The 137,341-nt window shown below is 48.8% G+C and overlaps 9 protein-coding genes across 13 annotated transcripts in view; 7 read left to right on the forward strand and 2 right to left on the reverse strand.

Annotated features, from left to right (window-relative positions):
- The window catches only part of SDF2 (stromal cell derived factor 2), a 6,423-nt gene extending 2,709 nt beyond the window's left edge, over window positions 1-3,714 (forward strand). Inside the window, exons 2-3 of the mRNA XM_081029486.1 lie at window positions 918-1,114; window positions 3,032-3,714. Of these exons, the coding sequence (XP_080885612.1) occupies window positions 918-1,114; window positions 3,032-3,319 (485 nt within the window). The 3' untranslated portion in view covers window positions 3,320-3,714. The remainder of the gene's footprint in view (window positions 1-917; window positions 1,115-3,031) is intronic.
- Window positions 3,715-6,785: 3,071 nt separating this feature from the next.
- Window positions 6,786-31,679, forward strand: BLTP2 (bridge-like lipid transfer protein family member 2). Its single transcript, XM_081027257.1, has 39 exons — window positions 6,786-6,896; window positions 7,738-7,861; window positions 8,353-8,402; window positions 8,699-8,846; window positions 9,029-9,147; window positions 9,377-9,437; window positions 9,613-9,802; window positions 10,374-10,497; window positions 10,649-10,773; window positions 11,024-11,091; window positions 11,199-11,344; window positions 12,004-12,122; window positions 12,234-12,397; window positions 12,556-12,814; window positions 13,354-13,559; window positions 14,730-15,819; window positions 16,230-16,421; window positions 16,563-16,765; window positions 16,912-17,030; window positions 17,150-17,370; window positions 17,685-17,875; window positions 18,008-18,107; window positions 18,240-18,442; window positions 19,774-20,068; window positions 22,419-22,576; window positions 22,845-23,051; window positions 25,726-25,825; window positions 26,064-26,246; window positions 26,645-26,766; window positions 27,238-27,393; window positions 27,477-27,598; window positions 27,999-28,179; window positions 28,836-28,922; window positions 29,123-29,233; window positions 29,373-29,508; window positions 29,613-29,743; window positions 29,909-30,010; window positions 30,305-30,439; window positions 30,860-31,679. Exons 1-39 carry the CDS (start codon window positions 6,829-6,831, stop codon window positions 31,040-31,042), a joined length of 6,699 nt encoding a protein of 2,232 aa, XP_080883383.1. The 5' UTR covers window positions 6,786-6,828; the 3' UTR covers window positions 31,043-31,679.
- A 122-nt stretch (window positions 31,680-31,801) lies between these two features.
- RSKR (ribosomal protein S6 kinase related) lies at window positions 31,802-36,325 on the forward strand. The gene is made up of 12 exons (XM_081027258.1): window positions 31,802-32,558; window positions 32,903-33,151; window positions 33,246-33,329; window positions 33,464-33,532; window positions 33,905-33,974; window positions 34,204-34,308; window positions 34,475-34,515; window positions 34,757-34,784; window positions 34,882-34,971; window positions 35,057-35,145; window positions 35,271-35,381; window positions 35,831-36,325. Exons 1-12 carry the CDS (start codon window positions 32,502-32,504, stop codon window positions 36,053-36,055), a joined length of 1,218 nt encoding a protein of 405 aa, XP_080883384.1. The 5' UTR covers window positions 31,802-32,501; the 3' UTR covers window positions 36,056-36,325.
- A 6,167-nt stretch (window positions 36,326-42,492) lies between these two features.
- Window positions 42,493-61,595, forward strand: SPAG5 (sperm associated antigen 5). The gene is made up of 24 exons (XM_081029954.1): window positions 42,493-42,641; window positions 42,862-42,987; window positions 48,715-49,802; window positions 49,908-50,082; window positions 53,450-53,524; window positions 53,772-53,864; window positions 53,959-54,093; window positions 54,303-54,422; window positions 54,548-54,640; window positions 54,743-54,856; window positions 55,220-55,313; window positions 55,469-55,616; window positions 55,691-55,793; window positions 55,974-56,107; window positions 56,307-56,445; window positions 59,083-59,188; window positions 59,353-59,439; window positions 59,698-59,818; window positions 59,922-60,033; window positions 60,410-60,490; window positions 60,655-60,810; window positions 60,889-60,963; window positions 61,091-61,171; window positions 61,387-61,595. The coding sequence occupies exons 1-24, from the start codon at window positions 42,591-42,593 to the stop codon at window positions 61,456-61,458; spliced, it is 3,579 nt and encodes a 1,192-aa protein (XP_080886080.1). The 5' UTR covers window positions 42,493-42,590; the 3' UTR covers window positions 61,459-61,595.
- ALDOC (aldolase, fructose-bisphosphate C) lies at window positions 61,426-65,867 on the forward strand. The gene is made up of 9 exons (XM_081029955.1): window positions 61,426-62,381; window positions 63,473-63,594; window positions 63,673-63,884; window positions 64,006-64,060; window positions 64,155-64,315; window positions 64,428-64,511; window positions 64,739-64,913; window positions 65,043-65,242; window positions 65,368-65,867. The coding sequence occupies exons 2-9, from the start codon at window positions 63,483-63,485 to the stop codon at window positions 65,461-65,463; spliced, it is 1,095 nt and encodes a 364-aa protein (XP_080886081.1). The 5' UTR covers window positions 61,426-62,381; window positions 63,473-63,482; the 3' UTR covers window positions 65,464-65,867.
- Window positions 65,868-67,472: 1,605 nt separating this feature from the next.
- Window positions 67,473-79,781, forward strand: PIGS (phosphatidylinositol glycan anchor biosynthesis class S). Its single transcript, XM_081027837.1, has 12 exons — window positions 67,473-67,537; window positions 67,791-67,930; window positions 68,016-68,127; window positions 72,158-72,247; window positions 72,521-72,612; window positions 73,786-73,993; window positions 74,267-74,409; window positions 75,151-75,265; window positions 76,602-76,747; window positions 77,286-77,386; window positions 78,149-78,359; window positions 78,704-79,781. Exons 1-12 carry the CDS (start codon window positions 67,504-67,506, stop codon window positions 78,977-78,979), a joined length of 1,668 nt encoding a protein of 555 aa, XP_080883963.1. The 5' UTR covers window positions 67,473-67,503; the 3' UTR covers window positions 78,980-79,781.
- Window positions 79,782-80,590: 809 nt separating this feature from the next.
- On the forward strand, window positions 80,591-86,351 carry UNC119 (unc-119 lipid binding chaperone). The gene is made up of 5 exons (XM_081027975.1): window positions 80,591-80,863; window positions 84,332-84,445; window positions 84,953-85,055; window positions 85,220-85,392; window positions 85,644-86,351. The coding sequence occupies exons 1-5, from the start codon at window positions 80,638-80,640 to the stop codon at window positions 85,754-85,756; spliced, it is 729 nt and encodes a 242-aa protein (XP_080884101.1). The 5' UTR covers window positions 80,591-80,637; the 3' UTR covers window positions 85,757-86,351.
- A 6,038-nt stretch (window positions 86,352-92,389) lies between these two features.
- Window positions 92,390-112,291, reverse strand: FOXN1 (forkhead box N1; the record flags this gene model as incomplete). 3 transcript variants are annotated; one of them, XM_081028732.1, is made up of 9 exons in its annotated part: window positions 92,390-92,709; window positions 94,284-94,775; window positions 94,972-95,179; window positions 98,752-98,848; window positions 100,259-100,389; window positions 102,203-102,313; window positions 104,720-105,178; window positions 105,585-105,716; window positions 112,247-112,291. In XM_081028732.1, the coding sequence occupies 9 exons, from the start codon at window positions 112,289-112,291 to the stop codon at window positions 92,390-92,392; spliced, it is 1,995 nt and encodes a 664-aa protein (XP_080884858.1). The 3 variants fall into 3 exon arrangements, with proteins under 3 accessions (XP_080884858.1, XP_080884857.1, XP_080884859.1); XM_081028731.1 differs by having other exon boundaries at window positions 102,203-102,316; XM_081028733.1 differs by lacking the exon at window positions 112,247-112,291 and having other exon boundaries at window positions 102,203-102,316; window positions 104,720-105,175; window positions 105,585-105,707.
- Window positions 112,292-126,141: 13,850 nt separating this feature from the next.
- SLC13A2 (solute carrier family 13 member 2) overlaps window positions 126,142-137,341 on the reverse strand; it is a 20,339-nt gene continuing 9,139 nt past the window's right edge. For 2 of the 3 annotated variants that reach the window (XM_081028508.1, XM_081028510.1), the window contains exons 2-12: window positions 135,311-135,439; window positions 134,181-134,317; window positions 133,873-134,072; window positions 133,160-133,340; window positions 132,936-133,058; window positions 130,983-131,198; window positions 130,686-130,774; window positions 130,289-130,410; window positions 128,970-129,131; window positions 128,209-128,346; window positions 126,142-127,707 (exon numbers count right to left, since the gene is read on the reverse strand). In XM_081028508.1, coding sequence (XP_080884634.1) covers window positions 127,537-127,707; window positions 128,209-128,346; window positions 128,970-129,131; window positions 130,289-130,410; window positions 130,686-130,774; window positions 130,983-131,198; window positions 132,936-133,058; window positions 133,160-133,340; window positions 133,873-134,072; window positions 134,181-134,317; window positions 135,311-135,439 — 1,668 coding nt within the window. In that variant the 3' untranslated portion in view covers window positions 126,142-127,536. Of the gene's footprint in view, window positions 127,708-128,208; window positions 128,347-128,969; window positions 129,132-130,288; window positions 130,411-130,685; window positions 130,775-130,982; window positions 131,199-132,935; window positions 133,059-133,159; window positions 133,341-133,872; window positions 134,073-134,180; window positions 134,318-135,310; window positions 135,440-135,629; window positions 135,681-137,341 lie in introns of those variants that run through there. The other variant, XM_081028509.1, reaches the window with a different exon arrangement.

A 137,341-nucleotide genomic window follows, 5' to 3' on the forward strand; every position in this document is an offset into this window, starting at 1 on the left:
TAGATGCGTGTGTCAAATAAGAATATTCAGGCAAAAGGCTTAGTATCTGACACCTAGTAAGTGCTCGGTGCACATTAGGTAGCGAACAGTTACTATTTTTTTTTTTTTTTTACGCCTGTAGCTACATGTTTAACCCAGTACCTTTTAACCTGCAGAATTATACGACTTCAGGCAGTATTAACCAAATTTAGATGATTTGAGAATACTTTTAAAATACATTGATAGAGGGGTGGCCGGTTAGCTGAGTTGGTTAGAGCACGATGCTCGTAACAGCAGGGTTGCCGGTTCAATCCCCACATGGGCCACTGTGAGCTGCTCCCTCCACAACTAGATTGAAACAACTACTTGACTTGGAGCTGATAGGTCCTGAAAAAACACACTTAAAATAAAAGTTTTTTTTAAAATATATATATTGATAGATCACTTATAGGAATTTGGGAGCTGTAATGGCTGCTTGGATTAAAGTTGACAGCAAATACTGGTCACATTTTAATGGTGAAATGTTATAAATATTGTTTTGATTGTAATTCATAGTAAACATTGAATAATGTTACTAGACGTGTTAAAATTACATGATTAGACACCTGACATAACTAGGGGCTGTACAGGCTAGCACATACAGGTAAACGCCTGTGCTTCAAAAAAACCACATACATTCATTTATTTAGTGCCCTTTGATGCAAATTCTTGGAATTTTCTGATATGGTACACTCTAAAATGGAGTTAATCACACAATAACTAATACTTTATAAATACATTTTGTATTTATCATACATATTTTAATGTAGAAGAAGAAAATAATTCCCCGTGTAGAGTTTCCTCCCCACCCCTCCAAGCCTGTTTTATGACATGGGGCACATTACTGACCATAGGAAAGAGGGATCCGGCTGAGCTCACACTTTTTTTTTTTTTCACAGGTAGTGGGCAGCAGTCAGTGACAGGTGTAACCTCTGTGGATGACAGCAATAGTTACTGGAGGATACGGGGGAAGACTGCCACCGTGTGTGAGAGGGGAACCCCCATCAGATGTGGGCAGCCCATCCGCCTGACACATATCAACACTGGCCGGAACCTCCATAGTCACCACTTCACCTCACCGCTTTCTGGAAACCAGGTGAGGTGGCGCCCCATGGATCACTGCTGTTCTGTGCTTTACTCAGTGGAGTTGTTTGATACCTTGGTTCTTAACCCTTTCTTTTCTAGGTATAGATGTTGTCTTTTGTGCGGACCTGGAGAATTGGCTCGTCTCATAAGTGTGAAAGAAATTGTTTCTGATCAAAAGGGAGATTTTATATCTAGATCAAATCAGGAAATGAGGAGGAAAACCAAAATAGGTATATATATTAGCATATCGTAAGTTATCTTGATGAATCCTTCAATAAAGAAACCCAAAGTTTTCCAAACTTGCAATAAAAGTTATTTTTTTAAATGATGGCAACTGACTCCGTTAGGAAAATAAACTAGGTACTGTGGCCACTTTTTAGCCTTGAGCTTTTGGGGCATGTGGAGTTCCTTAATGACTACTTCCCTCCCGTGTACACCCACTCTGCACATAGATTTCCCTGTAAACATCTTACATGAGTAAGTTAATAAAGCAACTTTGATACATTGTTATCAACTGAAGTCTATTGGTTATTCTGATTTCCTTAGTTTTTACCTACTGTCCTTTTTCTGTTCCAGGATCCCATCCAGGATACCACATTACTTTAGTTGTTATGTCTCCTTAATCTCCTTTTGGCTGTGACAGTTCTGATTCTTCTTGTTTTTGATGACCTTGACATTTTTGAGGAATGCTGGTTAAGTATATTAGGGTGCTCCTTTGTTGGAATTTGATGTTTTTCTCATGATTAGACCAGCTTTATAAAGATTTTTGGGAGGAAAATCACAGAGGTAAAGTGCCATTTTCATCAACATTGTATCAAGGATACATATTATCTATATGATTTATGACTACCGATACTGATTACCTGGTTAAAGTATTGTTTATTAGGTTTCTCCTATAAAGTTATTCTTTTTATTTTCCTCCTTTCCACACTGTCCTCTGGAAAGAAGTCACTTTACACAGCCTACACTTAAGAAGTAGGGAGTTATTCCGCCCCTTCTTCAGGGTGCAGTAGCTACATGATTTATTTGGAATTTTTCTGTATGGGAGATTTGTCTGTCTTTCCAACTCTAATTGATTACCACATAGGTCACTGTTGCCTCCTCCCTTTGCTTATTTGTAAATTCCCACTCTGGCAGTGAGATACCTGGCTCCACTGTCATCCATTTACTTACTTGTTCAATTCTAACATGCAAATATAGTAGTATAATTGTTAATCATGTGCAGTTGCTTTTGCCTTTAGTCTTACAGACTGTTTCCGGATGACTGGATTTGATCATTTAAAATTATACAGCTACTAGTGTGTATTTCAGTTACATATTTCTGAAATAATCGGTAACATTTTATTGTGATAGAAGCTCTGAATATTTGGCCTTAAAGGGAATGGCATTAGGAGTGGAAAACAGAATCTGCTATAATTTGCTCAGTTAGTATTTATTATTTTATTCTCATAATTCTGTAAAGTGATATTGTCATCATTTTATGGAGGAGAAAAATGAAGGCTCAAAGGAGTTATACAGGAAGGAATGGTGCCGAGATTTAAGGTCTGCGTATGCATAGAGCCCATCCCCTTTCCAACTTATGTTTCTTACTAGGTTAGTTAAAATCTAGTTAAGAGAATGAGGCAGAAATATTCAAAGTCACATAATAAGAGTTATAAAGTATTATAAGACTGCAATAGAAAATATAAGTCAAATAAAGGATTACTTGAAAAATAAGTATTTGGACCATAATCTTATGGCAACTGATTTGTGTCCTTTGTGTCTTTTTATCTTTTTTCCAGTTGAAATTATTTACTTATTTTTAAACAACACTGGAAAGCCTCTCATTGTTCACTTTTTCGTAGCCTTATTTTGCTTCTCTGCCTCCCTCCCCTTTCCAAGCCTGTGTGTCAGCCATGCTAATGTTGTTACCATCTGTGTCTTCCAGGAAGTGAGTGCTTTTGGTGAGGAAGGTGAAGGCGATTATCTGGATGACTGGACAGTGCTCTGTAACGGGCCCTACTGGGTGAGGGATGGTGAGGTGCGGTTCAAGCATTCTTCCACTGAGGTTCTGCTGTCCGTCACAGGAGAACAATACGGTCGACCCATCAGTGGGCAAAAAGAGGTGCATGGCATGGCCCAGCCAAGCCAGAACAACTACTGGAAAGCCATGGAAGGCATCTTCATGAAGCCCAGTGAATTGTTAAAGGCAGAAGCCCACCATGCAGAGCTATGAATATAGAGGCTGTGAGCCACTGTCACCACACAGTGTTCATAGACATCTGTTGCTGCTTCACCACCCTGGGATCCCTGCCACGGGTTCCCTGGACATCGGCCATGTCACCATGGGGTGAAGATGCACGGCAGAAAACAGTGGGTGATTGGAAGCGTCAGCCTTTCACAGTGAATTGGTGGTTCTCCCAGACTTGGGTCAGTTCTTTCTGAGTATAGGACTTGTGGGTGAAGGAGCAGATGCTTTTTATTCATATTGATAAGACAAACTGAGGGAGATATCCCTCCTAGCTGGGAAATTTTTACTCCTCAGAAGCTTGGCATCATGGATTATTAATGTGTCACTTTTCCCCTACTTTCTTTCTCCAACGTGTTAAAAAAAAGAAAAAAGAAAAAGAATTGCATTGTTAGTCACTGTGTTGTCATTTATTAGGTGTGCTTTTTCATGATCTAATTAATCCGTGCATGCTGAGAGTTATATGACTGTTTTGAGATGCTGGGAAACTGGTGTGGGCCCTTTTAAGAGCCTTACTTGTGGGCTGGTCCAGTGGCTCAGGTGGTTGGAGCACCACCCTCTTAACACTGAGGTTGCTGGTTCGATTCCCACATTGGCCAGTGAGCTGCGCCCTGTACAGCTAAGATTGTGAATGATGGCTCTGGAGCTGGGCTGCCACAGGCTGCCGTGTGCTGTCAGGAGTGGCCAGTGAAAAACAATGGCTTGAACTGGAGAAGGGGAGGCAGAAAAAGGGGCGGGGGGAAAACAGCCTTACTTACATTCAAGTTTTTTTTCTCTACTTTCACGTCTCCTCCAGCACCTCATCTTTATTAGATTTTTGACTGATTACAGTTAAAGACCCTTAAAAATACAGCGTAATAAATAGCCAATGAAATGTTTTACTCTGGATCTGTTACTATAGTTGAGGAAAAGGGATAGAGCAGAAAGAGCAACATTTACTCACTCTGCTAAATACTAATCACCATATTGCAGATCTTAACTCATTTAATCTTCACAGATATAGGGAATATATTACAGTTTTACCAATGCAGAACAGAAAAGATGAGTAGCTACCTGAATTCTTAAAGCTAGTAAGTAATTTGAGGATAGGAATCCAGCTGTGTCTGGCAAATGTTTTTTTTTTTTTTTTTTTTTTCATTGTTTTTCTCCTCTTTGTGGGCCAGCACTCTGGAGGCTCCCCAGAAAACATCTCAGTTCAGGGAGGCTGGGTCCAGGTGTGGAGGAGGCTGACGTCATCCTGTCACCCCACAGCCAAGAAGTGGAAGCTGACACCACACCTACTTTAGAGGCAGGCAGGACAGGAGTCAGGGGGTTAAATGTTCTTTTTATTACACTATAATTGTACTTAGCTCTTGGAAGATAACTGTTCTTTTCTGGGCAAAGGTGATATCTTTCTCTGAAAAGGTGGGTAGAAAACTTGTCCTCTGCTTACCTCATTTCTCCCTTTCCTCTGCTCGTAAATTTCAGAAAGTTTGTTCCTATGTCATTCAAACAGCAGTGGTAAACAGCAGTTTCTGTCATCTGCTGGATTTCAGTGACTAGCAGGCCTTTTTATTTTTTAGAAACTTGCAGGTTTTTGTTTTTTTTTCCTATTTGCTTTAGGGAGGTGAGGTACAATATTTGGGGATATGGTTATCCCCCACTTTCTGAAAATTTCACGTTATGCAACATTTCACTTATACGAAAGACCTACGTTATTAGTATGGTAATGACTTTTTTCATAAAAGCAAAAATTCTCCAGATTTCTTTCAGTTATTGAAAATAGGTACCGATTCCAACTTTGGGAAAGCTGAGGATCTCTGCTTTACGCCACTTCAGCTTACGAAAGCTCTCATAGGAATGCTCTACTTGCAGATAGCTTTCAGGTCTGTGCCAGACATGGCCCGTGACATTAAAAGGTTTGGTTTCTTTTACAAGGACTTGGTTCAGTAAGTTGAGACCATGAACTAGTTGAGCTCCATCTCCGCCCTCTCCCTTTACTCCACTTCAGTTGCATTGATTCCTTGAAATCTCTCCAGAAAGTAGACAAATGATAAAAACATTTCAGTCTTATCAAGATAGTTGGGAGTAAGGTGGTAACAATGCGGGAAGAAAGAAGAAAGGAAATGTTAGAAATCAGCAGAATAAAGGGAACAGATTGGCCACAATGAATGAGAATAGGGCGATGAATGAGAATAGGGCGATGTGTTGCAAGGCACCCCTCCTTGGCTTGGACAGAGTTTGTTAGGCCTTTCCTGAAGGTTCACAGACAGAACATACCCTGATGGGAAGTTGCAGATTATAAGGCGGATAGAGGAAATAGTGCTTGAGAGAGAAGCATGAACTAGAAAGAAACGGTGGAGCCCTGGGGAAGATGTGAAATGATTGATGAGAAGATTAGAGAAGGAAAAAAAACAGTTGGAGGGGTAAAAATGTTGGGCAACCTAGGTGAAAGCTGAAATGGTGCTTGATCTGGAGTGGAAGAGTCTCTGAGTAAAATCATGTTTACGGAGATTAGGAAGTGAGAGCAAAGGTATGGGAACTATTTTTAATTTCTCAAATTTTTTTTAGCTTGTATTGGCATCACCGAGCTAGAATTGGAAGGGACCTTTGTCCAATTGCCTCAGAGAAAGAAACAGGCAAAATTAAGTTGACCCAAACTCTCTATTTCGTGTAATTGTTTGCTTCCCAGGTAAACTGTTGTTGAAGGGCAAGAACGATATCGTCCACTTCAGTGGTGTCCCTCCCGCCCAGTGCCTAGATTGCACTATGCACAGTCCCCACTGAAAATTTCTCCAATGAAGGGTCCAGAATGTGCCGCCCACACAGTAGTTCAATACAAATCAACTGACTGGAACAATATTCAGTTAATGAGTTAGCTCATTCCTTAGTGGATGTAATGAAGTGGGATTTTTGAGTGCGTATAATTAATTACCTCTTGGTTTCCTCCTCCATGATTTTCAGACAAGGTCCCTTAATAAGATAGGAGAGCTACTTGGAAAGACCTAGGCGTGCTATCTTCAGCAGTGTCCTCGGTCCAGGCCTTAAGTGGCCAAAGTGACTAACTTTCCCTGGAGCGTGCTTTGCAAGTGGAACTCTCCGCGGCCAACAGGAGCCAGCCAGCTCCACCGCCAGCGAGGGAGCAGGTCAGCCCCCAGCCCCCGCGCACGCCCGCGGCTCCACATTTCCCGGCACGGAAGGGTGCGCCCCGGAGCGGAGCTGGCGTGTCAGCCTGTGCGAGGTCCGCTCCCCCGCGCTCTCCTCCCGGAGCCACGCCTGTGCTTCGCACTTGCAGCCAGTCGGCCCTGCCTGATTGCGCGCCCGGGCGGGGCGGGGCCAGAAGACAGCTGTTGGCTGGCGGGCTGCGGGGGGCGGGGCGCACGCGCGCCAACGCTTCCTGGTCCCGTGTTATCCCTGCGCGCGCGGCTGGTCGGCCCGCGGCGGCGCAGCACGGAGCCGGAGGGAGGGGGCCCGGTAGGGCGGGGGCCGGAGCCAGGCCGGGCCTGGCCGGGGCCGTAATGACCCTGCTGTTGGCCGCGCTGTTGGCCCTGCTGTTGGTTGTGCTGTGCGCCCTCTTCGTAGGCCGGTGAGGGGATCCCGGCTACGGCGGGGTTAGGGCGGGGAGTGGGAGGAAGAGAGACTGAGGACCGGGCGCGCGCTGGGAAGAGGCGTCCGGGAGGGGGAGACCCGGGGGGAGAGGGCTGGAAGGGACCGTGCGCGGGAGGCGGCGGGAGAGGGGTCGGGCGGGGGCGCAGGCCGGAGCAGGCGCGGAGCAGCTGGCCTTGGGAGAGACTGAGGGAGCAGCCGAGGCCTGAGGAGATGCTGAGGCTGGGAGCTGAATGGATGTGTGCGAGAGGAAGCAGCCTGGCTCGGTGGTCTCAGACCCTTTCCCCCTCTACACGCCCGAGTGTCCTCTTCCCCGAGCGCAGAGGGCACCTGCAGCCTCGCCCTGGGAAGCCGGAACAGGTCTGGCTGCCCAAGGGAGAGCGGCATTGGAGCTGGCCCGGTGTGACCCCACCGTGCCTTCTTTCGGACACATGTCTGGAGGGCGAAGACAGAGGTCCTTTGGGGAGAGTGTGATGGCACGTCTGACACGACTGCCTGTACCTCGACCTCTGCTGGGACCTCCTCTCTCTACCTGTGGGCTTCCTCAAGATTTGAGGAGTTGCTTTTTCTTTGTCCCCAGTTTAGAAGGTGGAGTTTAGTTTGTCTGATTTCATCTGGGTAGAGGGGATACTCTGGGAGCAGGATTCTGATGAGTTGTGGCTGGATGTATCTAACTGAGTGGTGTTTTTGGAGACAGGAGAGTTGCCAGGAAGATCCAACTTCAGGACTTGACCCTTTGCAAGGGCTTCTAGAACCAGCCAGGGGTGAGGGACACCATAATTGGGAGAGGGTCCTATGAACTCACAGGGATTTCTCTGCAGGTGGCTTGTTGTCAGGTTTGCCACCAAGTGGTGTCAGCAGAAGCTGCAAGCGGAGCTCAAGATTGGCTCCTTGTTTTGGATCCAGAATGTCAGTCTTAAGTTTCAGCAGCACCAGCAAACAGTGGTGAGTCCCGGGGAAATCCTGGGCTATGTGTGTGGGGTTGATCCAGTCGAATGTCAACCCTTAATTTCCTTTTTAAAAAATTCCGTGTGACTTTCCTAGTTAACCCTGTCTTGCCACCTCTCTGCCAGGATGATCTTAGAGTTAGCTTGGGAACGCTGGGATTGATGTTAAGTTAAACATGCTTGTCAGTCACAGTGTCCTGATAAGAAAGATACAGAAGTAAAGCACAGAACAAAGATAACAGGAAATAAAAGAGCTCACTGTTCTAATTTAAGAGGGGAAACGGGGCAACCTATCCATAAGAAACATTAACATCATTGTGAGGAGCAGGATATAGTGCTGAGGAGAGAAGCTGGTGGAAATGGAAAGGAGAGTATTTAGGGGAAGGGCTATAACCCATCCTCCTCTTCTTAGAACCTTTCCTGACTTGTCAAGCTGCTCATGGCTTACAACGCAGCTCATGTACAAAGATTTCTCCCATCCTGTTGTAGGAAATTGATAGCCTGTGGATTTCCAGCAAACTCCTTAGTTATGATATGCCGTGAGTACCTACCTACCTTAGATCCTCACTATTCCTTTGGGGAACATTTTGTGATTGGGATTTGCAGAATGACATCCTTCTGTAGAGACCTTACAAACCGAGAAGGGATGTGGGTTCTTGGCTTGATATCTCCTGGTTAGCCTGGAAGTTATTATCTTGTGAGACAGATATTGATAACTGTCCTCCCTGATTTGAACTGCATTTCTAAGGAGGATGGGAGGGGGAATGTGAGGGAGGGAAGGAGACTGCCATGGAAGGGGTGGACCTGAAGGCAGTGAAGTTTCTCTTCTGGGCAGACGCTATGTGGCATTGTGCTTTGGAGAAGTACGTATCAGAACGGACCTACAGAAGGTTTCTGGCCTGTTTGCTCCGTTCTCCCAGAGCGCTGGGGTGCATCAAAAGGAGCTGTCCTTTAGCCCATCCTTACTGAAGATCTTCTGCCAGGTGAGACGACTACTTCCACTTTCCTGGACTGTACTAGGGATGGCTGGCTTGGGAGTCACAAGTGGATTTTTCTACTATTGGGGTGCATAATACTAAGAGCTGCCTCTTATTCTTTCTCTGCTGGAAAAGAAAAGCCAGTGCCTTGATATTAATTATTGTTTCTCTTTGGTTCTTCTTTCCAGCTATTCTCCATTCATGTAGATTCTATAAACATCATGGTTCTGAAGGTGGCTACTTCTGAGTCCTTGTGGCATATTCAGATCAGAGAAAGCAGCTTTCTTTTGGATAGTGATGGGAAAAGGTAAACACTGGATAGAAGAGGGTCTAGTAGTCCTATTCTCGCCTTACACTTGTTTCAGGGTGGGTGGATGTCAGGGCTTCTTATCAAGGTGTTCTCATTCTGTGCAACTTGAAGAGAAGCTAGAGATTAGGCACTTCTGCTTGCCTTGCCCCTTTCGGCCAACAAAGCTTGATTGAAGGTAAATAGTGAGGACAGGGGCCAAATGCTCTTAATTTATTTCCTTTCCCAGGCTAAAATGTGAGGTGAGCCTAAGTCAGATCAACAGCAAAGTTCTAAAGAGTGGCCAGTTGGTGAGTATGCCAAGGTCATTTGGATGTCTTGTTTCCTTCTGGGCTTAAGATATGAATGAGCTGAGGGCTTACATTCTGGATTCTGTGTCCTTATGGGGTTCTCTCAAGGTAGTGTTCCAGACCACTGTATTTTGACCCCCTACACATACACACCTTAAGCTTATTCTTTCTGCAGGAGGATACCTGCCTAGCAGAACTCTCCCTGGCCCTAAAGCTGTGTCTAGAGGTGGGTATCAGGAGCTGGCAACTGAAGGCGGTCACTGTGGATGTGTGGACACTCCATGCTGAACTGCATGAGGGCCTCTTCCATAGTCAGCTGCTGCACCAGGGCCCAAGCCTGACACCCAAGCCTGTTCTCGGTTCAGGTAAAGCCCCAGTCAGTGAACTTGGCTGCCCTGTTCTCAGGTTATTTTGGAAGTATGAAAAAATAGTGGTCTCACTACTCATTTAGGTATGATTTGTTAGTCACCATGACCTTGGACCCTGAGGATAGCTAGAGGAGATTTGCTTGTGGTGAGTGAAAGAACCAACATTTAGTGGGTCGTTACCATGAATTGGACCTGTACCGTGTGTTTTATACATGTTCGTTCATTAAATCCTCAGCATTTCATAGCAGAGGACTCTGAAACCTAGGAAGATTAGATAGGTATCTTGACTGAGGTCACGTAGCTAGTCGCTTGACAAAATGGTTTAAATTATTTGGTCCTAAAGTTCATATTTTTACTAGTATACCAATCTGCTCCTCATACTGTTTTTTAGACTCGGGAAGGAAGTACAGCAGGTATAGAATCTCTGGGATATTTGCTCTGTGCCCTAAGATTGGGCATTGCTTAGCCTATTTTATGGGGGAGATTTTGGCCAAAGAGTGCAGGTCATTTGGGGAGACCGAGAGTGTTCAGGATTGATGGCTCTTATATTATTCATTCATGTTTTCAGAGGTGACAGAGAACTTGGCTGAGCCAACTCTGCCTGGTGTATACCTCCTTCAGCAGCTGCCAGACCAGGTCAAGGTGAAGATGGAAATCACAAGTGTGGTGCTGTCCATGAATAGTCAAAAAAGGTGAGATCTCTCCTGACACAGTAGTGTGGAGAGTGATAGTTCAAGCTGTGTGCTGGGGTCTCCATAACTAGTCTAGCAGCTGCACTGAGCTTATGTGTGGGGAGAAAGGGCATTCCACGTATTTCTAAGCTAGAGTCTGTCCCTGGTTCAGGCATCTGAATTGGACGTTGAAGTTGCTGCATTTCCTGTACCATCGTGATGGGGATCAGCTGCCCCTTCGAAGCTTCACAGCAAACTCCGACATGGCACAGATGAGCACTGAACTCCTACTGAAAGGTTTATGCGTGGGGATGCTGATACTGAGAGAATGGGAGGACCAGACACTCTCTTCCCCCATGTGCCACATAGCCTTCTTTTTAATTTAATGTCAGTGGGGAGTGGGAGGAGGGAACACACTGAGAGAAAATAGCCCCCACTCTTTTGAGTGTTGGTGACAATCTGTTCATCTCCTTGCCTGCGTCTGACCCTCTCCTCGTTTCACCTTTCGCCCTCCCAGTGTTCTCTGACCTGTCCTCTGCCCTTACAGATGGATTGTTGCTGTCCCAGAGTCGCCAGCGCATTGTCTGCCTCAACTCCCTCAAGGCTAGTGTGCAGGTGCGATGACTGTGGAACCAAGAGTTATTTCTCTGTCTGCTCTCTTTCTGCATCATTGCCTTATGAGATGAAACCCAAGCCTATAGCTCTGGTGTTCTCATTTCCAGGTGACCACTATTGACCTGTCAGCCTCCCTGGTTCTGAACACTTGTATTATTCATTACCGGCACCAGGAATTCTCTCACTGGCTGCACATGCTAGCACTGGAGACCCAAGGGTCTGGGTCATCTGTTCTAAAGCAAAGGGAAAAAAGGTCAGTGTAATCTTTTTTAGCCATCATCTCCTCAGGTGGATTCTCTACGATTCTTTTAGTCTAAAGTTGTATCTTGTGTGAGATCTGTATTTGACAAATCTTTCTAAATCTCAGTTTCAATGGCCCAGTCTCAACAGCAATCCTATTTTATATATCTTCCCCATTATATTCAATTCTTTGATGGTAGGATGCTGTCCTTTTTGTTTTTATGTCTTCATTGCCCATTACAGTGCCTTGTTATGCAAAATAAACATTTATTGAACCTAAGCGATCTTGTCTCCCTTAGATGATAAGGTCACAGGTCATGTCAGCAGTGCCTATCTCTCTTTGTGTACTGCTTGCATTGTGTCGAATAGAGAACTTAACGTTAATGGTTTGGAAGTGATGCTCCTTGATTGCATTAACGTTGAATCATGCTAGGCTGATGTTCACCATATTTGACCTATGAAGGGCAATTTCGCATAGTTCAACCTAATATCTTTCTGGCATTCCTGCAATCGCAGTGTACTGATGAGTTCAGTCTCTTATTTTCTAGTTGCATCCATTCCTAAGAATCACAACAAAACCCACCCTGACTTTTAAGAGCTTCAGGAATCTGTTCCATGATAGGAAGCCGCAGTTCTTTCTTTATCAAACAGTGATGTCTTGTCCCGATGCAGGACTTTCCCCCAAATCCTGGCTCCCATCATCTTTAGCACCTCCATCTCCAATGTCAACATTTCCATTCAGCTTGGAGATACACCTCCCTTTGCCTTGGGATTCAATTCCGTCGCTCTGGGTAAGGCCCTGGGATAGAAGAGGAGTAAGAATCTGTTCATTAGTGGAGCTGGGCCCAATTGATGACCATGGTGGCTCCATAGAACACCTCTTTCCCACCTTTTTTGTTCAGATTACCAGCACCTGAGGCCACAGAGTATCCATCAGCGGGGCGTCCTTACTGTGGACCACCTCTGCTGGCGTGTGGGCAGTGACTCCCACATTCAGCGGGCACCCCACCCACCCAACATGCATGTTTGGGGTGAGGCACTTGTCCTGGACTCCTTCACACTACAGGTAGGTGGGGACTTTGATGAACAGGGGCCCATGCTGTTTCCTCATCCTGCCACGCTTTGGAGCACGGATCACCTTTTTTGGCCGCAGGCGATGCACTAGGGCATTACAGAATTGTGTGTCTGCATGCTCCTAACGGGGTCCTTCTGCTTCTTTTCTAGGGTAGCTATAATCAGCCTCTGGGCCTCTCCAGCACCCAGTCAGATACCCTCTTTCTTGATTGTACCATCCGAGGACTGCAGGTAGAAGCGTCAGATACCTGTACCCAATGTCTTTCTCGGATCTTATCCTTGATGGGCCCACAATCTGGGAAGTCAGCAGTCTCTGGGGAATCTTCATTTGGGGAACCTGTGTCGTTACTGTGGAAGGTGGACTTGAAGGTGGAGGACATGAACTTGTTCACCCTTTCTGCCCTGGTTGGTAAGCAGGACAGGGAGTGTATACTGAAGTGGGCAGTTTGTCACCTAAGCACATTATGCTGGTTCCGTCCATTCCTTCTCGTTTAATGAAACTGATTATCTGGAATTTTTCTAAGTCAGAGGCATGAGTTGCTCGAATGTCTTGCATAACTATTTGGCTTCTTGATATTTCTTAAGGGCTTATAAAAGATCAGTACTAAGCAAGATGTGCAAGAAAAAGACAGCCTTGATGATGTTGGATCAAGAGAATGAGATGCATGTAGTTTTTTGTTTGTTTGTTTTCTTGTATGTTTAGTTATAAAGAGTAACTGGTGTATCTCTGGGTAATTTGTAAGAGTTCGGGAACTTCTTTAGCCCTGCCCGATCTAGTTAGGTTAAGATGGGAAAGGAAAAATTTCCCTAAAACATGAGGAATGAACTTAGGGAGGTGTGGGGAAGAAAGATAACTAGAGTGAAAGAAATAAGTAAGAAAGGAGAGTGAGGACTGAAGTTGCCATTTGAGAGCTGAGAACCAAGGCTGATGTAGTTTCTGGATGGTAGGTGCTTCTGAGGTCCGACTGGACACACTGACTCTCTTGGGAAGTGCCGAGACCTCCACCGTGGGTATTCAAGGACTTGTGCTTGCCCTGGTGAAGTCAGTCACAGAGAAGATGCAGCCCTGCTGCAAGGCTCCTGACATCCCCGCTCCGGTGCTCAGCCTCTCCATGCTCTCCATCACCTATCACAGCAGCATCCGCTCGCTAGAGGTAATGTGTCTACACGGGTGGAGTCAGGTTGCATTTTGCCCAGGCTTAGAGCATTTCCCAGTCTTTCGAGTCATGTAAAACTCATCTGTGAGAAATACGACACCTGGTGTTCTTTTTTCCTGGCTCGTTCTAAACGTTTGTAACTTTTTATCATGGAATTTAAAGTGTATACAAAACGAGAGAGAGAATATATGAACTTTCACGTATTCAGACCCAGCCTCAAGAATTACCAGCGTATGACCAACTTGTTTCATCTATACTTGCACCAGTTGCCCCCACCTCTGGCTGTGGGGTTATTTTGAAGCAGATACTAGACATAAAACATCAACTGTATATATTTCAGTGCATATCTCTGAAAAAAACGGGGCTTTTTAAAGATCATGATCTTGTGTCATATTGCTGAAGCACTCAGTTCATCAAGGGGCTGGAAGGGATCTGAAGATGGAGATGCTGGCAAGTTCTGAGAGGCTTTCCAATATCTTTCTCCTCAGGGTACTAGACGGACATGGGACCCTCTTAGGAGGAGAGTGGGATACCTTCAATTTTTTTTGAAACTGAGGAGTTTCCTTTTCAGAGGCTAGAGCTCTAAGGAATTTTTCTGTCCTGGAATTTAAATTTTCTGTCTGCTTAGCTGTTCAGAACTGACTTTGTATTTCAAACTGACAAGGGCTCTGTTCCCTTCTTTATGACATACTTTCAATTGCTGTTTTGACTTGTGTGGTCAGTACTTTTTAAGAATTTACTCAAGATGCAATCAATGCATGAAACATTTTCCAATTGATGTTCCCGTGGTTATTATACAGAGTGTGGCTGTTATAGAAAGATAAATCATGAGCAGAAACATGAAGCCAAATGATTAAGAGCTAAATATACTGGATGTTCTTTGGTTAGATGCTAAAGAATTAAAACACGTGGCCTCTATTCTCAGACAATTTAGAATGCCGTCGAGGAGAACGTAAAAAGTGTGAGTGCTCTTAAGTGTAAGATACGTAAGAACTGTTAGCATATTGGTGCTAAGCGGAACAAGGTGAGGGAGTAATTCATATGGTTACTCAGGAAAGACTTCTAGGTGGAGATGGTTCTTGAGTCACATACGCATGTGTGATCCCTGCCATCTGTCCTGTTCTGGGACATGGTAATTGACAGATCTCCTTTTCTTGCTCCCTAAAGATTCAGTGTGGTGCAGGGCTGACCGTACTCTGGAGCCCCCCAGATCACATGTACCTGTACCAGCACATCCTGGCCACCGTGCAGTGCCGAGACCTACTAAGAGCCACTCTGTTTCCCGAGACTGTTCCACTCCTGAAGACTCTAGTGCTCCCTTCTGAGCCAGAAGGCCACCCCCCTGAGCCATGTCCCCCAAAGCGGCTGCTAAGCCTGACACTAGAGGTGAGCGCAGCCAAGCTGACAGCTTTCGTGGCAGAGGACAAGTTCATTACCCTGGCTGCAGAGAGTGTGTCGCTGACCCGACATGGGGGTTCACTGCAGGCCTACTGCCCAGAGCTGGCTGCTGGCTTTGATGGCAATAGCATCTTCAACTTCAAGGAGGTGGAGGTGCAGCTGCTACCTGAGCTGGAGGAGATGATACTCCACCGGAACCCCTTCCCTGTGCTGCAGACCCTCCGGAACCGTGTTTGGCTCCTCTCGCTGGGCTCAGTCTCAGTGGAGTTTCCTTATCAGTATGATTTTTCTCAAACTCTGGATGAGGCTGTGGGCGTTCAGAAATGGCTGAAGGGCCTGCATCGAGGAGGAACTCATGCTCAGTCTTCTCCAAGCCCTGCCCCACTGCCACCTGATCTACTCTTGAAGGTTCAGCACTTCTCATGGGTTTTCCTGGATGATATTTTCGAGGTGAAACTTCGTGATAACTATGAACTGATGAAGGATGAAAGTAAGGAGAGTGCCAAAAGGCTGCAGCTGCTGGATGCCAAAGTGGCCGCCCTTCGGAAGCAGCATGGGGAGTTATTGCCAGCCCGTAAAATTGAGGAGCTCTATGCCTCTTTGGAACACAAAAACATTGAAATCTACATCCAGCGCTCCCGTCGTCTCTATGGCAACACACCCATGCGCCGGGCACTGCTCACTTGGAGCCTGACAGGGCTAGAGCTGGTGGCTCTGGCAGATGCCTCCTTCCACGGGCCTGAACGTGTGATAGAGCAGGTTCGAGAGCTTGATCCAGGCAGCCCTTTTCCTGCTGAAGGAATAGATCTTGTTATTCAGTGGTGTCGTATGCTCAAATGCAGTACCAAGACATTTCTGGGTAAGTAGTGCTTCCTTATTTGCAGAGCCTGTTGTTTGCCCTTTGGAGCTCCAGGGAGCTCTTTGGGTGATTACAGAGGAGCTTGGTTATATTGGGGACTGTGGTTGTTTTTGGATGGGTGGCTCTTCTTCCTTTTCTTTGTTCCTGAATTTCACTCTGCAACTGCAGGCTAACATAAAGGGACAACTAACACAGTCACCTTCAGGGTCATTGTAGCTCTTGATCTCAGTATCAACACCCTCTATGCCCAAAAGGTCTCTATGCCCTTTTCCAGCTTTGCTACCAACCACTAGCTTTGGTCTTCCCGTTGCCTTTGTAAAATAGATGGGTAAAAGTAGTGGCAGGGTGAAAAATGCCTGAGAATGCTGAGACAGTCCACTGAATACCAGTGCGTGTCTTCCCTATAATAGTTCGGATAAGAGACTATCCCCGGTACCTGTTTGAGATCCGTGACTGGCGGCTAATGGGTCGACTTGTGGGCACTGAGCAGAGTGGTCAGCCTTGCTCCCGTCGCTGTCAAATCCTACACTTGGGGCTTCCATGGGGTAATGTGGCCGTAGAGAGGAACATGCCCCCACTCAAGTTCTACCACGACTTCCAATGTGAGTAGAGGAGGGCAGTTGGTTTGGCTGCGGGATGTTGTGATGGTTGGGTGCGAGGTGCGCTGAGGCCCTTCTGCAGTGAAGGAGGAAGAGAGGGATAAAGTTGTGTAACAAGCTGTACCCTTTGCTCCTGTATCCCAGCGGAAATCTTCCAGTACACAGTGGTATGGGGCCCATGCTGGGATCCAGCCTGGACACTGATTGGTCAGTCTGTGGACCTCTTGACTAAACCCTCAGCTGACCCCAGCCCACCCTTGCCCTGGTGGGACAAGAGCCGTCTTCTGTTCCATGGGGACTGGCACATGGACGTTGAACAGGCGAACCTGCACCAGCTGGCTACTGAGGTGAGCGTCCAGAGGAGTTGTTTTCTTATTAGGATGGTATGGTTGGGGCTCGTACAGCACGTGGGGGAAAAGAGGAAGGTACTGATTTGGGAGATGAGGGTGATATTCTTACCCATATCTCACCAAATTCCTGGGGGTGGGTACAGGATCCTTACAACACAACGGAGAATATGCACTGGGAATGGAGCCACCTGTCTTTTCACTGGAAACCTGGTCAGTTTGTGTTCAAGGGTGACTTGGATGTCAACGTGCGAACAGCCTCTAAGTGAGTTGGGTGATGGGTGGGGCCTTAATAGGGTGAGGATAATAGGGAGACGGGGCGGGGAAGGGCCACGGGGCTGCACGTGACCAGGACACTGAGGATGGAGACTTCCTGTGAGGCAGGTATGACGACTGCTGCTTCCTTCACCTGCCTGACCTCTGCATGACACTGGACCTACAGTGGCTATGCCATGGGAATCCCCATGACCACCATGGTGTCACTCTTCGGGCCCCCGAGTTCCTGCCTGAGGTACCCGTGGGCCAGCTCCATGACTCCTACCGGGCCTTCCGCTCCGAGAACCTTAATCTCTCCATCAAGATGGATCTGACGCGGCACAGCGGAAGTGAGGCCGGGGTCTGGGAAAATGGGGAGGAAGGGCTGGGAGGATGGGCTTAGACATGAAGGACCTCAGCTCGATCCTTTGGGGAGGGAATAGGGCAAGGGCAAGGGAGGAGTTGGGTTAGGACCTTCTTCTTGAAGAGGGTTGCTGACAGCCAAGAAGTCGGACCTTTGAAAGGAGAGGGTGTTGGGGATATTGAGTGTGACGCGGAGTGCTGCTTTGGTTTTTTTAAGCCTCTAAACCTGAAGCTAGGGGAGGAGTCACTTCATCTCTGTGTCTTGACCATTGATAGGAATTGTCTCCCCTTTCTGTTGCAGCAATATCCCAGCCCCGGATTCTGCTGTACAGTAGTACCCTGCGCTGGATGCAGAACTTCTGGGCAACTTGGACTAGTGTCACAAGGCCTATATGCAGGGGCAAGCTCTTCAGTAACATGAAACCCAGCAAGAAGAAGCTTGGCCAGCACTACAAGCAGCTTTCCTGTACTGCGCTCTTTCCCCAGCTGCAGGTCAGGCTCCTCAGCCCTGCTGACGTCTTCAGTTCTGCTCCCCTTCTCTAGTTGACGCATTTGCTCCTACCTGGTCTCGTCATCATCATTCTCGTGCCATCTTCATTCAGGGTTATGCTCTCTTGTTGCCAGGTGCATTATTGGGCCTCATTTGCTCAGCAGCGGGGCATCCAGATTGAGTGCAGTCAGGGCCATGTCTTCACTCGGGGAACTCAGCGGCTTATACCTCAAGGTAAAGGCAAGAACCCCCTTTATTTCTCCTAGCCTGTTCCTTGCCCTCTTTCCCTTTCTCAGCTCCCTAACCCTTTCTCTCTTCTGTCCCACGCTGTTCTCCTGTACTGGTCTGTACGCCTCCTTTCCTCAGCGGGCACAGTGATGCGGCGCCTCATCTCTGACTGGAGTGTGACCCAGATGGTTAGTGACCTAAGTCAGGTGACTGTTCATCTGATGGCTTCGCCCACTGAAGAGAATGCTGATCACTGCCTTGACCCCTTGGTAACAAAGACCCACCTACTGAGCCTATCCTCACTCGCCTATCAGCGGCACAGCAATCGCACAGCTGAGGAGGTACCACCTGACATAGTCTCTTTACTACCTCATTTGTATCAGTAGGTGTCTTAGTCTCCTGAGGCTGCTGTAACAAAATACCCTCAACTGTGTGGCTTAAACAATAGACATTTATTTCTCACAGTTCTGAAGGCTGGGAAGTCCAAGATCAAGGTGCCAGCATGGTCAGATTTCGGTGAGGGCTCTCTTCCTGGCTTCTAGATGGCTGCCTTCTTACTGGGTCTTCGCATGGTGCCAGAAGACAGCTCAAGCTCTCTGGCGTTTCTTATAAGGGCACAAATGCTGTCATGAGGGCCTCATACCTCATGACCTCACCTAAACCTAATTACCTCCTAAAGGCTTAGTCGCCAAATGCCATCACATTGGGGATTATGGCCTCAACTTAGGAATTTGGGGAGGGGGGACACAGTTCAGTCCATAGCAGTAGCTTTCAGGCTAAATCTCTGGTAATGTTCCTAACTGTACTCCATGTCGTTACTTTATGATGCACTCACTTGTATCAGCCGTGTCAGCATCCCTCTTTTTGAAAATTCCTTTTCTTTCCTTTTGAAATAGTCTCTTGCACTTCAGGAAACTTTTTTTTTTTTAATTGGGGAAGGTAAACAGGACTTTATTGGGGAACAGTGTGTACTTCCAGGACTTTTTTCCAAGTCAAGTTGTTGTCCTTTCAGTCTTAGTTGTGGAGGGCGCAGTTCAGCTTCAAGTTGCTGTCCTTTCAGTCTTAGTTGTGGAGGGCGCAGCTCAGCTCCAGGTCCAGTTGCCATTGCTAGTTGCAGGGGGCGCAGCCCACCATCCCTTGCGGAAGTTGAACCAGCAACCTTGTGGTTGAGAGGATGCGCTCCAACCAACTGAGCCATCCGGGAGCTCAGTGGCAACTCAGCTCAAGGTGCTGTGTTCAATCTTAGTTGCAGGGGGCGGAGCCCACCATCCCTTGCGGGACTCAAGGAATTGAACCAGCAACCTTGTGGTTGAGAGCCCATGTGGGAATCGAACCGGCAGCCTTCGGAGTTAGGAGCACGGAGCTCTAACCGCCTGAGCCACGGGGCTGGCCCCAGGAAACTTTTTTGCTAGTACCTTATTTAGTATTTTTCCCCCCCAATTAAGGAAGAATTTTAAGTTGAAATTCTTTGAGTTAAAATATAGTGGGTATAGTCAGACTGGAATCTAATGTACATGCTAAGGCCACTTAGATTTTCTTTCTTCAGGGTCTTCTTGTCTCCCGCAGAACAGGTTTCTTATTCAAGAAGCTTGTTTTCTATCTCTGCATTTGTGGTCCAGGAGGAATGGTGGGAATTTCTGTGCTGCCCTGAGATTCTTTTCCTGTTTCTTAGGAGCTCTCTACTCGAGTTGGGGATCCTGCCTTTCACACACACCAGCTGCAGTTGGTAGATTTACGGGCTTCCTGGACAACCACCAATCGGGACATTGCCTTTGGTTTATACGACGGTTACAAAAAGGCAGCTGTACTGAAACGTAATCTCTCTACTGAGGCCCTGAAGGGGTTAAAGATTGATCCCCAGATACCAGCCAAAAAGCCAAAGCAGAGTGTCCTGACCAGTGCCCCAGCCCCACCTCCTGTCAACGCTCCCAGCTTTAGTGGACAGCCTGATAAGGGGTCGTCAGGAGGTAAGCAGGGGGAGATGAGACTCCATTGGGTTAGGTTTAGCATATGTGCATTGATTGGCTTGGGTAGGAGTTTGAGAAGCACTAAATCATGGCTAACTCCATCTAGGTGCAGAGATGAAAGTATTGTTTTTCTGTATCAGGCTACCTAAGTCTTACATAACAATGACATGGGGCATTTAAGGGTCTGGTCCTGTGGCCAGGAAGAGGATCCGAAATGAGTGATGGGGCCAACACAGGATGAGTAAGGGAAAGAAGCAAAGGATTAGATAATTGTTTTGTGCTTTGATGAATTATTTTGTTCAACAAGTACTTACTGAGTGCTTAACAGGCACAAAGTACTGTGCTGGGTGTAGTGAGATATAGAATGTATGATATTCTACTTGCTTTATCATCTTTGGATGATCTAAGATTAGTTCATTCATTTACTTAATCACTCATTTGTTCTTAAATTCATTTTAACTTTATTGAGGGTTTATAGTGCACCAGACATGACCCAGACATTAGGGATATAAACATGGGAGGAAGCTCAGAAACTAGTAGATAGAGAGACATGCAAATTATTATTTCATTATGAAAATGCCTTGTAAGAATGTTCAAGAACAAAGTATTTAAGTCGGCATAGGGAAATCTAGAAAGCCTTCACAAAGAAGGTGATAATTGAGATGGGTCTGAAAAGATGAGTAAGAGGAAAAGGCAAGGAAAGAGGAGAGGGCATTTTAGGGAGAGGGAATAATAAGTACAGAGGAATGCAAGTTCATGGTGAGTTTAAGAACAAGGTGAAAAGTGATAAATGTCACAAGAGAGAAATTAAAGAGTATGGAAGTTGTTCTTAACTGGAGTGAAAGATGGAGTGCAATCAGGGAAGGTTTTATTGAAGAAATAGCATTTACGCTGGACCTTGACGGCTTAGTATCGTTTGAACCTATGGTAAAGGGGAGGAAGGGCCTTCAAGGCAGAGAATGTCCCGAATAGGAGTGGAGTTGGTAAAGCTCAGTATGTTCAAAGGACAGAGAATAGTCTGGTTGGTTGGCATGGAGAATAGCCAAAGTAAAGGAAAGAAGATGCTGGAAAGCTGGAGGTAGGTCATCAAAGGCCTTTCACACAAGGCTAAGGAGTATTTGCTCCTTACTCAGTGGACAGTGATGAACTACTGAAGGTTTTTGAATAGAGGTGTGCCATCATTGGTTTTAGGAAGATAAATCTGGCAGTGGTGCAGAGGAGGACTGGAAAGGAAGGAACTGGAGGTGGGGACACAAACTAGGAAACTATTGTGGTGTCTCAACACAAGGCAGCAGGGTCCTGAACTAGGTAGAGGCAGTGGGAATGGAGGTGACGGGATGGGTGGAGATATCATCATGTATGTAAGAGATTTGGCAACTGCTGGGAAGGAGCTACAACAGGGAGAAAGAGAAAGCGAGGCTAAACAGGTGTGGGGAGGTGTAGAGCTGCTGGTTTGGACATGCTGAGTTTGTGTTGCAAGTATGCAGTATGTCAAGATAATGTTTAATAAACAGCTGGAAATGAGGGGCTAAAAGCTTAGGGCTAGAGCTCGATATTTAGGAGTTGCAGCATAGCTAGGAATTAATGCAAAGGAGATAATAGTTGCTTATACAATGTACTCTGCAAAATACTTTATAGATCATTCCATTAAATTCGCTCAACCATCTTATGAGAAAGTTAGTTATTTTACAGACAAGGAATCTGAGACCACAAAGAGATTAGAAGCAAGCTGCTGAAGGTCACAGTCAAGTAACTGGCAGAGATAGGATCTTGAACTAAGGCAGACTGGTCTATTTCTGGAGACTGCTCTTAACCATATACTGTTAGACAAATTCATTAGAAGAAAGAGTATGAAAGAGAGGGGAACATGCCAAGGACAGACCTTATTTGTAAGGCCTGGGAGAAGGAAAGTCTAGAGGCACAATCAGAGGAAGCAGTAGACTAGGAGAATACAACGGCGCTGATGGCCAGGGAGTGGTTTCACATGGAAAGGAGTGGTCAGCAAACAAACAGCATTTAAAATAATACAGAATGAAAAATATAAGGAACAAAATTAGGGGGATCCTAAAGAAATCCAGAGGGGGATATGCCTAAGAGAACGAAAATGCTACTACTTACATGGCGTTTCTGTTTCTCTTGGGAATCTGCTCCTTTTATTAAAATTGAGGGAAACATGAAAAGACAACCCTATTTTGCCCTCAGCGGTCTAGAGGTGAGGTGGGGTGGGGTCGCAGGTAGGGGAGAAAATGTTTTAGGTCTTACCTAGCTAGAGAAATTAAAGGAAGGTGAGTTTGGATGTATTCTTTTTCTCTTTGAGACTGGCTTTTCCCATTATCTGTTTCTCTGCCAGGTGCCTATATGTTGCAGAAGCTGATTGAAGAGACAGATAGGTTTGTAGTGTTCACAGAAGAGGAGTCAGGTGTGAGTGACCAGTTGTGTGGCATTGCTGCCTGCCAGACGGATGACATATACAATCGAAACTGCCTTGTCGAGCTGGTCAACTGCCAGGTACCATCTCTTTAGCAGAGCACCTCAGCATTGGGCTAGATCATAATCATCCTTCCCCACCTCTAAATAAGAATGAGTAGATAGAGCTCCCCAAAATTATTCCTTCCAGCAGGTATCATGGGTAATCACTACCATATCTAAAAGCCAGTAGAGTTCACTCAGTAAGCCAGAATTGGACCCCGCTGCGGTTATTGGTAGTTCTCTCACTAACGTTTTCATCTTCTATGGTGGCCCTGGTGCTGTGACTCTGCTTCTTTCTCTGGTATAGATGGTTCTTCGTGGAGCAGAGACAGAGGGCTGTGTCATTGTGTCAGCTGCCAAAGCCCAGCTGCTGCAGTGTCAACACCATCCAGCTTGGTATGGTGACACATTGAAGCAAAAGACATCCTGGACTTGCCTCCTGGATGGCATGCAGTACTTTGCCACCACTGAAAGCAGCCCCACCGAACAGGATGGCCGACAGCTCTGGTTAGAGGTTAGTCAGAAGGGTTGGGAAGGCCCGTTACCCCGTTTCCCATGGTGGGCCCCTTCCACCAGAATAGCTGCAAGATTCTTGACAGTACCTGTTGGTACCAGCTTAGCAGAATAAGGAGACTGATGACACCTTGAATGTGGGAACTGTAGGCAGTCTCTGGTCTGGGTCTGTAAGTACATAGTATGATTTTTGTTGTTGTTTGTTTTTTATCTCATGCTATTTATTCTATTTCATTGCAAGGGAAATGCTCATTTCCCAGCACTAGAATAAAATGAGTTGGAACTTTTTCATTTTTGAAGATTGCTGACTCCTGTTAATAAGATCACAGTAATCAGCAGGCAGCCTGAAAACAGGCAGTAAGTCAGGAGTTTAGATAAGCTTTTTACCTGCCTTTTCTCTGATCTCTCTTATAAAGTTGATTTGAGTGGTTGTTTCAGCAAGGCAGGAAGGGTGAATAGAAAGCTCTAATGTCAGCTTTGTCATTATAGCAGCCATGAGTTCTTGGGCAAGTCGCCTTTATTTGTAAAATGGAGTTCTAACCCTTTACCCTCACAAGACTGTTGAAAGGATCAAATGAGAATGTACTTTGAAAAATATGAAGCTTCATTCAGATAGAAAGTAGTCTCATTTTTTTAAAGCCAGTATGTCTAAGGTGGTCTAAGTGTGTCAGGATGATACTTTTGTTAGATGGTGACATTGTGAGCAGTGGCTATAAATTTTCTTTTCAGCTGCTCGGTAAAACTAAATTTGTACTATAATTTCTAAGACACAATATTATCAGAATTATTGGGAGATCCAATGGTTATGAGACGTACGTAGCCAATATTCTGCATTGTCGTTACTTATTTAACAGGTATTAAGTGTTCCCATTGTGCTGGGCATGGTACACCCAAATGAGTTACTAGATCCAACTACATCTGATAAGGACCAGTGTGATAATACCATTTGACATTCTATTCAATGGGGATAAAGTCTTCCCTCCTCTCTGGCTGGTGCTTATACTCAATGACCTTGGGGCTCCTCAAGCCCCGGCAACCTCAAGTGTAATTATATAAGAGGTAATAAGCAATTAATCAGATGTCAAGCTAAGTAAGGGTCAGGTTTTTGGTAATATGAGAGATCACGCTAATGTATTACAACTGTGGTTCAGGCAAGCAGTGCCCTTTACCAGTGGTCTTGGGAGGTAGGCACAGGAGGTGTTCACTACTCACCCAGAAGTGGGCAGGATGAACTATGCAGGATCTATCTTTCTGGCATTTTCTGGGCCTCTGCTTCTTTTAGGTATGCCTTCTTTTACAAGTGAAGCTTTCTTTTACCCCTTAGGCTGTGATATCAATATTAGAGTGGCTTGTCCTTGGCGTAGGTGGAAGGGACTTTGATCTTGCCTTTCCTATATAAATTTTTTTGTGACTTGGCAGATCTGCTTATGGTCTTCTATTCACTTTGACTTCAGCTAGGCAGAGAGAGTCAAGAAAATTCAGTCCCCTTTCCTCATGGCAACAGTACAGAGTGGTTGTCTGTCTGAAGACAGAAAATAGCAGGAACACAAATACATGAATGCTAACGTGGGTAGGAAATTTTGGCTTTTATGAAAATTTTGCCCATGACATGATTTTTACCCCCATTTTTTAAATTGTAAAAAATACATTAACATAAAGTTTATCCTTTTAACCATTTTAAGTGTACAGTTCAGTGATATTAAAGACATTCATAATGTTAATGCAACCATCACCATAATCCATCTCTGTAACTCTGTTTATCTTATAAAACGGAAACTCGTACTCATTAAACCATACTCCACACCTCCCTTTTCTCCCAGTCCTTGACAACCTCTATTCTACTTTCTGTGTCCATGATTTCAGCTACTCTTAAGTACCTCATGTAAGTGGAGTCATGCTGTATTTGTGTGTGTGTGTGTGTATGTGGCTTATTTCACTTAGTATAATGTCTTCAAGGTTCATCCATGTTATAGCACATGTCAGAATTCCCTTTTTAAGAATGAATATTACATTCTGTGTATATACCACATACTGCTTATTCATCCATTGATGGACACTTAGGTTGCTTCCCAATTTTAGCAATTGTGAATTACACTGTTATGAACATGGGTGTACAAATATCTTTTTGAGACCCTGTTTTCAGTTCTTTTGGGTATATATCCAGAAGTGGAATTACTGGATCATATAGTAATTCTAGTTTTAAATTTTTTGAGGAACTGCCATCCTGTTTTCCACAGTGGCTGTACCATTACATTCCCACCAATGGTGCCCAGTGATTCCAATTTCTGCACATCCTTGCCAACACTTGTTATTTTCCATTGTTTGGATAGTAGCTATCCTAATAGATGTGAGGTGGGACATGACTTGATTTTTTTTTTTTTTTGATTTTTTTTTTTTTTTTTTTTTTTGATTTTTAACCTTGGCTGTTTTTCTGGTCTGGGGCCTGTGGGCCTGGCAAAATGTGCATGTGACTCAGTCGGGTTTCGAGAATTTGGGTGGTTTAGGCCAGGAGAGAGACAATACGTTCTCTACACTGGGAAATCCTTCAAGCTATTCTAGGAAGTGGAAGTCTAGATAGTAAGTATAACTGCTTGCATCATGCAGATCTATGGCCCAGTTGACCAGGACAAGCGACTGATCCCCCGAGTTAAAGGTGCCTATATCTCTGTCTTCAGGTGAAGAATATTGAGGAGCACCGGCAGCGTAGTCTGGACTCTGTGCAGGAGCTGATGGAGAGCGGGCAGGCAGTGGGAGGCATGGTTACCACCACCACAGGTCAGCTCTCCCCTCGTCCCCATATATGGTTAGGAGCAGATGTGCAGCCCAAAGGAGCCTGATTTCTTTCCCTACTTTTTAGATTGCTATATGTGCTGGAATAGGACCATTTTGTGATAGGCTGGGTTGAAAGCAAGTGTCTGGAGTTCCCTAGATATCACATATAACTAGCTGGGAGGCTCTCACAATACCTCTATTGAGAATGTCTTTCTCTTATCTCTTTCCCACCTCTTCCCAGATTGGAACCAACCAGCTGAGGCACAACAAGCCCAGCAAGTCCAGCGGATCATTTCACGCTGCAACTGCCGAATGTACTATATTAGTTACAGCCATGACATTGATCCTGAGCTGGCAACTCAGATTAAGCCACCTGAGGTCCGTGAGAACCAGGAAAAGGAAGATCTCCTAAAGAAGCAGGAAGGTATTTAGGGCTTGAAAGGCTTTTAGGAGGGGACCAGGGAAGTTAATGAAAGTAGTTATTTCATAAGTGGTTTGGGGGCACTAGTGATATTAAAAGTCCCACTCCGCACTCGGCATTAACATTTCACTTTGCTCTACATTATGTAAGTTCTGCCATGAGAGAATAACCTGTGCTCTTGGAGGAAACTTGGAAGAATGGGTATTATTTTTATTATTGTATTATTAATAATTTATTAATAATTATTATTATTATTTTATTTTGAAACAAGCAAATATGTTTCTACTCATGAGTACTTCTCACCAAACCCTTTCTATGGGCTTAACTATCAGGTTCCAAATAGGGGTTAGGAGATGGGGTAGATATTTAAGCCTCTTATTTAGCTGTTAATAATTACCTAGGGGCTGTGGATACCTTCACCCTCATCCATCATGAGCTGGAAATCTCCACCAACCCAGCTCAGTATGCCATGATCCTGGACATTGTCAACAACCTGCTGCTCCACGTGGAACCCAAGAGGAAGGTGAGCATAGGCCTTATGGAATACTCCTTAGCCTCACAGGAACCGCCAGACCTTGTGCTTTGTGTGGGGTTAAGGAAAGCCAGGCTTCAAACTGAACAGGGGCTCTGGTTGGCACATTATTTATTAGTCAGCAGCAGCAGTTGAAATTTCACTTATCTAAAAAAGCTCTGAGTGTCATTGAGACTGTAGGCTTGTTTGTTTTTCTTGGTGAGTTCTCTGCTCAGTCCCTTAAATACCTCTAAAAACAGTCACTCCTCCCCACTTCTGTCCTTACACTGTGGGACTGGCTTATTGTGAAATACAGTGCCCAGTTTTTTGCATTCGCCTGCCCCTTACTCTTGCTATTAATGGTGACAGATAAAGGTGAGTTTTCCAGAAGAAATCCTCATTTATTGTTCCTTTCTCTATTTCACTTTACTACAAGACTTGTCTATTAGAAAATCTTGTTCCTTTCCTTTTCCATTCCTTTAGGAGCACAGTGAGAAGAAGCAGCGGGTCAGGTTCCAGCTTGAGATTTCTAGCAATCCTGAGGAACAGCGCAGCAGCATATTACACTTGCAGGAGGCCGTGCGGCAGCATGTGGCCCAGATACGGCAGCTGGAAAAGCAGATGTATTCTATCATGAAGGTAGTCACTTGGGTGGTCTGAGGATAAGGAGGTCTCTTCGGGTGAGGGAGATCTCCTCAGTTTCTCCTGTCCTGGCTCCCTAGTCTTTGCAGGATGACAGCAAGAATGAGAACCTGTTTGACCTGAATCAAAAGCTTCAGTTGCAGCTAAACCAGGAGAAGGCCAATCTACAGCTGGAAAGTGAAGAGCTTAATATCCTCATCAGGTGCCACAGAACATTCCTTCCCTGCCCCTTTCCAGTTCCCTCCCTGGAGTCAATTTCTATTCCTTGCCCATGGTCAGGTCTAGTGTGCATTATCCAAGGCTGATGTAGTAGATTCAGGCAGCTCAATAAGGAACATAATTGCAGATATAATCATAGGGGCTATCAGTGGGAAGAGATTACTTCACCAAAAAGCTATAGAACTGAAAGATGGGATTTGTGTTCCCATGGCTCAGGGTGTGAGGAGCGATGAATCCAGTGAAAAAAATTTAGTTAGACAATAGCTGTTCCAGAATAGGTCCATCTCTGGGTTTACTTCCTGCATCATTCTGGAGCATTCCACCCCACCCCCAACCCAAATGCTGCTGCCTTTATTGGCTTTGACCCTCCTGTTCATTTATAGGTGTTTTAAGGATTTCCAGTTGCAACAGGCCAACAAGATGGAGCTGCGAAAGCAGCAGGAAGATGTGAGTGTGGTCCGTCGCACTGAGTTCTACTTTGCTCAGGCACGATGGCGCCTGACAGAGGAAGATGGACAACTAGGGATTGCTGAACTGGAGCTGCAGCGCTTCCTCTATAGCAAGGTACTGGGTATACACAGCCACACAAAGGCGAGTGTATTGAGAGGCACTGACCTATCTCAGGAATCTAATTTACTAAAAAGAGATAAACAAAAAGGGGCCAATTATTATGGGACTATTAATGATGGTATTAAAGATTATTAATGAAACATGAACAGAGTTTCCCTTAGATACATCTACTTGTAATATTAAATAATACAGATATAGACAAGGTTGATCAAATGCTCCCTTTATTGAATTAAGATTATCCCTAGAAATGTGGCCCAGAGGTACATATCCTTCCAAGTCCCGCTTGGAATCGAATCATTAATTCTATACTGGCATTCAGCTTTCCTGCAATTACCCATGGCATGGAGGACACAGGACACTGTTCATTACCCAGCACTCCCCCCGCACCATGCGATGTTTAGAAATGAGTAATTTTTGAATGTCACAGTGACTAGAAAGTACTACTGGTATTTAGTGTCCTGGTCAGTAGCACCATGAGAAACACTGGATTAGAGGGTACATTAACTGTATGAGGTTGAAAGAGATATCACAGGTTGGGCTTAGGCATATGGAAAACCTGAAAGCAAATAGGATATGTAGCAATTCTCTAGCAAGCTCCTGAGAAAGGCTTCTTATAGTGGATTGGGGTTGGGGGGAATCCGTCTTTATAGGTGAACAAGTCTGACGACACAGCAGAACATCTTCTGGAGTTGGGCTGGTTCACTATGAACAACCTCCTCCCCAATGCTGTCTATAAGGCAAGTTTCATTTCCCTGTTCCTAGCCCATTCACATACTTCCTAGCACAGGGCATTTGTAACGGTCCTTCCCCATAAACCCACTGTGGGAAACGATGTGGTGATCTGAGATGGGAACAGCTGGTCCATCTTAACAAGACCATTGCTTTTCCTCTCAGTCTGCAGAGGATTTGTGGATTGATTTATACTCTTACCTTACAGGTAGTCCTGCGGCCCCAGAGCTCCTGCCAGTCTGGGCGACAGCTAGCCCTCCGCCTCTTCAGCAAAGTCCGGCCCCCTGTTGGGGGTATCTCTGTTAAGGAGCACTTTGAGGTTAGTAAACAGTCTTTGGGGGACCCAGGAACAAAGGGTCGTCAAAAACTATCTGTGCGTTATATTATGCTGTTAGGGGTAGGTAAACCGAGGGATGATGTCTGAGCTTAATTGCTTCTTCAGCCTTTTTCCTCTTTAGGTAAATGTGGTGCCTCTCACCATCCAGCTGACCCACCAGTTCTTCCATAGAATAATGGGCTTTTTCTTTCCTGGCCGAAGTGTGGAAGATGATGAGGTTGGTGATGAAGAAGATAAGTCCAAACTGGTGACTACTGGTGAGAACTTTTATGGTGGAGCTCCAGAAGACTGGAGTAGCAGCTTCAGAGATACCTGAAGCTTCAGAAAGAGGACAACAGCTGGTGTGCTTGCTTTTTCACAGGAATACCAGTGGTGAAGCCTCGGCAGCTGATTGCTACAGATGATGCAGCGGCACTGGGCCCGGGGAAGGGCGTGGCACAGGGCTTGAATCGGAGCTCTGGGGTCAGAAGGTCATTTCGCAAAGCCCCTGAGGTACCGGACATGCTCAGTGATAGAAAAATGGAAGTCTGGGGCACTCTGGCCTGGCTGGGGATTTCTTTGGTTGCCTTTGAGTCTACTCCAGGGGTGAAAAGAGATAGAGATGTTTGGGGTCCTGAGTTTCTTCTGATGATTTCAGGGACTCTCTTTCTTTCCTAGCACCCTGTGGATGACATTGACAAAATGAAAGAGCGAGCTGCCATGAACAACTCCTTCATCTACATAAAGATTCCACAGGTTCCACTGTGTGTCAGCTACAAGGTCTGCTCCTCCCCAGCACTTTCTAGAATATGGTGGGAAAGGAACCAGATACGGTCGTCAGAGATTAAGGATAGGGAGATAGTTCATCTTGTGAAGCTGGCCTGTGGGTGATAAATCTGTTTCCTCTGCTCCGCTCAGGAGTCAGTACCATTACCAGACTCAGGTGAGGGGAAATCAGTATCTGTAGGTAGCTGCTGCAGGAAGGCATTCGGACTCAAGCACTGGCTTGCACTAAACGTGGCAGCTGCTATGTTTTTTCCCATCATCTTTCCCCGCCCCATCTTTCTCTTGCAGGGTGAGAAGAACAGTGTGGATTGGGGTGACCTTAACCTGGTGTTGCCCTGTCTGGAGTACCACAACAACACGTGGACATGGCTAGACTTTGCCATGGCTGTCAAGAGGGACAGCCGCAAAGCCCTGGTGGCCCAGGTATCCCAGCAGAGTTCATGGCTGTTTGGTTAGCAGGGCCTGGCAGGCAAATCCTCTCTATTCAGGACGATTTCACTGTATTAACAAGCAGCCTTGGGATGGGGCAGGTTAATGAAGTGTGCAGCTCCTATCCCTGACCTCTCCTTGATTTTGCTTAGATGATTATTTCCTGAATGTTTCACATACATTAACTATTGTTGATTTTTAGGGAACTGGGGGCTTGACACAACTGCGGGGTTTAGAATGGGTTCTAATTAGACTGTAAGCTTCTTGAAAGCAGAGATCATTTTAGGATTTGAATTTCCCCATTGTGCCTTCGTGTAAGTTTAATAAATCTTTATTGACTTGGTATTCATTGTGATTTGTTCTGCCTGTTGCACTAATATTTACCTTCCGTTTTACTCCTTTCTAACCTCTCAGGTAATCAAAGAGAAGCTAAGGCTGAAGCCTGCAACAGGGTCTGAGGTCCGTGGAAAGCTAGAAACTAAATCAGACCTCAACGTGCAACAACAGGAAGAGGAGGAGAAAGCCCGGCTCCTCATTGGTTTAAGTGTGGGCAACAAGAACCCTGGCAAGAAGTCCATCTTTGGCAGGCGCAAATGACCCAGCAATCCAGGAGTGGCTGCAGTACAGGATCTGACTCCGGCTCAGGCTCCAGGGACTTGTGGGTGGGAGGAGCTTCCCTTCATCCATCAGGATTTATGGGGGTTAGGAGCCCACAGGTATTGTGGAGAGAGGAAATACTCTTTAGCAGCCCGCCTATTCTTTGCAGAGCATGGTGGATGATAATGCTGAGTTCTACCTCGCACTCAGCAGTAGGTCCAGGGCCAGAGAGGCATCAAGAGAGTAGGACGCAGGGAATGGCCCCAGGACTAGGATCTGGTTCCCTTGGGGTCAACTGAAAAGATGGGGGACAGTTCAGATCAAGTATGATAAATTTTTATAAAGACATATATATATATGAATATATATACATATATGTATATATTTCTCTTAAGTGTAACTGCTCTTCCCATGCCAGAAAGTTAGTGGGGGAGGGCTGATCTTTTGTCCCTCATTCCACTGCCTTGTATGAAAGATGTATTAGTGTTCTGGGGGGAATCAGCCCCTCCCCAATCTGTGCCAAGTTCACTTGGGGAGATGACAATAGGAGCCAGGGCTGGCCATGGGTCTCCCTGGGGTATGCCCTGGAGAATCATAAGAAAATGATTTAAAAAGAAAATATATATTTTAAATTTGATGCTGTTTTTTTTTGTGTGTGTGTACATTGAGTGCATGGGTTCAACCTGTCTGTATCCTTCACTCCCATCCACCTAAGACACATCTTCTAGCTGCCACTCTTGAGGGTGGCTTCTTTCCTGCCTAAAACTATCACATATTTCCCAGCTCTAGTGATACTGGCCCCATGCTGATAGGTCTCTGCACATTTTAGTTCTGGCTATAAACCTATTTATTTTTTTTAAAGGATTTTATTTGGGAAGGGAAACAGGGCTTTATTGGGGAACAGTGTGTACTTCCAGGCCTTTTTTCCAAGTCAAGTTGTCCTTTCAGTCTTAGTTGTGGAGGGCGCAGCTCAGCTCCAGGTCCAGTTGCAGTTGCTAGTTGCAGGGGGTGCAGCCCACCATCCCTTGTGGGAGTCGAACCGGCAACCTTGTGGTTGAGAGGATGCACTCCAACCGAGCCATCTGGGAGGCAGCTCAGCTCAAGGTGCCGTGTTCAATCTTAGTTGCAGGGGGCAGAGCCCACCATCCCTTGCGGGACTCGAGGAATTGAACTGGCAACCTGTGGTTGAGAGCCCACTGGCCCATGTGGGAATCGAACCGGCAGCCTTCAGCTAGGAACACAGAGCTCCAACTGCCTGAGCCACTGGGCCGGCCCTATAAACCTATTTTTAAGCAGGGGTGATAGGATTTGGGGATAAGAGTGAAGTTTGGTCGCGTCACTTGCATCTCTAGTCATGAACAGCAAGGCAGAGGCGGGGCTCTTGTAATGCAGCATTACGGAGGAACTGCTTATGTAACTGGGACAGCAGATTTAGCGGGAGCAGAAGCAGAGGCTGGAGATGGGAACAGTGCGCTGTTGGCAGGGGCAACATCGCCAGGTGGCCGTTCCTCATAAGGTAGGCTGTGGGCTCCGGCGGCCTGACGGGAGGCAAAGGAGGCCAAGGTTTGAGAGGCCTGGGAGTGACAGGTGAAGATGCCCACATGGGGGGAGGGCAGGGAGGCTATACTGAGCAAGTATCCCAGTCCCATACTGGAGGTGCAGGCTGCATCTTTGATGCTCATAAGGAAAATATCCAAATACTGCTTTCCTAGAGGATTTAAATTGCATCCAGGAAATCTAGGCCTTGGCCAAAGCAAAGGGTATCTCTAGGGATGGGATTTCAGGGAGTGCCTGCTCAGACGGGCAGAACCTGTAATGCCTCTGGAGCAGATGTTTCAGAGTGGCTCCCCTGGTTCTCAGCAGGGTGGCAACATCCAGGGCCCCAGGGTCCGAGGCTGGAAGCGCCTCTGGTCTGGTGTGGGGACCACCAGGTCAGGTCTGGAAGAACTGTGGAGACCGCGGGAGCCTCAGTGCCTGCACCAGCAGCTCCTGGAGCCAGTCCCGCTGCTGGTAGAGAAGCCTCTGTCTGAGTGGCCAGTGCCTCAGTGCATCAACCTCTTTCTGCCCGAGTTTCCCATTAGACCCCTTAGGGAGCATCAGCAGCTGAAGGTAGGTCAACAGAATCCCTGAAGGGGTCTCAGTCTTGGGGGTAAATTTAAAAATGACCAGTCTCAATTGCCCTGTTCTCTACTTTTCTGTACAGATTTTAGGCCTTGTGGCTAAAGGCTCCTTTGGAACTGTCTTCAAGGTGCTAGATTGTGGCCAGAAAGCAGTATTTGCAGTGAAGGTAGGGACCTACGTACTCTTCCACATTATTCTCTAGTTCTTCCCTCCAGTCTTGGTTACAGAAAGGTTAGGAGGAATAAACAATTCAATAACACTACATATTCCCCTCTAGGAGTCATCACTTCTCTTTTATAGGTGGTGCCCAAGGTCAAGGTCCTCCAGAGGGACGTCCTGAGGCAGTGCAAAGAGGAGGTTAGCATCCAGGTATGCACAGAGCCCTGGAAAGGAGCCTAGGAAGAACTACTGTAAAACACAGGTGGAGAAAGTTCCTTTCTTGTCCAACTGTCCTGCTCTTCCTGGTTCTGCCCCTTCCTCTGCTTCAACCAAAGTAGATCCTGGGAAAAGTAGCTACCAGCAGAGTTATTCTGGGTCTTCCAGGGAAATCTCTCCAGCACGTCCTGGTGTGTTCCTTAGTAGTACGCTGGTTCCCGGATTATCAGGCAGGTGGGCCCAGTTTAGTTCATCTGAATCGAGAGCTGGGGCAGCAGCTCCCTTTCTGCACAAGTAGGTATATTCTGACTTCTTGGCTGCTTTGATCCTCAGTGATCCTCTTCTTCCTGTTTTCTTCATCCCTAGCGACAGATCAACCATCCTTTTGTACATGGTTTGGGGGACAGCTGGCAGGGAAAACGGCACCTCTTCATTAGTGAGTGACTGGCCTCTCTCATTTCCAAGGGTCCTTCTACCATATTCCCCACCTGAGATTACCCAACCCTTTGGCTTGTTCTGCCTTTGCTCTGTTCCCCTTCTCACAGCACTTCTCTCCCAAAAGGAGAGGGAATTGCAGGTGGCATCGGTTTGGGCAGGAGGCCTACAATGCCTCAAGCCCAGGCACAGTGGCCCCAAATATTGCCTAGACTTTTGGTGCTTTGCAGTGTGTAGCTACTGCAGCACAGATCTGTACTCTCTGTGGTCCACTGTTGGCTGCTTTGCTGAGGCTTCCATCCGTCTCTTTGCTGCTGAGCTGGTCCTGGTGCTGTGTAAGTGAAATAGGGGGGTAATGGAAATGGGGGAAGAATTAAGGGGTGGGTGAGAAATAAGAGAATTGGTATTAAGTCTGGAGGTCAAAGAACAGGGTAGGGCTATCAGGGAAATTGGAAAGGACTGGAGAGCGTCAGTGTACCCCATGATTGCTGTCATCCACAGGCTATCTCCATGACTTGGGCATCATCCATCGAGATGTGAAGGTAGAGTGCTTATTTTCTTTGTCTGAGGTGGGGCCTCAGTAAGACGTTTCACAGGTCCAAGAAGGCAGGAGGAAGCTGAGAACAGAACCATGGGGCCCTCCTGGGTGCTAAGCCTTTGGGTAAGGGCCCTCCAAGTATAGACTTAAATGCTGAGTAGGGCATTTTCAGCTGCGCGGTATACATGATGAAAGAGGGTTGAAAGAAAGAAGATGAATAATTTTTCTCACCTGTGATTTTTCAGATGGAGAATATCCTTCTGGATGAACGAGGTAAGTCATTTTTTTTCCCTTAGTCCCTTCAGTGTGGGAATATGTCATGGCTGATGAGGGGTGAAACAGAGTGGTGCTCTTGGGTTATCTTTTAAAGGACATCTGAAACTGACAGACTTTGGTCTGTCCCGCCACCTGTCCCAGGGAGCTCGAGCCTATACTATCTGTGGCACTCTTCAATACATGGGTAAGAGAGATCAAAGCTGGTGGGTAAGCATTGGGCAGGAGGATAGCCAACAGATGTCAATGACAAGTATCTTTCAAATCTGTAGCCCCAGAGGTCCTGAGTGGAGGGCCTTACAACCATGCTGCTGATTGGTGGTCTCTGGGTATCTTGCTTTTCTCTCTGGCAACTGGAAAGGTGAGAGAATGGTAGTGATGCTGGGCAGAGAAGAGAGGAGCTTTGCCCTGTGGTGGGAAGAAGACCTCAGGAAACCTTGCCTTATTCCTACTAAGGAATGATACCCTCCCAACCCCTGAACTCAGTTCCCAGTGGCTGCAGAGAGAGATCATGTTGCCATGTTGGCAAGTGTGACCCACTGTGAACCTGAGATCCCAGCTTCTCTTAACCAGGGGCTCTCACTTCTGCTCCATGAGGTAAGGGTGAGCACGACTTTCCTTTTTGACTACCAAACCATTCACTCTCTCCTTTCCCTATCTTTGAAGTGGTGTTTCCCCATTCTTCTGATTGTTTTTGCGGGAGGTGTGGGGCGGCTCCAACTTGATCAAGTACTACCTCACTAGGTGTCCTCTAACCACCACTTCACATTTCATCCCTGTTTCCTGGTCCTCCAAATCTCCTCCCCATCTCTGACAGATAGGTCACTTCTGAGAGAGGTGGGCCAGGGCTGCTTTCTTACCAACACAGCTCCTTTATTCCTACCTTTGCCCCTAAATTAGCCTGTCTCCCTCTTTTACAAATCCTTTACTCTTTAGGGTTTTTCCTGCGCTCCACAGCTCCATGAACTTTTTTTCCTTTTCCAGCTTCTCTATTCAGCTCCTTTCCTATACCAGTCCCTCAGGCTTCATGCCCTATTTCTCTTCAGCTCTTATGCCAGAATCCCCTCCAGCGGCTACGCCATTTGCATCACTTCCAGGTCCACCCTTTCTTTCGGGGTGTGGCCTTTGACCCAGAGCTCCTACAGAAGCAGCCAATGAACTTTGTCCCGGAGACACAAACTACCCAGCCGCGTCCATTGCAGTCCATGCTCTTCAAGGACTTTGACTGTCACCTGGAGTCCTACCTGGTTCACGCTCCTAGCCTTGCGTAAGCCTCTCTACTGTAGATTGGGGCCCACCTGGGAACTTGAGGATCTCCTCCACTGCCAACTCAGTGCGACCACCTCGATGATCCAGTTTGTTTTCACTTTGTAGCCTCTTACCATTCTGTTTTTCTAGGCATTGTACCAGAGTTCACATCTTGGGCATTCTGCTACTGGCAGCCACAGCTGGCTCTAGCCCTTTCCCTGTCATACAACCCATCTCTCAAACATCTCAAATCAGAGCGTTGATCTTTTCCTCGGCTTCATTTCTCCAGTGCTCGTACCCTGAAGCTTTGAGCCAGAGGCTTATTCCATTTTCCCTCTCCTTGTTTCTCTACCATGTTTCCTTTCTTGAGCAGTGACACTCCATGGTTTCCCAAGATACTATTTATGTGTTTAAAATGCTTGTATGAATATTTTTCAGAGGTCTCAAAAGCTGACATTTCAACCCCTAAACATGCAGCTAAAACATGATTCTGAGGGCTCAAATAAATTTAGTCTGTGATAAATTTAATTTTTAAAAATTTGAAAAGTGAATCTAATAGCTTAATTTGAGGAAGAGAATGGGAACTGAAACATGGGTGGGTTAAATGTCTTCTCTAGAGGTAACTGGAATAGCTAGCCAAATATTTTCCAAAATAAAATCTCTGAAAAACATAAGGATTCTTAAATTGATCATTGCTCTAGACAGCCTAGGAATCAGTTTCTAATGGGCAAACCAAGGAATTAGGAGACATGATATCAACCTTAAGATTTAAGAACCTTTTTCCTTTAGTAAGGAAAATCATCTGGACCTAAAATTTGTATACATCTCTGGGCTTTATGACTTCATTTTCCTCTAACTTCTCAAAAATCTTCATTTTTGCTAGTCTTCAGTTATATTTGATGTCTTTCCAGAGAGTCTGGAAAGTACTCTGTGTACTTCTATTAATTCTGTCCCTGGATTAAGCCAGATTTTCCCTTGTACATAGCTGTGATTTTATTGGTCTCTGTAGAATTACCTTGTCTGGATTGTACTTTTGGCAATCCGTATCAAATCTCTATGAAACTTAATTGTTGTGGATACTGTAAAGGGTAATGATTATAATTCATAATGTTCTATTTAAAAATAAATAGGAGAATTTTTCTCTGAATACAGTTGTACTTTTCCTGAATTGCTGTTTGGATTTTACCTTAAAGACACTAACTATTCAACTGACTATTTTTCTCTTCATATTGATGCTAGACTACTTAGAGCCAGTTTACGGCCCACCTCCAGCAACTGTTTAGAACTTCATGTTATATATTTTGTATGATAGATACATTCTTGGTTTCATCTTCCTTTTCTACCTTTATTTTCCTAATTCTCATTTTCCTATGTTTTAATCTTTATCTTACTATATTATCTGCATATTTGTAAGACTTTTTGGAATGAGGATATAGGTAAATAAAAGAATGTATCCTTAATCCTTCTGATTATCTCGTTTGTTTCTCTTTAGACTTTTTTTTTAGCTTTATTACATTTATTTTAAGTTGTAGTGACCAGAACTGCACATTGGATAAAAATCCTGCATACTAGAAAAAGGAATTAATGGTTTCTAAAACAGTAGTTAAGAGTCATAAATTGGAATTTAGGAGACCTGGTGCCTCACCAATAACTGTCTCAGTGTCTTTACACAAGTCATTTTAATCTCTCTGGATCTCAGTTTCCTATGTATAAAATGAGGGGGTGACAGTCACTGGTCCTTAATTGTGGGAAATGGGTTTCAGATTTCTGTAATGCCTTTTCAAAGGGCAGATGCAAATGATTTTATGATACTGTGTGTCTGGCCCAATGCTAGTTAATGTTCAGGTAACCCAACATAACCCAACATTCCATAGCCTCTCTGGTCACAGCAGCATATTGGGTTAAGGTCTTTAGGACATGGTTGACATCATGTCACTAGAGTTCCTTTCCTAGGTCAAATTAGATTGCTTAGAGACCATGACGATGAAGTGTAGTTTGAATAATTTCTTGCCAAATAAGGACATTATTAACATACTCTCTCCAATCAGTGGTGCACTGCAGCAGTGATTTTCAGGGTAGAGTGGAGGGGTGATAGAAAAATCAAAGTTTCAGAAAGTATAATTTGAAAAAAGCACTGCGCCCACCCCAGTTCTGGTATGTTCATCCCTGGAAGACATTCCTTCCAGCTACCCTCCACTCCCATTCAGAATCACTGACCTATAAATATAATATTTTTTACTTATTTGCATTCAATTCACTTTAAAAAAAAATTTTATATACAGCCTGAAATGATCGTTAAAGTTTAACCCAATGATTTGATTTTTCATTACCTAGAAGAAAATAGATACACCTGTAAATATGGATATTTTACTCTGTACTCCCTTCTGTCTTTTGTAAGAATTTAAGATTAGTCTCAACACCAGTCCTTATATTCTTCTAGAAAAGTGTCTTTGTAGTTCTACATTGTAGTTTTTTTCCTCTAACCTAAGTTGCTTTATCATATATTGAACTGTTCATTTGTTCGCTTGTTCACTGATTTAACAGACTGGTAATCTCACTTCCTTGGTTACTTCTTTAACGTCTTCAATATAAAAATTTTGTCAAAGCATTTTTAAAAAATTAAATAAAATCATACTCATTGCATTATTAACCTTCAGTTATGTGCTGATTGTGTCACCCCCCCATTCATATGTTGAAGTCTTAACCTCTAGTACTTTAGAATGTAACTGAATTTGGAGATAGGGTGGGCCCTGACATAATATGACTGGTATCCTTATAAAGAAATTAGGACACAAACACACGGAGGTAAGACCACATGAAGATAAGGTTGACAGCCATCTACAAGCCAATGAGAAAGGTCTCAGAAAAAACCAACCCTGCTGACATCTTAATCTCAGATTTCTAGCCTCCAGAATTGTGAGAAAATACATTTTTGTAGTTTAAGCCAGGCAGTCTGTGGTATTTTGTTATGGCAGCTCTAGCAAACTAGTACAACCCCTATGAACAGTTCTAATAGATTAATCAAGAATGATTATTTTATCTACCAAAAAGCATTCTACCTTCTTATCCGGTTTTGCTTATATTCTGAGAACATGTTATTTCTGATTTCTTTGGCCTCTCTCTGAGTTTTGCTGGTTTATGGAGCTGTTAATACTGCCTCCTTGGTGCAGTACCCCATTATACTCAGGAGCAAGGCTAATCGTTCCAGTTTCATCTTTGAGTTCACTCCGAAGCACTGCCTGGTGGATACATCTGAGTGGCTGATTTGGGTTATGTAATTGGATTTTTACAAAATAAGTAATGTCTAATCCTAAAATTTAAAAGCTACAATTGTTTTTAGTTGGACCCCTACTTTATATCACAAACAAAACTTATGTCCAGATACATTAAGGCTTTGAATGTGATCATCAAAACATTAGGAATCTTAGAAGAACATTTGGGAGACTAGACCTACAATTAATCACTGGAGGAGATACGTAAACCAAGACAGAAAATGAAAGCACTATAAAAAGGAGAACAGTGACATCAAAATTTGATGAATGAAGGACTCAAGATAAGAAATCCAGATGCTCTGAAAGGAAAGATAAACATTTTGACCACATAAGTTTGATCTTTGTATGGCCAAAGATACCATTAATAAAGTCAATAGACAAAAAAAAAAAAATACTGTAATGTGATGACAGTTAATGTCTATAACAGAACTCTTAGAAAAGAACCTATTTCTTTTTTAAGGGCCAGGAATATGAAGTGACAAATTAATAAGATCTGTATCAGTTGACTTAGAAGGCTCTATACATCAAATGAGGAAGAAAATTCGGAAGTCTAAGAAATGCCATTTTATTTTAAAGATTTTTTTGGGGGGGGAAAGGGGAACAGGACTTTATTGGGGAACATGTGTGTACTTCTGGGATTTTTCCAAGTCAAGTTGTTGGCCTTTCAATCTTAGTTGTGGAGGGCACAGCTCATCTCCAGGTCCAGTTGCCGCTGTTAGTTGCAGGGGCCACAGCCCACCATCCCTTGTGGGACTCAGACCAGTAACCTTGTGGTTGAGAGCCCATGCTCCAACCAACTGAGCCATCTGGTCACCTGGGAGCTGAGCAGCAGCTCATTGACTTCATTCTAGTTGAGGAGGACGCAGCTCACTGGCCCATGTGGAAATTAACCCAGCAGCCCCGTTGCCCAGAGCTCGCACTCTAACCAATTGAGCCACCTGTCCGCCCAAGAAATGCCATTTTTGTAAAGGATGCAATGCCTTCTTCCTCTCCGTGTGTGTATGTGAGACAGAGAATGTGAAAAAGAGAACCTGAATGGGAAATGGGGTAATGCAAGTGGAAAGACAAGAAAAGATCTCAACTTGAGACCCCATTCTGCACAACAATTTTTTGGGGGAAATGTGTGCGTCTATAAATAAACACAAAACCTGTGTGTGTATGTATATGTTCTTATAAAGGTGTACACACTATTGGTTACCTCATGCAGGGGAACCTTTGCCTTTAATCTTTGTATTGTATTGTTTCACTTGCTAGAACAAACATCTATTATTATTTTTTTTAATTAAATATATTGGGGTGACAATTGTTCGTAAATTTACATAGATTTCAGGTGTACAATTCTGTATTACATCATCTATAAATCCCATTGTGTGTTCACCACCCAGAGTCAGTTCTCCTTCCATCACCATATATTTGATCCCCCTTACCCTCATCACCCACCCCCTACCCCCACATCTATTATTTTTAAAATAAAAAAAATTACACAAGACACCAACAACAAACTAATTCTGTTTATGTTATGTATTTACAATGGTATTTTCCCTCTCATCTACGCCTCCATATCCCTCTTAATTTGCTTCAGGAAGCGCTATATCCCTTTGGCTACTCACCTGGCATCTGACATACCAACTGCAACAAGAACTAAGCATTTCAATTCATATATTTCTACAATACAAGCGTTTACTACTGGCACTTGAGTTTTCTGTCTTGGTTTTTCTGTCACTTGCCACCCTTGTTTGCTGAGTCTTTTTGACCCTAAGTACATATATCTTGGGATTCCTTCTGCTGAGTTTTGGGCAATCCCAGGCTCAAATTTTTGCTGTTATGTTGTCTTTCTCCCAGTTTTCCTTCCATAAAGCAACTGTTTTTCTCTAGTGCCTGCAGGCTAGGACCATTATGATTCTAGAGCAGTGTTGTCCAACAAAGATGTAAGCCTGTAAGTAATTTTAAATTTGCTAGTAGCTGCATTAAAAGGTAAAAAGAAACAGGTGAAATTCTAATGTATTTTATTTAACCCAATATATCTACAATATTTCAACATAATATTTTAAAAATAAGATATTTTACATTACTTTAAATACAAAGTCTTCAGAATCTAGTTTGTGTTTTATACCTATAAGTCATCTCAATTTGGACTAGCCACACGTGAAGTGCACAATAGCCACGTGTGGCTAGTGGCTATAATATTGGACAACACAGTTCTAAAGGAACCCACCCCTGTGGGTTTGCAGTTCATAACATTATAGTTCATAACATTATAGTTCCTCCTCTTTGGATTATTGCCATTTCCAAATTCATTAAGACTTCAGATTGTAAAGGTGCTGTAAGTGTTCAAAGGAACATACTTTATCATTAACTATTAACTTTCAATAGCTAACCTTTAGGCTGTTTCCAAAACTCAATTCCACCTTCAATGGCTAGATTTCCCATACACAGGGGATTCAAGCGACAGGAGAATGTAGTAGTAGTTGCTAGTTGAGCTGGAATCTTGACGGCTTATTTACTACCTGCAGGGCATTGGGCAAATTACATGATCTATGACTCAGTTGCTTCGTCTGTAAAATGGGGACATTTACAGCACCTACTTCATAGATCCTTACGAGGTTCGAAAGAGTTAATATACATAAAGCATCTGGCATAGTGCTGGCATACATGGTAAATGTTCAATACATGTTAGCGATTGTTCCCGTAAACTTGTTGCAGGCCCTCAGGTAAGTCCCAAGATAACAAGAAGTTCTCAACGGTTAAATTACAGCGTGGGTTGAGAACTACGTCTCAGTCCATCTTCGAAGCAGGACCTATGAGCGGACTGACCAAGCCTAAATAAAAAAATGCTCCACTCACCTTTTCCTTCCAGACTCCCCGGCCGGCTCTTTCTGGTCAAGGCCGAGGAGCGAGGTAAGTAAGGGAAACCGGAAAAGACTTCCTAAGGCCAGGCCATGGAGACAACTTTTCTGACAGGGTTGAGGGTGGCCCAGCTACCTGGGTACCCTCCTCCACGTGAAGTACCGGCCTTAGGCCTAGCACGCATCCTGCCCTCCAGCCAGCGTCGGTAGTGAGGGGTCCACCGCGAGAACACGCGCGACCAGGGGTCGGGCGGGGCGGGGCCAGAGCAGGCCCCGCCCACCGCCGGCCGGGCTTGATTCCTGAGCGGACGCGCCAGCCTGACGCCCTGAGGCTCCGTAGCCAATCGGTAAGCGTGGAGCAGTTTCAAATAAAGGCGACGGGTGAACTGGTCCTCCACTCTTGGGTCTGCGAGGTGACCGTGCTGCGTTCTGTGTTAAAAATGTGGCGGGTGAAAAAACTGAACCTTAGCCTGTCGCCTTCCTCGCAACCGGTGAGCGGGAGAGCCTCATGGAGAGAGACTGCGGGGTCGAGCCTGGGGTCGGGGGGTGGGGGTGGGGGGGCCTGCGGAGTGTTCTGTTGACCCTGCGGCTTCCGCGCGACTGGAGTAGGAGTCTCTTATTGACCTGCGAGCTTCTTAGGGAGGGAGAAAGGGCGGGCTGGCAGAGCCCAGGCCTGCTCACACCTGCCGCCTTCCTTCCTTTCTTTCTCAGGGAGTACCAGCTATGCGAACTCCTCTCCGAGAACTTAACCTGCAGCCCGGTGCCCTCGCCAGCTCTGGAAAAGGGCCCCCGATATGCTACTCGCTGACCCCATCACTGTGCAAACCGGGGCTGCAGGTGAGATTCGCCTGGCCATCTTCTCAGCTGGGCTCTTTGCCGAGGCGGAGAGCTCAGAGGAACAGAGGGCCAGAGCTGGAACGTAATTAATAACGATAATGAAGTCTTCTACCTCAGTGACATCCATTTACAGCTATTCAGGCCAACAGAGAGGTGCCCTAGGGTGGTTAAAGAAAATCCACTGAGAACATGCACCTCTATTTAGCTGCCAGATTTTATCACCTCCTCCCCCGTTCAATCTACTGAACTACATAGAAATACTACCACGTTGATTCGTAGTCTCCCTCTAACTTGGGCTCATGCAGAGGCCAGACAGCTGCCAGAGTGAGCTGCCATCCTATTCTTTCTCTTTCTGATAATGAGAACTATGTAGTTTACCATATGTTCCTTCTTGCTGTGGCTACTGGAAAGCTCAGGGTCAAATTTGATCATCAGGTATAGATAGCTACCGTTACTCCGTGAAATAGGAAGATTTGCGTCCCTTTTTTTGACCATGATTTTGTATTTCATTAACCTGATCGATTGACCAATTGATCTCCATTCTTTTTCATGAAGTCTGAATTATTTTTGGAAGGAGATGGGATATAAATAAAGTAGGTTAGAGGAGGAAAGAAGAATACATAAAGACAGATGGTAGCCTGAGTAACTATGTATGAAGGTAGCAGTCTTTCTTGAAAAACTCTTAACACCTACTCTGGGATGATGGAAATATTTGATTATTTGTGCTATCCAGTGTGGTAGCTATTAATTACGGGACTGTTGAGCACTTGAAAGGTAGCTAATGTGACTGAGGAATTAAATTTTTAGTTGTATTTAATTTTAATTTAAATATTTAAATAGCTACATGTGGGTAGTGGCTCCTATTAATATATTAGCCAGTGTAGCTTCGGTAGAAAAGAAATAAGTACTAAGTGAGAACTGATCTTCATAGAGCTTATAGAATTTAACCATAGCCATTTGATCACAGTAGGAATTTAGGATTCTCTACTCTCCTAATTAGAGGGCTTGCTACCTGCTGATATAGTTGGAAAAGAGTTTTTTTGCGTTTTAAAATTTTGATTATTTATGTAATGTTCATTGTTTGAAACATTTGCACAATATATAAATAATAAGAAAAAATATGTTTGTTATCTTAGATAACTACCATAACATAGTTGAAAATCCTTTCTTGCATCTCTTTATGTGTGTCTGTTTGTATATGTTTATACCTACACACATCCATAGTAGATTATTGTACTTTTTTATCAAGGCATTTTTTTTCCTTTTTTGCTCTCTCTCGTTTTTGTTGCTTAGCTTCACTTTTCCTCTCATTTGCCCTTCCTCTGGAATTAATCCCTCCTACACTGGTCCTGCTCTTCCCAAGTAACCAATTCATTTTAACATCCTAATATGTATCCTTTCATATTTTTTCTGTGTTCTTTTAATAATATGCAAACATACAAAATTGTTAATAAATCACAATATATAGTCAATTCTTATTAGTAATTATGTTCTATAAAGTCTCTGTGAACACTTAATTAGCAAATACTGAACTGATTCTCCTAGGGAAAACACAGGGTTATGTTCCTGCAAACTTCTGATCAAACATTTGCATTAACCAATCAATACATCACCTTATTTTATGTGTGTTTATGTTTTAAAACACTTTATCTAATATATAGTCGATTCATTAACATTGCACCCATGCCTGAATAAAGCTTATGTAATGCACATAAAGCACATCACTGCTTTCTTGCACTTAGCAGCACTTGAACACTATGTTTGGGGGCCATTTAAAACAGCAAAATCACCAACAGAAAGCACAGAAATGCGAAAACCATGGCACTAAATAGCATATGAAAAGGACATTTGTGTACAGTATGACAGCTAAAATAAGAAGGCAGAATGTCACATTGTTCTCTTTCAGCTGGGAATGTGTGTTTTAGGTGATTCATATTTTTTGCCACTCTGCATGTCCACAGATGATCAAAAATGCTGCAACTATTGATTTTGGGGTTACAAATAAATTTTAGTGAGTATGCAATTTCACAAATACTAAATGCATAAAAAATGAGGATCAACTGTATATAGTTCTCTGTATGTTGCTTTTTTCATTCAACAAGGTGGTGCAAATCCCTCCAAGTCAAAAAAGCACAAAATGTGAAAACTATGACATAAAGAGTTGATGTAGAACTAATCCATAAGATACTATGGTATGCATGAATTATAATTCATAAATGGTTATTTTTTTCATTTTTTTTTGCTTCTATAAACTGTTAACATAAATATCTTTATGCATATATTAGGTACTGATACTTTTATTTTAATGAGATACGTTTTCAGGAATAGGATTGTTGGGTTGAAGGAAAGATGTTTTTCATTGTAATAAATTTTGCCAGATTACTATCTGAAATAGCTATTTCTCCAGTATTGAATAAGGATATCCATTTCCCCACATCACTTCTTGTGGTAGTTGTTAGAGATCTTTAAAATTTCAGCCAGTCTGATGTGGAATCCCATTGTTATTTTAACTTGCATTTTCTTGACTATCATTGAGTGTATCTTTCTTTATATGCGTGTTGGTTATTTGGATTTGCTCTTTTGTGAAATGCTTATTTTATGTTATTTGTTCACTTTTCTATTGGGTTGTTACTCTTTTTAGTCATTTTATAAGTGTTCTTTGTATATTATAGTCATCCTTTGTCATGCTTTCTAGCTAGTTTATAATTTTCTTTTTTTATCTTTAATTCAGGGGTTATTTAGGAGTGGTTCCTAATTTTCAAGGGCTTAAAAACCTTTTTATGTCACCTTTTAAATTTATTTCCTTGCATTATGATCAGATTATAATTTATTTTCTTTGTAACCAACAATAGGATGAATTTTTCTAAGTGTTCCATGAACATATGAAAAAAAAGCATATTTACTGTTCAAAGGATGTCAGATTCTATTTATATCCATCAACAGATAATTACTCTGTCCTTGCATGTTTTTTAGTCTGCCAGATCTGTTGAGTTTTGAGAGAGGTGTTTTAAAGTGATTTTTTAAAAAATTTGTGGTAAGGTACTCATAAAATCTACTATCCTAACCATTTTTAAACGGACAGTTTGGTAGTGTTAAGTATATTCACATTATTGTGCAGCCATTCTCTAGAACTCTTTCCATCTTTCAAAACGAAAACTATACTCATTAAAACAACTTCCTATTTTTCCCTACCCGAGCCCCTGGCAACCACCTTTCAACTTTCTGTCTCTATGAATTTTACTGCTCTAGGAACCTCATGAAAGGAATCATACAGCATTTGTTCTTTTGTGACTGGCTTATTGCACTTAGCATAATGTCTTCAAGACTCATTCATGTTGTAGCATGTGTCAGAATATCCTTCCTTTTCAAGGCTGAATAATATTCCACTGCATGTATACATCACATTTTGTTTATCTATTCATCTGTCAAAGGACACTTGGGTTGCTTCTGCCTTTTGGCTATTCTGAATAATGCTATAGTGCAGATAGGTGTACAAATACCTCTTTTGGACCCTACTTTCAATTCTTTTGGGTGTATTTTGAAGAACTGCCATACTGTTTTCATAGCAGATGTGCCATTTTACATGCCAACCAACAGTGTATAAGGGTTCCAATTTCTTCATACCCTCACCAACACTTGTTATTTTCTGTTTTTGGTTTTTTTTTTGTTTTTTTTGTTTGATAGTGACCGTCTCCTAATGGGTGTGAGATGTTATCTCATTGTAATTTTTATTTGAATTTTCTTAAATATTAGTGATGTTGAGCATCTTTTCATGTGCTTATTGGTCATTGGTATATTTTCTTTGGAGAAAATGTCTATTAAAATACTTTGCCTGTTTTTAAGTTGGGTTATTTATTTTTTTGTTGTTGAGTTGTAGGAGTTTTTTTTAATATATTCTGGATATTAATCCCTTAACAGTTTTATGATTTGCCAATATTTTCTCCTTAAGAGATTGTTTTAAAGGAATAAATAGGAAGTTGATAAATACAGCAAAAACTTTCAGGTGCACTTTTATATTTAAAAATCTTTGGTTTGTATATTTAGCTTCTAGGTCATTTAGGGAAGATTGATTGATGTTTTTTATATCATATATCTTCAATTTTGTCTTTTATCATAATAGTGTTATAACCTTACATCCTACCTTGTTTGATATTAATATTGCTTCCTCTGCTCTCTTTGTTTGCTTTTGCCTGGTATCTCTTTGCAATCCCCTTTATTTTCTACTTTTCCTTTAGCACTTTGAAAGAAAAACTTCTAAAAATTGAAATAAAGTACTTGAAAGTACGTAAAATGTACAGCTTAACAAATTTGTATAAAGTGCACATCATTGTAACCAATATTCAGGTCAGTAAATAGGACATTGCCGGGATATCAGAAACCCTTTTTAGCTCAATATTGTGTTTTAAAGTTTCATTCACCTTTGTAAATGAGAAATTTCAGGTAAGTCTGATTCTTTTTTTTTTTTTTAAATAATTCATCATTCTATTTAAAGCTTCAAAAATAGTCTTGTCTTCCTTGTAATTCAGAAATGTTATCTTTTCTTTTTTCTTGTTAAGCGTGCTTGTAACTTGATGAGCCATTTCAATCTGCAAACTCAGGTCTTTCTTAGAGAGATTTTCTTCTAATATTTGTTTATCAGTGCCTCACCTGTATGTATTCTTTTTTCTTCTGGAACTTGTTTTATTCACGTTAGGTTTATTGGATTTATCTTCCACCTTTCTTAGCTTTTCTCTCAGATTTACATTTCTTGGCTTCAAGATATTTCTTCCATTTGATTGTCCAGACCAGTAATTCCAGTCTCAATTCTGACCATCCTTTTTCAATTAATTTTACTGAGATTTTTTTGTTTAAAAGTAGTATTTATTATTTGCAGAAAGTCTGTGTGTGTGTGTGTGTGTGTGTGTGTTACTCAGATCCTTTTACATGGTTCAAATTGTCACCTGTTTTATCTTTTCTGTCTTAGGGTTTGTCCTTTCTCTGGCTACTAGATCCACTTAAGGACATTCATATTTTCCTTTTCTTGTTCATTGAGTCTCAGGACCAGCCACCCTGCATGTGGTGGAGGGTGCAGTGGTCTTTGTCCCTGGGGACCAGCAGTAGGAAGGTTGTGAGTCTCTTATCAGGGCACCAGGAGGAAATCTCTCCACTTTTTATTCTCTTCTGCTACGAGAGCTAGAGCTCTTCAGATCCCAAGGGTTGAATCCCTTCAGTCCATGTATTCAGGACACCCTGCGCTCTTGGGGTCAGGGAGACGAGGTCACTGACACAGGTTGATGTTGCCCTGTCTCCGTAGGGTCTGTGGATCTCTGGGCCAAGTGCTTTCTAACTGTTTCCCAAAAAATCTTTTACCAACTCTAGATTCTGACAGAGCTTGAGCCTAGGGATCCCGCCTACCTATTCCCCCCTAGAAGTGGACTGGAGTTAGAATCGGAGAGGAGTGGGGTCGCTTTCAAGCTGTCACCTCCCTGTGATATAGATAAATTATCTCAGCTTTGTTTATACTGTAGGCTGTTTCACTTGGAAGGACCCAAAATGGCTTCCCAGTTTTTCTTTCTCTGCTCTTGGGTCTCTGTAGTGAGCAGCATGGCTTAGCCAAGTTCTTACCTATGCAGACGTAATGAGAACTCTTTTCTTTTTTTTGAGTTCAGACAGTATCCTGCACCCATAATTGTGTGTTGGGAACCAGCATTGACTGCCTTAATCAACTTCTTTTGTTTCCTTTGGCAGGAAGACAGCAACAACTTGTCTCCACTGGATTTTGAAAATGCTAAGATGACAGACTCCCCATCAGAACAGTTCAGCCATCCATCAAAGTGGCTAGAAGCTTGTCAACATGAATCAGATGATCAGCCCCTAAATCTGATTCCCCAAACCAACTCTGCTCCCAAAACATTTGGGGAAGCAGGAGATCCACTGAACAACAATGTGATTAAAACTGGGGTCTGTGTACCCTCCCCAGGAGGGCTGCAGCAAGACATTACACTTGAGGCCCGTTTAGATACTATGGCAGCGACAAACAGTTTTCCTCCAGATGAGCCTTTGAGGCCAGGAGATCCACTGAGACAGGGGGTGGCAGCCTGCGTTGAAGACAGCCTTGCAGTTGTTCCCACTATGCCTGAGAAATCTACGTTTCAGAATCCTCCGTCCCATCTCTTGGAATATCCACCAAATCCCTGTTCTCAGCAACACCTACACTGCTCCATGGAAAGCCTGAGAGATAGTAGGACTGAGGCTGTGCCCGAGGACTTAGTCTCTCCTGAAAGGAATGCCTTCTTGCATTCCTCCATGCTCTGTCTTTCCCCTTCACCTGCCTTAGCAGCAGATTTCCCTGTCAGTCACGTGGACCCAGGGGAGGACACTGTAGAGCACAGAGCTATAGAGGAAAGAGAAATGAGCTTCCCCACACTCATTGAGGAGGCTGAATTGGGAGATCAAGCACTTGTCTCAAATGTGGAAGATATTCCATCCTCTTGCCTGACCCCGAATTCAGAAGTAAAGGAATCCCAGGCAGCTCCAGGCCCAGCCATAGAAGATGCTGGTAGGATTCTCATCTCTGATACAGGGCCTTGGATGTCCCCACTGACCTGGCTGGAAAAAGGTGTAAATACCTCGGTCATGCTAGAAAATCTCCGCCAGAGCTTATCCCTTCCCTCCGTGCTTCGGGATGCTGCAACTGGCACTACCCCTCTCTCTACTTGCTCGGTGGGGACTTGGCTTACTCCCCCGGCACCACAGGAAAAGAGTTCAAACACATCCCAGGCAGGCCTAAAGGGCACCAAAGACGGTCCTTCTGAGAGGGAGCATCTCCTATGGGGGTAAGTGTCCCTATATCCTATGCCTCCTGGGCTCCATTAACCTGGACCTGCCACTTCCATCTTTTGCCCTGTCTTTTTTCTCCTCATGTTCTCTTCCTGCTGCAGCCATCCTCCAGATCTGACTGCCTTATCGCGACATGACCTGGAAGATAACCTGATGAACTCTCTTGTCATTCTGGAGGTTCTCTCCTGCCAGCTGCGGAACTGGAAGAGCCAGCTCACTACCCCTCACCCAGAAGTTCAAGACAGTAGCACACAGATTGACACCTCTCCCAATGGGGTAAGAAAGTTATTCCCAAAGCGTGGAAAAGTCCAGTGGGCCCTTTTCCTCAGAATTTAAGCGGATAAGCTGCCAGAGGGCAAAGGAGACTCCTTAACCACAGGTTCATTCTTAGAATATATGTAAAAGTCGTGAATCTGGAAAATCCCTTAAGGCAGTGGGTACTCACTACACTCCTGGCGTACGTCAAGACTTTGCAAGGGAATGCAAGCAAAGAAAGCTTTAAAGGAATCGCTTTCTAGATCTTCATCTTCCCAATGTACTCTACTAATTTTTTTATTTCCTACTTCCCCATTCTCAATTGCCCTTGCCCACGTCATTGAAGAAGAGCATATGTCCTATCTATCCTGAATCTTCCATTGTCAAGGGATAACAATCAAGTGACGATGGAAAATATTTGTGTACATGCTGAGAAAGTGAATGACTGCAATGATCACGTAAACATCATTTTGCATGCTTTCAACAAAATGGAAGGAAGGCTTTAATTATAATAGTGGATCATTAAACATTTTTAATAAAAGTTCACTATCAGATTTTTGGCATATATCTACAAATGAGCTTCTACAATTGAGTGACATGCCCTTCTTCCCTTCTTTCATTCCTACTTATTCTCATTGTTTATGTGAAGATTTCTCAGTGCTTACATCTAGAAGGATGGAAAATAGAATTGTTGCTGAACCGTGTCTTAATGTAGGAATTATAGTAATCCACAGACATATGACTAATAAGGGGGGATGGTCCATCCATTTCATTAATCGATGATTATCAAAATTTTACTAGGTGTGTTTGTGATTTTATTAAAATTATAATATTACAATGATTAGTATACAACTGATGAAAATATTTCTTTATCCACAAGAAAGTTTTTTTTACTTAAAAGCATATGGTCAGAGGAATTTAAAAGAAATTTTAATTTAAATATAGATGAACTTTTGTTGTTGAAGATACATTGATTAATAACAAACTTTCAAGTAGAAAAATATGTTACATTATGATAAAATTCTGAAAGGAGTGAAAATATAGGTTCAAGGAGAAAAAGGGATGATACAAAATTTCTGGCTGTTAAAAGAAGAGCTTGTTTGTATATTTTTTAAAGGTATAAAATAAGTATTAAATCATTAAGGTGTATGTAGTATTTGTACCATTGGATATATTTGAGTGATTTCAGTTTTATCTCAAACTGTCAATATTTATAAAATGGTGGAAATTATTGTCTTTGTAACAATTTAAACAAGGGTACTCAGACTTTCAAAATTATTATAGCAGATAGGATTGGAAAACAGTTTAAAGACCAATGTTCTAGAGGAGTAGCTGTGACAACATGGCTGAGGAAGGAAGGGAATGGTGTCAGAGGAAGGAATTGAGAGCTTCACTGTTTTGGCTGGTGAGCTTAATAGGTGGCTGCTGCTAAGCTGTTCCCCAAATGCCCAAAGACCTCCTTTGGGATGAAAATATCCTGAAATAATGACTTTACCTTTTGCCCAAATCCTAGAAACCTTAGGCTCATCATTCCTCTAGCTCAAGTTTTCTCCTGTGTTTTCTTATTTCTGTATCCTTTCCTCATGTCCTTGATCTTGTTCCCCATCCCTGAATCGGCCTTGTACCTCCTGCCCTGAAGCTTGCCAAATCCCTCTGGAGGCCACTGAAGCAGAACCAAAGAGGGGAAATGACAGCACCTTCAGCCATTCCCTATCACAGTGCCATGTCCTTGCCGCTTGGCTGCCTCCTTCACACTAATCTCATCACCTGACTGACTGCCCAGCTCTGAACAGTATGTGCGCCTTGTCCAGGGCGTCCGGGGACTCCGGTACTCCGTGCTTTACTGCACGACACAGCAGGGAATGATGACTGCTTTGCTGGGGAGGGGGCGATGAACTCCGAGAACTCTGCCTCCTCAAATGCAGGCCGCTGGAACAGTGACTCAGCACTCCTGCTCCAGCAGTTGGTTTTTCCTACATGATGGCTGCATTTTAGCAGTAATGAGGGCTCCTCACTTTTCTCTCAGAACTTTCAAGTCTTTCTATAGCTCTGCTGCCTGTGAGATCATATGTATCTACTCTACATAGCACACTAAGATTTTTTTCTGCCCCAAGATAATGAACCGTTAGAGAATAAGAAAATAAAAATGACTAAAAAACATGTGAGGAGGTTACTGTTACTGGTAATCAGAGAAATGCAAATTGAAACAATGAGATGCTATTTTCTTCTGACAAAATAGCAAAGAATAAAATAGATAATGCTAGTAAGCCTTTTCCTATTGCCTGTAGGATATAAGTTCAATATTTTTTGAAGGCAATTTAATTTAAGTAAGACCCTTAAAGCAGTTCAAACTTTTTGACCTAGTAATTCCACTTCTAGGGATATATCCTAAAGGGGAAAAATTCTGTATAAAGATGGTAACTTTTTTTAAAATAATGAAAAAAATGTAGTAAATTAATGGTATATTATTTTACCATAAGCTAGGATTTTTTGCAGTCATTTAAAAGTATGTTATGAAGAGTTTTTAATAACACGGGAAAATAAGTTTAAGTTCAAGGTGTTTAAAGAAAGGAAATCAGAGTTCAGATAACTTCTGAGAGGCTTTGAGGTTAGGTAAAATATCAGCAGAAGTTAAAAATGGGTGGTACTCCACTCTGACAGGCCCCTCTAAAGCAGATATCCCAGTCTTAGGCTATTCCAGGGAGGAGAGTGAATATAAATTCAAGACTAAATAACTAAATAACATTAGTATAATAAAATTAAGTAATAAAAGCAAGACCCCAAATTTATGTATATATTATAATGTCAATTGTGGTTTTTCTTAAGCATTTCATCAAATCTAAGACATTATCAATGTTAAGATGCATCCCAATTTCAGTGGTGTTGACATGTAAAAAGATACATCATCTTAGAATTCACTGAGTATAATAATTTCTTTCTAAATCAGTAGTCTACGAATCCCCTCCCCCTCAACCCCCACCTCCCCACACACACACCTGAGGGAAGTAATATGCTCATCAGTTATAGCAAATCCCTCTAGCAAGGAAATCTAGTGTGGAGGTATCTCAAAATCTCTTGGGGTAGGTGCTACACTGTTGGTTAAGAATCACTGCTCTAGGTGGTAAAATTAGGTGGTAATGATTTCTTTTTCCGTTTTATTCATTTTTCATATTTCCAAAATTTTACTATAAACACATATTATTCTTAGAATTAGAGGGGGAAAAGGTTATTTTAAAAGAATTTTACCTACCTCTGAATTTTTTTCTGACTTGGAGCCTTGCTCCTGGTTTTCCTAGGAAAAGCTCCTGGATCTCAGAGGGTGGGACAGGGAATGAGGTATTGGTGGTACATGCTGCCTATGCAAAAGGAACTCTGTTTCTCTGGCTAGATAAGTAAGAAAGCTCAGCATCTTCAGGAGAGCCAAGAGATTGGCCAGGCTCTGCAGCAAGCCAGGAATGTCATGGTAAGTGTTGACTGACCTTAAACCACCACTGAGTGTCCTGTGCACATCAAGAACGGAGAATCCTGGGTGGTTAGCAGGTGGCGGTACTTAGCCGTGGGAGTGAAGGGAAGTTTTCAAATCTTCGTTAAGGATATCTCCTCCTTATTGGAGCTTGACCTTGGGGTCAGTGGCTTTTCTCCCCAGTGTTCCTGCTTATTTCCTGTTGAGTGACTTCATTTGATCTAGCCAGCCATCTTTCCCTCTACAGCAGTCATGGGTGCTGGTCTCTAAAGAGCTGATATCCTTGCTTCACCTGTCTCTGTTGCACTTAGAAGAAGATAAAAATACTGTGAGTCAGGAGGTAAGCAGCATGAAGATGAAGGCAGAGGCCTCTGATGGGACTGAAAGCCAAAAAGCAAAGGAATCAGACACAGCATCTGATTGTTATCTTATAGTCTCGGCGTGCAGAAACCTTGGTCTCCTGCTGTTTTGATGTGTTGAAGAAATTGAGAGCAAGGCTCCAGAGCCTCAAAGCAGAAAGGGAAGAGGCAAAGCTCGGAGAGGAAATGGCCCTCAGAGGCAAGGATGCGGTAAGGTGTCCGGCTTTTGTTCTTGGATTTGGGAGGTCTCTTCTTCAGGGTTCCTGCAGGAACACAAATTCACTTGAGACACAGATGGATGGCCTAAGAACTTCCTGCTGTGGGGAGTAATGAACTAAACTACTGGTGTGGTGGATAGTTACGGCTTTTGTGTTTCCCTCCTCTGCCCACTGTGTCCTCTCAACCTTTTCCCTAAACAGGCAGAGACAGTGCTAGAGGTTTTCTGTGCACACGCCGTCCAGCGCATCAGCCAGCTAGAACAGGACCTGGGATCCATGGGGAAATTCAGAGGACTTTTGAAGGAGACCCAGACCCAACTGGTGATTTGAGGGCGTTTTCTTTCCTGAGATCCATGCTGATACAATGGGAGGATGGTCACATACCCCCCACTTTGCTGTGTCCAGAGGGAAGGGGGCCCCCTCCATAGGTACTCGTTCTCTTGTAGGTAGGTCTTCATACTGAGCAAGAAGAGTTGGCTCAGCAGACAGCGACTCTTACTTCAGACTTGCAACAGGACTGGACATCCATGCAACTGGATGTGAGTATTCAGGGTCATCATATCACTCCTTTACTCACAGCCAGCGCCATTAGGAGCCTTGCCTCAAGAGGGCTTGACTGACCTGCTTGCTTCCCCTGGTAGTATATGACATGGACAGCTTTGCTGAGCCGGTCTCGACAACTCACGGAGAAACTCACAGCTAAAAGTCGGCAGACCTTGCAGGAACGTGATGCCGCAATTGAGGAAAAACAGCAGGTATAACCCAGGAGTTGGGACTGCTTAGGCCTGGTTTCTTCCTCCTCCTCCTCTACAGAAGGACTTTCTAATGAGTGGTATCGTTAGTCTCTTACTCTGGACCTATCTTCTTTCTATCCTGTGGGTTTGGAGACCAGCCAGGTCCCTTCACTGTAAGATGGCCTGGGGCCCAGTGGTTTCCTTTGCCTTTCAGCACCTTCTTCAGCAACTTTACTCCTGTTTCTACTTTTTCCTGAGGATCAGCCTTATTTGCTACAGTGTTGCTCCCCAGGAGCAAGGTGGTTTGCTGTTCTGTCCAGAAAGAGAAGCTGGACTAAGTCCTAGGACTCATGCTTCAGGAGGAAAACTATCTTTTCTTCCTAGGTTTCCAGGGAGCTGGAACAAGTCTCTACCCAGTTAGAGGACTGCAGAAGCCAAATAGAACAACTGGAGTTAGAAAACAGTCGCTTAGCAACAGGTGTGTATGCATGCATGCAAGCAAGCAGTTGTGCTCTGCTGAGACTTGGGGTGTGGTAGTAGAGCCAGAAAGTGCTCTAGAACACTTTGGAGCAGAAGTGTGGGGAGGTTCTGGCTCGGTGACCACGTGGTGTCATTAGGATCCTTTTGTTCTAGATCTCCGGGCTCAGCTGCAGAGTCTGGCCAGCATGCACAGTCAGCTAGAGGAGCTACAGAGTCAGCATGCCCACTGTACCCAGGACCTGGCCATGAAGGATGAGTTGCTCTGCCAGCTTACCCAGAGCAACGAGGAGCAGGCTACTCAGTGAGTTCCTATCAGGTGGCAGTAGGTGTCCCAGGATATAGGACCAGTGGGATCTAATATAAGGTGTCTGGCAGATGGCAAAAAGAAGAGATGGCACTAAAACACATGCAGGCAAAGCTGGAGCAACAACATGCTGTCCTGACCAAGGAGGTGCAGGACCTGAAGGAGACGCTAGAGGTAAGGAATATGGGTAGAGAGGCTGGCAGGAGACTGTTACCTGATGGAATGGAGGAGAAGTCTGAGACTGTGCATCAGAAAAATCCTCTTTTCCCAAGGCTCTAAAATTTCCCATTTAGACTTATTTTTTCCCTCTCCCGCTCTTGCTTTTTCCCTTCCTTCCTTCTCTTGCCTCCCCAGTTTGCAGACCAAGAGAATCAAGTTGCTCACCTGGAGCTGGGCCAGGTTGAGTGTCAGTTGAAATCCACACTGGAAGTGCTTCGAGAGCGCAGCCTGCAGTGTGAGGAACTCAAGGACACTGTAGAGAACCTGAGGTAAGATTTCTACCTTTCTGTGCTTCCCCTCCAAGTGCTTATCTTTCCCAGGAATTTTCTAGAAGCTAAAGTGTCCAAGGAAGAAATTGTGACAGGGTCCAAAAGCCTTTTATTTCCCTCCTTGAATACATCGCTGTGTGGGAATTTGGGAGAGGTATTCAGAGAAGGTTACCTGGTTTCTGTTCTTTCCTTATTTCAGGGCTAAACTGGCTAGCACCATAGCAGAGAACCAGGAGAAAGACCTGGAGAAGACACGTCAGTATTCCCAAGAGCTAAGGGGGCTGACTGAGCAACTGCAGAGCTTGACCCTCTTCCTACAGACAAAATTAAAGGAGAAGGTAGGATTTGTGGATTCCTTCTCGTCCCTCCCTTCCAATCGTATCTTTGAACAAAGATGGTTTTAGTTCTTCCTTCCCAATCTGTATACCTCTTATTTCCTTTTCTTGCCTTACTGCATTAGTTAGAACTTTCACTACAATGTTGAAAAGGAGTGGTGAGAGGGGACATCCTCACCTTGTACTTAATCTTGGACGGAAAGCTTGGAGTTTCTCGCCATTGAGTGGGATATTAGCTGCAATTTTTTTGTAGATATTCCATCAGGTTGACAAAGTTCCCCTCTATGCCTAGTTTGCTGAGTTTTACCAGTTGTATTTTTATTGTATAGAATGGTCTTTCTAAAACACTACTCTTGTTCCATCTCTGTGATCTTCAGTGACTATCAGTTGCCTACAGGGCCTCTTCGGCCTGTCACTCAAACTTTTTTCATCTGTCTCCTACCTCCCTATTATGAACCCTTTACTCCAACTAGACTGCCTGCCTATACACTACACACGTTCCATCTCCATTCACACCCAGACTCAGGCTTCTACCATATCCGTCCCCTCTGTCTTCAGACTGGAAATACCTTTTCAGTTCCTATTGAAATACTCCCTAATTCATTTTCTTCTTTGGAATGTTCCCAAATCACGGGGACTCAGTGATCTCCTGCTATATTCCTCACGAACTTACTCTCCTTTTGCACTTATATTAGTTTTCCTTGGATGTTTGGTCTCTTCAATTAGACTGTTGAAAGAAAGTGGAATTTAGTCTTGCTTCTTTGGCTTCCCTGCAATGCACACTAAACAATAAATGGTTGGTATTTTTCAGAATACAGAGTTAATTAGCTTATTCAACAGTTAAAGGTACAGCCAGGATCCTGAAATCTGGAAGTGCTTATGATCTGACCCTCCCCCAGTGTGTACTGAGCACAGGAAATGGGAAAGAACCCAGTCTTACAGGGAAGACAGACAGATGTGAACTTGTGCTCATGATAGAGGTCTGCAAGGATGACCACTGTGGAAGCACAGAGAAAGGAGTAACAGTTCTACCTCTGAGAGTTAGGATGTCTTCTCAAGGCAGGTAACCCTTGGGCAGAGCCTTGAGGCTTAGAAGTTTGTCGGGGGTAGATATACAGGAAGACCCACCCAGCAGAGGGAACAGTATATGAAAGTCATAGAGACACTATGTTTAGTTTTTTGTAGTGTCTACCTGTAACAAGACCTGGTGCTAGGACTACAGGTGAACAAGGCAAGGCCCAGCTCATATGGAATGTAGCAAGTTTGGGGACTGGGAAGTACCTCTTTATAATTAGAGTATGGGGCAAGGCTGACAGACAAGGCTGGAGACGTGGGCAGGAGACCAGATTCTGAAGGCTTGAACTAAAGGCAGTTATAGATGGGGTAGAGAGGAGGGGATGAATTGGATGAATTCAGTACATATTTAGGAAGTACAAGTCATAGAACCTGGTGACCAATTTGATGTAGGAGTAAGGTGGAAGAGTAAATGATCTCTAGATTTCTGGAAAGATGGTGACACTCTCTAGAACTGGGATTAGCAAACTTTTCCTATAAAGTGAAATAAAATTAACATTTTCAACTGTGCGAGCCATGTGGTCTCTGTCTCAACTACTCAGCTTTGCTTCGATAGCTCAAGAGCAGCCACAGTATGTAAATGAATGGGTGTGGCTGTTTTCCAATAAAAGTTTATTTACAAAAATAGGTGGCAGCTCACCATCATTTGCTGCCCCCTTTCTCTAGGATCAGAAATACCGGGAAGAAGAGATCGTTGGTGGGTTGGGACAGGGAAAAGGGTGAGTTCAACTTTATACTTCCTATATTTCAGGTGTACTATGAAGCATTCTGGTAGATTTTTTGCAGGCAGCTGAGCCTCTGGGTCTGGAGATTGGGAAAAAATTCAGTTGCAAGAGACAGATTGAAGGGTCATCCATGTAGAAAACGATATTATTGAGGAGTTCCTGAGGCAAGGCCACCTAGGGAATGGATGAGAGTGGAAAGAGGGCCAAGGATTAACCAGAAGGAGCCCAACAGTTAAGGAAGAAACTCTGAATAGAGAGAAGAAATAGCCAGAAAGGTGAGGCCTATCTATGAAGGAGAGAGAGTCGTGTCCCAGAAGCTAAGAAAAGGAAGTTTCTAAAGAAGAACATGGTCATTGATTATCAAATAGTTCAGGTAAAATAAGAGGTGAAACGTGTCTATTGCATTTGAAAGTAAGAATGCCACTGGTGAACGAAATAAGGAGAATTTTGGTGGACTAGTGGGGCAGAAACCTGAGTGTGGTGGGCTGCGTGGCAGTAGATGGTGGGAATTTTAGGCAAGAAATGTAGGCCCTTTCTTCCTCCCTCCCTCCCTTCCTTCTTTCCGTAACTGAAGGGAAAGAGAAAAAGTAGTAGCTAAAAGGAGATTTAAGGTAGGAAAACGTTTTTTTTTTGTTGTGGTGGTGTGTTTTTTTTTTAAGTTGTTGCTTTAGTGAGAGGGAATTAAGTTCAGGAAAAGGAGCTAATGGAGAAGTTGAAGCTAGAGAAGAGAGGTCATAGAACAGCATTCCAGAGGAGATGGCTGGTCTGGTAAGTACCTGAGCGTTCAGGGAAACTACAGACCCTGAAGAGCAGCTGATTTTGTTTTCTCCTTGGCCCTCAGGCTGAGCCGGAGACCCTCCCGCAAAGCACAGCCTGTGTCCAGGAACACTCTGCGCCCACCAGCAGCACGTTCTTGGGAAGCATCTTGACAGTAATGGCAGACAAAGGTTAAAGGCCCTGGCATTTAGGGGTGGAAAGATTGTGACCCTGTTGATATCTTCAGCTGTTAAAGATGCCCACAAACAGAACTCTCTCTCCCTGGCTTCCGTTTTGGCAGACCCTTGACTGAGTCACAAAGGGGGCCCTCCACCATGATGTGTTTTTGTTTCAGAGCCAGAATCAGCTCCTGTGTCCTTGCTTGGAAGTGACAAGAGTGCTTTCACCCGAGTAGCTTCAGTGGTTTCCCTTCAGCCTACAGGTTAGGATGGGCTCCAGGGATCCTGCCTCATTTCTAGATCAGGGAGTGATGAGAAAGACTAAAGCAGTGAGAAGTGCTTTGCTCTAAAAACCTCAATTCTACTTGGGCTCATTATATTTCTGCCTCCTGGGACCTGTAATGTTCCGGACATTCAAATCCTATGGGTGGGGAACATGGATAAGAGTTGTGGAAATGATGGCTACACAACTCCTTCCAGAGCTAAAGGGCTCTACCTCTATCTAGGACTTTCTCTTGCAGAGACCCCACGCCTGGAGAAGAGCCTGGCAGAAATGAATACTATGACTCTGGAGCTTCAGAGCCTGTGTTCCTTGCTACAAGAGTCCAAAGAAGAAGCCATCCGGAGTCTGCAGCGAAAAATGTGAGTGGAGTGCAGTCTTTGTGAGAGAGGTTAGCCCCTTGTGTCAGGGGCCCAGCCAGCCCCCGAGAGGACAGGAATAATGCTGAATTCTTCTGTCCTCTAGTTGTGATTTGCAGGCTAGGCTGCAGGCCCAGGATGAACAGCATCAGGAAGCCCAGAAGGCAAAGGAAGTGGACATAGAGAAGCTGAACCAGGCCTTGTGCTTGCGTTACAAGGTGAAGGAGGGGCCTAGAAGTGGGGCGATGAAGAACTGGGGCAGCTCTACTGGCCCACTGGGAGCCATTTTCTCTCCAGGAATCTGGGTGGTGGGGATTTTCCAATCACTGCCCTAGTTTTGCCCTTCCTGGGATCAGACATTTCATATGTCTGGGAATCAGCTATGGGCTGACCCATCTCCCAGGCCGACCTAGAAGTTGGGAACTCTAGCAGAACACTCTCTGCACAGAGATGTGCCTTGCCTGACGTAGCCCTACAGGAAGTGGAGTGTTACCAGTTGGCAGCACCTGGGTTGAGCACTAAATGCTATCTCCTGGTAAGGGCTGCAAAGAAGCCAGCTCTCTCAGTGTCTTCTTACCTCCCATTCCCTCACAGAATGAAAAGGAGCTCCAGGAAGTGATACAGCAGCAGAATGAGAAGATTCTAGAGCAGATAGACAAGAGTGGCGAGCTCATAGTATGTTCATCATGACGTCCAGCCCTCTGCCTTCTGTGTCACTGGTAGCTAGGATCCCAAACGTGGGAATCGGATCCCCTGGTCTACCTTGTTCACCACATGGGATAAGAAGGATGGAGAGGACCTTTGAGGACTACTCGATACCTCTCCATTCTCATCCCCAGAGCCTTAGAGAAGAGGTGACCCAGCTTACCCGCTCACTTCGGCGTGCAGAGACAGAGACTAAGGTGCTCCAAGAGACCCTGGCAAGTCAGCTGGACCCCAACTGTCAGCCCATGGCCACTAACTGGATCCAGGAGAAAGTGTGGCTCTCCCAGGAGGTGACTCAGAGTTAACAGAGGATTAGCAGCTGGAGGGAGCCCTAGGCTGTGCCCCTACTGATCTGGACATATCTATAGGTGGACAAACTGAGGGTGATGTTCCTGGAGACAAAAAATGAGAAGGCAAAACTCACAGTCAAGTTCCAGAGCCATGTAAGAATTCCCATTCCATTCAAGGGCCATTTCTCACTGCCACTAGCAAGTGTCCTACCATATTCTTGCCCCACAAGCTATGCTGTTCTTATAAGCATAGGACTTATGCAACCTATTTGCTTTCTAGAGAAATATCCTGGAGGAGAATCTTCGGCGTTCTGACAAGGAGTTAAAGAAACTAGATGACATTGTTCAACATATTTATGAGGTAAAGGAGGGAGGGAATTGATGCAACTAAGGCACCTGATAGAAGGCCTGGCCCCAGAAGATACTGATGAGCATAGCTCTGGTTTCCAGCCTGTCCTGAGCTGGGTCTGACTCACTGTTGCAGATTGCTCTGTGGCTTCCATTTCCTCCCCTCTAACTCAGTGGGTCTTTCCTGAGGCTGTGACCCTGAGCTGCCTTTTGTGCCTCTCTTTCCAGACTCTGCTGTCCATCCCAGAGGTCGTGAGGGGTTGCAAGGAGCTACAGGGGTTGCTGGAATATCTGAGCTAGGAAACTAAAAGCTGGAATCTGTTTCAACCCTTTTTACCTGCAATACTCCCTTACCCCAACACCAGGACCAATGGCATACAGCCAAGTAGGATTCATTCTATTTAAATAAAGTATATTTAATGTATTTCTTCAAGCTCAATGAATCTTGTTTCTTGGGTGAGAGGTAGGTGGATAAGGTCAGGGGCGAGGCAGCTTGGCCCTCCTGCCTGGGCACCCTCTACTTATCCCTCCCAGTACATCCAGGGCCAAGGGTGGCTGCCCCTCCTCCCTTCTCTCGCTTCCCCAAATATGCTGGGCACTGGACTGCTTGTTCCCTGGCTCATGGCCTGGCAGGGGAGGGGGAACAGACAAGGCTTCATTCTCTTACTTTCTCCATCCCCCTCCGGGGTAGGCCCTGGTGAATAAGGGGTGAGGACAGAGAGACTCAGTTCCTTAATTCCTCTGGACCCTCACACTTTGTTGATGCCTCTGTCCCACCTACCCCACCTGTTGTTACTGTGACTGTTAAGATGACTCTCCCTCACCAGATCAGGCTTAATTCCCAATATCCAGCACAGTGCCCTGAACATGGAAAAGGCAGTTGTAGCAGAAATGAGGGCAAAGCCATTTCCTGCCTCTGGAGCCCTGGTGGCTGGGCTCCACGAGGTGGGGGTGGGGGGACAGTCCACAACAGACTCGGAGGTCTTGGCAGAGTAGTCACTCCACCTCGTCGCCCCGCCTCTGTAGGCGTGGTCTCGCCAGGACACCAGTCCTGGGGAGGGGCGTGGCCAGGGCGGGGAGGTGCCGGCCCCGCCCCCCGGGAGAGTCACGTAGCTCTGCGGCATCCAGAGCCTCATTTACAGGAGCCAGGGCTGAAGCCACAGCTGTTGGAGACCTGAAACCAAGCTGTTCCTGTGCTGCCGCCGCTAACTCGCTACGCACAGGTGAGGCCCCTGGGCAAGGCGGGAGCTGCTCAGCACCTCCACGTCCTCTCCCTGACTAATCCTCCCGCTATCCTTGCCCTACGCCCCGGACTCTTGGATGAGCCTTCTCAGCTCCTTTCGTCCTCTCTCCTTTCTGTCAAAACCCATGGTTCAGCCTCCGACAACACCCCTTCCTCTCAGCTCTCACACCAGGACCTCAGCTTTTCCAGTCCCAAATCTTCCTCTGCTGACTGGGTTTTCTCCGGGGGTCTGGCTCTTCCTCCAAGACCATTTTAATCTCAGCCTGCTTCCTCTCCTCGGCTAAGTTCCCTCTCCAGTTCTCTCGCCTTCTCTGTCCCCCTGGTCTAGGTCCTTCCCTCTGAGTAGTTAGCCTGTGACTATCACCTCTCTGCAACCGCAAGTCTCCTCTCGTCCTGCATCTCTCCCTCCCTTTCTCAGCCTCTCTACTCATTCCTTTCAACCCTGATCCTCTGCTCCCATCTCCTGACTGCAGAGGCCGTCAGATTTGGGGTATGGAGAACAGAGGTGTGGCAGTTATTTATGCCATTCCTACCTCCTACCTGCTCCCCCCACCACCCTTCCCAACCTTTTCCTCCAGAAGCTGAGAGAAGAGGGTCATGGGTACTTTGGCTTCATTCTGAAGCTTTGCAAATAAGTGCACTTTCCCTAGGGGACATGCTAAGGATGAGAAAAGGGAAATTGGAAAGGTCAGGGGTTCTGCCTACCTGAAGAAGCAGCCAAATTCAGTGAAGAAGGATTGACATCATCATTTGGGCAGTAGTTTCATAAGAAGACCTGTAGCTTCAGGGCTGCTTACCTCCCTACCCCCACCCCGCATCTTTCTCTGGGGCTGGGAAGGGTGCCCATCAGGGACAAAAGGAGTTGTGGGAACTGGGGCCTTAAGCCTGCTAGCTGTCAGAGGGATTGGTGCCACTTTGATGCCCAGGACCCATGCCAAGGCCTGCTGCCTGTTCCCAGTGCCATGTTTGTTGGGGGGCGGGAGGAGGGCTATTTGGCCCATATGGCCAGGAGAAGGAGCAAAGGAGGTAGTGGGTGGGGTCCAGCTTTTATATCTTGTCTCCATTCCACAGAGCTGTCACCATGCCTCATTCATATCCAGCCCTTTCTGCTGAGCAGAAAAAGGAGTTGTCTGACATTGCCCTCCGGATTGTGGCCCCTGGCAAAGGCATTCTGGCCGCAGATGAGTCTGTAGGTATGTGGGGGTTTGCAGCTGGGTAGGGTAGACGTGGCCAGGAAGCCCTGGGGATGACCCCTCTTTGTTGGCCCCCAGGCAGCATGGCCAAGCGGCTGAGCCAAATCGGGGTGGAGAACACGGAGGAGAACCGCCGTTTGTACCGCCAGGTCCTGTTCAGCGCCGATGACCGTGTGAAGAAGTGCATTGGAGGTGTCATCTTCTTCCATGAGACACTCTACCAGAAAGATGATAATGGTGTCCCCTTCGTCCGCACCATCCAGGATAAGGGCATTGTCGTTGGCATCAAGGTGCAGCCACTGGCCCTGGCTAGGGGCTGAGCATAGATATAGGTGTGTGTGTGTTTGTGTATGAGGGGTGGCAAGGGGAATCCTGCCTGGGTTCAGCCCTCTGCCTGTGTTTCCCTTACAGGTTGACAAGGGGGTAGTGCCTCTAGCTGGGACTGATGGAGAAACCACGACTCAAGGTACAGGATGGGTGGACTTCAGGACCACAGGGATGGTGGGTGGTAGATATTAGCGAAGAGGGGCAGACTGATGAGACTGGCACTATGCCTGCAGGGTTGGATGGGCTCTCGGAACGCTGTGCCCAGTACAAGAAGGATGGTGCCGACTTTGCCAAGTGGCGCTGTGTGCTGAAAATCAGTGAGCGCACACCCTCAGCACTTGCCATTCTGGAGAATGCCAATGTGCTGGCCCGCTATGCCAGCATCTGCCAGCAGGTGTGTGTATGTGTGTGTGAGGAGTAAGATGGGTGCCCTGTGCCTCGTAGGGAGAGGACTTTCTCCTCCCCTACCTACTCCCTCTCCCAAGCTACTCTGCTCTTACCTGCAGAATGGCATTGTGCCTATTGTGGAACCTGAAATCCTGCCTGATGGAGACCATGACCTCAAACGTTGCCAGTATGTCACAGAGAAGGTGAGTCCACACCTGGGCACACACATACTGCAGGGACAGGCTGACAGGGGAGCTTGTTCACTGCAGTCCCTGGCTGAGATGCAGGCCCTTTCCCCCAGCACTCTTTTACTTGATCCTAGAACAGACCTGTGAGTCTGAGCCTATACTGAGCCACCCAGCCTAGACGGGAAGCATAGAGCGGTCAGTGGCAGGGACCTAGAACCTAGTAAACCTCCTCTGATCCCCAGGTCCTGGCTGCTGTGTACAAGGCCCTGAGTGACCATCATGTGTACCTGGAGGGGACTCTGCTCAAGCCCAACATGGTGACTCCTGGCCATGCCTGTCCCATTAAGTATAGCCCAGAGGAGGTCGCTATGGCAACTGTCACTGCCCTGCGTCGCACTGTGCCCCCCGCTGTCCCAGGTACCACCCTGCTTTCTAACCTCCTATCCTTAAAACCTAGCCTCAGGTTCTTCTTGTGGCCTTCAGGGGTTCCTTACCCTGGAAAAATAGGGAGTGACCAATCAGTTTGTTTTCTTTTCTCCTCCCTAGGAGTGACCTTCCTGTCTGGGGGTCAGAGTGAAGAGGAGGCATCACTCAACCTCAATGCTATCAACCGATGCCCTCTTCCCCGGCCTTGGGCCCTCACCTTCTCCTACGGGCGTGCCCTGCAGGCCTCTGCACTCAATGCCTGGCGAGGACAGAGGGACAATGCTGGCGCCGCCACTGAGGAGTTCATCAAGCGAGCTGAGGTTGCGAGCTAGGGATGATGCTTGGGGGTGGTGGTGTGTAGCTAGGCAGGTGCCAGAGACTACAGCCTTTGGCACCTGTGGGCTGGCTCAGCCTGGTTAAACCCTCCCTCCTCCCACTTTTGCAGGTGAATGGGCTTGCAGCCCAGGGCAAGTATGAAGGCAGCGGAGAAGATGGTGGAGCAGCAGCACAGTCTCTCTACGTTGCCAACCATGCCTACTGAGTACCCATTCCATACCACAGCCCTTGGCCCAGCCACCTATACCCAATTTTGCTATAGTTACAGCCAGGGTCAAATAGCCACGCAGAGCAGAGATGCCTCCATCCAGCGTTCAGTCATCTTCCTTTTTTCTCCTTCCCTCTCCTCTCCCATTGCTGCACCTGGGACTGTTGGATAGGAGGATAAGGAGCCAATCATGGCTGAGAGTAGGAGAACTTGCTAGAAGTCAGAGCAGGATGCCTGGGTCTCCCCTGCCTCTGCCAGCCCCCACAATTTCCCCATGATGGGGTAGCTTCTTTCTGGGCTTTTCTTGTCTGTCCTTTCTCCTGGGATTAGAGGGTAGGACACCAGAGTTGACTCATGCCTTGAGTACATAGCACATAGCAAATAAATGGCAACAAAACATGCTACTTTGTCTGTCTGTTTTACACATCAAATTTCTACCTCCTACTTTTTGATCTCTGCTGACTGTCTCTGGGCCCTCTGACTGTGGAGGTGGAGAGGGTGGGTTTTGATTTTCACTGGGCTTTAAGTTTATGGGGAAGGGGCTGTTCCCAGCTCAGGCTCTGACCTGTTGATGTCCAAAGCTGGAGTGAGGTAAGATGGAGGGCTACAAGTCTTTCAGGAACTGCCACATCAGAGGTACTAAGCTGCACCTGCAGAAGGATGAAGTGATGCAAGACCTGAGCAGTTCCTGAAGGCAATTTTTCTGCAAGGCCCAAAACTGGGATAGCAGGGGATAGGATTCTCTCGTTTCTCAGCTGTATTGAGCTCTGCCAGGGCTTTGATACATTCTGCCAGGGGGAGCCACTATAGGGAGAGCACCTCGGCTCCTGCCCAACGTAAAAACCCCAAGTCTTGGGACTGCCAGACCTAGCTGGGTATCTAGGAGGTTGTCAAGGGCAATGGCCCACTCCCATTTGGAATAGATGGGGGGACAGAGGGGGCCAATTTGAGGGTGTGGGCAAGGGCATACATGGTGAGGTCTCATGATGAACTTTGACCACTTGGCTGGGGTGTGGGGATAGGGCAGGCATGTGGGTCTCTCTGATCAGATAAAAGATGAGAGAACATGGTGGGTGTGTTTTGTGTGAACTGGGGAAGCCATGCTCTGTAAAGTGCAGTGTTCCACCCAGCTAATGACTGCCATATGGGAGAATGTAGGCCCAATGTGACCTCACCTAATATTGAGAAAATCAGCTAACATTTATATAACACTTTTTATGTGTTCCTGCCAGCCCATATTCTAATCATTTTATGTTTATTAACTCATTTACTATAATAACTCTATATAGAGTAGATACTATTACTATCCCTATTTTAATATGAGGAAACAGGTGCAGAGGGGTTAGTTGATTTCTCAAGATCACTCAAGTGAAGAAGTGGTGAAGCCAGGATTTGAACCCAAGTGATCAGGATCCAGAGTCTGCTCCTGAATTTTCAAGAATTTTAAGTAAAATATTCAGACTTTTACAAGTTGGAAACGAATTCAAATTAAGAGCCAAATATGCTAAAAAATATATTACTAGTTTGCCACCATGTCTGAGCCTTGAGGAGCGGGTGCCTGGAAGAGGAGCTCTGAAAGGGATGACAAACAATGATCGTGTAAGGTGACATTCGAGGGCTTTCCGTGTGTCAGGTTCTTTACATGAATGATCTCATTTTAGTAAATATCTCCATTTCTCAGATGAGAAAACTGAGATTTAGAGCAGCCCGTGGTCGCCCATATTAGTATTGAACGACTGCAGAGTTTGCGCTATTAACCCCTGGGACTAGGAGTGTGTTCTACCAGGAGGACGGGGATGCCGAGAGCCGCACAGCTCCTCCGCTCCTCGGCGCCGGCGTATCCTCCTTTCACTGTCCCCGCGAGGCTCTTGGAGGACCCGGCCCAGCGCTCGCGGGCTGTCTCCCGCCTGTGCGACTGGAGCGTCGCTCGCGATTGGCCGCAATCGCTGCCGTGGTCCCGCCCCCTCCTTGCGGGTTTGCGATTGGGGGAGCCTTGCGCAGAGCACCGCCCCACCGCCAGCGCAGTCGGAAGCAAGCATGGCGGCCGCCGGGGCCGCAGCTACAGACCTAGGTGCGCGGCATTGGGGCTGGGGCATGCGACTCCCCGATTGCGAGGGAGGAACGAGGGTGTGGGGATTGTGGTGTGCCAGACGTCCCGCCGACTGGCGGTCGGGGGTCGCTTCAGACCGGATCCTTTCAGACTGGGGCCCGGGACACGGGCCGAGAGGCTCTGTGTACCGATTGCCGGGGCTCCTCCAGGTCGTGGGTGGGGTCGGCACGCGCGCCCGCGTCCCGCGCCTCAGTCTGCACTCCTGTACCTCCAGAGGTGGTCCGAGGCAAGCGTGCCGCCCTGTACTTCGCTGCGGTGGCCATCGTGCTGGGGCTGCCCATCTGGTGGAAGACCACGGAGACCTACCGGGCCCCGTTGCCTTACTCCGAAATCAGTGGGCTGAATGCCCTGCAGGTGAGAGCTCGGCGGAGAAGGGCAAGGGTACAGCCCATCCGCAAGGTAGAGACTCACCTGATGGCCCTGGTGCTTCTTCCCACAGCTCCGGCTCATGGTACCCATCACTGTCGTGTTTGCCCGAGAGTCGGTGCCGTTGGACGACCAGGAGAAGCTGCCCTTCACCGTTGTGCATGAAAGAGAGATCCCTCTGAAATGTGAGTTCCTGGGGGGTCAGCGCTGCCTTTCCCGCTTGAGCTCAGTCCAGACAAGCTTCGGGTAGGAGAAACCTGGGTGTCCCACAGAGGTAAACACTTAAATGAAAAGGCCTTTCTGAATGAACAACAGTGCGTTTGGTTAGAAGAAAAGCTACTTTAAATTCAGGGTTCATTATTAAGGCCGCAATTTTATTCATAAAAGCTATGCTACCTGATCAGAAAGAGTTTGATGCCGGTTAGGGTACAGCAGAGGAAGTGGAATGTAATGGAAAGAACACACGACTTGGAGTCAAGTTGGACTTGTATACCGGCCTTATTCAATTTAACATTGAACACTTCACGGAGTGTCAGGCACTTTTTATAGGTACCAGGAATTTGGGGAATACTAAGAAATTGATAATGATTTCCAGAAATTCACAGTCAGGGAGGGGAGAAAGACACTTAGATAAAGAAATCAACAGGAGAAGTATATAAGATACAGAGATTGCATTTAAGAAAGGCTTTAACTGTCTGGGAGGAAAGAGAGCAGAAAAGATTTTGGAGGGTGTAATTTTTTAAACCAAATTTTTAAAGGCTTTCTAGGAATTCGGGTTAAATAGGGAGGGAATAGCATGAGCCAGTAATAATGATAGCTACTGCTGTTGTTCACTATATGCCAGAAACTAGGTGAAGCATTTTACATGTGTTGCCTCATTTAATCCTCTCTAACATTATGATCCTTACTTTATAAATGAAAAACCAGGCTTAGAGATTTTAATTCATTCAAGATCCCATAGCTAGCTAGTAAGAGGTGGGACTGGGATTTAAATCCAGGCCTGACTGACTCTAGTGTTCAAGCTTTGAACCAACAAACTATGCTGCCTTCTGTGTAAAAGCATGGAGTAAATCAGCATGTTGGGGGGGGTGGTGGTCCATGAACAGTTTTACTTCTCTGCACTGTGAAGTGAAAGGTTGGGAGTGATGGAAGATGTAGGCTGAATCCAGACCACGAAGTGCGTGTGTCCATTTACTTTCTAACTCTTTAACCTTGGTCACACATTTAAAAAAAAAAAAATCATACTTCATATGGTTCCAACTAATGTACATACACATTTTTTTTTTAAGATTTTATTGGGGAAAGGGAATAGGACTTTATTGGGGAACAGTGTGTTCTTCCAGGACTTTTTTCCAAGTCAAGTTATTGTCCTTTCAATCTTAGTTGGGGAGGGTGCCGTTCAGCTTCAAGTTGTTGTCCTTTCAGTCTTAGTTGTGGAGGGCGCAGCTCAGCTCCAGGTCCAGTTGCCATTGCTAGTTGCAGGGGGCACAGCCCACCATCCCTTGCGGGAGTTGAAACCAGCAACCTTGTGTTTGAGAGGACGCGCTCCAACCAACTGAGCCATCTGGGAGCTCAGTGGCAGCTCAACTCAAGGTGCTGATCTTAGTTGCAGGGGTGTTCAATCTTAGTTGCAGGGAGCACTGCCCACCATCCCTTGGGGCACTGGAGGAATCGAACTGGCAACCTTGTGGTTGAGAGCCCACTGGCCCATGTGGGAATCGAACCGGCACCCTTCAGTTAGGAGCACGGAGCTCTAACCGCCTGAGCCACCGGGCCAGCCCACACACATATTTTTTCTTTCTCAAAACAAAGATTGGATTATACCTCACAAGTTAGTTGGCGCCTTGATTGTTGTCAATTGTCATGGACTTCTCCATACTTAATGACACAGTATTCAATAATAGGGACATACTGTGGAGTACAGTGGAGTGGCCAAGGGTCTGTAATTTAGTGTAAGAGAGCTGGATTAAAGCCTTGGTTCTGCCATGAATTTGTGTGACTTTGGGTGAGGTTGTTCACCTCTATAAACCTTGGTTTTCTCATCTGTTAAATAGGGATAGTAATATGCTTGTTCATTTATTCAACAAATATTTGAGTACCTTTGTCAGATACTGTTGTAATTGCTAGAGCTACAGCAGTGCACAAAACAGACAAAAAAGGGGACGACAGACAATTAAAAAGATAAACAAATAAAATGTATGTTCAATGGTGATAGGAGAAAAATAGAGCAGGGCGAGGGGATAGAGAGGTTTCTTGCGGGAAAGGAGAGGTCATGGCGTTTTTAGATAGGGTGGCCAGGGACAGCATCATTTGAAAGCAGGACATTCCAGTAGGGACCTAAACGACAGAAGAGGTGAAGGAGTACATTGTGTAGATATCTGGGAGAAGAGCATTTTGGCAGAGGGTAAAGGAGGTATAACATCCTGAGGTAGGAGTGGGACGGTATCTTTGCAGAACAGTAAGAAACCCATTGTGGCTAGTGAGGTGAATAAGGGAGAGTGTAAGAGGAAATGAAATAAAACCCGCGTGGTAAAAGGGGGCCACACTGACATACAGCTTTTATTCTGGATGAGAAGGGAAGCCATTGAAGTTTTTTCTTTTTTTGTTTTTTAAACATAACTATTGTTATTACACCTAACCAAGATGCAGTAATTCCTTAATAACACCTAATTTCCAGTCTACATTCAGATTTCCCCAGTTATCTCAAAGGTGGCATTTTATAGCTGGTTTCTGCTAATCAGGATCAACACATTAAATTTTGTTAAACCTCTTTTGTCTCTTTTATATATATCAGCTCCCCCTACACCATCCTGACACACTTCTTTTTATTGATTTTTTGGAGAAATAATCATTTGTTTTATAGAACATCTTACATTCTGGATTTGGTAGACTGCTTCCTCCTAGTTTCATGAAACTTATTCCTCTATTATCCATATTTCTTATAAATTAGTAGTTAGGTCTGGAGGTTTGATTAAAATCAGGTTCAATTTTTGGGCAAGAATACTTTATAGTTGGTGTTGTGTACTTACTATCTTGTTAGATCATGAAGTATGTAATGGCTGGTTGTTTTATTTTGGGTGACACAAAGATGATTCAGTGAGTTCAGGTACTATCAGATTGATTTCTGTATTTTAGTTCCCTGTCAACCTTTCACCGGATGATTTTAGCATCTGTAGATCCTGCAATCCATTTCATTTGCAATTGCAAAATGGTGGTTTTAAAATTCCATCGTTTCTTCTGCATACAGTAAATTTTAGGTTCAATCTGTCAAGTTCCAGGGGGCGAGAAAAAATCCCTTTGGGATTGCCTTACATGTATAGATTAATTTGGGGAGTACTGACGTCCTCAGAATATTTAGTCTTTCCTTCTAAGAGCCTCGTATGCTTTCTCCATTTTATTCAAATCTTTTATGTCCTTCAGTAAAGTCCTGTGTTTTTTTTTTTCTTACAGTTTTGTACATTCCTGGGAATTTTTATGTTCTTTATTGTTATTATGTAGAGATTTTTAAAAATACTTTTCTAGTTGAATATTGCTGATATTTATCAGAAAGCGATTGATTCTTGCATATACTCGTATCTAGTCATCTTATGTAACTGTTACTAGTTCTAATAGTTCTTCAGTTGATTCTCTTTGATTTTCTTGGAAAATAATCAGTACTCCAAAAAGTGGCCATTTTGTCTCTTTCTTTTAAATATTCAAGTTTTATTTCTCTTTCTTCACTTATTACATTGGTCAGGAACTTCAGAAAGAACAGTGCTGAATAATAGAGGAACTAGCAGGCATCCTTGTTTTATTGCTGATTTTAATGGACCTTTATTTAATGTTTTGTCATTAAGAGTGCATCTTGTTTTTATCAAGAATGTCCATTGAGTTGAATTATTTTGGAGCACCTATTGAAATGCTCATACAGTGGTTCTCCTGTCTTTTATTCATGTAATGAATATTGTAATAGATTTCCCTGTGGGAGAGTCCTTCAGGTTGAAGGTAGTGTGTACCCAGGCAGAGGCAAGAGCTGGGCAGGTAGAAGACGTGGAGTGTGTGTGTTTGCATATACTCGTCATCCATGGCTATCATTAGAGTTGGCTGTAGCTTCATGGTCTTTCTCTGCAAACAATCCTCTTGCTATCCTCCAACGCTGGATGGTGTTAGGGCTAGGAAGATGGGCAGAGGTCTGACACTTACTCTTCCCATCATGCTTCTTTTTTTTCTTCTCAGACAAAATGAAAATCAAATGCCGATTCCAGAAAGCCTATAGAAGGGCTTTGGACCATGAAGAGGAGGCTCTGTCTTTGGGCAGTGTGCAAGGTACTGGAAGGGGTGATCACACTATTTCACATCAAGCCCTGTTTTCTGATCCCTAAATGGACAGTTTCCATACCTTGTCTTAACACCAAATGGGAAAGCTGTGAATGAGATAGATAACTCGTGTTTCAGCCTGGGCCACTGAAGGCCAAGCCTGTCCACAGGATCAGCTGGGTGTCAGTGGGAGGTGGAGGGGTGGATTAGGCGCTCTGTGGGGGCCAGAGGGAGAGGGAATGGTGTTTTTGCTCCTGGTGCACCACCTGCTCTTGTCCCCAGAGGCAGAAACCACGTTAGCCGAGCCACAGGAGCAAGCAGAGGGCTCTCTGACTGTGTACGTGATCTCCGAACACTCCTCACTTCTCCCCCAGGTAGGGTGAGCAGAGAGGCTGTGGCCTTGCCTAATCCCTTCAGCTCTTCCTCTCACCGGTCCCCTCCTTCCTGTAGTATGGCTGCCCAGTTCTTCCATTTGCAACGGAAAACTCGCCAATTTTTTTTTTCCAATTTTTTTTTTTTTTAAAGGATGCAGATAGGAATTTTTTTCATTGACTCTGGGTCTTTCTAAATCCAAGACTTGTGTATGGTTAAAGCTCCAATGACCATTTAAAGTAGAAAGGAAAGCAGTAGGATTAAAAGAAGCTATGGATTCTGGGTTCTTTGAATGGGTTCTTTGAATGGGTTGTGATGGTCATATGGGTGATACATGGACCTTTTCACTTTATGAGCACAAGGTTTGGTGGGAGTTATACCATGTACCGTTTTCTTTACGAATTTACAATGAAATATTTAATTCTTATAAAAAGAGGAAAGAACAGTTTAATGAACCTTTATGTACGCAGCTCCAGCTTATAACAATGTAGCAATTCCCACTCCCTTTCTGCCCAGGGTGACCACATTTTATTACTTTTCTTTCAAGTTTTATCGTATATGTTGTATCTCTATAAATAATATATATTTTTGAACTGTATGTAAACAGTACGATACAGCACATGTTCTGCAGCTTTCATTTTGCTTGACATTTATGTTTGAGAGAACCGTCCGTGATAATCGGAGTAGTTGAATCTAGTGCATTCATTTTTAATTCTGTCTAATGTTTCATTGTATAAACATACCACAGTTTATCCGTTCTGTTGCTGATAGGCATTTGTAGCGTCTCCAGTTTCTTATCACAAATAGCGCTGCTGTGAAAATGCTTGTACTTCTCTCTTTGTCCTGTGCCATATACTTAGAGCAAATTGTCCAGTTGTTTGTTTATTCTGCTTTTCTTGCTCAGCATGCCATCTCTTAGTTTCCAGCCTGCGAAGATTTTGATATTGCTTGGACCCGTGTCTGCTGGGAAGGAGAAGGGAACTGAAATGGATGAACACACTCCTCTGTACCCATAGCTCAGAAACGCTGAGATAATAGTTCACTATGAACCTCCAGAGAGGCGCAGGCCTGTTGGTCGGTGGCAAAAGGCCAGATTCTCCAAAACAGGAGCCAGGGTGCCCTTCTGCTTTTTTCCCTGAGCCGTGGACATTCTATCTCTTGCTTGCTCCTCACAGGACAGGATGAGCTACATTGGGCCCAAGAGGACAGCCGTTGTGAGGGGAATAATGCACCGGGAGGCCTTTAACATCATTGGCCGCCGCATAATCCAAGTCGCCCAGGCCATGTCTTTGACTGAGGACGTGCTTGCTGCGGCCCTGGCTGACCACCTTCCAGAGGACAAGTGGAGCTCTGATAAGAGGCGGCCTCTCAAGTCCAGCTTGGGTGAGGTGACTGGGCTTGGCTGTGGGAAGGGAGAGGGAAATGAATTATGTGGAGGCAGGTGGGGAATCTGCGTGCAAACGCTTCACTCCTTTCTTCTGTCGTTTCAACTTTTTCTTCAAGCACACAGTGTTCCTCGTCCCAGTTTTATCCTCCCATTGGTTCCATGATGGCAACCAGCCCCATTCCAGAGGAGAAACAAGTTCAGCTCAGCCAAAAGTCCAGGCTGCTGTGATCCACAGAAGCCTCTGGATTCCCTGACTTCTGTTTCCATAGGCTATGAGATCACCTTCAGTTTACTCAACCCAGACCCCAAGTCCCATGACGTCCACTGGGACATCGAGAGGGCTGTCCGGCGCTATGTGCGGCCCTTCCTGAATGCGCTCAGTGCTGTGGGCAACTTCTCTGTGGACTCTCAGGTGAGATGGGCAAGTCTAAGAGTCCTTTTCCTGGCTGCACCATCCTTTGCAGAGTCCGTGGTGTAAACACTATGCCTTCATGTTTACAGGCATAGTTTGTTCTTCTAGCCCTCTGAGCTTGCTGATTTGCTGGGAATTTCCTCTGTGTGTTTATGGTTCTGTGTCTCCTTTCCCTCCTTGGTGTCCAGCTTGGGGAGTTTCATCTATGCTTGTAAAAAACTAACTTCCTTATAGCTCCCTCTAGAACTGTATTCACCAGTTGTGCCATTCTTAAGGAGTTTATTTAATAAAAAAAACAACAAACAACTTCCTGAAATGTGTTATGTAGTAACAATAAAGATGTTACAAATGTAGCTTTCTATATCATACAATGTCCTTTGTGGGAAAACGGGGGAGACATTTTTATCAGGTCTTGGTAGTGGGAGTCATTATGAATACTTCTGAATAACTGACTTGATTTGATCTTGTGGACACTGAATTATGCTGTTCTTTGTTTCCCTCTTTGTTTAGGCTGTTAGAAAGCCTGGTAAATGATATGGTTTTCAAAGAACATATTAGTGTTTTAACTTTAGCCTTGGCTTTGTTATTTTTTTCTACACTTATTTTCTCTCAGCCCTGATTTTGTCTCTTATATTTTGCCCTGTTGTAATTGTATCTTTTTAAGGCACCTCAAATCTTTTGGGGCACAAAGTGGAATATAAATCAGTAAACAAAATAACATCCTCCCTCTTTGCTCTCTAGATCCTTTACTATGCAGTGTTGGGGGTAAACCCTCGCTTTGACCCAGCCTCCTCCAGCTACTACTTGGCCGCACACAGCCTCCCCCATGTCATCAACCCCGTGGAGTCCCGGCTGGGTGAGCTCTGAGGATGAGGGTCTTTTCTGCCATTCTGGGGACGGACCCTGAAGGCTCCGCGTGGTGTTGGAGGCGGGTTGCATATAGCGATGGTTTCCAGGTTGCGTTGGTCTGAGGCTGTCAAGGAAGTGCTAGGCATTTGGGCTCCTTTTCATGATACTCTGTTGACATCTCCATCACCACACCGTCATATCCAAAAGCATTTATTAAACATGTTTCCCAGCGGAAACATGTTTTTTTTATAAATGAACGGACAGGCTGTGTCTCCCTCCCTGCGAACCATCCAGGAAAGATACGGTCAGACCCATAGGAAAGATAACAGCAAAGGTACACGAAGGCAGAATTTGAGTTGACAATTCTGCTGATTGAGGTTAAGGAACTTTGAAGCTAGGATTCCAGTTTTTCATTTTTGGATTGGTACCTAGGAAGAGTGGGTGGACCAAGAACTGCCAAACGGGCAAACCAAAATGAGTATATCACTAGCTGTGGAATTTAAGACATCAGGGCTAGGCCAGGGTGGACCAAAGGGTATGGGGGGGGGGGCAGCACGTGAGGCCTTAGCAAATTCCTTCCTTCTTCCTTCCTTTTTTCCTTTCTCCCTTCCTTTTTTCCTTCTTCCCTTCCTTCCTTCCTTCCTTCCTTCCTTCCTTCCTTCCTTCCTTCCTTCCTTCCTTTCTTCCTTCCTTCCTTCCCTCCTTCTCCCCTACCCCCCTCCATCCCTTCGTTTGTCCCTCTTCCCTCCGTCTCTCCCTTCCTCATTCATTCAGCAAAGTCTGAGGGACTGCTTTGTGGCAGTGCTGAGTACAGAGGTAGAAGGGCATTTCAGACGAGGGAACTATGGGCCCAGACGTAGAAGAGTAAGAGTACACCCACCTTCAGGAAGCTCAGAAGTGTAGTGTGGTTGAACTGTGACAGTGACCGAGCTGCTGCTGGCCTGGCAGGTGGGCTCCAGATCAGAAAGGACCACGTTAAAAAGCTGGAACCTGGCATAAATGGCTAGCCATTGAAGGCTATTAAGCAGGGAACTGACATGCGGTCACATTTATACTTGTGCATAAAAAGAGTTATAGTAACGTGGGTGCAATGCGGCAGGGCCAGCAGAGGAGAGGAGATTCCAGGGGCATTTGGGGGCTAAATTCATGTATGTGGTACATCTTGGGAGAATACTCAGAGATTCTTTGCCGCCGAAACTCAGGAGTGGAGGATATCCTCGTGATTATCAGCGGGGGAGAATGAGGTCCAGCATGAGTGACCAGCCAGGTAGAGGCCGACCTGAAACGAAGATCTAGGTCCAACATGTTTTGATGTTCTGACTCCCCTTCTCTTTGTACCACAGGATCCAGCGCTGCCTCCCTTTACCCTGTGCTCAACTTTCTACTGTATGTACCTGAGCTTGCCCACTCCCCTCTGTACATTCAGGACAAGGACGGGGCTCCAGTGGCCACCAACGCTTTTCACAGCCCTCGCTGGGGTGGCATTATGGTAATAGTCACACTGTGCAGACCCAGAGCCCAAGCTTCAGGGACAGACAGATATTCCCTGAGATTATTCTCCTGTTATTCCTCCGGTATCCTCTGTGGCCTAGCCACCTGGTGAGGGTGCTGTGAGCTGTGCCCCTCCTAGGCCAGCCCCACTGCTTCTTCTTTCGTCAATGTTTCTATAATGACCCTTATGCAGTTTGCACTTACGGAGGACCCTTCTATGTACATCACAGATCTTGGCCCTATTTGTGGGAGTCTTGCAAGGCTGGAAACTTCGTCTCCCGTTAGACTGGAAGTTTCTCAAGGGTGGGAACTCTAAAATGGAATAAAATGACCTCTTTTACAGGACTTTTGAGGTGGTAATGGAGATCATTTATGGAACGCTTCTAATAGGTATTCAAATAATAGTAGCTATACCATCAGGTTTGTCATTTCTAAAGAGCACAGACTATGTCTTCCTTTTCTCACATGGCCTCCAGAGCGTATAGGGCAGAGCTGTACACGGTGTGACACTGAGGCCACCTCATTTCCTGTTGCAGGTGTACAACGTGGACCCCAAAGCCTACAATGCCTCAGAGCTGCCGGTGAAAGTTGAGGTGGACATAGTGCGTGTGATGGAGGTGTTCCTTGCTCAGTTGCGGTGAGGTCCTGCGTGATCCCCTTGGGGGCCTGGCCCCTGACCCTACCACAGTCTCCTGGGCTGACTGGAATGACATCTCACCTGGCAGAGATACGTTGGCTCTGCCTAGAGCCCAAGGAAACCAAGAAAGGTTTTCCAGAATCAGTTCATCCTTCTCCGAAGAACTAGTTGCTGACAAAAACTGTTTGAAGAAAATTAGACTCATGAATGTCGGGGAGTGTGATTAGGGGTGCTAAAGAAAAGAGCTGTTAATTCTTGTGTCAGCTGCCTGATCTCCTATGTTGAGGGTTGTATGGCTGTGTCTGAGCTCATCAGGAAAGAGGATTCTGATTGATTAGCAATGTCTGCTCTGGGTGCAGGATGGGAGAGAAGCAGCACGCATGTCGTGTCAGAGGTGGTCCTGGATCATCGCTTAACTAAGGCTCTATTGGCCCTAGTTGTCCGAAGAGAGGATAGACAGGGTGAGAGGGGATTAACCCATGTTAGTGTTATCAAAAATGTTTTAGCCATGGAATCTTTTGTCAAACAAGGTCTTGGAAATCCAATATAGAAACAGGTAAAAGCTGAAATACTGGTTAAAGCAGGGCTTGGGCACTGGATTGCTTAGTGTTGCCACTTACCCCCCAAGACCCTGAAGTACTTCCCTAATCCCCTGTGGGTCTGGATAAGATTGGAAATCTTTGTAGTTTTTGTAGGAGTCTTAGTCATCTTCTCCCACCTTCTAGTCTCAACCCCTTTGACTTGACTTCGCTGTTCCTACAGGCTGCTCTTTGGGATTGCTCAGCCCCAGGTGCCTCCAAAATGCCTGTTTTCCGGGCCTCAGAGTGAAGGGCTCATGGCCTGGGAGCTAGACCGGCTGCTCTGGGCTCGGTCAGTGGAGAACCTGGCCACAGCCACCACCACTCTTACTTCCCTGGCCCAGCTTCTGGGCAAGATCAGCAACATTGTCATCAAGGACGACGTGGCATCTGAGGTAAGCAGGCCAGGGATGGAGTCTGGAGGATTGGGGTGGCCAGGGTGTGGTGAAACAGGCCCGTTCCAGTCCAGGGTATGTGTGGGCATGCCAGCCTTGACTGTCCCAGGCTTCCTCTAGAGGGCAGTGCCAGCCCCTCCGCAGGAGTCCAGAGGGGGTGTTGGGGTAAGGTTTTAAGCAGGCACTCAGAAAATACACCATAACCCTGTTATACTGGCCTCCATATATCCTGGGCGAGTTCCAGGCAACCTGTCTGGTAGATGGAAGACATGGTAAAGCCCATCACCCCGCACTCCCCTTCACCAATGCCTCGGACTAATTGGTAATCCCCTGCCCCCTCCTAGGTATACAAGGCTGTAGCTGCAGTCCAGAAGGCAGCGGAGGAGTTGGCCTCTGGGCATCTGGCCTCTGCCTTCGTTGCCAGCCAGGAAGCTGTGACATCCTCAGAGCGTGCCTTTTTTGATCCGTCACTTCTCCACCTCCTCTATTTCCCTGATGACCAGAAGTTTGCCATCTACATCCCTCTCTTCCTGCCTATGGCTGTGCCCATCCTCCTGTCTCTGGTCAAGATCTTCCTGGAGACCCGCAAGTCCTGGAAAAAGCCCGAGAAGATAGACTGAACAGGGCAGCATCTCAGTAGGAAGCCTTTCCTTCTGGCCAGGGCGGGAGCTGTTAGGCTGAGGGGCCTGCCATGAATGACTCTTCCCCAGCCTCCTCTGTTGCCTCTCCAGCAACCAAAATATACCACTCCAAGATGGGTTCATCTTCCCTTCCCTTTCCATTCTTCTGGCTCATGTGTCCCCACCCCCATCCTCACAAGATGATACAAGAAGTATCATCTGGGTCTCCTTACTTGTCTTGAACCTGAAGGCCCTTTCCTATCTCCCTCTGGGGCAGCGGCAGCTTGTGCTCTGCCCTGGTCCTCAGAGTCCTCTTGCACTGAGAGGGAGCATTAGGGGAAAGCCGAGGTTGGTCTCCAGCCCCTCCCCGCCATACTTCTCTGTGACCCCTCAGGGAGAGCCCTAGCTCGGCTCTCATGGAAGGAGCAAGGTACAGGTCACCTCCAGCCGCTTCTCCCTTATTCTCCTCCTTCCTGGCTAGCTACTCCTGTTGGGGACAGCCTGGTGCTGTGTGTGTGGTAGAGGTTCCCTTCCCCCTTTCATAGAGACAGTGTGATGCAGTGGAGAAAGTTCTAGACTTGGGATCAAATATGTCTGAATTCAAATCCTTGCTTCTGCACTTGTCATCTGGGGAGCTTTGAATAAGCTACTTAATCTCTCTGAGCCTCAGTTTTTCATTTGTTAAAACAGCACTAATGATACCTCTCTTACAAGGTCGTTGTGAGGATTAAATGTGATAAGCATTTGAAAATGTCTGGCATATTCCAGGCTCTCAATAAACATTGAATGTGAATTGGTATGATATGCAGTGTGAGCTTACCTTTTGTTCTTTATTCATGTGTAATCAGTGGTTTTTCTAGCATCTGTCCTCCTGGGCTCACAGGTCCACCCTGCTTCCACCTGGCCTGTGCCCTTCCTGCCTCCCTATCCTGGGGACCCTGTGGTGGCTTAGACACCGAGGCTGTTGTCCCTCAGCATGTCCTGGTTTGCCCAACGAGGCTGCTAACATCCAGTTCTGCTTTTTAGCGGGGAGTCTGGGAGAGAATAGCTTGTACCAGTGGAAGCCCTCAGATACTAACTCATTCATAAATGGAAAAAAAGAATGTATTGAGCAAGGGCTGCAACAGGCACTGTGCGAGGTGCTGGGATGTTATAGAGAACACATAGGATCCCTGCTTTCCCAGAACTGATCTTTTAGGGGGCAGAGTCATGAACAAATAAAACTAATTTTTAAAAAACAGGCTGATCAGATAGTGACTGGGGTTAGTCCTTCAGATTGGGTGTGAGGCGGAGCCGTTGAACAAGTGACATTTGAACTGAGACTAGGACAGGTTGGGGAAGAGCATCCCAGGAAAAGACCCTGAGATGGGAACTCGATGCGGGGCAGAGTGGCCAGAGCACAGAAGAGGTAGCCAGGACCCCTTGAAAAAAATGAATGAAGCCCAGAGCGAGCCCCACCCTACGCGGGGTGAGTACCCCAGGTCAGTGCGCCCGCAGCTTTTCAGCTGGGGTGGGCTGGCGGTGGGCGGGGCCAGGGGCGGGGCGGGGCGGTACCTGGGGCTCCGGCCGGGGGTGGGGCTGCGGACGCTCCCCCTTCTCCGCTCCAGCCGGCGCAGGCAGCGGCGGCGGCAGCAGGCGAGCCGCGGCCCCGCGAGGCCATGAAGGTGAAGAAGGGCGGCGGCGGGTCCGGGACGGGGGCGGAGCCCACTCCGGGGGCCTCGGGCCTGAGCGTGGAGCCCAAGCCCGACCCGCGGCCGCAGGCGGAATCCGAATCCGGGTCCGAGTCAGAACCCGAGGCAGGCCCGGGGCCCAGGCTGGGGCCGCTGCAGAGGAAGCAGACGATCGGGCCGGAGGACGTGCTTGGGCTGCAGCGGATCACCGGCGGTGAGCACCGGCGAGGGAGCGCCGCCCGCGGGAAGGAGGGGGCCGGCGCGGCGCGCGAAGCCCCGGCCCCCGCCCCCCTTCCCGCCCTCCCCCTGCCTCCCCTCCCCCACCCGGGTACCCTCGTCTGTGTCCCCTACCCTCTTGCCTCCAAGCCTGAGATCTCCTTGTCCCCTCTTCCCCTGATTTGTGCCCCTCCTTTCCCTTTAGTGATTTATTTCCACCCCGCTCATATTTGAGGAGTCCATCCCTCTTTCTTGTGGTGGAGGTGGGGCAACAGCTGCAACTGTGACCCTTTCCCCATGGAGTTTTCAGAGCCCTTTGAGGCCTTTCTCTGCAGTAATGAGGAGGGGCGCTGAGTGCAGTCTGTCCCCAGTCCCCACCCTGGAGGCTAGGGGGATGCTGAGTTACATTAAAACCCTTAGGTCTCTGACCGTTAATGTCCTCACCCTGGATACCCCAGGAAGTTTGGGGACATCCCCCTCCCCAAGAAAGGACCTGAGCAGGAATCTTCATTGAGTTGACTCTGGGCCCTCTCAAGGGAGTGGATTAATGCCCGCCTTAGCCTGGACTAGGGCCTGTCCCCTTCCTGGAGGCCTAGAAGGTCTCCACTGTGGTTGAGTTTCTGAGCTGGACTGCCTGGGTTGAAGTCCCAGCTTTGCCATGTAATTGGCTGTGTGACCTTGGGCAAGAGACTTCACCTCTCTGAACATGTTCATCTGTAAAATGGAGATAATGATACCTACCTTATAGGGCTACTGTGAAAATAAATTCTGATATTGCACAGTGCCTGGCATGCTGTGCATGCTCTGTAAATAGGGCTCTTTTATGAGTAATACTGAAGGCCCCACAGGACTGTTCATGGCTGCTGCCTGGAAGCAGACAACTGGGCATTCAGGGCAGGAGAGGCGGTCAGCATAGTCAGGGAACAAGGACTGGGAAGCCTCATGGCAGAAGTGGTGGCTGAGCCTCAAAGAACAGAAAGCATTTGGAGAGGCAGTGGCTTTCTACCTTGGCCTCATTCATCAGTGACCCTGTCCTGGCTCCCTCTGGGAGAGCAATTCTTGGGGCCTCTCTGTGGGGGTGAGGGTGATAGAGTAGACTTGAGCTCTGGAGCTGCAAGAGCAGCAGAGCCCAGGGCTGCCAGACAGAGCCATGGAAGGGACCATGATGGCAGGTCTAGGCCTGTACATCTGGGTCTCTGGGGGACCAACTTCTCCCTCCTCTCTGAGCCAGGCAGCCGCCATTCTTGGCTGGGCCCCCAGAGTGTTGAGCTGCCTTGCCCAAGCAGACACGGGTAGGGGGAGAGGGCCTGGACCAGTCTAACATTGGTGCCAGTTAGGCTGTAATTTTTAACAGCAGCATTTAGGATTCAGGTTAGCTCTGGGGTAGAACTTCCTTATAGGATATCTGGGGGTTAGGACAACCTATCCAGGTCCTAGGTAACTTTAGAGGTTATTTTGCAAATGTGGGGGGTTCTAGCCGACATACCACCATATATTTCCTAATTTGGAGGAAATTTATAACCCTTAGAGATGGATATCTGTGGGGTGTGAATAGGGGAAGGGGTTTCATGGGAGCCCTTTCCTCTGTAGAAACTGAGAACAGGGTGCCAGAGCTTTCCACCCTGGCACCTCTTGGTCTCTTCTGACCCTAATCACATAGGTCTGAGGTTTGCTTCTCCTGGATTACTGGACCCTGAATCCAGCTTAGGAAGCTATTTGTGGCTGAGGGGAAGGGAGCAGTTGTATTCTGAGCCCTTGGCTACTGCTCCTGGGTTCCAGGCCTTGTCTTTCCTTGGCAGAAGGGAGGGAGTGGCTGTGGTGTCCTGAGCCATTGGCATCCCCCATTCCTCACTCCCTCTAAGGACAGAGGGATTGATAGGTTGAGTTTGCAGCAGAAGAGACTGAGGTCAGACTGCAAGAAGTTTCCAAATGAGAGAAGCTCCAAAAGTTGGAGACTGGAGGGAGGGGGGCTTTACAGGGAGCTGGGATCCTGCCCCCGTTTCTGCCACCTCCTTTCCCTGTGCCCTGCACCTTCTTTCTACATCTTTGGACTGGTGTTTACTTTCTGTGAAAATAAGGTATGCACAGGGTGAGGTAGGGGCTGTCCGCTTCCGTTCCTACTGCCCTCTCCTCACCATGGGCTGTGGTAGACCGGCCAGGGCTCAGGCCCCTCCCCAAGCGCTATGCCATCACTGCTGGACCCCAGGGTGCTTGGTGGCTACCCGGAGGCCTTCCTGAAGGGGGTTGCCCCAGGCTTGGGGAAGAGAGAATGACTTTACATTTACTTCCTCTTCCTGCCCCAGAGGAATAGGAGGTGGCCTAGGGGCTTGGAGGGTGATTTCCGGGCCTCTATGGGGAGGATGTAAAGCTGTGCAGGCTGACAGCACCAGAGCCCCTCACTGCCTCTCTCTGCTCCTTCCTATTTGTTGCCAGGGCCTCCCTGACCACTTGCAGTTGCTGCTACAAAAGCAGTGAGGGTTGGCTCAGGCCCTCATATTCCTGGGCTTCCTCAGGTGGGGCCCACCACTGTTCCTGGTTCCCCTTCTGGGCACTGAGGACTCCCAGATACCCCTATGCACACCCCCTGTTGCACCTGCCACACCCTCTTCCTGATCTCCCTGTACATATCCTTCTCTCTGGGAGTGGCTCAGAGCCAAGGCTGGGTAGATGACCTTTCAAGGGGTTCCCTCTATTTGCTAAGACTTCCTCCCATTTGGAGATCAACGGGATGGGAACAAAGGTGGCCCGCTTCCCCCAATATTCCAGGCTCTGGGCTTGAGTCAGCAGAGCTTTGGCTAAGCTGCTTAAGGGAGCTGAGCTCGTATAAGCTGCTTATGGGGAAAGGAGGGGAGAGGAGGGGACTGGTGGGGAAGGGGGAAGAACAGGGTTGAGAAAGGCCAGGGAAGGTGGAGTTCGTCTGCTCCAGCACTACCCAGGTCAGGGAACGTCCTTGCCTGACATACCTAGAGGTAGCAGCAGGGGCTGCTATGTGGTAGGGTGGGGGTATCCTTCAGATAAGGACTGTCTCTCCTTAGGCTGAACTGTGTCACTCACCCCTTTTAGAGTGAGGTTCCCAAAGGCAGGGCTGTATCTTCCCTCTCCTGCTGGGGGCTCCCTATTATACTGAGACCTATTTGGCTCAAAGTCACCAAGCCAGCACTGGCAAAGCAGAGGCTGGAATAGCGGCCTCAACTCCAGGGTAGGAGGGAAAATGTGGGGGAGGTGGCCCTTGTCCTTCACCCTTCTCCATCCGGCCCCTCCCTGACCCCAGAGGCCACTAGGTGTAGCTGTTTCCTTCCCCATTAGATGCCAGTGACAGAGCTGTCTCCCCCACACTGTGGGGAGTTACCCCAGGGCAGGAGCTCAATTCTTTCTGGAAGGCAGTGACCTTAGGGATCAGAAAAAGTAGTAGCTAGTCCAGAGTCCCACAAAAGCTGAGCTGGCAGCCGCCCCCTGTCTCCCCTAGACTACCTGTGCTCCCCCGAGGAGAATATCTACAAGATTGACTTCGTCAGGTTCAAGATTCGGGACATGGATTCAGGCACTGTCCTCTTTGAAATCAAAAAGCCCCCAGCCTCAGGTGAGTCGCCAGGTGGGCCATTGACAGGGAGGTGGGTGAGAGCTGTGAAGTTGGCTGCCCAGGGACTCCTGAGGCTGCACAAGTGTGGTTTGGACCACAGCAGACCTGTGGTTTGGACCCCAGCATTCTCAGGAGTTGCCAGGCATGGGGGGGGCCTCTGCCTGGGGCTCAACCACCTTTTCCTTCCCATTGGTTTCTGGAATTGGACATTTTAGCATAGTCCTGTCTCTTCAGTTTCTAGCTTGCCCTCTGCAGGCCCCCCTGGGAATTGCAGTCCTGGAGGCCCCAGGCCTCTGTTTCTCCCATGAAACAGTTGAAATTTTTGACCCGCTGACCGAGAACCCCCCAGGTGGAACCATTCAGCCAAAAGTCTGAACCCTCAACGTGCATCAGAATCTCCTGGGAGTTTTTTAAAAAATCTGCGAGATGGGGTCCTTGGGGTGAAACCCTGGGTGGGCATGGACCCCTGTCCGAAGCCCACTGAGCCCCAGCTGGGGTACATTACAGAGCGGTTGCCCATCAACCGGCGGGACCTGGACCCCAATGCTGGGCGCTTTGTCCGCTACCAGTTCACGCCTGCCTTCCTCCGCCTGAGGCAGGTGGGAGCCACGTGAGTCACTGGGCCAGGGGGGCGAGGGCTGGGGGTGAGGGTGAAGGTGGGAGTGACCCCTTCCTGAGTTCTTACTGAGTCTCTCAGAGCCTCAGCCTGGCTGTCCTGAGCCTGGCTGCTTGACTTCAAGGCTGAGCTCAGCCCTGCCCCCTTCTCTCACTCAGGGTGGAGTTCACAGTGGGAGACAAGCCTGTCAACAACTTCCGCATGATCGAGAGGCACTACTTCCGCAACCAGCTGCTCAAAAGCTTTGACTTCCACTTTGGCTTCTGCATCCCCAGCAGCAAGAACACCTGCGAGCACATCTACGACTTCCCCCCTCTCTCTGAGGAGCTGAGTGAGTGGGCAGGGCCGTGCGTGCGGGCAAGGGGACTCAGAGTGTGGGTCTAACGCCCCTCCTTTCTTCCCACCCTGGGTCCCTGGTGTCTGGCCACCATTCGCAGGTTTCCTATAGGGAAACTCAGGCTCGAAGAAGCTGGGGGAGCTCTGAGGTTGTTCCGCTTGTCCCTGTCCACAGTCCTGAAGGCCCTGCAGGGGCCTTCTTCGGGCCCCTGACCTTTGCCCCCACTGGCTGGGCCTCTCTTGCAGTCAACGAGATGATCCGTCACCCATATGAGACACAATCTGACAGCTTCTACTTCGTGGATGACCGGCTGGTGATGCACAACAAAGCAGACTATTCCTACAGTGGGACGCCCTGACTCCTCAAACCACCCCCAACCCCAGGACGATCCTGGGTCCTCAGCTGTGACTTCCCCCACACTCACCTCTCAGCCCCCGGTCTGCTGCTGGGGGAGTGTTTCAGGAGCCCTGAACCCTGAGTCTGTGTTTGGAGGGAGGGCGCCTGATGTCCCCAGTCCAAGTCCATGAAGCTCATGGAGTCTGGCACGTAGGGTGGGGTGGGGTGATAGGGGGGCTGTTTGCCTCCACGTCCAGGAAGGCTTCCTGTGAGAGGAGTAGCCAGGACTTCCGGACAGCCTAGCTGGGCCTCTTAGGCCCAAGCTTCCGAATAGTGTTCTCCTATCCGGGCGTTGACTAGGTTGGGGCAGGGACCCATTCCTTGTCCCCTGCCCACCACCGACAGGCCATTTAGCTTTGTTAATTCACAGACGAAGATCTGTGGTGGGGTCTGGCTGCCAAGTTTCCCAAGGGAGTTTGGGCCTTGGCCTCAGCCCAAGCCTCCACCAATCAGTGGCCAAGAGACTGCCTGGGGTGTGGGAGGGACCAGCCCAGATTGCCACCTGTGGTAGGGGCTGGACCAGCTGTATATAATTTTCAATAAACTCTTTCTCCTTTTCTGTTCTCTGGTTGTGGACCAGCGTGTGTGTGTGTGTGTGTGTGTGTGTGTGTTGGGGAGAGTGGGGATCAGGCAAGAATATGATTCTTAAGTCCTTTTGCCCTAATTCTCTTGGCACCTCGAGTCACCATTTAGTACATGTTGTAGCTGGAAAGGGTTTTTCCTTTGATAAAGAAGAGCCAGGCCCTGAGAGGGGAAGCTTTGGCCCAAAGTCGTAACCCACCCTGACAGGACAGAGGCTGGGACAACGGCCCCTACTCGAGTGTGAGGGAAAGTGTGGGAGATGGTCTTATTCTTTACCCTACCTTCTCTGACCCCCTGAGGGTACTAGGACCACTAGGTTATGCTTTTAGCCCTTATCAGAGAGAGAAAGTGGACAGGGCTATGGCTAAGGCCTAGAGCCCTCTTGCTCTCAGCTGCCTTGGGGAACCCCCTGGCCTGGCCACCCTGCATATAATACTGCCGCAGCCCTACCCCAGACCCAGCGGAGGGCTTCATTTCCTTCAGGAGGAAATTCAGGCACTGAGGCAGGTGGTGCATTTACCTCAGGGTTCACACCCTACAGGCACTAAGTTGGACACACCTGGTGCCAGTCCTCTCTGGACTGATGAGTTAAATTGAACCTCTAAGAACCTAGAAGCACTGGAATTCAGCTGGGCTCTAAGGAGCCCTTGCTGAGGGCCAGTACCTGGGCTGAACGCTGGGAATTTTAAAATGAGCAAGACGCAGGGAACAAATACCTGCTCCTAGAATGAGATGGCCTGGGCATACAGGGGAGCAAGAGTCACCTGCTTGGAGGGTTCTGGGGAGGATTGTTGGAGGAGGCAGCGTTGGAACAGGTGCTTGAGAACTGGCCAACTGACAGGAAGAGATGGGGAGAGAGCATTTTGGCACAGGGTCCAGCGTAAAGCAAACAAGGCAAGATTTCAGGTGTCTTCAAGAGTGAATATTTACAGTGTGAAAGGAAGACATCTGTGAAGCCTTGTTCAGGTGTTGGGGCTTCTGAGGAAGATGGGGGCCCACTGAGAAGGATGACCTAGTCAGATTATCTCTGGCTGCTGAGTGAAGGGTGGTTTGGAAAGAGTGAGACGTTAGTAATAAGAGCCAACATATATCGAGTGCCAGGCCCACGGGTGGGTGCTTTATATGTGTTAACAGAATGCTCACAATCGTTTCTGAGGAAGGCACTGTTATGCTCATTTTGTTGAAAATGCAGGCGCGGAGAGGTTAATTTACTGCCTCACCAGTGTTGCAGTTATTAAGTGGCAGTGTCAAGATTTGAACCCGGGCAGTCTGACTCCACAGCCATGCTCTATCATACCAGAGGCAGAGGGGGTGCCGAGGAGGGTGCTGCAGGAATTCCGGTGAGAGATGAAAGCAACCTGAACCAGGTCAATAGCCGTGGAGACGGGGAGAAGTAGATGAAGTTGAGATTTTTAAGAGGCAAAATCTCCAGGACCAGAGGCTGATTAGACAAGGGGGCTTGGAGACAGGAGGAGTTGAGGCTGAATCCCCGTTTTGTGACCTGAGAGTGGGGTGGGTAAGAGTGTTGTCACTGGGTTTGGAAAGCCAGGTTGGATTCGTGTGGGGGCAAGTAGGAGGTGATGACTTCAAGTGGGGACCTGCTATGGTGTGACACAGTCGTCCTAGAGGAGGTGATGCGAAAGAGACGGGAAATTGGGGCACTGACTTGGAAGGGGAGGTCATCGTCACAACGTGATAGAGGAAGCTGGGATTGTGGCTGGGATTATGGGATCCCCAGCTGGCACTACTGGTGGTTTAGTGAGCAGGGTGCAGAAATGCCAGATGTCCTCCAATTAATGGGGCACTCATTGCTAATAGTCCACACCCCCAATTGAGGGCCACTGAATGAGAGCTTATAACCCTAGGGAAGGCCAGGGAGCTTTTGAGAGTAGGGCCAAGGGAGAGGAACCAGTCATGGAGACAGGAGGAGCAGCCAGAGAGAGAGGTGGACACAGGAGCCTGTGTTAGAGCAGGCTATGTTCACACTAAATCGGGGAGCAAAGAGTTTCACCAGGAAGCATGTGGTCAGGAATGGCCACAAAGGTGAAGAAGGGGCATGGAGTGTTGTTTTGCAGGTGACGCTGTTTAAGTGTAGAAGTATTTGGAGCTGGAGGTGCTGTTTATAAGGTTAGAAGGGAAGCTGTAGGGAACAAGAGGGCCTTTTAGGCCTACACAGGTGTCAGGAAGAGGACCTCCCCTACCACCTGATAACAGTCCTCACTGCGCCTGCTCAGTCAAATGGGGTTGAGGTTCTGCATTGGGCCTGTTGCACTTCCACCTTCACGCAGGGAGGGAGGTCTCTGTGCTGAGGTTCTTATCCCTGGGGCAAGTACCAGGTTGGCACTCACACAAAGACACCTGTGTTCCTTGGCTCCCTGCTTTCTTTGAAGTCTTCCTGTGTCCAGCACTGGTCCTGTTGCTATTGGTGCAACTAGCTGCATTTGGACCTTGGCACTTTCTCTAGGAATCTAGGGAATCCCTGGCCAGTAGAAGGAGGAAGAAGACAGAGTGGGGTGAGGCTAGTCCTGGCTCTGATCATGATGAGCTGTTGACCTTGAAGGCTGAGCTAGACCTTGCTGGATCTGGGCCTCAGAATGTGTCTCTCTCAAGTCAGCCAGATAATTTTGCCTTGACTCCTCCGGGACCCTCTATGAGGACCCTACCCCTGGGTTGAGCAGAAAAGTCCAAATACTACAGGGAGACCCATCCACCACTCATGCCTACCTGGGCTGGCCTGCAGGGTGCACTTTGGGAGTGCCAAACCCGTTGTAAAATACTGAGGTGCTTCCCTTCCAGCTGGTAAACACCTGCTGTCTCCAGCCCCCAGTGCCTTCCTCCCTAGCCTGGCCCCTCCCCTACCACCGTCCACTTACCCACCACCAGCCATCAAAAGCAAGGGTACTTAACTTTCTTGTGTGTTGTGGACCCCTTTGTTATTGTCTGCTGATGCCTACGGACAATAAGGTTTTTATATACATAAAGTATATCATAATCCTACATATTTTATGTATTAAAAACTATATCTAGACAACAAAGTATATCTCTTCTGCAATACCTGTAATGTAATATGAAACATGTGATTTCTAATCTGCGATTATCTAATTGCAAAATCCCAGGTTCTGTAAAGCTATTGTGATTTGTAGCTGACGTTCATTATCTAGGGAAATGCTAAGTTGGAAGGAGAGATAAATGAAAATAAAGGTGTGATTTCTTCATCCAAGTTCATGGACCCATGAATTCTAACCAGTTTTAGAACCCTCAGGCGTAGAGCCCCTGAACCTGATAATTTCCCCCAAATAGGGGACTTCTACACCCTGCCTCCACTCCGATTTGTTCACCCTAAAATGGTGGTTGAACACTTGGCGTGAGGTTGCCAGCAGGGGGCAGCACATGAGCGGAAGTGTGGGGCTCCTTGCAGAGAGCAGCTGTCGCCTAATTTTAAAAGTCTAATGATCCTTTTGTAGTTCTTAAGTGTGATGATTGGGTGTTTTTGCGTGAGACGTGCCTCCCACAAACCTTGTCACGACATCGGCACATTACCCGTCTCGTAAACACACACACACACACACACACACACACACACACACACACACAAAATCTCTAAGGGCCAGCCTGGTTACAAACTAAAATGAGACTTCATGCCCTATCTGTTTGCTACCTGTCTTAGTTGCGTGGGGGCCGACTCACTCATAGGTATGCTGAGTGGGCCGGTGGGACAGAGGTGTTCTCTGCTCACTGCATAGGCTGGAGGTATAGAGTAGGTTTGTCTGGACCATGAGGGTCCAAATGTCTGAGGCAAGGAAGTGGGTCCCATGTAGTACTTGCACTATTCTTGGGGGCTTGGGCATCAAGACCCAGGCCTGGAGTTGGTCAGAACTGGGGTGAAAATCACCTGTGGGCTTGACATTGAGCCTTAACTCCCTTTCCTATACAGCCAGGGCTGGGCTGGGGCGGGTGGGTCTTCTTCTTGGGGACACTATCTGGCCATGCCTTCACCCACTCTCCACCCCGCCCCCCAATCCTGCTAGCCCTGGACCCAGTCTTAGAGCCTCTGAGAGGAAGGGTGCTAATGTAGGGTGGGGTTTTATTGTGAGGTCTTCTGCAGAGTTGTCCTCTGAGGCAGGCAGATGATGTTGGCCAGCCCCCAGCCCTGGCCCCTGGAAGGACTTTCTGGGCAGAGGCTCCACCTGTGGCTGTTCTGAGACTTGAGGCTCGTGTGTGCATTTGGCTCCACACCTTCCTCATTCCTGTTCAGGCAGAGTGTGGAGCTGACCTTCAGTGACAGCCCACCTGGAGGTGGTATCTGGGAGGTGAGTCAGAAGTGGCACCGAGTAAGCCCCTGACCCTCCAGAGATTGCTTTCCAGGGCCAGCAGTGCACACAGCACCAGGCTATGCTCCACTCATGTCACTTGTGGAAACCAGAGCCCCAGCCAGGGGAAGATGAGGGTCAGGAAGGCACATCTTGGACAGGGAAGTGACCCCATTTCCTGTGAGGAGATGACACGTGTGAGGAGGGAGGGAGTGGACCTCAGTAGGAAGGGGTGTGGGGGAAGGCATCCTCTCCCCTCCTCTGGGCAGGGCAGCTACTTCCTGGCATCACTTTGGAAGTTCTCCTGGGAAGAAGCCCTAGGCTGGTCATCCTCCCAGGCTGGTCAGGAGGTCCTCCTATATGCCTCACTCTTTGGATTTGGAAGCTTCACAGAGCTGGGCGAGGGTGGGTGGAGTCACAGAGCCAGGCCATCCACAGTCACCAACTGACCTTTCTGCCCAGGGAGGGAAGATCCAGACAGGAGACTAGGTAGCCCAGACCACAAGGCACTTGCTTTATTGTTCCAGGACAGGGGACAATGGCAGGCCATCTTGGGATCTGCTTGTGCCGCATCTGAGCCTGGGGCTAACTTCTGGGGGTTCTTGTCACCCAGGCCCAGGGGAGGCTGAGGCTCCCACTTGGTGGGGGTTGGGCTCTCAGATAGGGCATGGCAGGCAACTGGGCCACAACCCCCTGCTCCAAGGCATCCCAGGTCTGCCAAGCAGACAGAGAGGGGACATGGGTGCTCCCCCACCAGCCTGTACCAGGCTTCCCTTCCCTCAATGCCCAGGCTGCCTGAGACCGTTGGAAGTAACTAGTAAGCTGGAGCCTAAACTACATGAACTTCTTATAGAGAAAGAGTGAGACTGTTGTGACCTGGAGGGGCCCTTCCTGCACCCAGGGCTGGGAGAAGAGTTCACTTTCAAGTTTCCAAGGGCAGGGGCTTTTCCAAACACTTTGTGCTGGAATTGGGCTCAGTTTGGTCCTGGGGTGGACGTTGCCCCTCCTGTGTGTCACTCTGGGGAAGGCTAGACAGAGCATAGGCTGAGGACGGGTAGAGCCTGGCAGAGTTGGTGCAGCCCCCTGGGGAGTCCCCAGACAACTTGGGGAGAGGCTCCATATCGGCTTCTCCTTGATGGGCTGCTGGGATGAAGATGGGAGAATAAATACAGGGACTTTGGGGGAAGATCATGCCTGGAGGGGGCCAGGCCTACTGAGAATGTGGACATCAGAATAGCGTTCGGGGTATTTTTGGACCTGGCATGGGGGCCCTGAGCTTTTGGTACCCAAAGCCCTCAGCTGCCCCAGAAATGAAGCCAGGCGTTGTGATGTAGCTCTGATTCCTCTGGATATAAAGTATGTGGGTGGGTGTATGTCTGAATAACTGTGTGCATGCACACGTGCATGAAGGCTTGAGTGTGGATGAGTGTGAGCTAGGGAGAGTTGTTTTCTTCTTGCCTGGACACTTGTTCTTCAGGGGCTCTGAGTGAGGAGCTGGCCTACCAGGCAGCAGAAATGTGTGAAGGGCAGTATCCTGGGTGGTATCTTCTCCACCCCCAGCTGCCAGCTAACAAACAAGTTGGCTTCAGTGCCTTAGGGGACAGGGAGTGTTTTCCTTCTTTGACCTTTGCAGTGAGCCCAACATGGGCGGCCCGCTGGGACTCCCAGACCAGGCAAAGGCTGGAGCTGCTGCTGGGCATGACTCATGCTAGGGCCATGGGCTTGGAGCTGGGGCTGAGGTACACGGAGGGGCCAGCAGGGGCCGTGGGGGGCGTGGGCTCCAGCTCCATGAAGGCTGAGTAGAGGGTAGTGAGGTGCAGGTCACCCAGTGCCCCTGAGGCCCCGCTGCTTGGTGGTGCCAAGTTGCCTGACCCATTGCCTGTCTCTGCCAGACAGGTCCCAGGGTGGAAGCAGTGCGGTGGTGGGGGGGCTGGTGGCATTGGAGATGATGTCGGGGATGAGGTCACCAGTACCAAGGGGTCGAGGGCCAAGCTGTCATCCTTCAGCTGTTCCCACAGGTTTCCTAGTTGGGGGAGAGAACAGCTGTCATGAGAGGTACCAAAAGGGCCCTCTCTGCCCCCCTACCCATGGCTCTCATGTGCTAAATAGAGCAGGATTGGGGTAACACTGACTGGGGAACAGACCCTGGCACTAGCTGTGTGACCCCAGGCAGTTGCTGAACCTTTCTGATTCCTCCTCCCATGTGTGGTCTGAAAGCCATAGCCCAGATGACCTCTGTGGCTCTTTTTGGGGGTTGGGGAGGGTTGAGGATTTGAAAGCTGCCTGTTGGAAGGTTTGATGCAAATGCCTGGGGAGGGAGCCCCAGGAATTCTTCATCCTGGCTGTTGCCCAAGCTCCCAAAGAAGGTGGATCTGCAGCTCAGACCACAGGTCTTCCAACAGTGCATTGCAGGACCCCATAAGGTGGTGGGGCTTGGCTCCCTGGGCCTCCTCCTTTGCAGGGCCCAAGGGACAGGAGCAGAGCCAGGAAGCACACTGTACGCTGAGGAGCAAATAGGGCTGCCATCTGATCTTCCTGTTTGTGTCATGTGACCTGCATCGTGGCAGGCCAGGACCCGGTGCTTGCCCCGGGTATCAGGGCTACAGGATATGGAAGAAGGAGGCCAGACTAAACACTGATTGCACTTGGCTGCCTGAGTTCCAATCCCAACTCTCTCTCTTTCTAGCTAAGTGACCTCCAGTAAGTTACTTAACCTCCATGCTTCTGTGAAATGGGTTTAATAATCTCTCCTATCCTATAGGCCCGTATGAGGGAGCACACGTGAAGCGCCTAGCATGCTGCCTGATAGTTAGTAAATGTTTATAGTAGCCCACATGTCTATCTCTTCCTCTGAGGCTGTTGAGCCTTGCTTCCCGCTTCTGGACGGGAGCAAGTAGCTAGCTGCATTTCTTACAATAGCTTCCCAAAACCTGCACTGTCTCCTCATCAGATTGGGAGCTCTTGGAGGGTGAGCTGCCTCGACCTGCTTGCGGCGGCTCCCCATCCTAGTGTATGCAGGGGGTCAGAGGCCTGGGTCAGTACCCTCCTCCAAATCCCCTGTGGTCAGCACCAGGGCCTGGGATACACTGGAGTTGAGATGGGAATGGGTGGGCCTGGCCACAGGCAGAGATGGAGCAGGCAAGATGGAGTAGAATGGATAGAACCTCTCCCCGGACTCCTGCCCCCAAATCTCTTCAGGACCTACCTAGCTCTGAAGCTTTACATTCTTTTAGGGGGAAGGCCTCTTTCCTTCTGCATTAAAAGATAAACTCAGAAGATACATCTGCTTCTGGGAATGTTAGGATTATCAGGACAACCAAGCATGGAACAAAACACCAGGCCCTTTCCAGACTACCCAGAGCTGAGAGTGATGTGATGATGGCGTCAGTGGGAACATATTTAGGGGCACCACAAGGAGGGCAAGGGCACTCCCTTTTGCCCCTTGGCACCCCCTGCGAGCTCCAGCCTTCTCTGCTCCAGCTGACCGGAAACCCGGCCGCTAGCAGGCTGTAGCCCGGAGATTTGGAGGAATGGGCCACACCGCCAGGTGCATCTCTCCGGTTCTTTCCCACCTCCCCTTTCCCACCCCCAGCTCACCCTGGAAGTCAAAGTCGGTGAGAGAGGGATTGATGGCATCCAGGTCAGTGCCAAGGTCTCCGTCTGGCAGCAGGGTGTCATGCATGGTCCTGGCCGGGGAAGGCTCAGCCAGCAGCTTGGTGCTGTGGCTGGGTGGGGTGTGGGCAGGCAGAGGCGAGTCCTGGGGGGTGCCTGGCTGGGCCCGCAGCTCAAGATGCCCATCCGGCTGTGTGAACAACGGCTGCGGAGGTCCAGCAGGGGTCAGGCCCGATGAGAGGTGCGAGTATGTCTGCCCATAGCAGGACGGCGCGTGCCCCCCAAGTAGGTCCTGCAGGGGGTTTTTGCCCGGAATAGGGCCTGGAACTGGGTGGATTGAGTGCAGCGGCTGGGAGAGCCCAATTGGAGGTGCCAACGACCGGACAGGGCCTGAGCCTGCCAGCCCAGGGGGTGGGCAGCCCAGCAGTGGTGTGCCCAGCTTCTCCCTCTTATCTCCAATGAGGCTGTCCAGCTCTTCTGAAAAGGCCCGAGAGAGAGAGGGACACCATGAGACCTCCCTTTCCCCACAAACCCTCCCCAGCCTTGGCACCGCACTCAGGGCCCTTTCCTCACTCATCAATTTTCCTTGTTCAGGTTTTTCCTCCCCCCGCCCCCTCTTTCTTTTGGCTCTTGGGAACCCTGGGCGGCCCCTTGCACAGCTGGTCAGCCTCACCTGGCTTGGCCATGCTCTTGCGTACAGCAATGGGGTCTTTCCTCTTCCACTTCTGCAGCTCCTCCTGCATCTTGTCAATCTTGGCCGGATTGAGGGCCCACAGGCAGCCCTTGCGAGAGGAACTTCCTGATTTGTTCTCCACCTTCTCGAAGCACTTGTTGAGAGAGAGGTTATGGCGGACGGAATTCTTCCAGCCATCAGGTGCCGTCTGCCAGAGCAGAGCGAGACAAGAATTCAGGCTAGGATCAAGCAGCTAAAGCTGGTTCCAGGGCTGGCTCCAGAAAAACTGCACTCTCTGCACAGAACTGCAGCCCACTTTGGGACTTGTCCTCCTCCGCACCCAGCCCACGCTTGGTACCCTTCCGTGATGGGGCAGGAAATGTGACCACCAGATATTTTCACCTAAAATCTGCCTTCACCCTACCCGATCCCTAGCTGACCCTTCAGAGGATGATCGAGCTGACTCATAAAGGGGGGGCTGGTAGGTGCTGCAGAGGCCCCGCTTTCCCCCCGACCTGGACTGAGACCGCTCCCCGTGGGTCTTCAGGCTTGTGTTTGGAGCCCTTTGTGGAAAGGGAACTCACTGCTCTGAGGTCTTTGGTGTCAACTTTGGAGAGGGCAAGAGGGGGAGGCTACGGAATGTTCTTCTCCTGGGTCAGCCTCATCCCCGCTGGGACAAACGTGGGAGAAAAGAAAGATGGGTGAGATTGGTGAGTGTTTGGGTGTGTGCACATGTTGCACATAAATTTGTGTGTTTATTTGGATTTTGGTGTGTGTGTGTGTGTGTGTGTGTGTGTGTGTGTGTGTGAGAGAGAGAGAGAGAGAGAGAGAAAGAGAGAGAGAGAGAGAGAGAGAGAGAAAGAGAGAGAGAATGACTATGTGTATGAGCATGCATTTGTCCCTAAATGTGTCTCCTTGGTGTGAGCTTGTCTTGTCTCCTGGGAATGAGTCTGTGAATTCATCTGAGTGTGAGGACATGTGTGTCTCTGAGGATGAATGTGTGTGAGAAAGTCTCTCTGGGAGTGTGTGGGTATCCATGATTGTATGTGTGCGTGGGTGTGAGTGTTCACATGAGTGTGCCCGGGGGGTGTGCCCTGGTGGGGAGGCCAGCCTTCAGGCGGGGGGTGCTTGTGCCAACAGAATAAACACCCATTAGGAGGCCCGGTCATACCACCAGTCCAGTAATTGTGCCCAGGGAGGGTTGTAAAAACCATTAGGCTGACTCAGTTGGGTGAGAGGCGGTGGCAAGGGTGCTAGGAGGCACCCCCAGTTCTCCCACCTTCAGCTTTGTTCCAGGCTCTGGGACAGTCCTGGGCCCAAAAGGGGCTGACTGTGGGCAGAGCTCCCACTCTGGCCGGTGGGGCCCCTTCACCCTTACCCCCTGGCCCCTCTCCCTTTCAGCTTGAAGTTTCTGCTTAATGAGGAGTGGCCACTCCCTTCTCCCAGCTCACTTGCCCCAGGGAGCAGCCAGGCTGAATCACGCCCAGCAGAACTGGGCCCTGATGCCAGCGTCACTGCAAGTTGCTGGCAGGAACTGCTGGAGTCTTTCTCAAGGGCAGCTGGCCTAGGGCAGGGGGCTGGTTGAGATGACCCCCCCACCCCCAAGGCTCTCAGGGTCATGAGAAAGAATTCTTGAGCCTCCAAACCAGCCAGCTAGGGATTCACCTTCAACTCCCATGACAGTTCCTACTAGGAATCAAGGCTGTGTCGCCTGATGGGCAGCATTAATGGGCATTGGACCCTTTTACAGCCCCATAAATCTGAGATTTTGGGATGCCAGGGCAGCCCACACCCCAACCACTTCCTGTTTGGAAGGATGGTCAGCACTAGCAATTATGTCCAGTGGCTGGACACTTCCCCAGTCCCACATCCCTGACTCATGGGGCTACAGGATACCCACCTCACCTACCTTGGGCATGAGTGCTACCCCGGGTTCCCTCTGTTCTTGCCCAGAAAAATGACCTTTAAATGGGGAGTGAGAGATAGAGGAGGCAGGGGATCTTTGAACTAATTCCTTAGGTGGAACAGGGAGAAGTATCAGAATTAGAAGGAATCTATGTGCCAACTGGTCCAAATTGACCATTCTACAGATTGGGAAACTGAGGTTCAGAGAAGAAAGGGCCTAGCCCTAGATGGCACAAGGAGGAAGTGACAGACCACAGACTCCAACTCTGTCCCCTAGTTAAGGGCCCTGCCCAGGTCACCCCATAGGGCTGGCTTCACAATCTGAGGCCCGTCCCATCCTCACAGATGCTTTCTCTCTGAAGTCAAATGTAAACTTGGGAGTGAGGGAGTGATGCAACTGCTAAGAACAACAACTAGAACCAAAAAAAAAAAAAAAAAAAAAGCTGTTAGACCTCTTCACTCTTCAGCCCCATAAAACAGGGATTACACGGCTCCCAGGAAAAATAATTAAGCCAGGAAGATGAGATGCAGGGAGGGGCTGGGGACCAGGTCCGGAGTTAGCAAAGAGGAAAGAAAGGCTGAGAGGAGTGGGGCAGAGCCCTCAGTTCCCTCTCTCTGGCCTGGCCCCTTAAAGCTGTGGATGATCCTCCAAAGGATTTAGGGGTTAGGGAGAGTTTGGGCCCCTGACCTACTGGGGTACAGGGAAGCTCTGGGTACCGGCTGTAATGCTTCTTGAATCCCAGAGACAATTCTCCTCCCTCCACTCCCTTCCGGAACCTTTGGTAGATAACCATACTTTTCCATTCCTGGCCAGACCACTCTGGTCATCTTGCCCACTCCTCGTCTGATGACAGCTCAGCAAAACTTGTTTGAATATCAGCCTCAAATTATCCCCAGGCAGGACAATCGGGAAGATATGGGGCTGGGACTCATCCGCTGTCAGGTGGAGCTGAGTTGTGAATTACCTGGGCCTCGGCTCCCACCTTCTGCCTGGGTAGCAGATGAGATTGTATCCACCAGGATGCTGGCCTTGGAGAAGGCATTCCTCACACACAAGTTCTGATCTCCCCTGCACCCACCCCAGGAGAAGCGGTCTCTGCTGGAGGGTCTGAGGGGCATGCAGAGAAGGGAAGTGTGTGGTGTGTGAAACCAAACAGCTCGGAGCCAGCAACTGGTCCCACCTGCTGGGTGAACGTGAGCAGGTTGATCACCCTCTCTGATGTGTTTGCCCATCTGGAGAGAAGGGCACCTCTTCTGACCGCCTGTGTGGAGGGAGTCCAGTAGAGCTCCCAGAAGCCCGTTCTGTGGATGACGGGAACTAGATGTACATGGGAAGGTCAGGTGAGCCAGCCAGTTCCCTAGGACACTCAAAGACCATGAAGCCCATACCCCACTTTCTGGCAGAACTGCCGCTGAGCCTGCCGCCCACAGAGGCAGATCCTAATCTCTCCCTGGAAGGCAATGGGTTCTGCTGTCCCAGCACCCATATCACCTTGGCTGGCCAGCTCCTACCCAAATTCCTCCAGCCCTACGGCATCGTGGGGGCAGAGCTGAGGACAATCTCTCGTCTCTTCCCAAGCTCCCTCTCCTCACTTGGGGTAGGTGGATGCTCCTTGAAGCCTAACAGGACTGACCAGCATAAGGTCTGACTCCAGCCTGCTGTGTAACTCTGGGTGAATGGCTTGAGCTCTCTGTTGCACAAACAGAACTCAATCTTCATGAGCGGAGACAAGGAGAAGCATGTAGGGGGAAAACCCTCTCCTGGCTTTGATTCTGATGCTTCACCCATCTCCCAACCGAATCCTCTGGCTCCAGAGAGGCCTGGCTTGCCCAGGACTTGGGGGTGGGGGCGTGGGAGCAGATCTTGGGGCTTACCTTGAAGTAAGGGAAGTGTTCCGTCATAAAATTGTAGATCTCGCTGACAGGAAGGCTCCCAGTTTTACTGTTCTTAAGGGCCATGAAGATGAGGATGCTGAAGACAGAGAAAGCCCTGAGAGTTTGAAACTCTGACCAGGCCCGGTGTCTCCCCTCCCTCCCCTTGCCCCAGCCGGAGTTGTTAAGGAGAAATAAACTGCTGCAGAATTAATGGGTGAGAGGCTCTATGAGGTTGAAAGAAGGGATACAAAACTGTCCACTGAAGTCAGGAATTACAGTTATATGAGGGTCTTGTGGCATCTGAGAAATCTAGATTGCAATCCTGGCTTAGCCACTCATTAGCTGGTGACCTTGGGTGAGTGCCTTAACCTCTCTGAGCCTCAGTTTCCTCAGCTTTGAAGTGAAGAAAGTAATAGCTACCTCAGAGTTATGAGGATTAAGAATGATGCCTAGCACATAGAAGTCACTCATTAAATGGAAGCCGTCATTACCAATCAGCCCTCAGCAAATTGCATAGATGTTGGATAGCAAGGAAGGGAATCAAGGTTTCTTGAGCGTTTACAAAGTGCCAGGCATATTCTCTCAGTTAATCCTTCCAAAGGTCTGAATATTGCCTTCCTTCTTTCCTTCTTTCTTTCTTTCCTTCCTTCCTTCCTTCCTTCCTTCCTTCCTTCCTTCCTTCCTTCCTTCCTTCCTTCCTTCCTTCCTTCCTTCCTTCTTTCTTTCCTCCCTCCCTCCCTCCTTCCCTTTCTCCTCCTCCTTCTCCTTGTACCTCTCTCTCTCTCTCTCTCTCTCTCTCTCTCCTGTCTTTTAACAGATAAATAAACAGAAGCCCAGAGAGATTAAATAACTCGTGTGTGGTTTCACAGCTAGTAAATTCTAGGGCCTAGACTTGAACCTAGTTCTGCTAGACTCCAAGAATTGCATGTGTTCCTTTCTGCGCATCGTCCTACTTCCCATAAAACCCTTCTCTGTGCTCACTGATGTCTAAATTCCTTTTCCTTCCCCTGAGCTCACAGTGACTGATGACCTGACCCCATGTGGAGGTCGAGTGTCCCTGTTGGTTGGATGAAGGAAAGTTCAGATGGAAGTTCTCCCAGACGGGCTGGGTGCTGCTGGCCTGGCACTTAAAACCCTAGCCCCAGAGAAGGTACACAGGATCTGGCAGATGCTGAATAATTGAGTTGCCTCTGCAGTCCTCATCCCTCACTTATTTCCAGTAGAGCTTTGGGGTAGGGCTTCTCTCTGTAGCTGGGGAGGGAGGATATGGAAAAGGGGTGAGCCACAGACATGGCTCCCCAGGGTTAGACGAGAAGTCAGAGGTGATCTTGTCTATCCCCTGTCCCCACATAGGAATCACCTCTCCAATATCCTCTGGAAGCCCACTGGCTGGGACTCTCCCCACCCCACATCACCATTACCCTTATACCATGAGGATTCCATGCCTCAGTTTCCCCAGAGGTCCCTCACTTCTCTTCCTTGCACCCAGAGGTGCTGGGAGACATACCTGTAGGAGTAGATGGGTTTGGGGAAGAGAGGCTGGTGCCCATCGGTGCTGGCCTGGGGTGCAATCCGCTGGTACGGATAGTGTGAGGAGCCCAGGTAGGGTACAGGGTAGCTGCCACCACCTGGTGGGTACTGTAGAGGTCAAAGGGACAGAGTGGTTGCCATGGGAACCGGCCTTCCCAAGGAGGGGCGTCCCTTTCCCCCATTCATATACATCCAGAGAGGGAGCTAAGGCTAGATTCTTTTCTTCCCGGTTCTAGCCTCTATCACCCATTGTCATGGGCTCCAATAGCTATCTGAGGGGACTGGCTGAGGTTGTGGACATCTGAAGGTCTGTGAGGAGACCCACATTCCAGAGTTCAGGATCTCAGAGTCCTCAAAGCTCCCTTCCTCCAGCTCTTTCTCTCAGGCCCTCTAGGTACTCTGGTTGCCATGGTTAAGAGATAGTTGTCTGGCTGGGCTACAGGTGTGAGGGGTTGCCCGGGCTTCTGCACCCTTCTGGACAGGAGTGCTAGACAGGCCTCCCTTGCATCTCCTGGAGCAGCTGGGCCGGAAGTGGGATATCCAGCTTGGGCGTTTGCTGGGCACTGCCACCTTTTACGAGTTTCAATGGCTCTTTGAAAGGGCCGGTCATGGTGGTGGGCAGGTGGGGGTAGGAGGTGGTTTTACAGCAAAGGGAGTGGCTGAGGTGCCAGGGATGGTGTTTTATGGGGGCGAGGAGGGGGAAGGAGACTCTGACTCCCCCATCTACTCCAAGCTGAAGTGCTTTATCCAGGTCACCCGAGAGGCACTTAGTGCCTGAGTCACCCTCTCTGCAGGCTCCATAAAGCCCTGGGTGCGGCCATCTTGGAGGAGGGGGTACGGAATGCAGAGGGCATCAAAGCAAGGCTAGGCATGGTGAGGCCATTTAAGGTCTGGTAGCCCCTTAGCCCTGCTGTGGCTCACACCCTGATGGGCAACCCTGCCTCGGAAACACCTACCCTGTGTCAGACCATGAGCCTCAGGCTGGCTTTGGCCATTCTAGCTGGACCCCTCATGGGATGACCTCTCATGTGTCCCCGCTGCTTCCCTCCATCTTTCTTCCCACAAAGCAAGCAGTCTGACTACCTTCCCCCCGCCACGTGCCTGCCTCCCTGGCTGGGCCAAGATTAGGGCTAATGCCAAAGGCTGGGAATAGAACCTGCTCCACAGGCAGGGCTTGTCTTAGTGCCAGGCTGCAGGTGGATGGAGCTGGGCGCTGGGCAGCCACTTGCTCTGTCTTGCCCGGTGACTCCTAGGAGCTGCTTAGCTGCTCTGGGGCTCTTTTCTTTCTATCTCTTTTTAAAAACCTCCATCCCATGCCAGTGTGGGGCAATTACCTGGCATCCTATACATCTGGGAGGAGCTGAGGCTGGGCAGTGGGATAGGCAAGGGGGAAAGGGCCAAAGATGATGGGGACTTGGAGCTTCCAGGTGGGAAGTCCCCCTTACCCCATGCCTGGTCCCACCCTATCTAGGCTAAAAGCAAGTTTGAGGCCAAGGCCACATGTTAAGATGGCGGCTGACCCAGATGGCAGCCCATTGTTCCCTGCCTTTCTCAGCCTTCTGTATCACCCCACACACTCCTTTTCTCTCTGCCCTGTCTTTGTCTACCTCTCTTCCTTCCTCCATTTTTGGTTCACATCTGGGCCCTGGCCCAGTCTCAGCCCCATTCTCTTTTCTAAGACCTCTCAGGTCCTGCCTGGGTCTCAGAAAAGCCCCACTCAACCCTAGAGAAGGGTAATTGCTTCACTCCCCATGAACCGCTGTCCCCCACCCCAGGTGGCCCAGCCGGAGGGTCAGGGCCCTGCCGTCCTTACCTGCTCACCCAGTTGTGCACAAACTCGCTCATATGCACACCCACACACCACAAACCCACATAATATCCTGAGACCCTGGGAAAGCATGCCCACTTGCCCCAGACCCACCTGGTGGAAGGGGGGCTGGGAGGAACAGTACATGTGCTGCAAGGGAGGCTGGAAACAGTACATCCCAGGACCACTCTCCAGAGCTGGGGGCTTGACCTTGACTTCTGACCCCTGCTGGAAGAAAAAGCAGATGACTAGGCTGGGCTTTGTTTTTCTTGCTTTTTCTCTTCTGTGCCTTAATCCTTCCACAAAAACAACCCCTACATGCCCTCCCCCAAAGCTTGTTCCTGGAGAACAAACAGAGAATAGAGAATGGCAGGGAATTTTCTGAGGGAACTCAGCAAGTTAGTGGTGGAGCTAGGGCTGGAAGTGACAGTACTCCCTACCTCCCACCTCATTGCAGGTGACAGGCTGAGTGTGGGCTGTCCAGAGAAGGGGGGAAAACTTGTCAATGGTTTCACTGAGGTTGAGATAGGGCCAGAGATCTCCCTGGAATGGCGCAAGGGTGTAGTGCCTGACCCCACTCATCAAGCCAGGCCCTGGCACCTGCTTGCTGGTTCTGAGCCCCCACCCTCTCAGAATAGGTCTGCAAAGGACACCCCTGAAAAGTTCACAACTCCAGAATTCCCACTTCAGAGCCATGAGGAGGGGAGCATAGGAAGTGGCCAGACAGGTTGGTCCAGCTGGGGCCCCCAGACCCTGCCCCTTCCTCTTCTGCAAAGCCCAGGGAAGCTCCAGCAGACTCTCTGGAAGGTACTGGTGAGTCCATCCCCAACTCAGAGCCTTTGCTCCCTGCTTCAGGGAGTCTGCCCAGTTGCTGGTCTGCATGAGCCCATGGCACTCTCTCACCTTGGCACAGGGAGCCTGTAGCTGCTGATGGTGACCAAACTCTGGTTTCCTATGAATTGTGAGCCCTACATAAAGCCCCCAGGGCCTAACACAGAGCTCTACCCTGAGTAGGGCCAGGAAAGGTGGTCAGCTAGGTACTGAAAGGTAAATAAGGCCCGGAGGAGGTAGACCCCTCTTCCTGGGGTTCCGAGGGGCCTTGGGAAACAGCATCTGGGCCCAGAGGGTCAAACCAGCTGTGAGCTCTTTCTGGGTGTGCCCTGGGGTTGCTGATGCATAGATAACCACAATCATAGAATCTCAGGCCTGGAAGGGCCAAGAACACTGTGTCCAACCCTCTCATTTGGCAGATGATGGGGCTGAGCCCATGAACGGGAAGTGATATGCCCGGGTCACCTAGATTGTTGACCAGCTAGCTATGGGTCTCTGTACCCAAACTCTTCTCCACTGTGCAGGGAGTAAGGGCTTGGGCTCAAAGCTCAACCTCACCTCTTCTAGGCCAAGGGACAACAAGTCACTTGACGTCTATGGAGCCTCAGTTCACCCAACTGCAAAATGGAGATAGTAGGAACTCTTCAGAGGGCTGTCGTGAGGATTAAATGGGCGCACTTGAAAGACATCACCTGGCAGAGTGACCAGGGGCTGTCACTGGGTAGACATTTGGGGCAGTGGAGGGGGGAGGGAGGAAGGGCAGGCAGCAGCTGATGTGATGGCGCCCTCACTTGGGCTGCTCTCATATTCAATGGGCCTGAGGAGAAGCCACAAAAGGGCTCCAGAACGAGAACAAAGTCCTGTCTTGACCACACCTGGTAGGTGCCCAACACATTTCTCTATCTTCCAAGCCTGGGAAACAGACTTTTGTGGGGGGTTGGCTTCAGGATGTAATGGGAGCCTGTTTGAAAGCAGGAGGTAAGAAGGGCTGGAAGGTATTGGGAGTAGGAATAGCCCAGGTTGAGCCTGCTCAGTGCTCATCACCTTGGGGACCTCCAAAGCTGGGGAGCAGGGAGCAAAGCTCTTTTTGGCTTTCCTCTTTCTGAGACAACAAGCCTATGAGGCAGATACTGTGAAATATACTTTTCGGATAAGGCTCAGAGAGGCTCAGTGACTTGTCCGCGGTCACACAGCTTGTGAATATGGCGGTAGAAGGACATGTTGACTTTCCAAGGTGCTTTCAAGCTACTTCTATGAATATACCTAAGCCCCACTCTGGGCAAAGAATGGGGTCAGGAATGGTCCTTAGGGAAGACTTAAGCCCTCTCTCAGCTCTGTGTGCCCAAATGGAAGCGGGAGAGGGAAATATTGTGCTCCTTGGCTCCTCCCTAAACCCTTTCTCTTGGCCTCTGGAATGTGTTTTTCTTCTCACATTTGCATATGGGCGTGTAGGTCTGGCTGGGGATTCTTACACTTAAACAAACAGAGAGAAGTCACACACTGGAATCCTGACTCAGGAGCCTCTGGGAAGCTGCCAGCTTCCTTAGCCTGACCTGCCTCCCCCATCTTTTTCCCTCCAAGCTGGACCAGGCCAGCATCCCTTCCCCAGATGACCTGGAGGCCCAGAATGAAGCCAAGAGACCCCAACTCACTGGGCTTGCTGCTTCCCTGATGTACGCTGACTCTGAGTGGAAAAGTCTGGAAAGGGAAAGTGGGGAGTTCAATCTCAGAGGACTTATCTGGGCTGCTGGCAGCTGGCACAGAGAGGAGGTGGGATGCCCACTGACCACGGGTACTTACCAGGACTTGGGGGCTGTGCTCCTGGCTGGGGTAGGGGAGCCCATTGCACCAGGCCTCTGCTGAGAAGCCAGGCAGGAAGGCCTCGGCCTCCCCCACATCGACAGGAATCTCCTCGAAGGCCTCCAGCACCTCCGGAGTCTTAAAAGAGTGTCCATCAAGGGCCAGAGCGGCCTGGGCCTCAGGGAAGATGTCCTCCTGGAAATGCCGCTTGTATGGGTGGAAAGGCACGTGGCTGCCTTTAAGGAAGCGCCCGGGGCTGCTTGCTGGGCCCTCCTCAAAGCCGAAGGCTGGGTACTTGTCTGAGGGTGACAGCCGGAAGGGACCCGGGCCAGGGCCGGCTGGGCAGTGGCCTTGCTCAGGGCCTGGTGATGCGATGCTGGGGCTGTGTGGGGGCAGTGAGGGTGCCCTCTCTGAAGGGCCATCGGGCACAAATGACGAGCAGCTGAAGCCGGCATGCTTCTAGGTGGACAGAGGGTAGAGACCTGTGAGTGGAGGCTGGACCAGGACGCTACTCTGTGCTAGGGTGCAGGGGTTGGGGGCTGAGTTCTGGGGAGTCCCCAAATGATGGAGGAGACCTAGCCTGCCCTGAGAAACCAAGTCTGGGAAGGCCATGCTGCTCTTAAACCTGGGGTTCCCCCAGTAAACGGATGTACATTCCTGCCCTGGGAAAGCTCCAGACTCAAGGGATAAGCAAAGGCCATATCTGAATACTTTTGGATCTTGGAGCTACTGGGTACTTGTTTGCTGGTGGAAGGGACAAGACAGACCCAGATGGTCCCTGGGCAGTGGGGGTTACCGGTCCACTAGCTGTGTGTTCAGCCCTCAGGCCTTGGCCTCAGCCCAGGCCTAGGTGCCAGGTACTTACGCTTTGTGGGGCAGGGGAGCCTGGGAGGCCTGGTGCCTGCATGAGGTCCCCTTGGGGCTCGCCCTCCAGGATGGTGGGGCCCGGCAGCGTGACGTCAGATTGCGGCGGGAGTAGTGACACCATCACCCAGTCCTGGCCTCGAAGAAAGCCGGCTACGATGAGAATGAGGACCAGCGTCGAGGGGTGACGAACCCTAAGTCCACCACCTCCACTCCCACCCCATCCCTGGGTTGGGACCCTGACTCCAGCCAGACATCAGATGACCAAGAGAGAGACAGGCAGGCAGAGAGACAAACAGAGAAACTGAGAGAAACTTCAACAACACAAGGAAGCAGATAAACAGTGTGAGAGAGTAAGACACAGGGAGAGAGAAGACTGGTGGAGAGGGAGCAAAATGAGCCAGGTAGGAGCCTCCCCACCACCTCCAGCGCCTGTCAGAGAGAAAGGGCTTGGCAGCTCTAGACTCTGCAGCTGCAGAGTAATGAAGTAGTAGTGGTTCCCAGTAAGACCCTGCCTCTGGCTCCTTGTGCTCTGTCTCTTGTCTCCTCAATGCTGGACTGGGCTAGGTGGCGGTGGCACACAGTCCCTGTGCAGTGGCTGAGCAAGTGGGTGGTCCTGAGAGGAAGGGGAGCTGGAGAGTAGGCGAGGCCCAGGCCTGGGGTGGGAGTGACCCTCACATGGCAGGTGACCAGCTCTTAGCAGGGGCTCAGGCTGTAGTGTCACCCGTGGTGGCCTCGGCCTTGCTGGCATGGCTATCATGTACACCTGGGGACCCGTGACTCTGGCATGGCACTGGGGACGCTGCCACTGGTCCGCTGTAGAACGTCTGGCATGTGCTGTTTTTCTCCTACATCCTCCAAATTCCATCTCATAGCTGTGACTTTGTGCGGGCTACTGCCCTTTCTGAGCTGTCATTTTATCATTTGTAAAGCAAGGGACTTGGACTACATGATACCCGAGGGCTCTTTCTGCTCAGACCTCCTCGAATTATAGGAGAGCTCTGTCCCCAGCACAGCCGCGCGGTTGAGGACTCAGCTCCAAGCCAGCCTTGGCCTTTCCTTGCTAGCGGTGCCAGCAAAGCTCTCTGAGCCTCAGCGTCATCACCTACAAATCAGGGAAAGAGCTAGGGCCTCTCTCCTGGGCATGCTGTTTCAAATGACATCCCGCACACAAACGATTTAGTACAGTGCCTGCGTGTAGTAAGGGCTCAATAAATGCCAGCTCTCATTGTTAATATCATTATTAGTATGGCTCTTACTACCAATGTCATCCTCAGGTCTCTGCCTTCCTTCTCCTTCACCTGCAAAGGGCAACTGCTCTTGAATTTACTCCTCTTTACCCAGTGGTCTCTGGTAAAGGCTACCATTTGTTGAACACATGCTCTGGGCAGGCCACCGTGTAAATGATTTGGAGAATTTCCTCATTGGTTTGTCAGAACACCTCTGAGGAAGGTGCATTATTAATTCTACTTTTCAGATGAGGAAACTGAGGCTCAGAGGAACTATGTGACTTGCCCAAGGCACATAGCTAATCCTTGATAGAGTCAGGATTCGAACTTATATTTGTCTGATTCTGGAGGCTGCACTCCTCTTACAGTTTCTTCATTTGCCGGGGGTCAGAGTGGGGTTGGGATAAGTTGGGGGACCAGGCAACAAGAAAAGCATGAAGTTTACCCTTATCCCTCCTACCCAAGACCCAGTCAAGCAGAGCCGGATAACTGTATTTATTTCCCAAGCCATACTCTCCCAGGAGCTCTGGGAAAGAGAGATGGCTTTGGTGGCCCCATAGTACCCAGCCCGGTGTTAGCATATCTTTGCTAAATAAACTATCTCAAATCGTTTGACAGTAGACAGGAAGGGAAGGCATTTGCCCAAAGTCCCTCAGGGGATCAGTGGTGAGGGAGGCTGGTAGCTGGGGTCCAGCTGGGGGCCTAGTGGGAGGCTCTCCCGCCCCTTCAAGAGTCTCCACCGCCCCTTCTCCATGTCCTGGCGCCCACTCACTCGGCAATGCTAAATGTGGCGTGACCGGGGAAGCGCCGAGCTGGCCGTAACTGGACACCGCAGTGGAGCAGGCATGGGGCCCAAGGTGCAGGGCAGCCCATCTCCAGCTCCGCATGACTGCCCGGCCTCACCCCCACTCCCTGGACAGCTCCTGGACCTGGACAGCTGTGGCCTGCCTGCCACGCCTGGCCCCAACCCAGAGCTGCTTTCCCAAGGTGTTCTCTAGCACTCCAGAGGCAAGGCTGGGGGCCCTTCCTTCCCCCAAGACTCAGACTTTGTAACAGGTGCGGTGGTGGTCACTCCTCTCTCTGGAGGCCAAATAGCATGTGGTTAAGAGCAAGAGTTTTGGATTTGAGCCAACCTGAGTTTGAGTCCCAGCTGTGTCACTTCCTGGCTGAGTGACTTTGAACAAACTGAGTAATTCTCTGTATCTCACTTTGCTCCTCTGATAAATGGGGCTTGCGGACCAACCTCACAGGGTCGCCATGAAGATTAAGTAAGACGACGCCTACAAGGTGTCTGACAGAAAATGCTCAAAGGACGTATCACACATCTGACCTCACGGGCCAAATGTGGCTGTGGCCTCTGACCCCAGACTTGACTTTTCCTGATGGTCTCGCTGCTTCAGGCCTGGCAGGCCTGGGCAGACTGGCTAATGATCCCGTGCCCAGGTGGCAGCTGCCCTTGCCAGCTCTGTCCTGTCTGCCTGGCCTTCACTCAGCCTGCCTCAGAGGGCTCAGATCCGAGTTCTGCTCCTCTGAGACCTGAACCTGAGCCCCACCTCGGGCCGCACCTCCTGCCGAGGGTCTGGCCTTCCCAGAAGGCCCCCTGCAGCGTCTGCTTCACTCGCATCCTTGCACCAGCCCCTGTATTCCAGGATCCCATCTCTAGTCCTCTTTGAGCTCCTGCATGTAAGAGGACTGAATTGAAGGCTTCAGGTCATGGTCATGGCTTTCACACACCCCTGGCTTGGCCAAACCATCACCCCCCCCCAAGTCCCCAGGGACAGGATTAGAACCAAGGAGGCTATACAGAGTTTGAAGGCCCATCCCTTCATTTGCATAGAGGATGCAGCAGTCTTGGGAGGGTCCTTGGTGCAGGGTTTCCTCTGGGAAGGTTTTATAAATGATAACTCTTGATTCAGGACCATTGGTTGCCTCAGCCGAAATTCTATTTTACAAATGAGGAAAGGAAGCTCAGAGAAGAAGCTGTGACTTGCCTAAGATCACACAGCCCGGAAAGAGGGGGGGTCCTCCATCAACTGCAGTCCAAAGGGCCCTCCTGCCTCGGGGGCAGGGTGGACGGGCTCTGCTTGGTGTATATCGGGGGCTCCTGTCCAACACAGGGAAGGGCTCACTGTGGGGAGAGGGACAAGCCTGCCTTGGCCCCTGACCTCAACCTGGAGTGGTCGGCAGAGCCCCGAAGTTGATTGATCTAGTTCAAGAGCTCTAGGATCAGGATTGGATTTGAATCTTAGTAACTGTAGGACCTTGGGTGGACAAGTTGTTTAACTTCCTTCTCTGGGCCTCAGTTTCCTCATTTGTAAAATAGGGCTAATAATACATACCTCTCTGGAGAATTAGATGAAATATTGCTTGTAAATAGCTTAATGCATAGTACGTGCTCAATAAATTATAGCTATTATTAATAATTAACAGTGGGACAGAGTTAATTTAAAGCATTAGCTCGGGATGGGGGCAGGGAGACCAGAAGAAACTCCTCTTCCTGCTTCCCACCTCCGTCTCCCTGACACCCGCCTCCTCCATTAGCAGAGGCTAAACTTCCCTGCTCTTGATTTTCTGGCCTTAGAGATCATTTCCACCATTCCACTGTGGCAGAATGGCTATAGAAATTCCCAGGGATTAGAGTAGGAAGGAGGGGGTGACTGTTGCTTTGGATCCCTCAGGAGGCCTCTCTGATGGCTGACAGCATTCTGGTGCTGACAGCCTCTATTCAAAAGGAGTCTTTTACTGATGGCTAACCTTTATCCTACCGGCTGTAGGGAGCACAGTGGGATGTGCATGTACAAATCTCAGCAAACCAATGCCGGAGGTCCAGTCAGCTCTCTTCCTTTCTCAGATCCCAGAAGCTACCCCAGATGGTTCTCCTCACCGTGCACTTAGTGGGGGTTCCCACAAGCCACAATCTACCCCTTTCTGGGCTGGAGCTAGGAGAGGACTTGCAATGTACCCCGGGGTCCCTCCAACTCCAACGATGGTCACCAGCCTAACTCCACATCTATAAAGCACTCTGCAGTTTACCACGCACGACTGTACCTATCATCTCATTTCATCCTCCTTTCGCTCCGGAGGGGTTGGAGGCAGTGGTGCGCTGGAGCCAGCAACTATCGATTTTCAAGAGCCAATTGTGTCCCTCTCTTTCCCAACTCCATGTTCAGTGAAATCAGCCCAAATGGGACATGGTGGGAACATTTGCCCATGGAAATTAGCAAATACTTACAAATTACAAAGCACAGCCTTTTTTTTTTTTTTTTTTTTTTTTTTTTTGGAGAACATTTACCAGCACGTCACTGGAAAGGGAACAAGGTCATTAACCCCATTTTTCAGGGGCAAAAAAACTGAGGTCCAGAGAGAAGTGACATGCTCTGGACGTGTCACTTCTAACTAAAACTGAAAACCACAACTCCTGATTCTCAGCCCTCGAGAACCCCAATCACACCCCCAAACACACACACTCCAGGGGTGCAACTCTGGCAAAACGTTCACTGAAGACCATTTCAGTAGCTGGGCATTTTCTCTACCCTCTGTTCTCTGAACTTCTCCTCTTTCCATGATCCTTGGTGAGTGGGAGGGTAGGGATGGAGAAAGAGGTGGACTTGATCTTCTGTGGAGTTGGAGGGAAAACAGAAATGACCTTCTAACCTGAGTAGGAGAGTGACAGGTAAGAAATTCCCCAGAAAGCTTGACAACAGGATCAGCAACAATCACTATCAAATCCCTGCTCTGCCCCTTTCTCACAAACAGCCAGACCTATGTCCCTCTGCGCAGCACCTCTCCCCACATCTCATAAACCAGTTCCCTAGTGCCTCAGGACTCAAGCACAAGGGGCCATTTGGGGGTGGGGGCTGGGGAACACCTGGTTTTCTGGTTGTATGACCTTGGACAAGTCACTTCCCCTTTCTGTACTCAGTTTCCTTATAAGTAAAATGAGGCACTGGAATTATTTGCATCTAAAGATGCTGAAGCTGGTCCTGTGGATGTGTCTGTGGTCCACAGAGCTGTCAGCTACGTTCTGACCTCAGGAGGGAACTCCCTGAGGAAATCCTCAAGGGGAACAAGAACAGCTGGGTGAGTTATTATATCCCAGAAAGGAAGTGCTGTATTATCATCCCCATTTTATAGATGAGGAAACTGAGGCTCAGAGAGGATAACCCAACTTGGCCAAATTCACTCAGCTAGTAAATTACGTTCCCCAGGATTCAGATACCAGGGTACTTCAAAGCCAGGGTGCTTAACTACTATGCCACATGGCCCCACCTTGGGGACACCTCAGCTTCCTTGCTCACACATGGAAGCCAGGGCAGCAGGTGGGGGGCAAGGTTGGAGATTTCCTTGGGAGGGTCTGTCCCTGCATCTCCTGTGGGCAGCTGAGTCACAGAGGACACCGAGGGCCCTCACTGGGCACTCTCCACACTCCCTCCTATCTGGACTGCCTCCTACCCGCCCTTTATGAGAGAGGTGGAGACGGTGCAGTTCCGCCTTAATGGTTTCAGTTGCTGGCTGCGGCAGCATGTTTTATGAGGGGTGGGGCCATGCCCAATGCTGCCCGTGGCCCCACCCGGGGCTCCACCCGCCAGGCTGCTGGGAGGGGTCCCCTGGAGCAGATCGTTAATTACCTAAGGGGGGGTAGCAGGGAAGGGCCTGGAGGCTCTCTCCTGCGGCTTGGGCACCCCATGATACTCAGCATCTGGAGGTGCCAAGAAGGAGGAGGTTTCTAGCTCCTCTCTTCCCATCAAGGTTGGGGTTTCTGAGGCCAAAATTCTGGCCCCTCTGGGTCTTGACCCTGCCTGGGTTTCAGGAAATGGGTCAGGTGCCCTTGCCTTGAGATCTGATGAAAGTGATTTGAGAAGCAGCTACAGACAGATAGAAAGGTGCAGTGGGGAAGAAGAACAAAGGATGAAAAAACAAACTTGTCCTCCTTGTGATACTTTCCTCAAATCTGAGCCACTGACAATTACAGCAAGGTCATTCCCATTCCCCAAATCAGGGCTCTCCCAAAGCCACTTCAGTCATTCCTCGGCCTCTGGAAGTAGGCTGGTCCTAGCGCATTGCTCAGAATACTCATCCTGAAAAAACACTTAAGCCAGCTTTCATGCCCAGGGCTGACTTGGAAATTCTTCCAGATAGCTAACCTTAATCTTCCTTGTAATCTTAGTCCTTTTATCTTGTCCTTCCTGCCATTCACCAAGGGACCCTCCAGAGGCTAGTAAATGGCAACAGACTCATCCCTTCTACAGAGTGGGTCCCAGTCTTGCTGCAAATGCTGACTCCAACAGCTTTCTGTTCTCCCACACTTCTTTACCTAGCACTCCTTTCTTTCCACCATCCCTCACCACGTCTGGGCAGCTTTCCATCTCTCCAAACCGTCCCCAGCCCCTGCCACCCAACCCTGGCCCCAAAGGAGCTGAATCCAAGCACTCACAGTGGGCCCTGGGCCATGGCCACCATCACGGCTTCGGGGAGTCATCAGGTTAGCAACACCCCAAGAACCTCCATGGAGGTATAAATACTCCCACATACCTGGACCGGCCCCCTGCCTGAGGGTTGGGGCGGGGCTGCCTCCCCAGGCCAGGCAGGCAAGTCACATGCCCCATAAATGCCTAGGACCACAGGCCCTTCCCAGCAGCCCTGGGGAGACAAATTGGGCCTGACCTCTCTGGATGGATAGACGATGGATGGGTGGATAGATGGGAGGATAGATGGATGGACAGAACCTACAGATAGATAGATGGACAGAACCTACAGATCAATGGATGGACAAATGACTGGATGGAAAGGTGAATACACGGATAGGTGGACAGTGGGACAGATTGCTGGGAGTCCTTGACCTACCTGTGGATGCTTATTTGGTAGATGGGAAAGAAAGGGTGCTTGGTTTCAAGGAAAGAAAAAATGCTACCCCTCAAAGCTTCCATCCATCCCTTTCTGAGACACACCTACCAGGACACCTTCTCTCCTCTGCGATGGTCACCTAGTCTGCGAGACTGGCTCCACTGGGTTCTCCCTACTCCTTAGGTGCACTTTGTCAGGGACCTTCCACCTAAACACTCCCAGTCCCCAGGGATCTTTTGCTCTTAGGTGTCATTCATGGTCTGCCTTTTCCTCCTTCTTGCCTACTCTGGAGTCCACGCTCTGAGGCTCCATATTTTGCTCCCAGAAGCAAGGTCATCTTGCCCTCAAAGGTTAGCAGGGGAAGGGGGGGGGACAAACTCTCAATTTCAAGAACACAAAACCCTTAGATGGGCAACTTAGGAAGATGTCCCCTGCCCCTCACCTTCCACAGGGATTTTTAAAGGCATGACTGGATCTGATGGTGAGAACAGGCCTGGCAAGGGGCTTGTAGGTGACGAGGTGACTAGAACCATTGGGGCCTGGCTGGAGAACTGGGCTCCAGGACTTCTTGCTGAATCCTCCCCGAGGGCAGTGTGCCTAACGCAGTTGTCTGAGGCCTTAGACACTTCTTTCCAGAGAAGAAAATTCCTTCTAATCTACAGTCTGCCCAGCTGTGAAAGGAACCAAGGAGTGGATGGTGAGGTGGGAAGTGACTGAAGGAACAGGAGGATTTTTCAGATTATGAAATACCGCCTTCATCCTTCTTTACAACAAGCTTCCTTCAGCCATACTGGCTGACTTGGGTGAACCAACGGGCTGGGGGATGGGACGAAGCTGCTTGACTCTGAGTACCCATTAGCTCTGCTATTCCAAGGTCCGGAAGTCCTGCCCCCGTATGAAATCTCTCAGGGCGGAGCCTGGTGGTCCCACCTCCTGCCTCTCATGGGCGGCTTGGTAACTGGCTTCAGAATTGATTGACTGTGATGGTGACTGGCAGCTGAGGATTTGAGCTGTGAGACCAACAGGGATGACGAAGCTTGGTTTCACCTCATCCCCCAGCCCGGCATTTATCATCTCAGAAGTACACCTCCCCAGCTTCCTCCTGCCCTCACAGGGAGTCTTTCTGCCCAAGGACCCTAGAGACATCCTCTCCCGACTCGACTCTGCCATCAGCGTAGACCAGTCACAGGAATGAACCTCATTTCCTCCTTTATAAAATGGGATCCTCATCTTTGCCCTACATACCTCACCTGGCCATCCTGGGGACTGAATGAGAACCAGATGTCAAAATGCTCTGAGGAAGATAAAGTGACACCATCGTGTCTGGTGCTGTGGCCTCCTCCCCTGGGTTCCCAGGCCCATGGGATTTCAGGAGAGGGATGGGGGCTGAGATATCCCCCCCTTCAACCATTTGCCCTTCCCAAGGTGCTCCTCATTGGGGTGGTCCCCTCTCTGCTGGGCCCCTCTCTGCCTGCTCACCTTGTGGGGGCATGAGATGGCACAGGATCCTACCATCCCTTGGAGCCACAGGCCTCTCACACTGTGTACATATCATTATCAGAAGGACTGCTCATTATTACCAATCTATTATTAGGGATATTAATTCTTCCACCACTACTAAAATACAGATCTAGTACAAGATAAACACATACTAGTGGAGCCCCTCCCCTCATGCCATCCACAATACACGTTCGCACACACACAAGGCAGGCAGTAAATTCACTGCCTTGGCCTTGCCACACTTTGGAGTGAGAAGAGCACTGGGAGGCCCTCCCAATGAAGCCCATCTCTATTTGACAGATGGGAAAACTGAGGTCCCACCCACGAAAGGGACTGTTTCCTGCAATGCAGGTGCCTGCGCACGGGCCCTTCCTCCAGGCACCTGGGCTGGGTGAAGCTGGCTCGAGCACCTAATCATTTTCTTGCCCATCTGAGGAGAAGGATGTGGAGAAGTGGCAGGTTCTGGGGGCCTTTCCCTGGGCATTCAGCTTCTGGGCTCCAGATCCCACCTTTCTCCCTTGACTACCCCCAGATCCTCCTGGGCTTGGCATTGTCATCCCAAAGAACTTTTTCTCCAAAACCTTTCCCACCTCAGAGAGACTGGATATGCTAATGGAAAGGCCCAGAAAGACTGAGCCCCCCCACATACTCTGTAAGGCCCAAAGTGGGTTCCAGGAACACCCCCACCACAAGAGGGGGCTGGGGACACCTCTGATAGTGAACACTTCTGTGGTCACTCTGGCTCTGTTGTGGGGCAACACACCTCTAAGTGCAGAGTCTGATAATTGGGTTTTTTGGTGATGTGGGGTGTGTGTGTGTGTGTGTGTGTGTGTGTGTGTCCTTGTGTATGTCCTATGCCTTCCAAAACTGATGAGCTGATGTCGTCTGGGACATGGTTGTGGAATTTACAAGTGTAGGTGGGATCTCCAAATGTCTCCGGGTGATCCGGTTCCAGGGACACACCCCATTCTGTGTGTGTGCGCGCGCACTCAGACTGGCTGTAGTTTGTCAGAAGCAGTAGTTTCAGGCTGGGGGAGCAGGACTTGAAGCTGACTGACATGCATCCTCCCATGAGCACAGGGTTGAGGGTTAGGTCAGACGTCCCAGTGGGCTATCTGTTGCATCTTGGGGGTCTCGCGGGGTGCCCCCGACCCAGAGCTTCCAGAGTAGTCATGAGAGAATAGGTTCCCTTTTCTCTGTGACTCACAGCTGGTTCTTAAGTCAGGTTCCCTGAAAGATCACGATTCAGCTAATTCTCTCCCTGGCCCCATTAATCTGAGCTGACTAAGCAAGAGCCATAGGCGGGGTAGAGACCCGGGAATGTTCATGATGGCCATTCCTAAACAACCTGACAGGCCTCCTTGCTTCAGCTTCTGTCCATCTCCCTGCCTGGGGACTGGCCATGCCAAATTGGATCAGATACACTCCCAGCCTCCAAAGAAATGTTGCCCCTACCTCCTTTTAAGGCCCTCTGAGCATGTCTCTCCATTTCCCCCTTCTACCTGCCACCCACTCAATGTAGAGAGAACCATCTGGACGTCAGATCTCACCTGTCTTGTTGCATCTGAATTAATTTTTACTGTTTGGCCGGCATGCAGCCTGTAAGCTCCAGAGGGGATTGGGAAGTTCAGGGCTTCTCTAGGGATGATCCTATCCCATGCATTTTATCCTAGTGGCATGACTCTGGGCTTTTCCTGAACACTGGAGAAGGTGGAGGACAAATCAGGACCTGGTGGGGGCACTGATGAGGGGTGTTGGACTCCGAGGAGTATTTTCAGTGTATGGAAAGATCCATACTAGGGAGCTGGAGATTGTGTGGATGGGAATATAGAGTTAGGGATGAAGATGTAGGTGGGGCTGAGGAAGTGAAGTGGGGAGGAAGAGAGGGATGGGGCTGTGGAGATAGAGGTGAAATTGGGGATGAGAACTTGGATAGGGGTTGGAGATGGGAATGGGGAGAGGGTGGGGTTGCGAACGGAGACAGGGATGGAGGGGCAGGGTTACGAATGTGGTGGGGTTGAGGTTGGGTATGGGCAGAGAGATGGAGTTAGGGGCAAAGGCTGGGAATGGATTAATTGGAAAGACCAAAATTATTCGGGGACCTTTGATTGATGCTTCTGAGATGCACTCTCTGGGAGGTCACTTTGTCATTCCCCTGCTCCTGGGCATGTTGCCAGCCCAACCACACCCTTCTCAGATCAATGGTTGCCTCTCCACTCAGGAAACCACCTCCTGTGGTCACACACTCTAGCCAAACTCAAGTTAAAATGCTGAAACGGCTCTCTGAAGACTAATGTCCATCTCTCCTGCTACAGAAGCAAATCTTGGCCTGTTAAACTGCCCCCTGCAGGCTTCAGCAGGGATGGTGGACTGTGACTGGGAAGGAAAGAAGGGAGGGCATACCTGTGGGACCTCTCTGTCCCCTGCATCCCTCTGTTATGAGGAAACAAGGGGAGGCAGGTAGAAGTGGCTCCCAACAGCCCCCTCCTCACTAGAGTATGGAGATGGAGAGACTAATAGAGGGGCAGTGGGCATGGGGCCTTCTTTCTGTCCCTTCCTGTATACAAATGCTCAGGAAATTTCAGTGTGACTTGGTAACAGTCTCTGGCTATGTGCTTGATCCCTGTGCAGGCAGAGGGGGTTTTGTTGGTCCATGAAGACTTAAGCAGGAAGGAGGGAGGTTAGACATCAGGAAGGACTTCCTGGTTGGGAAGGATGGAGAGCTCACGGGAAGTGGTGCTGTGTTGCTTACTTAGAGGGCAGATGGTACTCTCCATGGGGGTTAAAGGAACGCTTTCCCTGAGACCAAGGAAGGGATACACGACAGCTTCCCAGAAGGTATGTATCACCAGTGGGCTTTCCCCATGTCTTCAACTGTCCCAAGACTTTTTCCTTCGCATAATGAATGATGAAAGCTGTCAGTTGGGGACCATGTGGGGTCTGCGTGTGGATGAGACAAAGATGGGGAGCATGGAGGAGTCCTAAACCCCCTAATTTTCCTCTTGCCTTCCCAGGAGCATAATCAAGAGGATTCTGGGGCTCCCTGAGCCCCTGGGAAATAAAGTCCTCTGAGAACTCCCTGGCATTCCTGGGAGAACAGGTTCCTGGCCCTGGGAGGTGAGTGAGGCGCCGGGCCTGGGGGGCAGCGTGCCTCAGCAGGCCCTGGAGCCGGGAGCTGAGCTCTGCAGAGGCAGGGCAGGCGGGGCTGGGCGGGAGCTGGGAGGACATGTGCCTCTCCCCATGGCACCTTTGCCTCTGAAGATCTCGAGTCCAACTGTGACCCGGCCTGGCCCACCAAAAGAGAGCGGCCAGGGCTGGCGGTGCTCCTCCCATCAGTTGGGGATGCCTTCTACTGCCTGTGTCCTAGGGGTCAGGGAATGACAAAGGTGGTGAAAGTGCCTAAGCCAGGCACGATGGGAACCGGAGTGGAGTGCAATACCACCTTCCCCACTCACCCTCCAATCAGCCCAGAGGAACTGGGAGCAGAGGAGGCTATGGGGGTCAGCAGAGCTGGCCCCTGTAGTACTAGAGACTTCAGACTGTAGGAAGGACTTCATGGCTGGGAGAGAACTGATCGATTTTCCTCCATCAGGATTAGGAAAGCAAGGAGGAGCCAGCCCTGTCTGGTGTGGGAAATGACCAGCCTAGAGGCCAGGGGACAGGTGAGATGACATCTCAGGAGAATGGTCCCTCTCCACTCAGGTCCTTTCCCTCTGACCAGCTGTGGGCCACAGTGCACCTACAAGCATATTCCCCCTCACCTGTAGGTGCAGAGAGAAGAGGCAAACACACCCACTTGTGTGTTTGGACATTTAATCTAACTTGCTTCTTTGGACATTTAGGGAGGGCCTGGGGGACTCCACGGGGAATGCCAGAACCTTACCTGACCAGGTAGGGGGTGGGGAGGAGCCATGGCAGCCAGAGGGGGCTTCCTGCTGATTCAGCCATTTCCCTGCAGGCTTTCACTTCCCAGATCCCAATTCTAGGCTTCAAGGGACTGAGACCTCCTTGCATGTCCCAAATCTGCTTATCAGGCCTCTTGGCTTCAGGGGTCTCGAGGAAGAGAGAGGTTCCTAGACCTCTGGGGGGTTCTGCCTTGACTCAGCATCAAGGTCCGGCCACAGCACCTGTTTGCCACCTGTCTGTCTCTCCACCAGGTGCACTGACTCCTTCCTGCAACTCAGGTCTCCCCCCAGGCTCGAGGCATCTAGACCCCAGCCCAGGCTGCCCTGAGAAGTTGGCCCACACACACCGTTGTCACCACCCAGCCCCCAGAGCTGAGCTCTCCCCTCTCCATCTGGAAAAACCACTGATATGGGAATCTGCCTCCCCGTCTTTCAGCTCAAGTTTTCCAGTTCTAGCACTTCCGAGTTCTCATTTTCTCCCAGCACAGGATGGCTAAGCACACCCTCTCCAACACACAGAGGCACACTCAAAATCCAACAAACACCGGACTGAAAAGCCACACTACAGCAAGAAGGATTGAAGTTAGACAATCTGGAACAGGAACAAGAGGGAGGAGCGCAGAGGAGGGGGTCCTCTTTGGCCTTCAGGCACTCACCAGACTTCCTGAGTCTCCCTTGAGGTGTAGTGAGAAGATGGAGAGGACCCCAGTGCTCTTAGTTACTCCCCAGGGCCCGTTAAAAAAGTAACCCCCCACCCCATGCCCTAGCCCAGCCCTGCTGGCCTCCACGGCTGACTGAGGCCGGGTCTCCTCTTACCTGCTCAATGAAGCAGGTCGGCGTGGGGGCCCAAGGCTGGGGGGCCAAGAGCTCAGTCCGTCTGTCAGTCCGTCAGCTTGGCCGTCCCGGGTCTGTGCTGACATCAGGTGAGGGGAGGCAGCTGCTGGGTGAGCCAATAATTATGATATCAGCTTCCCCTTGCCCCGAGGGGCTGCTGCCAAAACGGGGAGAAGAACAAGGTGACTAAGAAGCTAGTTTGCTCCTTGGCTCTTGTTTGACAGGTACAGGCTCCTGTGCCCGCCCCAGCCGCGCCCCGGCCCCCCCAACCCCTCCCTCCTTCTGGGCCAGCCCAGGCCCCCTGTCTCTGCCAGCGGGCACAGCCTGTGGCCTGTGGAGGAGGGGGTGTCCCGTGGCCCCCACCTGCACCCGAGAATGTAGATGTCAGCCCCCATGGGTGGGGCACAGGCCTGTCAAGACACGTACACATGTGTCAGGAGAGCCGGGCCACCACATGTATGTTCATGGAGCCAGTGAGATGGTTCTGGGGAACAGCTCTGGGTGGTGGCCCAGGGTTCTCTGAGGCCTGGTGGTAGTTGTGACCCCTCAAAAGCAGGCATAAGCACAGATTTGCTGAGAATGCTCTGCCCATGCAGTCTGGCTTTCTCTCTGTCTCTCCATCATTCCTCTGACACCTTCAGGGCGATTCCTTGTGTGTGTGTGGGGGTGTGTACCCATGTGTACATGTGTCGGTGACTCCCTGTGCGCATCTGTGGACATAGGAATCTCTCCAAGTGTCTGTCTGTTCTTCTCCTGGGTTGGTGTGCACCTGCATCAGGGCTTCCCCATGTCTGCGTGTGGGTCTGTGTCCCTATGTCCATGCCCTCTTGTGTGTCACCTGTGTGTTTATACCCTCTTTCCTGGGCACACATCTCTGCTCTGGGCCAGCAAGCCTGTCCTGGGTGTATATCTGACTCTGAGTGGGTAGAAATGGGGGCCCATGGGTTCTGGGTCGTGACCCCAAGGCCGCTCTTTATGGTCTAGAGAATAGAAACAGAAACCCATGTGGTTGTGGGTTCTGGTCCTGGCCCCCCAGAGTCCACCTTGAGAGTAGAGTGCCTGGTGAACCCTGGGAGTTGGTCCCACTGCTCCTAGCTGGACTCAGGCCTCAGGCTTGTCTCTGGCTCCGTGACAGCCCTCTCTGTTTTGCCCATTCCCTGTCCCCACCACTTTCTCACTGCTTCCTTTTTCATCTTCCTTGACCCACCCCTGTCTCTATCCCTGGCCATTCTTTCCCTCCTCCCCTCACGCTCTTATCCTGGCCACTAAGCCTTCTACTCTGTCTTCCTGGAGCTCAAGGCTCCAGGGACCTAGTGGTAGATCTGCTGCCCAGCAGGACCGGGGATTTGGCTTCTGACCTGAGGGTGTGGGCAGGTCAGCTCTTCCCCACTTACTCTATCTCATTTCAAGGAGGAAGGTCATGTCAGCCGTGGCTAGGGGGATGGTGGTGGTCATCTGGCACCAGGGTGGGGTAGACTAAAACATTTGGAGACTTCTTGGTCCAGGCAGGAATATCCATTTCAGACAAGAGGGCACTGACGCAGATAATAATGAACGCATCTGTGAATGATGGTTAGCTAGGTCATCTTCCATACTTACCACTCTGAGCCTCAGTTTCCTTGTCTATTAATAAAGGAATAATATTATTCACCCATAGAGTTGTTGTGAGGATTAAATGAGATTGTGTTCAAAGTTCCTAGCACAATCCCTGCTGTGTGTGTGTGTGTATGTATGTATGTATGTATGAATATTAAATGCTCAATAAATGCATGCCTCCTTTCTCTTCACCAAGCCCGGTGGAGCTGGGTAGGAAATGAGGATGTGCTGCCTTGCCCACTCGGGAACAGAAACTGTGTTCTGGGGATAGAACAGAGGCCCTGACTCAATCCACCTTTCTCTGGGACTCACATTAGCAATCAAAGCCCTGCTCCCATAATTTCATAATGGATGGAATTTCACAGTGAAAGAGCAGCTGCCAGAACCTACTAGCGTGTTTGCTATTTGCTTCTATCTGATGTATACAGGGCTAATTGTCACTTGTAGACTCACAGGTAATTTCATATGGACACTCTGGGCACAGAGAACTATAAACGTTTGTAGATTGGAGGCTGCTATCATTGCTATCAATCAACATTATTCTGAAGGCCCTGACTAGTGCAATAAGATAAGAAAAAGAAATGAGGGATATAAATATGAGAAAGAAAAGAGGCAAAATCTTTAAGAAGTACCAATGATGTGATTGTTTACTTAGGAAATCTAAGAGAATCAACTGAAAAACTATTAGAACTAAGGAGACAAATTAGTTCTAATAGTGTTTCAGTTCAGTTGAACTAAGGAGAGAAATTAGTAGGTAGCAGAATATGTGTTAAGTATAGAAAAATCAAAACCATTTCTATAAGACTAAAACAACAATTGGATAATATAAGGAGACGAAAGATCCAATTCACAGTAGCAACATTACGAAATATCCAGAAATAAACTTAATAAGAAATACATAAATTATACATGAGGAAAACAGTAGAGCTTTACTGACAGACATAAAATAATACCTATCATGTTCCTGAACTGGAAAGCTCAATATAATATTGTAAAGATGTCAAGTCTGCCCAAAATAATCTATAAATTAAATGTAACTAAAATTAAAAGTCTAATTCCCCCACCCCTCCCCGAACTTAACAAGTTGATTGATTCTGAAGTTTGGGAAGCGTAAATACCAAAGAATAGCTTAGATCTTTTTGGAAAAGAAGACTAATGGGAGAACTTACCTTGCCTGATTTCAAAATATTCAAGAAGACTTCTTCAATTAAAACTGTGATTTGGTGCAAATTAACAAATAAATTAATGGAATAATAGAGTCCAGAATAAAACTGAGTATTTGTGAGAACTGGGTATATGATAATAAGGTGTTTTAAAGTAGCAAGAAAGTAAAAAATTGAATAAATGGACTTGGGATAATGGGCTTTCCATTTGAAAGGAAAAGTTAAGTCCTATTTCACACTATACATTTTTTTAAAAATCTAGATTAAAAATCTAATATAAAATGAAAATCATATAAATCAATAGAAAAAATATAGGAAACATTTTTACAATGATGGAGTGGAAAATGCATTTTTAAAGCGTAACATCAAATCCAGAAGCCACAAAGGAATATGTAGCTTGACTAAGTGAAAATTAAATATTTCATTAGAGCAAAATATACCATAATAAAGTGAAAAGGCAAAAAAGCAGCCTGGAAGAAAGTGTTGCAACATATATAACAAAGGGCTGCTATCTATAATATATAAAGAGCTCCTCTAAATAAGTAAGAAGAAAGACAATCTCAGAATAATGGCAAAGGACATGAATAAGTAATTCACAGTTGAAATGCAAATGGCCAATAAATAAATGAAACGATTTTCAATTTCATTCAAAATCAAGGAATTGTGAATTAATTCAGCAGCCAAAGGTCCCAGGAAGGCTGTGATGGGATGCCAGAAGAGATTGTGATTTTTCACCGTGTCCTAGTGAGACTTTGCTTCTGATGGCTGAGATGAACATGTTTCTCTTCCGAGACCGGATCCACCTCTGCCCCAGGAATGGGTGTGGGCTCTGGCTCCATCTTTCCTTTGGGAAGCACTATTTCCTCATTGCATGCAGTCTGGGCGTTGAAGCAGGAGCCTCAGGAATTCCAGAGAACCGTGGACTGAAAGGAGGTTTGTGAGGTCCTTCTCCTCATTCTCTGCCCCCAGACAGAACCATCGTCTCCTTCGCGCATCACACCAGCCCTTCAGAATTCTCTCCTAGGCCCAGGAAGTCTGTCTGGTGTCTAACTTCAACTCTGGCAGCCGTAGTGTTTGTTGGCGCTGCTCTACTGCAAAGGACTTTCATCTGGAGGTTTGGTCTCACATTCTCCAGCGCCCTCATTTTAGGGTCTGCAGCTGTAGCTGAGCTGGTCCATGGCCTGGATGGGCTGTAGCTGGGGCTAGTTAAACAGACTGGGGCCAGGGGAATCTCTTTGTCTTCCTGGAGACTGGAGGTCAGAACTGGTTCATTGTCTGCTGTAGAGCTCTGCCCAGGGCTGGGCTGCTTTGAGCCAGTAGCAGCCCTGACTGGGCATGGAAATCCCTGGGGCCAATGTCTGCTATGCTCCAATCTGAGGCAAGACTCTGGTGACTCCAGAGAGAAGGAAGAGCCTGTTCCCACCCTTGGGAGCCCCAGTGTGCTGGTGGAGGGCTCCCCTCCCTGTACCCCACATTAGGACTGGCCATGTTCTGTCCACTTCTGCTCAATATGAGCAGACTTCTCTTCCCAAAGTGGGTTTCCAAGACAGGGCCTGCCACTTCCCAGGCCTTCCGAGTCTTACTCCATTGGCATGGAAGACACTTTAGAACATCTGCAGAGGAACTGGGCCCAACCAAGCATAGCTGCCACGAGTCCCTGAGGCCTGAGAACCTCATGTTTAAAAAGGGTTGGAGAGGTGTAGGATTCATCAGGATGGGTTTCTTGGGGGAAAACAGGCAGCTCCTTGGCTGTGGATGATGGACTGGCTAGAGCTGTGGAGGGTGTGTGTCCAGGGTGCTGGGTTGGGAGGTCTGAGCCTGTTCTGGTTGGCTGGCCCTCTGGGAAATCCAGGGAGTTTCCAAGCCGAGAGCTTGGGGTGGGGGCGGTCCAGTGGGGAGGGACACAGCTAGTGTCCTGCTAGGGAGGAGGGCAGGCTTCTCCTGTCTTGTCTTAATCCCTCCTGCTTCTGGGAGGCGAAGTGGTGGAGGTGGGAAGACACAATGCTGATTTGTATGTGTGTTCAGTGTGTGTGAGTGTGTGTGTGTGCGTTCACTGTGCATGAGTGTGTCTGTGTAGTTACATTTCTGTTCTCATGTTCACACGGGCCACCATGGAGGTACATTTAAGTCTGTAGAGCTATAATGTGATACTGGGCATGTCCATGTGAGCGTCTGTGTACTTGTGAGAACACTCATGTCTGACACCGTGTACATGGGCATGCTCACGTGGGTGTCTGAGCAACTGTGTGCATACAAATCTGTGACTGTGTGTGTGCGCATGTGTGTGTGAATGACTCTGGGTGTCTGAAGGGCTGCGGGTACCTGTGAGTAATTTTGCACATACGAGTGTCTGTGTGTGTGTAACTGTGTGTATCTATGTCTGGGCTTATGTCTGTGAGTTACTCTCTGTGTACCCAAGAATCTGTACCTCTGTATGTGTCTGTGGGCCTCCCACTCTTAAGAGGATCCCTTCTGAATCCCTGTCACAATCTTCCAATCAGGCCGTTCTATCCCCTTTCCCCCTCCCCTCCCTGAAGTGGAGGGCTTACCCTTTCGAAGGCCCTCAGACTGCCTGCCTCTAGTAAAACCTCAGGGCTCTGCCTATCATGACGAATGGGGCTCAGACTGGGGCCACCCTCTTCAGGCTGGTCCCCACTAGAATCTCACCCATCCCAGTCCTGCCCGACCCCTCATCCTGCATCCCATGGCTGCACTGCTCTTTCCTGCACAGCTTACCCGTCCCTCTTCAAGAAGCAGCCTCTCCTCTGAGACTTTGGGGAGACAGGGAAGTCATGTCCTGAGGTTCCAAGGAGCCTACTTACTCTGGGGTTGAGGACCCTAACCTTAGAGCTGCTTCTGATTTAAAGCCCAAGTCAAGGTGAACCCAGGGAATGGGATCAATAGCCCTGCTCCTATCTCCTCCATCTCCCTAACGAATGCTCCTTTTCCACCCTGCAAGATTTCTCCTTGAAAATTTTGGCCTGAGAGCTCATCCCTGGGCCCTCTGGCTGCCACAGTTGTCTCTGGGTCTGGTGCTGGCAAGCAGGAGGAGGGTGAGGTAAACAGCGACGCTCCTAGGGCCCTGGGTAAGGGCAGGGGAAATCAATAGGATTTGGCTCCAAAATCTGGGCCCATGCTGAGCCAGAGGTGACACTGGCCCAGAAGGGCCAAGACGTTTTCTCAAGGTCACACAGCAGCCTAGAAAGGGGCTTTGAGGGCATATCCAACTTTTCTCCAGGATCAAGAAGCCCCCTATGCGTCTGATACATTAATTCATTCATATAATAGTTACTGTGCTAGGCCCTATGCTAGGAACTGAGGACACAGCTGTACCAGGCAGACTGTCCTCAAATTGCTTCCGGCCTCATTGCTCTCCTCCAGCAATGGCGAGCTCACTACCATAGCCATTCTTGAGTCCCAGCACTGCACAAATTCACCTGGTAGGAGACACCCAAAGCCCCTTGCTAGCTTCCTGGGAGCCATGGTGAATAGGTGCGGAGCCCAGGAAGGGAGGGCACAGGCCCTAGTCTCAGCAGTGCTCTAACCACCTGCCATAGCCCAGAGTGTGTATGCAGGAGGAGCTGAGCTGCTAGGCTGCCTGCACAAACCTGACCTGGGCTGGCAGGCCCTTCCTTCAAAGGCTGCCCTGGTCCGTGCTGCTTTATTGCCCAGCTAATGATGGTGATTAGGCCGACAGGTGCTGCCTGCCTCCTGTCCACCCCCCGCCTGCTGAGGAAGATGGTTTCCGAGCACCCAAGGGAAGCCTGCCCCCCAAGCTCTGCCAGAGCACCCACCATGGGCGACCCTTCAACCCTCAGCCTGCTTTCATCTACCCCCTCCCCCAAGAAGGTAGAGTCAGCCCAGTCTTCGTCCCCTGGGACTGCTGTGTAACCTTAGGCCACATCTGGCTCTCTGAGCAGGGCTGAGGGGAAAGTGGGGGGGAGTATGAAGGGGAGCTGAGAGCAGTGGACAGGGCATGTGCCTCCTGAGAAGCACACCCACATCTCTCCGGCCATGGCTGGACTGTGGGTCCCCAACCAGGGTCCAGAATAAAGTGGTAGCAGAGGGTCCTCCCTACAGATATGGCTGGGGCTGCTCCTTAGAAACCCATTGCAATGTGGGTAAACAACAGGAAAAGTCCCACAGTTCTGGGGCTGGCCACTCCCAGTGGGGGTGGGGGCTGCTGCCTGGGGCCTTGTGGGGGTCCTACTATGGGTCTGGGTGGGAGCTGTGATTTATGACTATGCTTCATAAATGAGGAATGCCAGCCTGGGGGGTTGGAGTCACTCCGCCTGACACTTTTCACTCTGCTGGATGTCTGGCATGTCCTGTCAGGATCCCCTGTCCCCTGGGGACAGCCATGTTCTCCCCCATGCAGCAGCCCCCTCCCATCTGTGCCTCCCACCCACCCTCAAACCCCAAGCTCTAGGAGTACTGAGTGAAGGCCCAGCCCAGGGGGAATCCAGAATTCAATCCTTTCTGATTTTCTCTCTTCACAACTCAGCCCTCTTTTTATTGGGCATGAGTGATGGTAAATCTCTTTTCTTCCACTGCACGAGAGGGAACTGGATGAGACGCTTGGAAACTTCCACCTAGATGAACGCAAGGCTTACATGCCATTGTCCCCAATGAGACTTAGGATGGATACAAAGATGAACTTCCAGCCAGGAAGGGATACTGAGCTCCCAGAATGGATGATGGGTGTGCTATCAGCCTTCCACATCCCCACCCCACCTTGCCAGATACATGAGAACTCTGGAGTTCATGAAGCCAGGGAGGCAAAGGAGGGGTGGAGGTGAGGTGGGGAGGCAGAATGGTCCAGAGTCTTGTCTGGTCCGGGACTCTGAAGGCCACACCAGTTTTGAACCTGTTCCTGTGAGTCCTACCTGCAGCCTTCTTGCTACAGGCTGCCATTTTGGGTAAGGGTCCATCTTTCTGGGCACTTAGCATGGGTCAGCCTGTCTCCCCTAGTCTGGTGGGACTGGTTTTTCCAGCTGGAGGAAGGGTCGGTGAGGAATTGGCAGGGGCAGAGAGTTTTATGTAAATACCCAGGGAGTGCTCTGGGAACGGAGAGGCCGGTTTTCCCAAAGACACGCAGGGACTGGCAGCTCCCAATTAGCCAGGTTGGGTGATGTCAGTGCTGCTTTCCTGGGTGGCTGCGCCCACTCCGATTGGTCTTGGCAGGGGTTCCTGGCCATTACCTTCTACCTTGGGTGAGAAGGGTACCAAGGGGACTGCCCTCCAGGACAGAGGCCAGGTCCCTTTCTACCACACGCCCAAACATGGGGCCTGAACCATGTGGTGGACCAGCCCTGTAAAGCGCTGTAAAAAACCATTCCAGACTCTACTGAAGATTTTAATGTGGCTAGTATTCAAACCCTCCTTCCAAACCCAAGAGACTGGGGAGAGCTCAGTGTGCCGGGCCGGTCCCGGAGGCTGTTGCCATGGCAACTGCTGGTAGGCCTTCCTCCCCAGGTCACCCGAACCCGGAGTTTCAATAAATACAGTGCAAAGGGGTCTGGTCACCCACCAAGCTGGGGATACCAAGACGTGGGGCGCCAGAGAGGGCATGTTTTATTGTCTGTGAACTCACACACATGCACCGTGAAGCACACACACCCAGGACCGTGTGCATGCACACAAACCCCCCTCTCACACACGCTCACATGACACACCATCCACCCATACACATACATACATATATATACATTTTCTTCAGACACACAGGACGGAGCGCGCACACACCTTTCTTACAGAAACAGGCGGCTATCTACACATGTGCCTTTCTCTCCCTGTTTGGCGTGGAGCCTGCGTGTGCCCTCCTGACGCAGAGGAGTAGGGACAGGTTGGGTCTTCCTGGTCTTGGCCAGATTAACCCAGGTCTAGGGGCGAGGCGTGGTGGTGTTTGCCTGGCCGCCCATGCAGAGGGCTGTGTTGTTGGTGTGGGCCCAGGAGGGGAAGGTGTACAGGTCGAAGATGGGGTAGGCCCAGCTGTTGATGGCCAGCATGATGACAAGCACGCCGATGATGTTGAGCAGGAACCCCGTCCGGGCCTGGTGTGCGGAGAGCCAGTGTGAGCGAGAGGTACCCAGCAGGGCCGGCACCCGCTCCCTGGGTGTTCACAGGCTCTCAGGCGCTCTCTCACTGGCAGAACTCTCCCTTGGTGAGTAGGCCTTCCTTGGGTCTAACCCGCAGCATCAGGCCATGCCCTTGCCTCTTGCTTTTCTCCCAGTGCAAACAGGGGAAAGGGAAGCTCCTCCTGGGCTCCCTGGGCCTTGGGCCTTGTTCTCTCTGAGTCCATGTCCCTGGGCATGGCTGCCTGGCTCCTAGGAACCTTCCCTAAATTCCTCACCCCCTCCCTCACATGGCCCAGCCCTGGCAAGGGCCTAAGGATCCTCCAACTGGGGGTTATGTCCCAATCTCTCTGTTGTCCCCCACCCCAAACAGGGTCTACTCTCAACTCTGAGAATTTAAGTGGCTTTAAGTTTCTTTGTGGTCAACCAAGATGGAAAGACAGAAGGAATGATGAGGCATTCAGGCCCCCTGCCACTCACCATATCAGTCACTTTGAGGCCTCCAAAAGAGAAGATGATGGCGTTGGGCGGGGTGGCCACAGGCAGCATGAAGGCCAGGGAGGCGGACAGAGTGCAGGGGAGCATGACATAAAGAGGGTGGAGGCAGATGGCCTGGGCCTGAGGGGGAGACAGAGGGTTAGAGCTGATGGCAGTCCCCATCCCAGAGGGGAAGATGTAGCCCCAATTCTCTTGCTTCCCCTCTTTGAGGGATAATCCCTCCACCCTTGAAACACACATTCTGGCCATGAACCCAACAATTCTGCCAGAAGGCACTGGGTGACCTGGGACAGGCCCCTTGACTGCTCCGGAGGGGATGATTGTGTGGGGTGTGGTGAGGGAAGGGGCCCATAAAACGGATCTCAAAGGGGCTCAGGGTGTCATCAAAGACTGCGGGAACGCACCTGGGGAGGAAGGGGCTGGGGACGCTCCAGGGAGCAATTTTACCCCATCACCTCAGGAATGACCAGAACAGGGGCTGGGCTTGGGAGGTGGGTGAGGCCACCAGTGAGCTCCATCAGGATACTGAAGGGGTGACATCACCAGGAATGGGGTGAGTCAGGGTCCAGAGGGCCTTGGGGCCCAAGGTAGCTAGAAAGCCCATGAAAGGGTGGAAGCTCAGAGGTCCCCTCCTGGAAATGAGTGAAGGTACAGACAGGTCACTCTGACCCACAGGCAGGGGCCCTGGGTGGGGGTGAACAGGAGGGCTGCCTGAAGGAGGTGTGCCTGCAGAGCCAGCTCACCATGGAGGCGAGGATGGGTAGGAAGAGTGTGGTGGTGGCCACGTTGCTGGTGCACTCAGTGAAGGTGGCAACCAGGAGGCAGAGGATGAAGGCAATGGCGGGAGCCGACACAGACTGCAGTGGGGTCAGCTTGTCCCCGAGCCAACTCGACAGGCCCGAATCCTGTGGGCAGAGAAGGGTGGTGTGTGAGAGGCTGGGCTGCCTGGGATCTGAGTCCCCTGCTGAGGCTCTGGGGGGGTCCTGTTTGTGTCCACACCTCTCTAGAGTCTTCAAAGTCAAGGGCAGCTTGGGAGGGAAGACCCAGCTAGAATCAAAGGGCCCCCTCTCCTGCTCTTGAAGAATAGTTGGGTGTGGGGAGAAGGGTCAGATGAGAAGCTAGAAGAGGGGGCCACAGGACCTTCTTGGGAAACCTGGGGCTTGGTGGGAGTAAAACCTTTGACTCCATTTATTGTTCTCCCGACCTCTCTCAGGGACCTGTCTCTCAGGTTCCTGGCTAGCCTTAGCCCTCTCCCTGTCCCCTCCAGCCCAGCAGGTCATACAGAAGTCCCAGAGGAGGGAGAGTGGGGAAGGGCCCTGGTAGAAGCTGGGAAGAGGCTGACAGGAGGGTGGGGACAGTCCACAGGGTCAGAAGAGCTCCGAGTTCTTGCCCTGCCCACTTCTGTAATGCTAGACTGTGAGCCCCAGGAGCTGGGATTTTATTTCACAATGCTGCCTACCCAGCACCCAGCACAGCGCTTGGCATAATTGGTGAATGCTTGATGGATGAATCAACCTCAGAGCCAGGAGTCCCCAGCACCAGTCCCTGATTCAGGGAAGCTGCCTCCTGTCTGTACAGTGAATGAGCTTAGCTGGAACATTGAGGACGAGTGTTTAGGGATTTCCCTCTTGGATAGAGGCTTTGGGGATGATGCTCTGGTCCCCAGAGCCTGGCTGGGTGTGATCATGGCGCCACCTGGTGGCTGCAGCATGCTGACTGGGTCAACCCAACGCTAGCTACTCGCAGGTGCTAAAGACATTGCATTCTCTGTTTGAAAGGGGGAGGGTGGTTGCGTGGTGACTGACAACAGTCCCTGCTCACCAGAGTAGTCTGCTTTCCCTTTGGCTTTGAGAACCCAACTAAGGAAAGAACCTTAAAGCTTGTGTTTCTTCCTCCTCCCTAACACAACACGCTAACCTCTCTTCAGCGGCTGCAAAGGCTCTGCCACCAGGGGGCTCCTAAGTGAGGATTAGGTCTCCCGTGTGGGACAGAAGCAGGGCCCTTCTTTCTCTATCACAGGGTTTCTCTCAAATAGGTTGGGGAAGGGGCGGGGGTCTCTCACCTCACTGCCCTGGGCTAGGGCAAAGCCACCACCCAGCAGGAACACAATATTCCAGGGCATTTTCTCGTTCACTGTCTTCCAGTTGAGGAGGGCAGGAGGGGCCTTCAGCCTCCCTGGTTTTTCTACTCCCCAGGCAGAGGAAGACATGTCACCAAGAGCCAACAGGCCTTCCCTCCCTTCCACTTGGGGCCTCCTGTATAGGCTCCTACAGAGCTTAATGCATGCAAGAAGGGAACCCCCAGTTCTGCAACATCCCAACTTTGTCCCTGAGTCCTTGGCAAGTCACCCTAACCTCTCAGGGCTTTTTCTACTACTGCCAAGTGTGGTCAAAGGTACATTTCAGGCCGGAAGGGAAGGTTACTTGGAGGCCTTTCCCTGCTCCAGTCTCTGTGCTTACCTGGATCCTGAGTCAGCCCTGGGATGTCGGAGGGCATGATGAACATAATTATGCTGATGAAGATAGCCACTGTCCCATCAGACACCACACTACAAGTGGGGCAGAGAGGGAAGGCTTGGTGGCTCAGGGCTGCTCAAGGAAGCAAGGTGGAGGAGGTGGTGGAGAGGAGCCCCTCCCACAGATGTGCCAAGTGATCCCTCTCTGTCCCCCAGTACACTGGGGGCCCTACCTACTTCCTTCCCTCCTCCTTTAGCCAGGTGAATCCCCAAAGTATTCCTCTCCCCCCCAAATGCTCACCTTTCCCCATCCTCGTAGGGAAAAGCGCTGGCCCAGCCAGGGAAAAAGCCCGGCTCCCGGGTGAACCAGAGCAGCACCAGGAGGACAAAGAGGATGGTGACAGCTTTTTCTGCAAAGCTCATAGGACCCAGCAGCTTGTGTTCCGTTTGGATGACTTGTAAGGCTGCCTTCTCTTGCTCCCGTACCCGTCCTTCAAAGCCAAAGTTCTTCCGGAAGCTGCAGGTAGAGGGGCAAGGGCAGCTCATGAGGGCCTCTCACCAGGCAGGGGAGCGAGGGGCTGCAATGTAAGGGCTGAGGCGTGCAGAGGCCATCTCAGCGCGCTACACTGAAGCCCTGGATCCACCCAAATTTCTGAAAGAAGAGCAGAAGCCTCGGTGGGGGGTGTCATGAGGCAGAAGTAGTTTGGGGTTGGGGGGCCAGGGTTCCCCATGCTTGGCCCTGCTCCATCTACCCCATGACCCCTGTCCCTCCAAGGGTTCTCTTGAGCTGAGCCCTCCCTTGCCCAGAGTGAGGAGGATTTAGAGGCCCGCACCCCATGCCTCGTCCTGGCTCTGACTCACTGCTCCCCTCCTCCAACAGCTTTTCAGGAAATTCCCCACTCCCTCTCTCCTACTGGTTTCTGGGCATCTTCTGCCAGCCTGAGACCCACTCACATCATCCTCAGAGGCACAGAGGACTTTAGCCCACTTCCGTATGCTGCTTACTTAACTCATTTGACTTTGACTTTTCTCTTGGGCAAATCTCAACTCCCCTGCTAGACAGTAAGTTCCTCAAGGGTATAGACTACACTTCACCTGTCTTTGAATTCCCCATGATGCCTGGCACTGTGCTGGTCTCTTTGACTCCCATCTTACTTTGTACCAGCCCCCAACCTCAATCCATCCTCCGCACACCTGTCCAAGAGATTTTTCCAAAGTACAGCAACAATGCTTAAAACTTTTTCAATGGTTCCCCACTGCCTAGGCAGGAAGGGCAAATAACTCATACCACGGTGCCAGTCATACCACCATTCTTCTCCTACCCTCAGAGCAGACATAATCACTAATCGATCCCAGACTCTGTTCTTACTGAGCCCTAGCAAAGTCGCAAGTGATTTTAACTCAGGTCTCTAGTGATGGCCTGTAACTGAGGGTTGTTAGCAAGAATAAAACCTATTTACGACTCGGCTTCAAGGTCCAAACTCTTTACATGACACCCCAAATCCTCCAGAATCCTTCCCCTGCCTACTTCTCTAGCTTCATCTCCTGATACTCCTTTTTGTTCTTTATGTTTCAACCACACAGAACAAGTGCTCCCCCTAACACATTGTATTCTTTCTTGCCTCTGTGCCTTGGTACAAGGTATTCCTGCTGCCTGAAACAGGAATATTCCTGCTGCCCATTCTCTACCTGGCTGACTTCTAGTTCTACTAGATTCAGTTCTGGCATCCTCTCTTCCAGGGGCCTCTGGAACCCCTACTTTCCTAGGCTGTGTTCCCACAGCACCTGGGTTTCCGTATGTCATGGGCTGCAAGGACAGGGACTGTGCCTAATGTCTTCTAGTGGTCAGTGCCTAGTGTGGTGCCAGACATCCAGTAGGAGCACAACAGATGCTTTTGCAACTGATGCGCTCAGTGTGTTCTCCTTAGGCACGTACCAAAGGACTGTGCAGCACTGTGGAATGGGACCTGGGCTGGGCATCAGACCTGGTTTTCAGTCCCAGCACTGACAAATCTAGTTGTGTACCACTCCTCAAGCCTCAGTTTGCTTGTCTGATAAATCAGATAATAATATTCTCTGCCTGGTAATTTCCTCAAACGGGGGTCCAAGTGCACCAAGGGGTCTTGGGAGGGGAGGCCATCTCACTGGGATGGTGATTGTATCCTTTTCCACAATAGCTACTTGGGTACCCAACTGAAAGCTCTCAGGGGATAAGGGCAGGGACCTGGGTTTCTCTCACCTATTGCACACTTACTTGAACCCCAGGAAGAGGGCCTGAAGCCAAAGCCAGGCAAGCAGCAGCAAGATGACCATGGCGGGGAAGGCAAAGCTGAACCAGGAGGCAAAGTTCACCACATTGCCATTTTTGGAGAAGAGCCTGAAGAGGGATATGGGCTACTGCGTGATATTGCCTGGCAACCACCAGGCCCCATATCACCCCCAGTGAGAGTACAGATTCCCTACCCCTCAGTCACTCACGAGTTGATCTGGCCTTGCAGTACCAAGTTAGGTGTGGTACCAGTCAGTGTGGCAATGCCCCCGATGCTAGCTGAGTAGCACACACACAGGCTCATGCCCTGGGAAAAGCGATGCTGCTCCCGGCTCTTCTGTTCCGTTGGCTCCAAAGGACCAGGAGGGACAGGGTGGACCTGCCCATTATCTGGGAACGAGGGAGAGCTCAGGTGAGAAGTGGGCACAGGGTCAGCTCTGGGGAGCACAACTGGAGCTCCATGGCCTCTGGGGTGCAGGCAGGGGATCCTGTCGATGAGCAGCCCAGATCTGGGGTACCAGGGCGAAGAGGCTGCCCCCAGGCCTGCAAGGACCCAGCATTCTTGGGAGTCTCAGGTTGGACTGACCTTCAGACACCATCTGGCCCAACCTCTCTCTTAAGAGAGGGAAACTGAGGCACACAGAAGGGCAGAGGATTATCCAAACCACACAGGAAGGATGGAGCCTGGCCAAGCAGACTCCAGCTCTCTCTCTGCTTGCCAGAGTGACCCAGCATCTCGGTTTGCCCAGGATGGCAGGGGTTCCCAGAACATGGGACTCTTTGTTTTAAAACCAGGAAAACCAAGACAAGTTGGTCGCGGCACTTCTTGCTTCCCTAGTCTCTCCCTGTGTGAGTGGAGGCCCCTTTAGACCCTCCCCAAGAGCCAAGGGGTTGGGGCAAAGTTCAACCTCATCTTTCTCACCAAGTTTGGTCTTCTGGGGACTCGGTTCCTGGAGTTCAAAGGCAGGGTTGCTGCAGCCCTCCTCAGTATCCTTGCCCTTGGGTGCCTTCTGCAGCTGATGAAGGACAGCATGTGCAATGGGGGCCATCATGGCCGTGGTGGCCGTGTTGCTGATCCACATGGACAGGAAGGCCGTGACCAACATGAAGCCCAGCATCAGCCTAGGGGTGGACAGACAGACACACTGGCGTTCCAGCGTTCCTTCAGGGACTGGATGCCCAGAATACCACCATCCCCGGGTTCTCCAGTCCCGGTTTGTGGGAACTCACAGAGCAGGCCGCACCCCGATGATAAGGAGTACACGAAGGGCAATACGTTTGTGCAGATTCCAGTGCTCGACAGCAATAGCCACCAGCAGCCCTCCAATGAACAGGATGTTGGTGTCCTTAAAGTACTGGAGGCAGACCTGGTGGGCAAGGACAGGGAGAGCAGGAAGACCCTGGGGTCTCCTACGGTGCCCCTGGGCTTTTCTGGAGCAGTCACTGACATTCACTCAAACAGAGGTTGGTCCCTGGGCTCTTGGAACCAAATGGAACTGGTCTTTGGATTACCCACTATTTAATATTAACTGGGTTCTTCTCTTCCAGCCAAACTCATTCTTTCTCCTTTCAGGAAAGTTTGGGAGATAAACTAGCCCGATTTCACTCATGTTGACAGCCATAGACTGGGAGATAGATAATTTAGTGCAGAGACTAGAGAGCAGTGCTTATCAGAGTCTGGTCCCCGGACCAGCATCATCACCAACCTGGAACTTGCAAGAAATGAAATGCTGGGGGTTAGGGGGTGGGAGATGAGGGTAAGGGGGATCAAATATATGGTGATGGAAGGAGAACTGACTCTGGGTGGTAAACATACAATGGGATTTATAGATGATGTAACACAGAATTGGACACCTGAAATCTATGTAATTTTACTAACAATTGTCACTCCAATAAATTTAAAAAAAGAAAGAAAGAAAGAAATGAAATTCTTAGGCCCTGCCCTGCATCCACTGAGTCAGAAACTCTGGGGTGGGCCCAACAATCGGTGTTTTCACCAGCCCTCCAGTTTAAGGACACTCAAGGTTAAGAGCAACTGAACTAGAAGAACACAGGCTCTTTAGCTGACTTTCAAGGCCCCTTTTCCTATCACGAGGACTTTCTACCTCCCTGGCCTAAGCTGAATCACTCTTACTTTGAATTAACTCTCGATGCCAGCCATTCACTCGGCACTTCTAGAATGTCCTCCCTCCTTGTATTCTAGCTGACTCCTCCCTCAGTGACCTCTGATCCTGCCAAGCAGAGGCAGGGACCCTCTTCTGTGTACCCTGCTTATGATGAGGCTTCCTGGGTCACAAGCATCCTGGGGAAGACCCCACCATCCCTGGGAGCCCTTCCTCATGTGGACGGGGGAGGCTTACCTCAGAGGCCTTCGTTATGCCCATCAGGGGAAACAGGATGAGGGGCAAGAGGGCGGTGACGGCCAGGGGCAGAGCCTCAGTGCACCAGAAGAGTGCCATGAGAATGATGGCATAGCCGCAGTAGGCTTCCTGTGGGTGGGAGGGAAGCAGCAGAGCTGTTGGAGGGGCCAGATCTATATCCGAGTCGTGTCACCTCCTGCCCCCAGAGAAAATAGGCCTTTCGTATCAGAGTGGGGAGAGCCTGTGAAATCCAGTCCTTGATTCCCGAGCCCAAAGTCCCATTCCAAAATGGAAATAAAAAACAAAGCAAGACACTCACCATCTTGTCTTTGACCTTGAGAAGCCCAAACATTATAATCCAGCCACACTGGAGGGGCTGGAGAATTTGGAACTGAGTATCAGCTCCTACCCCGCCCAAGGGGACTACAGGGGGCCCAGGTGAGGAGCCCTAGATGAGATGGGGGCTGCCAGACTGGGGCCTGGGCAATGTGGATCCCTGCCTGGTATCCTGGCCTCCCCTGGCTTTATAAGAGCCTGTGAGAATGTAATGATTTGTATGACTATTTAATTAGGGTTTGTTCCCTCTGCTCCTTGAGGACAGAAGTTAGTTTTGTGGCATCCAGATTTCTGGAGCTCAGGACCCCAACCGGCTTCAGAGTAAATCTTTTCTAAATAAATGAATCCCTGGAAAGTTGGGGAATGGAGGAGGGTCTTCCTAACAATCCTGGTGTGATCAGTGCACTGTACAACTCCAGGAGACGCCCTTTGCATTTTGTAGGATATGTGAAAGATACCCCCATCCCTGCTTTGTGCATGGAATTAGGGAATAAATGATGAGTCATAGTCTTGCAAGTCTGGATACCAGAGCACACCCCCTTTTCCTGACGAGGCCCCCAAGTCTAGAGAGGCATGACCTCAGGCCTGGAGGAGAAATGAAAGTCAGTTAACCCCTGACATCAGAGGCCGGCCCTCATCCACAGAGCCTCCCTGCAGGGTGGCAGGGAGTGGAGGAATCATTAGCTAGAAGTAAGCCTCAAGTAGGAGGGTGCCCGCATCCCAGCCTCCTCAGGGGCACTTGCCCATTCTTTATTTGCCAAAGGAAGGAGCAGCATGCTGGGACAGTGGGGCTAGGGAGCCCCTCCTCTCTTACCCGCCTCACCCTCCCTGCCCTTTTCTTCTCCACATGCTACACGCTGGGCTCACTTAGCACCTCATGCCCTTAGTACCTTGAAGCTTGGGGTGGGCCCCTGGGGGTGGCCTGTGGGGAGAAGGAGCTGCTGTTTATGGAGCAATTATTAGGAGCTGGGTGCTTTTATGAAACTCAAACAGCCATTAAGGTGGGTGGGGTCGTCCCCGTTAGAGAAGAACTTGAGAGGGTAAGTGGCTTGCTCAAGGCCACAGAACTAGGGAGTGGCAGAGGCAGACTGGGACCCGGCAAGGTGTCTGAATTGCATAACTCCAAGAATATTCTCCCCGTAATTGGCACTCCTGGAGTGGTGCAGCACACCGTCTTCACAGCCCCGCTGGAGAACCAAGTCTGTCTGATGCCAGGCTCACATGCTTCCCAATAAACCTCCACCACTTCTTCTCACCCCAACAGGAACTCATGGGCTCAGGGCTGGGGCCACCTTGACCCTGGACAGAGATCCACCCCCAGTCCTCCCCTAGCAGAAGGCTGGCTGATTCTGCTGATACTGCTGTTTCCTCAACCACTTTCTCACCTGAGAAGATTGCACGGCCAGTTACTCATCCTCCCCTGGAGCTAAGGGCAGGCCAGTCCCTCTGCACCCAAGTTGGGGGCTGGGGTGGGCCATCAGTCTGCTGATTCAAGAAGAAAGCTCTGCTAATCAGGACAGCAGAAGGATCCTAAGGGCTATCTCCTGTGCCAGGCGTTGGGCTCTCCCTGCTGTGCTTCAAATGTTTTTAAATCACATTTAGTTGCTCTGTGAGGTAATGACTATCGTTCCCATTTCACAGACAAGAAACAAATGTGCAAATGCATTAAGTAAATGCCTCGAAGTCACACAAATA

The sequence above is a fragment of the Rhinolophus hipposideros genome (genome assembly GCF_964194185.1).
Source record: "Rhinolophus hipposideros genome assembly, chromosome: 20".
Lineage (NCBI taxonomy): Eukaryota > Metazoa > Chordata > Mammalia > Chiroptera > Rhinolophidae > Rhinolophus > Rhinolophus hipposideros.

Excerpts from the sequence above, each read along its gene's own strand:
- BLTP2 (XM_081027257.1), top strand. The coding sequence starts at position 6,829 with ATGACCCTGCTGTTGGCCGCGCTGTTGGCCCTGCTGTTGGTTGTGCTG. Across the intron at positions 13,560-14,729 it reads GCAGCATCCGCTCGCTAGAG|ATTCAGTGTGGTGCAGGGCT; the intron begins GTAATGTGTCTA and ends TGCTCCCTAAAG. Across the intron at positions 25,826-26,063 it reads CATGGTTACCACCACCACAG|ATTGGAACCAACCAGCTGAG; the intron begins GTCAGCTCTCCC and ends ACCTCTTCCCAG.
- RSKR (XM_081027258.1), top strand. The coding sequence starts at position 32,502 with ATGGGAACAGTGCGCTGTTGGCAGGGGCAACATCGCCAGGTGGCCGTT. Across the intron at positions 33,152-33,245 it reads GGGAGCATCAGCAGCTGAAG|ATTTTAGGCCTTGTGGCTAA; the intron begins GTAGGTCAACAG and ends TTTTCTGTACAG. Across the intron at positions 33,330-33,463 it reads AAGCAGTATTTGCAGTGAAG|GTGGTGCCCAAGGTCAAGGT; the intron begins GTAGGGACCTAC and ends TCTCTTTTATAG.
- ALDOC (XM_081029955.1), top strand. The coding sequence starts at position 63,483 with ATGCCTCATTCATATCCAGCCCTTTCTGCTGAGCAGAAAAAGGAGTTG. Across the intron at positions 64,316-64,427 it reads ATGCCAGCATCTGCCAGCAG|AATGGCATTGTGCCTATTGT; the intron begins GTGTGTGTATGT and ends TCTTACCTGCAG. Across the intron at positions 65,243-65,367 it reads AGTTCATCAAGCGAGCTGAG|GTGAATGGGCTTGCAGCCCA; the intron begins GTTGCGAGCTAG and ends CCACTTTTGCAG.
- SPAG5 (XM_081029954.1), top strand. The coding sequence starts at position 42,591 with ATGTGGCGGGTGAAAAAACTGAACCTTAGCCTGTCGCCTTCCTCGCAA. Across the intron at positions 50,083-53,449 it reads TTGACACCTCTCCCAATGGG|ATAAGTAAGAAAGCTCAGCA; the intron begins GTAAGAAAGTTA and ends TTCTCTGGCTAG. Across the intron at positions 61,172-61,386 it reads TTGTTCAACATATTTATGAG|ACTCTGCTGTCCATCCCAGA; the intron begins GTAAAGGAGGGA and ends CTCTCTTTCCAG.
- UNC119 (XM_081027975.1), top strand. The coding sequence starts at position 80,638 with ATGAAGGTGAAGAAGGGCGGCGGCGGGTCCGGGACGGGGGCGGAGCCC. Across the intron at positions 84,446-84,952 it reads CAAAAAGCCCCCAGCCTCAG|AGCGGTTGCCCATCAACCGG; the intron begins GTGAGTCGCCAG and ends GGTACATTACAG. Across the intron at positions 85,393-85,643 it reads CCCTCTCTCTGAGGAGCTGA|TCAACGAGATGATCCGTCAC; the intron begins GTGAGTGGGCAG and ends CCTCTCTTGCAG.
- PIGS (XM_081027837.1), top strand. The coding sequence starts at position 67,504 with ATGGCGGCCGCCGGGGCCGCAGCTACAGACCTAG. Across the intron at positions 77,387-78,148 it reads GTGTTCCTTGCTCAGTTGCG|GCTGCTCTTTGGGATTGCTC; the intron begins GTGAGGTCCTGC and ends CTGTTCCTACAG. Across the intron at positions 78,360-78,703 it reads AGGACGACGTGGCATCTGAG|GTATACAAGGCTGTAGCTGC; the intron begins GTAAGCAGGCCA and ends GCCCCCTCCTAG.